Source organism: Crotalus tigris, unplaced genomic scaffold, assembly GCF_016545835.1.
Source record: "Crotalus tigris isolate CLP2741 ecotype Arizona unplaced genomic scaffold, ASM1654583v1 scf7180000024422.1470167, whole genome shotgun sequence".
Lineage (NCBI taxonomy): Eukaryota > Metazoa > Chordata > Lepidosauria > Squamata > Viperidae > Crotalus > Crotalus tigris.
In genome coordinates this window covers 830,477-974,655 of record NW_024100588.1, presented here as the reverse complement: position 1 = coordinate 974,655, position 144,179 = coordinate 830,477, and the positions used below count along the sequence as shown (strand labels likewise).

The following is a 144,179-nucleotide window of genomic DNA, read 5'->3' as shown; positions in this document are numbered from 1 at the left end:
GCAGGGGCCATTCCCTCATTGTTTCCAGGATGGGTTTGCGGGCTACATGAAACCATGTTGCGGGCCGCATCCAGCCCTCAGGCCTTGGGCTTGACATGTTGATTTTAAATGATGCATTTTCTCAATGGCTTAATGACACTGGAACTGGTGGCCAGGAATGGTTTGGACTTTGGTGGTTCGAGTCTGGCTCTGTGAGATGGGATGAGCTTCTGCCCACCCAGCAGTTCAAAAGCATGCAATATTGCAAGTAGATAAACAGGTACCATTACACTGAGAAAAACATAGCTACATTTATGTTTGCAAAGTGTGGAAGCCGGCACTGGATGTGGCCAGATGTAAGGCAACACAACACGAAGTGAGGTGAAGTAGACCAGCAGAGGAACCTGAAAGAGCCAACAATCCAAGCATCAGCTGGGGTTAGCTAGTTTGCCCCCTGTAGTGCACCTGGGATAACCATGCAAAGCCGAACAGAATGAACTAGCAATTTAGACTATCAGGACTGCATTGTGTCTAGTAATTCTAGATTTCCCTGATGATGATGATGATGATGATGATAATAATAATAATAGTAATAATTAATTACTACAAATACTTGGGTATCCTTCAAGCTCTACAACATCAAGCACACTGAAGTCAAGAAAAAGATTAGAGGTGAATACCTCAAGAGAGTGAAGAAGATCTTAAAGTCCAAACTCAATGGAGGAAATACCATAAAGGCAATCAACACCTGGGCAATTCCAGTCATTAGGTAGACAGCTGGAATAGTGGACTGGACTCAAGCAGAACTAAAAGCAATGGATAGAAAGACTAGAAAAATAATGACAATGAATCATGCCCTTCATCCACGCAGTGACATTGACAGACTTTATCTACCAAGGCAAATAGGTGGATGTGGAATGCTACAAGTACATCAGATGGTTGAAGAAGAAAAAATGGCTTTGGAAGAATATCTGAAGAACAATGATGAAGATGCACTGAAATTAGTATATCAGGAAGGCTTACTGACTACTGGAGAGACCAAACTGGCCTACAAGAAAGACCAAATGAAGAACAGAATAGAGGCATGGGAAGACAAAGCGCTACATGGCCAATACATTAAAAAAATAGCTGGAAAAGCAGATAATAACCTGGCAATGGCTAAGAGCAGGAAAATTGAAGAAAGAGACCGAGGGACTAATTCTGGCTGCACAAGACCAAGCCTTAAGGACAAATGCATATAAAGTCAAAATTGAGAAAACAGCAACAGACAGTAAGTGCTGCCTATGCAAAGAAGTGGCTGTGAAAGTTGGACCATAAGAAAGGCTGAGCGCCAAAGAATTGAGGCCTTTGAACTGTGGTGCTGGAGAAGACTCCTGCGAGTCCCTTGAACTGCAAGGCGTTCAAACTGGTCAGTCCTAGAAGAGATCAACCCCGACTGCCCTTTAGAAGGCCAGATCCTGAAGTTGAAACTCAAATACTTTGGCTACCTAATGAGAAGGAAGGACTCACTGGAGAAGGGCCTAATGGTGGGAAAGATTGAGGGCAAGAGAAAAAGGGGATGACAGAGAATGAGATGGCTGGATGGAGTCACTGAAGCAGTAGGTGTGAACTTAAATGGACTCCAGAAGATGGTAGAGGACAGGAAGACCTGGAGGAACGTTGTCCATGGGGTCGTGATGGGTCGGACACGACTTCGCAATTAACAACAACAACATGCAAAGAAGCTGAAGAAACAGTGGACTAAGCTGTTGCAAGAAGATTGCACAGACTGACTACAAGTAGTGGCATGACAAAGTAGCAACAATGGTGCATTGGAAGATCTGCAAAAAAATATCATTTGCCTGTAAGCAAAAACTGGTGGGATCATAAAATAGAGAAAGTTATAGAAAATGATAAAATTAAACTGCTCTGGGATGTCAGAATTCAAACAGACAAGCACCTGCAACATAACACCCCAGACTTAACAATTGTCGATAAGAAAGACAAAAAAGTCTGGATAGTGGACGTGGCAGTGCCTAGAGACAGCAGAATAGAAGAGAAAGAACTGGAGAAGATAACAAAATACAAAGACCTACAAATAGAAATAGAAAGACTGTGGCAAAAGCAAGCAAGGGTAGTACCAATAGTAATAGGCTCCTTGGGTGCAATCCCACAACAACTGGAGCACCACTTAAACAACATTGGCATTGACAAATTTGCTATTAGTCAATTGCAAAAGGTGGCCTTACTAGGAACTGCTTTCATCCTGCGATGATATGTGTAATACCATCGAACATCCACATCTGCCTATCCCAGGTCCTGGGTAAGGTGGATAGGTGGACAAAATGCCAAATCCAGTCTGAACATGTGGCTGACTCTGCGATGATCCATAATAATAATAATAATGATAAAGTTGGAAGGGATCTTGGAGGTCATCTAGTCCAACCCCCTGCTCAGGCAAGAAACCCTATACCATTTTGGACAAATGGCTGTCTAGTATCTGCTTAAAAACTTCCAGTGTTGGAGCATTCACCACTTCTGGAGGCAGGTTGTTCCACTGGTTAATTGTTCTAACTGTCAGGAAGTTTCTCCTTAGTTCTAGGTTGCTTCTCTCTTGGGTTAGTTTCCACCCGTTTTGTATGCCAGATGCTAAATAAATAAATAAATGCATGGAAAGATCCTCTTCTGGAAATCCTAAAAATGTGAGTACGATTATACTTTCAACCATCAGAGAACTGGTTCTAGCTAAATGCTAATTTCATAATGATAGTGAGACTGTCACATATGTGAACATCGTCAGAACATTTGAAGGTCTCCTGAGGCAGGAAGACGTGAGCCACAAGAGAAAAATAAGAGCATTAAGTCCATAAATGAAAAAACAAACAAACGAATAATATAGGCATTGATGTATACATTCTATTCTATTCTATTCTATTCTATTCTGTTCTGTTCTGTTCTGTTCTGTTCTGTTCTGTTCTATTCTATTCTATTCTATTCCATTCCATTCCATTCTATTCTCAACCCATTTGACCTGTCATAAAGTATACAGTATATATGTAGAAAGAAATAGTTAACAGGTTAAACAATTGCAAAGTTAAAGTTCAATGCCCTCCATTAAGAATCTGTTATTAAAATTTACTCATAGAAAGTCTTCAAATGTAAAAAAGGGACCTTTTTTCATTTATGGTGGACATGTGATAAAGGAAAGAAATATTGGAGTAGGATTTACATGTTAATACAGAAGATTCTCAAAGTGAATATAATTATAAAACCAGACACTTTTTATTTGGGTTTAATGGAAAAAGACTTGGAAGAAAATGGAACTTTGATGTTATATATGTAGACAGCAGCAAGAATACTTCATGCACAAAAATGGAAGGACACTTTGATAATAATTGATGAATGTCTGTAAAGTTGATGGAGTTAACAAAGATGGCTATATTAACTACTTTGATTAAAGAAAAAAACACAATTATTTTTGTTTTTACTTGGAAACCGCTTCTGGACTTTGTGCTTGAGGTGGGAAAAAATGAAACTTTCATTTTGGGTTTTACCAATTTGTTGTTATAGAAATGGCAAGTTTATACTATTATGTAAAAGTAAAAAGTTGAGGTTTGATGCTATTATCTTATTTTACCACACCAAAGGGAGTTGGAAATCAGTGGTCATGGTTCCGATAAATGAGACCAATAGAAATAAGAATTCTGAGGCAATTGCTTTCCTCAAGGAACACTTTTAATGGCTACATAATATCAGCATGAACATAGGTGAAACCAAAACTGAAAGTTACCCCCTCCAAAAGTTACAAAGTAAAAGTTGAACTCCCCACCTCTTAGTGTGTCTTAAATCACAATTCCTAATTAATAGCTTCCTAACGGTAGCTCCAGCCTGCCAAACATTAAGGCTGCTTGAGCTTGGTTCCCACAAGAAAGTTATTGTTTTCACTAAACTATAAGAATGCATTTCCCTCCTCCCATTGCTATGGCAACTGCAAAGCGAAGAAATATGGCTGAATTCAGAGCATTTGAAGGTTTGACAGTCAGATCCTCTAAATAAGAGAGAAATCCTGTGAATGGAAAAGAATTTAGAGTCACAAATCAACCCCTAGCGTTATTCAGATGTTTATCATAAAATTTACATATCAATCTATCAGCTTTTACATCAGCATTTTCACCCAGGCGGCCTCTGATAGTGGGTAACCTTTCCATTGCACTAGATCAGGGGTCGGCAAGCTGAAACATTGAAAAAGCCACTTGGACCCATTTTCCTCACAAAAGAAAAAACTGGGAGCTGCATAATGCGTGCACATGCGCACGCATGCACATGCGCATGCAACAGGGGGCTTGATTAAACAGTAGAGCCTAAGGCGAGACATGCACCGGCTCTTCCCCCGTCCAGCTCCATCCTTGCTTCTCCTCCCCTCAGAAAAGACTGCTCTCTCGCCTGACATAGGCAGCAGCCCCAACTCTGCTCCGGGGAAAAGAGAGCGGAGCAGGGCAGCACTGCCTATTTCAGTCAAGCAGACGAACAGCCATGTAAACAGCACCAGATGGCGCCGCCGCTGCTGGAGATGAGCAGGCTGGAGATGAGCAGGCTGTTGCTCCTGTGGTCACTGTCCCATCACTATGGAAGATAGCCTGGTCCGCGCCTTTGGGGGCCTCAGCTTCCAGTAGCCCCTCTGTGCCTGAGGTAGGCCCCCTACTTGCTGCTTCAGCAAAAGCCTCTATTTGCTCCGTGGCCTGCCCGGGTCGGGCAAAAGTACTCTGGCCAGGTAAGTGTGTCCTGGCTGCAGCCATTCCCACTTCCTTTGATAGGTCATGCTGGAGGGGAGATCAGCAGGAGGAAGCCAGCGCAGTTAAAGGGTTTCCAGGAGCACGCCACATTAGTTGGCACCACAGGAGGTGGTCCCACAGCAACACCAACAGTCTGGACCGTGCACCATCAGTGTCTTCGGTCCCGAGCCATGGGAAATATCTGGGCCTGAGTTGTCCGCTGCAAAGATGCCCCGCCCACGGCAATGCCGCCAAACCGCCTTCTATGCTGCTGGCATCCCCAGGCTGGAGCACTGAAAGCTGCTCCAGCTGGTCGTTGGGGTACGGAACCGGGCCGACTGGTAGGTCTTCCGTGCCGCTATGCTCGGATTGCCAGCTTTTGGCTGCAGGGCTGTCTCCCTCCAGACCTGTCTTTCCCCCCTCCCGTCTATGTCGAGCCCATGGGGCTTGACAGGTGGACGGCATCCCTTGAACCAATCAATTCAAACTTCGTGAGTTTTTTTTCAGGAGAAGTTTGAATTGATTGGTTCAATTTTTTTAGTCCCACTTTTTTGGCATTGCACATGACTGGGAGCCACAGGAGACAGCTTAAAGAGCTGCAGATTCCTTTTTTTAATAAATATTTTATTGAGTTTTATAAGGGTAGTAAAGGAATAGGGTCAAAAAGAGTAAGACAAAGGGAAACATATGAAAAGGTTAGACCGGGGAAAAGGGGTAACAGAAAAGTGGGATTAATCCCACAAAATAACATTGCTTCAGCAAGTCTACCAGTCCAGGTATACATATTAAATCTTAATATTTACTCTATTATTAAACAACTTTCAATATAATCATGTGAATAACAAATTAATCAATATATCTCATTCATTTCATGTTAGAGAATTTTAATTTCTCTATTGGTGAAAAAATAAATCAGAAGCTCTCACAGTTGACTGCATTTAGCTGATTCAAAATAACTTCTTTATATTCATATAAAAATATTTACAATACCATACATTCTTCTTTACAGCAACATAGCTCAATTGAAGGCTTCTTACAGAGAGATACAGAAACCTGAGACTGAAAATCCAGCTCCTAACTCAATACCCTTTTTTCACAGACACAGTAGCACTTTCTTCACATTGGCTGATTGAGTTACCACATAACTCTTCCTGCTCATGAATATTCCAACATTTCACTAATTAACAATGCTTAATACTAATTAATTATAATAACTTTAAAATAATAATATATTACATATTAATTATAGTTTACCCTATTGTTTAAAATCACAAATATGCAAAGAGGAAGAAGAAGAAGAAGAAGAAGAAGAAGAAGAAGAAGAAGAAGAAGAAGAAGAAGAAGAAGAAGGAGAAGGAGAAGGAGAAGGAGAAGGAGAAGGAGAAGGAGAAGGAGAAGGAGAAGGAGAAGGAGAAGGAGAAGGAGAAGGAGAAGGAGAAGGAGAAGAAGAAGTTCATAAAATAATCATGGAATATAAATACAAATTATCAATTACCTCTTTAAATTTCATAACCTTTTCTCATTCTATTGTGTTTTTAACCAATAATAAAATTTTCTCCATGTTTTAAAGTAAATTATGTCTTTTTTCTCTTTCATTTCTAAAGTTAATCTATTCATTTCTGCAGATTCGAGTATTTTTGTTATTATAGTCTGATCAGATGGTAAGTTTTCATTTTTCCAATATTGGGCAAATATTATTCTTGCGGCTGTCAACACATGCAATATTAAATACTCATTCTCTTTTCCATAATTCCAACCTAATATTCCTAACAAACAGAGTTCTGGTTTAAATTCGGTCTGTATTTTAATCATCTTTTCTAGCCACATGTGAATCTTAAACCAAAACTTCTTAGCATTAGGACATATCCACCAGAGATGGTAATAAGTTCCTGGTTATTGTTTACATTTCCAACACATATTTGATACATTTTTAAACATTTTCTCTAATCTAACTGGTATCATGTGCCATCTATAAAACATTTTATATAAATTTTCCTTATATGCAGCTGCTTTAGTAAGTTTAATATTTCGGTCCCATAGTTTTTGCCAATCTTCTAAATCTATAGAATAACCAAAATTCTTTGCCCACACTATCATTGTTTCTTTCACTTGCTCTTCTTCCATTTCCAATTTAGCAAGAATTTATAAAGTTTTTTAATCAGATTTTCATCTGTTTTTAAAAGTATTTTATCTAGTGGAGTCTGTTCTTTGTAAAATCCCATTATGTTTACATCTTCTTCATATCTTGTTTGAATTTGCAAGTATGACCACCATGTTAGATCAATGCCATTTTGTTGAAGTTCTTGCCTATCTTTAAGTTTTCCTTCTTTATCTAAAATGTCTTTATAGACTTGATTTCCGGTTGCCGCTGGGTGAAGAACTTTGGGAGGGATTATCCGCTCCCCGGGTCTGGAATTCCTTTGCTGGCAAGCCCATTTGGGCTAAAAGTCACCCTAGGGGGGCATGGCTACTGAAGGGAGAATATTTGGGGAACAGGAGCCGGCAGTAACCGGCTCTCTGAACCAAAAGCAGCCCCTGGAACCAGCAGAAGAAAGGCGGATCGCACTTACACGAGTTGCCATTAACGGCCGATCGTCGGGAACAGAAAACCACTGATTTTGACAGCAAGCAGCCGGTCCAGTGAGACTATTCTCTGTTCTTTGTAGAAACGGGACTTTTGGGTGGAAATACCTATCTTTAATTAAAAGCTGGAAGCTTGAGGGGGAAAGGAGGAGGATTTTTTTTCCCCCACCCCCCTCCCGCACAGGGGGCATTTAAAGGGACTCCATTGCTAAGGAAGAAACTTAATTGGGGCTATTCTAAACTTGGCCTCTGGCTGGAGAAATCTAAAAAATTAAAGAGGATTTATCTGGAAAGCTAACCTAATTATTCTTTCTTTTCTATAACGTTAAAACTCCATTTTTATTCTGAACTTTTTTTTTCAAAAAAACCAAAAACCCCTGGGAAAGAAGAATCAATGCTCCCCTGGTGATTACAAGGTAACATTTTTTTCTCTTCCCTTTGTTTTTTGTGTATTCAGTAGAAGTTTGGCTCAATGCCCAGACAGTTAGCTTAATGCCCAGACATTCTTATCTCTGTTTAGAAGTGACTGTGAGAGACTGTTCAGCTCTTTATTTGATGCCTGGCTAGCTGTATATTTCCCATAACAAAGGAAAATACAAGGGAAGAAGGAAAATCTTGTCTTTGCTTTTTCTGAAATTAAAGTTTGATTAGATTATAATTTGGATTTTATTCATCTCTTCCTGACAACTTTTAGCTTTATTTTTTATTTTTATTTTTTGGCTGTTTATTTGAAGTCTCCTACCCTTTCTTCTGAGAGCTGGTTTTTTTGTTTTGTTTCTTTTTTTTCCTTGTCTCAAAAAAATCTTTTTTTACTACTCTATTTTTTTGCCTATTTTTGTTCCCTTTGTGGATGGTTTTTGAGAATTTTTCTTTTTTTATTATTCCTATTCCTCCAAAGGATTTGGCTTTTTTTCTTTTTTCTTTCTTCCTTTTTTTTGTCTTTAAATTACGCTTGGCCTTGTCTCCTGGTAATAGGAGGGCTCTGGATTATAAGTGGCCATTGGGCTATCTGGTGGATTATAATTAGCCATCCGGCTTTTTGGTGGATTACAAATAAATACAATAATTAGAAGATGAGTGCCTCAAATTTAGCCAAAGGGGTGAGGAAGGGTTCCTCAGCCCCTGCTTCTACTTCGGTGAGTCCAGCTATTCAGAAATCAGTTACCACTTTTCTACAATTGACAGACACCCAAGCAATCCTTCAAGTAATTTCTGCTCAATCTAAAAATATTGATGATTTAAAAAAAATGGAAAAAACTCATGAAGACTTGAAAATTAATCTTCTTAAAATGGATCAAAAATGGAAAATTTTCAACAGGTGATGCTAGATACTCAACATAGAGTGCAAAAAATAGAAGATAAGGCAGTGGTGGTTGATCAGAAAATTGAAGCGTTACAAGAGGAAAATCAGAGATTGGCGCAAGCAAATGAGGAATTGGAGGACAGCATGGCCGTGATGGAGATGGATAATGCTTCACATTTTCTAAGATTTCAAAATATTGTAGAAGAGAAAGATGAGAACTTGTTGGAGTTGGTGAGCGAATTATTAGCGGAATTGCTTGGAATGGAAAAGGATTTAATGAAAAGAGAAATAGATCAGTTTTTTAGAATGAATTTGAGCTATGCTTGAAAAAATAGAGTTCCCAGGGAGGTTCATGTAAGATTTCTTAAAAGATTTATATGGGATGAGATCTTGAGAGGAATAAGAGATCAACCACTGAAATATAAAGATAAAGAACTTGTAGTTCTTAAACAGATTCCAAGAAGGATAAGAGAAGCCCGAAGAGAATATCAATTTTTAACGAGGAAACTTTTTAATAGGGGAGTGAATTTTAGATGGCTGGTCCCAGAAGGATTATTAATCTTCTGGGACTTGAAAAGATATAGAATAGATATTCCATTTCAAGCTGAGGAATTTTTTAACAATCACAGAGCCTTTTTAGAAAAAGGCGATGCTGAATTCAAGAAAACAGAAGAGACGATGGGTGCAGGAGCACCGAAACAATCGGAGGAGGGAGAATAAAAAAAAGATGCAAACAGAGGAAGATGTAAGACCGAAAGATCAGAGACAGATCACCTCTCCTAGAAGATTGAGATCTAGATATAATTGAAACTATGGAAGAGATTGGAATTTTTTCAATAAACATAAATGGTCTTAACTCTCCATCAAAAAGGAGTAAAATATTTAATAGACTACAACAATTGAAAATGGACATAATTTGTCTTCAGGAGACACATATTAAAAGACAGCATTCAAAAATTTTAGAATAATCAAAGATAGGTAAACTTTATTTTTCTTTAGCACAGCAAAAGAAAAGAGGAATAGCATTTTATATAAAAGAAAAGATGAATTGAAAACAAATTTATCTTGACGAAGAAGGGAGAATACTAATGGTGGAAATTACATGGGATCAAAAACAAATTTTGATGGTTGCAATATATGCTCCCAATGAGAAATAAGATCAGTTCTTTCAGCAATTACATGATAAATTAGTGGAGTTAAATTATCAAAATCTTTGCATACTTGGTGACTTTAATGTAATAGTTGATGCAATACGGGATTATAAAAGCTACAAACAAGGGAAAAAAGGGGAAAATACCCTACCTAAGTCTTTTTTAAAGATGAAAGATAAATTGTGTATACAAGACATGGAGAGAAATGAATCCAGAGAAAGGACAATATACATTTTATTCAAATAGGCATAAATCCTGGTCAAGAATTGATATGATATGGACTTCATATGATTTAAAGACTATGATACGAGAGGTGGAAATTGAACCCAATATTTGGGCTGATCATAATCCAATTAAAATGACTTTGAAAGGAACTAGAAAAAAATTAAGATGGTCATTGAATAAATCAATATTGAAAGAAAAAGAATTTTTACAATTTGCAATGAAAGAAATGGAAATCTTTTTAAAAATAAATAAGAAAGAAGAAACTTCAATTCAAAATCTTTGGGACACTGCGAAAGTGTATTTTAGAGGCTTAGTTATAACTTACCTTGCTAAAAAGAATAAAGAAAAGAGACAGACACAATTTAACTTGGAAGGACAATTTAGGAATTTAAAACTTGAGTTACAAAATGATCCACAAAAGAAGAAGCTGAAGACACAAATGGAATTAATAAAACACAAATTAAATTTATTGGGGATGGAGACAAGGGCACAACAGATAAAATATTCAAAACAGAATTTCTTTGAAAATGCCAACAAACCAGGAAGATGGCTTGCATATAGACTGAAAAAAGAAAGAGAAAAAAAATTGATAAGTAATCTGTATTGAAAAAAAATGCTGAAACTTACTATGAGACACTTTACAAGGCGGAGGTGGTTTCTAAGGAGGCAATACAGGAATATCTAAGAAAAGCAAACCTTCCAAAGGTACCAGAGAACATGCAACATATGTTGAACGAGAAAATATCAATGATGGAAATTACTGAGGCTATAAAAAGACAAAAAAAGATAAAACTCCGGGACCTGATGGTTTACCAGCGAAATTTTATGTAGCTTTACAAGACATAATAAGTCCTATATTGAAAAATCTTTGTAACAAAACCTTTTTGGGGATGAAAATATCAAAATCCTGGACAGAAGCCAATATTTCTCTGATTCCCAAAGATGATACTGATCTCACACAAATTAAAAACTATAGGCCAATATCATTATTAAATGTGGACTACAAAATATTTACAGCAATAATAGCAGAAAGAATGAAGAAATTTTTGAATGAATTTATCCATTCAGATCAAAATGGGTTTCTGCCTAAAACACAGATAAAGAATAACTTAAGAATTATTTTAAATGTGTTAGAACACTATGAAAAACATCTGGGGAAACAAATGGCATTGATATTTTTGGATGCACAAAAAGCCTTTGATAATCTTAACTGACTATTTATATTTCATCAATTGCGAGTGATGGATTTTAGTGAAAATTTTATAAATGCAATTCAAGCAATCTACAATAAACAATCAGCAAAGATACTTATATAGAGACTATACAGATAATTTTGAGATTAGGAAAGGTACAAGACAGGGATGTCCACTGTCTCCCGTGTTATTTATTCTTACACTGGAAGTGTTGGCCAGGAATATTAGACAAGATGGGGAGATCAAAGGACTGGAGATAAACAATCAGAAATATAAATTACAAGCTTTTGCAGATGACTTGGCTTTTATCTTGGAGAAGCCTTTGGAAACAGCCACTAAATTATTGCAGAAAATAGAGGAATTTGGAGAAGTGGCTGGGTTGAAAATAAATAGGGAAAAGACTAAAGTACTTACAAGAAACTTAACAAAAAAACAGAAAGTTCAATTTGTGGAAAAAACAAATCTCCAGATAGTTAAAAAAGTTAAATACTTAGGTATTTATTTAACATCAAAATGTATAACAATAAAAGAAGATAACTATGGAAGATTATTGAATCAAATAAAAATGGATTTGGAGAAGTAGAAAAACTTTCAATTATCACTACTAGGAAGGATAGCGACTATTAAGATGAATATTCTACCTAAATTGTTGTTTTTATTCCATATGGTTCCTGTTAAACTGAGCCAGAAATTTTTTGATGACTTAAATGCAACAATAATGAGATTTATATGGCAAGGGAAAAAAGCAAGAATCAAAATTAAACTGCTACAAGAATCAAAAGACAGAGGGGGCTTTGGGCTCCCAGACTGGAGACTTTATTACCAAGCCACTATTTTGTTGTGGCTTAAAGAATGCATCACACTGAGAAATAAACAATTTCTTTATTTAGAGGGACGTGATTTGCAACTGAGTTGGCATGCTTTCCTTGGTACGAGAAAAATAAAGTACATAAATACTTCCAAACCCATGCTATAAAGAATGTACTACGCTAAGAGTAGGAGATAATTAAAAAGAAAATCTATATGGAAATACCTGAGTGGCTTTGCACAATGGAAGCATTTGCGTATCCGAATTTAATTAACTATGATAAACTTGTGGCCTATAAAGAGCCACGGATTCCTGACCCGTGATATAGGTCCTACCTTGCTGCGGAAGGGGTGAGCATTGGAAATTCTCACAGCCACCAGCATGTGGTCTGGCCATGAGAGGGGATAATGACAGATTCCTCCAGCAGATGACATTACTATTGTTCTAAAAAGAAAATCTTACCTGGAATATGACCATTATCAGAGTTGGGTCTCAGATGTTCTGGGATAGGTCCATGGCCATCCCATTGAGGTGAGACGGTTTATCAGATTTATTTATTTATTTATGAGACTTATATACCGCTTTAAGTGCAAGCACTCTCTAAGCGGTGTACACCAGTAAGCAATGTATATATTTATTAACATTGCCCCCAACAATCTGGGTCCTCATTTTGCCTACCCCGGAAGGATGGAAGGCTGAGTCAACCTTGAGCCGGTGAGATTTGAACCACTGACCTGCTGAACACAGTCAGCTAAAGTGGCCTGCAGTACTGCACTCTAACTGCTGCGCCACCTCGGCTCAGATCACCTGGTTGTAAAGGCTCTGCAAATTCCAGCCAGGGTTCACCAAGAGAAATCAGAATGATCTCATCAGCTGGCATTTAGAATCAATGTGTGCCTCTCATTGAAGTACCAGGTACTCTGTTTGACTTATGAACATGGAACGTGCTGTTCTACACAGTCATCATACTTCATTGAATTTCCTAGAAATTATTTAAATTGGATACTAGCATGTATTGGACTTTTTAAAAATTATTTGTATTATTTTTGTGCCAGAGATTTCATTGGCTTTTGCTACTGAGGAGAAGGCATATATATCCACCTGGAAGATCTTTTGAATTTAGTCCATTTTCTTCGGTAACCATCTACACATGACGTGATCTAGAAAACTGACAGTGTTTGCTTGCTTCAGAAACAATTCACAGGCCCTAACCTTTTAAATGGAAAGGTCATTTGTATTTAAGTCCACTTCCTTTTCACATTGTAATGTGCATATGAATTAAAATGACCACTCAAGACAAATTGACAATTCATATTTAATCTATATATTTAGTCAGAGCTGTCTATCACAAAATGAAATGTGTACATTATATTTTTTGTTTATCTGTCTATGGAGATTCTCAGTCATCCAGGTCATACGGTAGTTACTCCAAAGGCGTTTTTTCATAAGACAACTGGACTTTCTTGTTTTTCTTGGAGACATTTTGCTTCTCATGCAAGAAGCTTCTTCAGCTCTGACTGGGTAGTAGGGAATGGAAGGATTTATACTTCTTAAAGGCCGGTGGTCATTTGCATTCTTTTAGAGAGTTATTGAGGCCACCTGAGGGTTTATCTGTGTCATCAGGGGCACCTGAATAGTGCATATGGGTATGGAAAGTTCAGTTCTCTCATGAAAAATCACCTTTGGAATATTTGTCTATCTGTATGCTTTTATAGTCCCCATTTCCAGAAGGAAAAAATGTTCTGAGCTATATAAATTTCAGTGGACATGACAATATAGAAGGCCAATCTACATATAAAGAATATCAGGAAAATGGAAAGATTTGTTAAAACTGTCTTTTCATGAGTTGATGCTTATCATTCAGTTCGGGTCTCATCACAATGATAAAACACTTGGGAAGGAAAATGCACACCAATAAGCCAGCACTGGAGGAGATCATGGAGAAGATCTCCACAGCCAAGGTATATTTGCCCCTTGTGCTTAGATAGGTTGGAATAAAGCACAGCCAAACACTGCAGAAGACCAACATGCTGAAGGTGATGAATTTGGCTTCATTGAAACTAACAGGTAATTTCCTAGCTAGAAAAGCAGCAGAGAAGCTAACAAGAGCAAGAAAACCCATAAAACCCAAAACACAGTAGAACATAACTGAGTCTTCATTGCACTCCATGATGAGTTCTTCAGACACTGAATGGGCATCAAAATCCGGGTATGGTGGGGATGTTATCAGCCACACAGCACAAACACACATTTGAACAAGGGAACAGGACAGAAGAATAAAACTGACCATTCTTCCCCCCACCCATTTCCTTAATCTGGAACCAGGTTTGGTGGCCATGAATGCTAGAACCACAACAAAGGTTTTGGCAAAGACACAAGAAACTGCCACAGAAAAGATGAGGCCAAAAGCTGGTTGTCGAAGGAGACACACAATTGTGTTGGGTCTCCCAATGAAAAGAAAGATACAAAGGAAAGAGAGGAGGAGGGAAACTAGGAGGATGTAGGTGAGATTCTGGTTGTTGGCTTTGACAATAGGAGTGTCTTTGTGTTTCATGAAAATTGTGATTACCAAAGTTGTCTTTAAAGAAAAGCAAAGTGAAAGAATGGTCAGACTGATCCCCAAGGGTTCTTCATAGGACAAAAAGGTGATCCGTTTTGGAATGCACACATTTTTGTGAGCATTTGGATATTGATCTTCTGGACATGGAGAACAGTCATCTACATCTGAAAGAGAACATAGTAGAATTGATGCAGTGGATTACAGGCAGTGCTGTACCCTCATGGCTTAGTCCCGTTTTATCTGGAAATTTCCTACCCTTTGTTTTTGCTATTTTCCCCTCAGGGCACTGGCGGCAAGCATAGCAGCAAAAAGACTCCCCTTCTATCTTTTCCTTGCTGTATCCTGTCTCACAAGGATCATTACACTGAGATAAAGGTAATGCCTATCAATGAACAAAAACGAATATTTTAAGTTACAGAAGAAAAAGAAGAGACATTCTTACTATGGAATCAACCACATAAAATGGATTGATAAGCAGAAGTAATGTGTTTGCATCATTTTGAGATGTAACTGGTTTGAAATAATAAGTATTAAATATCTACAATTATTGATATCAATGTCTTTCGATATCAATCAACACCAGTCTCCAAAGACAATTTTTGTGCTGGTTAAAGAGGGTTTGCTCAAATACTTAATTTTGAAGTCACCAGACTGATGAAAGCCAGTAAACTGGATTGTAGCTTTTATTCAAAACAATGTATTGTCTATAATTAACAGAGGCCCAAAATAATGAGTTCGATGTCTTATACCAACTATTAGAAAAGTAAACATTTTAGATTTCTTTCTCCCATATTTGGGCCGACAGGGTGCAAAAAAACACTCAAGGTAAATCTCCTTGCCTTGTCTCTTTCCTCCCTGATACAGCTGACAAAATGAGAAAGAGCCTGTGACCTAGAGGTTAATACAGCTGCCTAACATGCACACAACCCAGGTTCTAATCTCAGAAGGGTATGTCTGGCTGAAGAGAGTTAAGAAGCTCGAAATAGCTATTTCAGTTCTCCCTTTATTCTTTGTTAGCAATCTAAATATATCTATCTATCTATCTATCCATACTTACATACATACATACATACATAAATACATACATACATACATTTTTCCTTCCCTAGAATGTTGATACTTAGGCTATTTCAGAGATGAGGCTCTGAGACTTTCATCAAATTTTTACACTATATAAATGAAGGCAGACCAAGCTAGATTTAGACACCTAACCTGATTAAAGCCTCCTGGCCAGGTGATGGAATCTATAGAAATATTGAAGAATTTGTCTGCTGGAACCGTGGGATCTACCATTCCAACTTGGACCCTAGAAAAGGATTGATTTGGGAATGTGACCCAGTTGATAATATCATATCCACCAATGAATTCTCCATTTTCATCAAAGGAGATCTTCTCACCAACACTGTTGTTGAATCTGACACTTCTCTACAATTATTTGTATCAATGTCTTTCTATATCCATCAACCTCAGTCTCCAAACACAATTTTTGTGCTGGTTAAAGAGGGTTTTTTCAAATTCTTAATTTTGAAGTCACCTGACTAATGAAAGCCAGTACACTGGATTGTAGCTTTTACTTCAAAACCATGCATTGCTCATAATTAACAGAGGGCCAAAGTAATGAGTACAATGTCCTATTCCAACTATTAGAAAAGTAAACATTCATATAGATATTTTCCCTTCCTTAGAACATTGATATTTAGGCTAATTTAGAGATGAATCTCTAAGACTTTCATCCATAAAGAAATTTTTACACTATATAAATGAAGGCAGACTAAGCTAGATTCTAACTGCTCACCTGATTAAAGCATCCTGGCCAGGTGATGGAATCTATAGAAATATTGAAGAATTTGTCTGCTGGAACCGTGGGATCTACCATTCCAACTTGGACCCTAGCAAAGGATTGGTTTGGGAATGTGACCCAGTTGATAATATCATATCCACCAATGAATTCTCCATTTTCATCAAAGGAGATCTTCTCACCAACACTGTTGTTGAATCTGACACTTCTCAGAAAAGAATGAACCTGAAATACAGAGACAGACAGAGAGGGACAAAGAGAGATAAGGAGAGAGGGAAGGAGAAATAATTTATATATTCAGAACATAGGTATTGTTGTTTAAATAAAGAAAATATAAAAACTTTCATTTTAGCTGTAGGTCAGAATCAAACAAATAATGTAACAATCATTCCAACATAGAGGTAGAGGTAAAATATCAGATTACTGAAATAAAATTCACATGGAATTGCAAAACAAAACAAAACAAAAAAAACCACCACCAGCAGAATGTTAACATTAAACTCCGTAGTTTAATTGCTAAAGCCTCTTAAGACAGATGACCTCTTAATAAATATATGAGAAATAATAAGATGTATGTAACGCTATAAAAGTTTAATACTATTCTTACTTAGAAAGGGACGTATACTTGCTGTAGCCATGCTAATTTTTTTAATTATTGCAAGTGCAATCCAACAATCTAGAAGCAACATACTAACAAGAAACAACAAAACATAACAGAGAGAGAGAGTGAGAGAGAGTGAGAGAGAGAGAGAGAGAGAGAGAGAGAGAGAGAGAGAGAGAGAGAGAGAGAAAGAGAGAGAGAGAGAGAGCTTTCTGGTTACATTATGTTTTAACTTGTTATTGTCTTATATATTTGAATATACTATCTTATATTCAAAAGAGAGAGAAAAATGTTCATAAGGCATATCAAGTTTCCATAAGCCAGACAGAGTTCAGGATCACTTTGTTTGGAGATGTTATTTACCTTCAATCATGGTTTGCATACAGAAGCGGACTATAATACGTGCTATGCCCATTCCTGGCCAGCTAGCAAGAGACAAACTTCCCCAGCTAACGTGTTGTGAATGGGGAAATCTCTGAGTTTCTACAGATCGTAGGAATGGTCTTGAGGGGCAGGAGTGGGAACCAGTCAAATAAGAGGACCTTGAGGCTGGATCACGGTGAATAACTTGAGAAAATATTTCAAACAAGCCCAGTTCTCCCTCTTCTTTGTGGCAACCCCTGAGATATTGGAATACTGATATCTGATTTCCCCTAGTCCTTATTTTCATTAAACTAGACATAATCAATTCCAGCAATTGTTCTTTATATGTTTCTTTATAAGTTCCAGTTCCTTGATCATTTTAGATGCTCTTCTCTGCACTCTTTCTAGAGTCTAAACATCTTTATTAACAGTGTGGTGACCAAAACTGGATGCAGTGTTTCAAGTGTGGCATTAACAAGGAATTATAAAGTGATATTAACACTTCATATAATCTTGATTCTATCCCTCTGTTAATGCAGCCTAGAACTGTGTTGGCTTTTTTGGTAGCTGCTGCACACTGGTGGCTCATATTCAAGTGATTGTCCACTAGGTCTCCAAGATCCCTCTTATAGTTACTACTATTGAGTGAGGTACCACTGTACCTGTGAATTTGGTTTTTTTCTTGCCTAGATGTAGAACCTTAGTTTTTCCATCATTGAATTTTATTTTGTTAGATAGCACCCAATGTTCAAGTCCTTCTGTATCTTAAGCCTATCTTCTGGATTATTGGCTATTCCTGCCAGCTTGCTGTCATCTGCAAATTTGATGAGTTCCCCATCTATCCACTCATCCAAATCATTGATGATGATGTTGAAGAATATTGTTCCTGAAAGAGAGCCTTGGGGTATGCCACTAAACACTTCCCTCCATGTAGACACAGTTCCATTGAGGACTATATGTTGAGTGTGGTTGGTCAGAAAGTTTCAAATCCATCTGGTGGAGATGCTGTCTAACCCACATTTTTCTATCTTATCAAGTACCATGTTTCCCTGAAAATAAGACTGGGTCTTATTATTATTATTTGTCTCCAAAAGAGCCATCAGGTCTTATTTTCAGGGTAGGCCTTACCTCATCTCCAGCACTGACAACCCCACCCAGCCGGTCCACTTCTTCTTGGGCCAAAGTTCTGCAGCTGCATTTGGGCCTGCATTTTTCAGTCAGGCCTTTCCTGAAGGCCTAAACAACTGAGTACCAAGCTATGGATTCAATATATAGCTTGGTGGTTGGCTGCTGAGGTCTTGCAAAACCGAGATATGGTTATTGGCTGCATGGGGCTTCCATAAAGCCCTGTGACTGACAAATGCAGGACTGGCTGCAGAAGAGCCCTCAGAAGAAGAAATGGGCCGGTGAGGAGAGGCTTGGCTGCAAGGTAAGTGGGTGCAGGGCAGGTGGGGCAGCTCCACACCTCCACCGCTGCCCTAGCTTGATTTTTAGGTATGTGCCTCACCCCAAAGTAGGGCTTATTTTGGGGGTATGGCTTATGTCAGGTCTACCCCAAAAAATCAAGGTAACGCTTATTTTTGGTGTAGGCCTTACTTTCGGGAAAACACGGTAGTAGGTTGTGGTCTACTTTACTAAATGCTTTACTAAAGTCCAGGTAAATTATATCCACAGCATTTCTCTGGTCCACTAATTTTGTCACCTGGTCAAACAATACAATAAGATTTGTCTGGCATGATCTGTTTTTGACAAACCCATGTTGGCTTTTGGTTATGGCTTTATTTGCCTCTAGATGTTCACTGATTCCTTGCTTGATTATCTTTTCCAGAAACTTCCCAGATATTGAGATCAGGCTGATAGGACTATAGTTTTCTGGATCTATTTTTTTCCCTCACATTCATCTAAAGCAGACATGTCAAACTCGCGACGTCACGTGACGTTGCAAGATGTATCGGGACAATTTTGCCATTGATGGCAGTGGGGTGGGCAGTAACATGCAGGAGTCTGTTACTGTAGTCCTGGTAATAAAGTTAGTCCTGACCTACATGGTCTTGGTTTCTCAGTCAGGTCTACCCCTTGCAGCTGATGATATCTTGGAGGTCTCTGTGAATGAGGTAGCACAGCAACACCTAAGTACAGGTGGTTCTCCTTTAATGGCTGCTTGTTGAGCAACCATTTGCATTTGCAGTGGTGCAGAATGTGTGATACTTATGATTTCCTTGAAATTCAGGCTGCTGCAGGACTCCTGTGGTCACATGATCACAATTCTCCCATCTGTCTGTCTGTCAGTCTGCCTGCCTGCCTGCCTATCTACCTGCCTACCTACCTACCCATTATATAAAATACAAAGAAAAATAGAAACAAGAAATTAGGGGAAGGAAAAAGAGAGGAGAAAAAGAAAATGTGAGGTAAAAGGAAAAGAAAGAAAGAAAAGGCCTTGACATTTGACTCTTTTTAGCACTATAGAAGATAAAAACACTCCAGCCTCAATGATGACAATTCCTGAACTTGGCAACTGGTCTGAACTTCTGATTATGATGGTATCCCATAGTTATATGATTGTGAGTTGCAAACTTCCTTGCTGGCTTTTCAAAATCAGTTAATGGGGAAGCCAGAAGGAAGTTGGAAGTTGTGATCATATGGGGTCCTTGCTTAAAAACATGTGCAGTCCTCAATTAACAACAGTAACTGGGATCATCTGGAACTGCTATTGGTAAGCCCAATGATCAAGTAACATCACATGTTATAACAGATCACTTAGCAATGGAAACCTAGGCCCCAATTATCATTGTTAAGTAAGGACAACTTGTGAAAGGTGCACTATAATGGAAGACAGACTCACTTACTTTTAGGTAAAGGTAAAGATAAAGATTTCCCTGTCCAGTTGTGTCTGAATCTTGTGTGTAGTGCTTATCTCCATTTCTTGGCTAAGAGAGCCAGCATTATCCAAAGACATTTTCTGTGGTCATGTGGCCAGCATGGGTATATGCCAAAGGAGTATGGAATGCTGTTACTTTCCCACCGAAGTGGTACCTTTTAATATACCCGCAATTGCATGCTTTCTGCTGAAGTGGTACATATTAATCCATTCACATGCTCTTGACCTGCTAGATGGACAGGAGCTGGAGCAAGTAATGGGAACTCACACTGTTCAGTGGCACTTGAGTCTCAAACCTGGCTTTCAGATTTCCAGCTGACAGGTTCAGTGTCTTTAATCATTGAGCCATTACAACCCCACATTTGGATACTAAAATCTAAACTTAATGTAGAAAATAATTTTAGGAAACTATATTCTTCCTAAGAAATCATATCTAAGTAGAAGATGTTAGGCAGTGGGAATAGATGACCAAAGGGTTATGCAAAGGCAGAATCAACATCTGCAGGAGCTGCTGGAATTTGAAATCCTACATTAAGTAGGTGCTGGATTTGGTGGCTTAAATGTCCATTTTGAAATCTATGATTCTTTCATCAAATAGGAGTACATATCTCTCACAAAAAGTAGGCTCAAAATAATACCTTGCCTTTGTACTTTTTTATTAAGGCCCTGAGATATTAAAGCAGCCTTGATTCCCTTCCCTGTTTCTCCTAGAACTGTGTTCCTGGAAGCATATAAGGCTGTTCTCATCTCCATTTATTTGCTTTAAAATTATGCATGTGTTGCCCTGAATATGTGGGTGGTGAAATGGAAGTGACTCCCAATTGGTCTATGAAGAGGTGGGAACCCTATGCCTGATGGAAAGGGAACATCTCAGCATGCTGAATCTTTTTTTTTTCAGAAAGGATGTCACAATATAATGCTCAATCCTTCTTCTACCACATATAGATTACACAAGGACACAATTTCAAGGGATGCTTTTTCGCAGTGGCTTAATGACACTGGAACTGCTGGCGAAAAATGGCTTGGACTTTGGTGGTTGGAGCCGGCTTTGTGAGATGGGGTGAGCTCTTGCCGCTCGGTCCCCAGCTCCTGACCACCCAGCAGTTTGAAAGCATGTAATATTGCAAGTAGATAAACAGGTACCACTACAGTGGGAAAAACGTAGCTGCGTTCATGTTTGCAAAGTGTGGAAGCCAGCTCTGGATGTGGCCAGATGTGAGGCAACGCAACATGAGGTGAGGTGTAGTAGACTAGCAGAGGAGCCCGAAAGAGTTGGCAACCCAAGCATCATCTGTCAGCTGGTGTAAGCTAGTTTGCCCCCTGTAGTGCACCAAGGATAAGCATACAAAGCTGAACAGAATGAACTAACAATTTAGAATTCCAGAATTGAATTGTATCTAGCAATTCTAGATTTCCCTCACTTTGTATGCCAGATATTAAATAAATAAATAAATGGATGGAAAGATCCTCTTCTGGAAATGCCTAAAAACGTGAGTACAATTATACTTTCAGCCATCAAAAACTGGTTCTGGACAGTCACTTGTCTGAAATGGTATAGGAACTTCTGCTTGAGCAGGGGGCTGAACTGGAAGACCTACAAGGTTCCTTCCAGCTCTATTCTGATTCTGATTCTAATTTCATTGACAGAAACATATTCTAAGTATTTCAAATGGTTAATTCAATACTACATCTCAATTTTAGATCTCAAGTCAATCGCCCTAAAGTATATTGTTTGTTAAAGTTTATGGATAGATCTTGAAACTACAGATATGGTGATTTATTACCTGCCACCACATTTGATTGTGAAACTGTTTCCTTCCTTTTTTCATTATTGATGTTTCTCTGGCTTTGGATAAATACAGAGATTGCAAAGCATGTGCCACAGCATAGACTGCATTGTAAATATTGTAACTCTGGCCACTGATGCGTGTTTCAAACACAGATGTAGGAAGGGTCTCAATTCTCTCCTGTCCAGTACAAGTTTTCTCAGTCGTCTCTGTTCTTGAGTTTGAGAAGAAACAATCAAACGCCTGTTCCCAAAAATCTTTTCGAAAATGATCATGGTGGTCATTGTTTGGACTTAGATTGCGAAGAAATTCCTGGAAGTGTGGAACATCTTTCGTGTGAACTGCAAAGGATAAAGCACCATGTAGGAAATGGATATCCCAAGTTTTATGAAAGGAAAGTGAGGTGAAGTCTGTCTGAGCATTTATAAGCCAGATCTTTTGCTTCTTTGGTATATTTTCCACTTCTGAAAACCGGAGGAAACTTCTCAGAACTGATATGGTCTGAATTTTACCATATACAATTATCACATTGGCTGTGCTGTTCATGAGAACATGGTATATCTTTAGTCCTTCATCCATGGCATCAGTAAAATCACTGTAAAAATCTATGTTTGGTAACTCTTCTATGAACTCAGTGCAGATGCCGTACTCAGAAAAGATAGGGACTACTTCCTGGACAAATTTCTCTGCTTTCTCATCCTTTACTACAAGAATTCCAACCCAGATCCATCTTAAGTACTTCAATAGCTCCATGAGACCATTATGTTCATGGGATTCATCTGGAAACATTTGCTGGAAGAAAACTGCTTGAGTCTCTTTATCCATGGCTGGAACAGAGCCATAGGTCAACTGCAGGAAGACAAACATATGTGAATGCGAAGGTCTAAGTGAACCTCTGAAAATGTGTACATTCATTTGAGTCTCTGGGTGTCTTTGAGCTTATATACTGAAACATTATGCAATTAGTTGTCTTTATTTAGGAATATTAACCAATATATTACTTTTCTGGAAATAATCTCATTGTGAATATTTCAAATTTGTACCTTAATTTGCTGTCTGGGACTGGGGAATAAGAACATGGAAGTCTTCCAAACAAACTCCCTGCTTAAGCAAGAAACCGTATAAAATTTTACATAAATGGTTGTTCAATCTCTTAAAAACCACCAACACTGGAGCACCTACGACTTCTGCAGGCAAATTGTTCCGCTGGTTAATTGTTCTAATTGTCAGGAAATTTCTCCTCAGTTTTAGCTTGCTTCTCTCCTTGATTAGTTTCCATCAATTCCTTCTTTGTCTGCCTTAAGGTGCTTTGAAGAATAGGTTGAGCCTCTCTTCTTTGTGGCAGCCCCTTAGATACTGGAATAGTTATCATATCACCCCTAATTGTTCTTTTCATTAAACTAGATGTATTCAATTGCTCTTCATATGTTTTAGTCTCCAGTCCCCTAATCATCTTTGTTATTCTTCTCTGCTCTCTAGAGTTTCAACATCTTTTTTAAAATTGTGGTAACCAATGTTTAGCTATGTCAAATATCTCCATCGTCTGTTTAGAGTTATGATTAGTTATGCTGCTACGGTAATCCTATGAAGCAAAAAATAATAATTAGGAATCTTAAAAGTTGCTACCTTTTTTTAGAGAAAGAAGCATACAGATCTCTGGGAGGTATGGCAAAATAATAATATATATTTCAGCACAGCTTACCTGAGGAACTTTGTAGATGGACAATACAGCTACCATGTGAAAAGAGATATCCGGTCCCCCAATGACTGCAGCCAAAGGTTTTGGGACCCCACACTTGTAGTTAGGGATGAATTTGCTGTGAGTGAAAGGCAGAACCATTGAGGTAAAGTAGGTCCAGCTTGGACTAAAATGGCTGTTAAAAATATGGAAGCCCAATGTGACATTGGGTAGGATCTGTGGGTTTTTGTTGATCTCTTTTAAAGAAAACGCTAAGGCCAGGACATGCTGGTAATTCTGAAAAAATACTCTGTAAAGAAACACATGAAGAAAGGTCTGCTTCATATCATGGCACCTGCAATCCTTAAATATAAAACATTTAATGGAAAGTGTTTTAGTTCCATATTTTGATTATTCAGCTAAGATCCTGGAAAGTGCAAAACGTAACACTACTTCATATATACCCCTAAAGGAACTGGAGTTATTTTTAAGATAAAAATTGGCTTGAAATTGGAAGTATTATTTCTGAAAACATGAGAAAGATCCAGTATCAAACCTCAGCTTTTCATAATGGCTTATATCAGAAAGAAATTGCTGAATTTTGGTACCAGAAATATCAAATAAAAAAAGAAATATATCCCACTCCCCAGATCTTAGCAGTAGTTACATCTTCATAAATCAAGCCATTCTCTCCTCTACAGTTATAGTTAGATGTTATTTATTATAAACATTTTTCAACTTAATGGGGAAACTGAAGCTATATATAACTTCACATTGAATAAACAGCAATGTCCAATATCTAAGGGGCTGGCAGAAAGAAGAGGGGGTCAAGCTATTCTCCAAAGCACGTGAAGGCAGAAAAAGAAGCAATGGATGGAAACTAATCAAGGAAAGAAGCAAGCTAGAACCAAGTCAGAATAAGTAATCATTGGAATGACTTGCCTCCAGAAGCTCTGGGTTCTTTAAAGAAGAGATTGGACATTTGTCTGAAATGGTATAAAGTCTACAGCTTGAGCAGTGTGTTGGACTAGAAAACCTCCAATAATTTTGTTATCCTACCCTACCCTATCCTATCCTACCGAATATGTTTTTTTTGGAGCTTTTGTCACTACAGGAAAACATTTCAAACATCATGTGATTTAACAGCAAGGTCTAGAACTTGACAATGAATTGATGATGTACTTACATAAGTCCATCCTGAAGTGCCTCAGAAGGATGTTGACTGAAATCAATGGGAGTGGAAAATGTAAACAATGCAGAAATAATGCCAGCAATGTTGATGTCTCCAATCTGATGATATGTGTGACGAATAGGAAGAGGCTCCTCAAGATCACACTGAAGGCTAGGATCCTTGCACACCATTTGAGGCAATACTATTAACAGCAGCTCCATGAATACTAACATCTTCCAAGAGTGTCTTCTATTTGTGTACAAATGCCTCTATCTGCCACAGGATATTTGAAGTGGATCAGACTGAACTGTCTTCTTGAGATGTTTTTGAAACACAAATAGCGAAAGCAACATACTATCAAATCAATTCACGGAGCTCTGGGGCTCCCAACCTTGGGATGGAATATCATGGGGATAATAAATATCATCCTTCAGAATCAGTTCCTCCTTTTTCTATGGGATCTCATAGGTGCTGGAGGACAGAAACTGGCTAATTTCATAATGATAGTGAGACTGTCACATATGTGAACATTGTCAGAACACTTGAAGGCTTCCTGAGGCAGGAAGACATGAGCCACAAGAGAAAAATAAAAGCATTAAGTCCATAAATGAAAAAACAAATAATATAGACATATATATATATTCTATTCTATTCTATTCTATTCTATTCTATTCTATTCTATTCTGTTCTGTTCTGTTCTGTTCTGTTCTGTTCTGTTCAGTTCAGTTCTGTTCTGTTCTGTTCTGTTCTGTTCTATTCTATTCTCAACCCATTTGGCCTGTCATACATTATATATATTTAGAAAAAAACAGTTAACAGGTTAAACAATTGCAAAGTTAAAGTTCAAGGCCCTCTGTTAACAATCTGCGATTATAATTTACTCATAGAAAGTCTGCAAATGTAAAAAAGGAACTTTTTTTTTATTGAAAATTTTTAGATATTTTTACAAAGAGCAAAAAACAACAAAAAAAACAACAACCCTAACCTACCCACCCCAACCCTCCCTCTCCATCCCCCCCCAACCTTCCCAGAGCTGAATATAGGCTTAATTAAAATTTTTAAAAATCTTAAAAAAATTGAAAAAGTATAAATCATAAATATATCTAAATACCTTACATAAACAATTTATAAAATAATTAACAATAAAATATATGTAAAAAAGGCATACGTATTAAAAAGAAAAAGTACTTGAAAGAAAAAGAGATAATAAAAAAAGAAAAGAGAAAGAAGAAAAGAGATATAAAAAAGTACAATCTATAAAATATTAAAGTTTATACACAAGTTATTAGAAAGCTAAATGATATTTTTTATATCCAGTTTATATTGTATAAAATTTATCCATTTTTCCCATACCGCAAAAAATTTCTCTTGCGATTGCTCCTTTAATAAAGCCGAAATCTTTGCCATTTCCGCCAAATAAGAAACTTTAAAAAACCACTCTTGCAAGGTAGGCAAAGATTCCTTCTTTCAATATTGCCCTACTAACAGCCTAGCGGCCGTAATCAAATTTAACATCAATATAACTTCCTTAGCATCACAATCAGTAACAATACCTAACAAAAACAATTGTGGGGTAAATTTTACCCTCTTTCTAAAAATTCTTTGAATATTCCACCATATCTTAATCCAAAAAACTTTTATATTTTTACACGACCACCAAATATGATAATAAGTAGCATCCAAACACCCACATCTCCAACATTTAGGCTGTAAGTCAGGATACATACGGGACATTTTTTGTGGATCAAGGTGCCATCTGTAAAACATTTTGTAAAAATTCTCCCTTAAGTTCTGGGCTTGTGTAAATTTAACATTCCTCACCCAGATGGTTTCCCAGGTATCTAGTAGAACTGGTTCACCAAAATTTTGTGCCCATTTAATCATACATTCTTTAATTAGTTCTGGTTCTGAGTCCAGTTCTACTAGCACCCCATAAATTCTCTTAATGTGAGTTCGCCTTTGATCTTTTACTTGTTTAAAGAGATTTTCATCTTCTCTGAGCAGACCCACATTACGATCTATCTTCCATCTATCAGCTATTTGTCTATACTGAAACCATGAATATATAATATTTTCATGTGCTAAATCTTCCAAAGATTTTAACTGCCAATTTTTACCATCCCACCTGAGTAATTGCGCATAAGAAACACTATCCATCTTAACTCCTCTTCTTATCCCCTCTATCGCATGCCAAGGTATAGCCCATAATGGTATTTTAAACTCACTTTTATAATATTTCCTCCAAATCCGAAGTAAAGAGATCCTTATAATATGAGATTTAAAAACCCGATCCACTTTTTTATTAAAAATTAGATAGGCATACCATCCAACCCTCCAAATGGAGTATTTCTACATTTGTTAAATTAACCCAATCACTAATTAGTGTTAAAGCCACAGCATCATAATATAATTTCAGATTCGGTACCTTGAGTCCACCTCTCTCACGGAAGTCTTGCATAATTTTAAGCTTTACCCTTGGTTTTTTTCCTGCCCAAATAAATTTGTTAATACCTTTCTGCCATTCATTTAAATTAACCTCATTCTTTAAAATAGGTAACATTTGAAATAAAAAGAGAAATTTTGGCAGGACATTCATTTTAATCACTGCAATTCTTCCCATAAGAGATAACTGTAACTTCTCCCAATTTTTCAAATCTTTTTGTACCCTGACCCACAGCCTTTCATAATTGTTTTTATACAATTTTACATTAGAAACAGATAGGGTAACCCCCAGATATTTTATCTTATCAACAATTTCTGTTCTGTTCTGTTCTATTCTCAACCCATTTGACTTGTCATACATTATATATATTTAGAAAAAAACAGTTAACAGGTTAAACAATTGCAAAGTTAAAGTTCAAGGCCCTCTGTTAACAATCTGCGATTATAATTTACTCATAGAAAGTCTGCAAATGTAAAAAAGGAACCTTTTATTATTTATGGTGGACATGTGATAAAGAAAAGAAATATTGGAGTAGGATTTACATCTTACTACGGAAGATTCTCGAAGTGAATATAATTATAAAGGCAGAAACTTTTCATTTGGGTTTAATGGGTTTAACTGATGCTAGGCTACAGTGCTAGGCTGCATTAACAGAGGGATAGAATCAAGATCACGTGAAGTATTAATACCACTCTTCAATGCCTTCGTAAGGCCACACTTGGAATACTGCATCCAGTTTTGGTCACCACGATGTAAAAAAGATGTTGAGACTCTAGAAAGAGTACAGAGAAGAGCAACAAAGATGATTAGGGGACTGGAGGCTAAAACATATAAGGAACGGTTGCTAGACTTTCGTCTAGTTTAACGAAGAGAAGGACAAGGGGGGACATGATAGCAGTATTCCAATATCTCAGGGGCTGCCATAAAGAAGAGGGAATTAAGCTATTTTCCAAAGCACCTGAAGGCAGGACAAGAAGCAACTGGTGGAAACTAATCAAGGAGAGAAGCAACCTAGAACTAAGGAGAAACTTTCTTACAGTGAGAACAATTAATCAGTGGAACAGTCTGCCTCCAGAAGCAGTAAATGCTCCAACACTGGAAGTTTTTAAGAAGAGACTGGACAGCCATTTGTCCGAAATGGTGTACGGTTTCCTGTCTGAGCAGGGGGTTGGACTAGATGACCTCCAAGGTCCCTTCCAACTTTACTACTATTACTATTACTATTATCTTATTTTACCACACCAAAGGGAGTTGGAAATCAGTTGTCATGGTTCTGATAAATGAGACCAGTAGAAATAAGAACTGTGAGGCAATTGCTTTCCTCAAAGAACACTTTTAATGGCTACACAATATCAGCACAAACAAAGGTGAAACCAAAAATGAAAGTTACCCCCCAAAAGGTTACAAAGTAAAAGTTGAAATGCCCACCTCTTCGTATGTCATAAATCAAAATCCCGAATTAATAGCTTCCTAATGGTAGCTCCAGCCTGCCAAACTTTAAGGCTGCTTGAACTTGGTTCCCATAAGAAAGGTATTGTTTTGACTAAACTATATGAATGCATCTGCTCCTTCCCATTGCTGAGGCAACTGAAATGTGAGGAAACACAGCTGAATTCAGAGCATTTGAAGGTTTGACATCAGTGCTTTTTCTTTCTTTTTCCCCTTTCCCCTACACCAGACATGTCAAACAGAAGGCCCGCGAAGTGGTTTCATGTGGCCCGCAAAGCCATCCTGGAAACAGTGAGGGAACGGCCCCCGTTGCCTTGGCCCTGGCCCAGGCCACCCGGGAGCCAATGTACAATTTTGTGGTGGCCATCTTGGCACTTGCCCCGGTGGACCATGCCTTGGCACTTGCCCTGGTCCCACCCTCTTCTGCCAGAGACCCTCAGATCTGTCTCACTCCTACCCAGGCCCCCAGAGGCATCCTTGATGCGAATGATGTAGAACTGGCCATGCCCATCCAGTAGGCCACACCCACTCCATCCACGCCCACCCAGTAGGCTGCACCCTCTCTGGCCACACCCACCCAGCCCCAAGGGCAATCGCAATGCTGATGCAGCCCTCAGTGAAATTGAGTTTGATACCCCTGCCCTACACTTTTCCTTTCCCTTCTCCCTCCCCTATTTTCCTACTATTTTGTCTTGTCTTTTTTTCTTTTATATTATAAATCAATAAAGAAAGTTTCTTATCTACCACAAATCATTATCTCTGATCTGGCCGGGATCAAATTCTCTCTTTTGGTTCTTCCTAGTAAAATCTTTCCTTAGGTTTTTAATTGGGAATTATCCCAAAAATTGCATCTCATTTCCAGAGTTCATAAGTCTCTGTTGTAAATATCTCTACAATATCCATCGTTGAAAAATTCAACAATCATCATACTTGATTGAATTTCCTAGAAATTATTTAAATTGGATACTAGCAGGTATTGGACTTTTGATGGAATATATTTGGATTATATTTGTGCCAGAAATTTCATTGGCCTTTACTACTGAGAAGCCATATATATCCAGCTGAAAGATCTTTTGAATTTAGCCCATTATGTGATCTAGAAAACTGACAATGTTTGCTTGTTTAAGAAACAATTCACGCCCTAACTTTTCTTTTTCACATTCTAGTCTGCATATGGATTAAGATGACCACTCAAGACAAATTGACAATCCATATTTAATCTATATATTTAATCAGAGCTGTCTATCACACAACGAAATGTGTACATACATACATCAATTTGTGGTATTTTTTATCTATCTATGTAGATTCTCAGTCATCCAGGTCATATGGTAGTTACTCCAAAGGTGCTTTTTCATGTGGCAACTGGATTTCTTGTTTTTCTTGGAAGACATTTTGCTTCTCATGCAAGAAGCTTCTTCAGCTCTGACTGGGCATTGGGGAATGGAAGGATTTATACTCCTTAAAGGCTGGTGGTCATTTGCATTCTTTTAGAGAGTTGTTGAGGCCACCTGAGGGTTTATCTGTGTCATCAGGGGCACTTGAATAGTGCAAATGGGTATGGAAAGTCCAATTGTCTTGTGAAAAAGCACCTTTGGAATATTTGTTTATCTGTATGCTTTTATAGTCCCCATTTCCAGAAGGGAAAAAAGTTCTGAGCTATATAAATTTTAAGGGACACGGCAATATAGAAGGCCAATCTTACTGCAATTGCTGGCTTAAATGTGCCAGTGTGGAAGATCTCCAACATCTACATATAAAGGATATCAGGAAAATGGAAAGATTTGTTAAAACTGTCTTTTCATGAGTTGATGCTTATCATTCAGTTCGGGTCTCATCACAATGATAAAACACTTGGGAAGGAAGATGCACACCAATAAGCCAGCACTGGAGGAGATCATGGAGAAGATCTCCACAGCCAAGGTATATTTGCCCCTTGTGCTTAGATAGGTTGGAATAAAGCACAGCCAAACACTGCAGAAGACTAACATGCTGAAGGTGATGAATTTGGCTTCATTGAAACTATCAGGTAACTTCCTAGCTAGAAAAGCAGCAGAAAAGCTAACAAGAGCAAGAAAACCCATAAAACCCAAAACACAGTAGAACATGACTGAGTCTTCATTGCATTCCACGATGAGTTCTTCAGACACTGAGTGTGCATCAAAATCTGGGTATGGTGGGGATGTTATCAGCCACACAGCACAAACACACATTTGAACAAGGGAACAAGACAGAAGAATAAAACTGACCATTCTTCCCCCCACCCATTTCCTTAATCTGGAACCAGGTTTGGTGGCCATGAATGCTAGAACCACAACAAAGGTTTTGGCCAAGACACAAGAAACTGCCACAGAAAAAATGAGGCCAAAAGCTGGTTGTCGAAGGAGACACACAATTGTGTTAGGTCTCCCAATGAAAAGAAAAATGGAAAGGAAAGAAAGGAGGAGGGAAACTAGGAGGATGTAGGTGAGATTCCGGTTGTTGGCTTTGACAATGGGAGTGTCTTTGTGTTTCATGAAGATTGTGATTACCAAAGTTGTCATTAAAGAAAAGCAAAGCGAAAGAACAGTCAGACTGATCCCCAAGGGTTCTTCATAGGTCAAAAAGGTGATCCGCTTTGGAATGCACATATTTTTGTGAGCATTTGGATATTGATCTTCTGGACATGGAGAACAGTCATCTACATCTGAAAAAGAACACAGTGGAATTGATGCAGTGGATTACAGACAGTGTTGTACCCTCATGGCTTAGTCCTGTTTTATCTGGAAATTTCCTACCCTTCATTTTTGATATTTTCCCCTCTGGACAACGACGGCAAGCATAGCAGCAAAACGACCCCCCTTCTATCTTTTCCTTGCTGTATCCTGTCTCACAAGGGTCATTACACTGAGATAAAGGTAATGCCTATCAATGAAGAAAAACAAATATTTTAAGATATGGAAGAAAAAGAAGAGATATTCTTACTATGGAATCAACCACATAAAAATGGATTAATAAGCAGAAGTAATGTGATTGCATCATTTTGAGATCTAATTGGTTTGAAATAATAATTCATTAAACATCTACAATTATTGCTATCAATGTCTTTCTATATCCATTAACCCCAGTCTCCAGAGACAATTTTTGTGTTGGTTTAAAGATGGTTTTCTCAAATTCTTAATTTTGAAGTCACGATACTCATGAAAGGCAGTACACTATATTGTAGCTTTTACTTCAAAACCATGTATTGTCCATAATTAACAGGGCCAAAATAATGAATATAGGGTTCTATATGAACTATTAGAAAAGTAAAGATTTGTACAGATTTTTTCCCTTCCTTAGAACATTGATATTTAGGCTAATTTAGAGATGAGGCTCTAAGACTTTCATCCATAAAGAAATTTTTACACTATATAAATGAAGGCAGACCAAGCTAGATTCAGACAGCTAACCTGATTAAAACCTCCTGGCCAGGTGATGGAATCTATAGAAATATTGAAGAATTTGTCTGCTGGAACTGTGGGATCTACCATTCCAACTTGGACCCTAGCAAAGGATTGGTTTGAGAATGTGACCCAGTTGATAACATCATATCCGCCAATGAATTCTCCATTTTCATCAAAGGAGATCTTCTCACCAACACTGTTGTTGAATCTGACATGTCTCAGAAAAGAATGAACCTGAAATACAGGGACAGCCAGAGATAGACAACGAGAGAAAAGGACAGAGGGAAGGAGAAATTATTTATATGTTCAAAACATAGATATGGATGTTTAAATAAAGAAAATATAAAAACTTTCATTTAAACTGTAGGTCAGAATCAAACAAGTAACATAACAATCATTCCAACATAGAGGTAGAGGGAAAATATCAAATTATTGAAATAAAATTCACATAGAATTGCAAAATAAAAAAACCAGCACAAAAATTTTAAAATTAATCTCAACAACAACAAGAACAAAACAACAACAACAATAATAAAAATAACAACAACAATAATAATGTTGGAATGGACTTTGGAGGTCATCTTCTTGTCCAATCTCCTGCTCAGGCAGGAAACCGTATACCATTTCAGACAAATGGCTTTATAATCTCTTCTTAAAAACTTCCAGTATTGGAGCATTCACAGCCTCTGGAGGCAGGTTGTTCCACTGATTAATTTTTCTAACTGCCAGGAAGTTTCTCCTTAGATCTAGGTTGCTTCCTTCCTTGAATATTTTCCATCTATTGCTTCTTGTCCTGCCTTCAGGTGCTTTGGAGAATAGCCTGACTCCCTCTTTTTTGTGGCATATTAGATGTGATATTAGAAGACTGCTATCATGTCCCTCCTCATCTTTCTCTTCATTAAACTAGACACACCTAATTCCAACAACTGTTCCTTATGTGTTTTAGCCTTCAGTCCCCTTGCTAAAGCTTCTTAAGACAGATAACCTCTTAATAAATATATGAGAAATAATAAAATGTATATAAGGCTATAAAATAGTTATACTATTCTTACTTAGAAAGAGATTTATACTTGCTGTAGGCATGCTAAAGTTAGATTTTAATTATTGCAGCTGCAATCCAGGAACCTAGAAGCAACATATTAACACGGTAAAACAAAATTTAACTGAAAAAATCTATATCTACACATATACGTATATATGTATATGTCTGTGAAGATGATGAGTGGGACCTCGTCGAAACGTCGCCAAGATACTCTCAATCTTGCACAGGAAAAGACCCAAATATGCCAAGACCTGCATACCTGTACCAGTGAAAATCTACGAAAACAAATATATATGACGCGGGAGAAAACCCGTATAACCAAAGACCTACATACAAACACCCGTGAAAACCTCAGAAAACAAATATTGTACCTCTACGGGGAGGATATCCACCATCTGACCAGGACCTATGAAAAACTCGAAGTCCAAAGAGCTTCCATTTTATGTGACCTCGCATTGCTACGCAACTGCCGAGATCAAAATTTAATCCCCACAGGTTTCCAATTGAAATTCCACTCCAACTCTGCAGCCACCAAACACATCCTGAAAAGAACAGAATTGGCCCTAATCAGAAATGAACTTCACACAAAAAGATTCCTCCTAGACCGAATCAACAAAGTTCTCCTCACACTTCATCTCAAACTCAGCAACAAGATCCACCCCGCACTTTGGGACAAATCCAAACAACTTGCCGTCTGGAGAGCCGAAACACAGACCACCCTCAAGACAGACACACACACCAACAAACTCCGAAGACTACAAGAATGCCAGAAACAAACCCCTTCTCCCTCACAGCCACACATGAAACAAACAGTGCATAACATCTCAGATAGGATCCTCACCAAAGCCAAAACCAATGTCCTTTTCAAAGGATTCAACTTTGCAGTCGCTCCCAAACACATCCCCACTGAAACCATTATATGCGGAGTTGAAACCAGCCTGAAAAACTCATTCCATTTCTTAGAGATCATAAAGAAACAAAACTTACAGCCCAGCGACCTACTTGTGAGCTTCAATGTCATATCCCGCTTCATCCAAGTGCCAATCAAAGAAGCCTTGACAGCTATCCAAAACAAATACAACCCCCCCAAACACATCCTAGATCTGACCAACCACTGCCTATCCAACACATACTTCATCTATAACAGACAAAAATACACACAAATAAAAGGAGCACCCATGGGATCACCCCTCTCACCTGTCATTGCAAACCTCTACATGGAACACTTTGAAACCCAAGCTCTAGAAAAATCTGAATACAAACCCAAACTCTGGCTCAGATACGTAGACGACACCTTCGTAATCTGGCCACATGGGAAAGAAAAACTGGACAACTTCCTCATACACCTCAACAGCCTATACCCCAAAATACAGTTCGCCATGGAAACAGAAGCTAATAACCAACTTCCCTTCCTGGATGTCTTAGTCTACAAGAAATCCAATGGCTCCCTAGGACACATCATCTACCAGAAGAAAACACACACAAACCGCTATCTGCATGCCCTCTCACACCACCACCCAGCACAGATCAACTCCGTAGCCAAGACACTCATCTCTAGAACAAAATGCTTAGCTGATGAACAACATCTAAAAACCGAACTACACATTCTCACTAATGTACTTACATCCAATGGATTCCAAAGAAATAAGATTACCAAACTAATCCAAAAAGAAACCCCCACTAAAACCCAAGACAGAGAACAAGAAAACGGCAAAGCCCTCTTCCCTTACATAAAAGGCACCACAGACAGAATCAGTAAGATCCTCCACAAACACAACATTAATACTGCACAAACAGAAAAATATCCACCATCCTAAGAAACCCCAAAGATAAAATTGAATTAGAAAATCAAGGAGTATACGAAATCCCATGCACCACTTGTCCCACCACATACATCAGACAAACCAACAGAATAATAAGTGCACGCATTGAAGAACATAAGAACTCAGTCAAAAAAGAGGAACCAACTTCTTCCCTGGTCCAACACCTTAAAATCGCAGGACATGAAATTGACTTTAATAACAGAATAATCAGAGAAGCCATCAAGATAGAAAAACGCCCACACAGCATGAACAAACGAGATAATACCTCCCACCTACCAGCCATTTGGAAACCCGCCCTTATTGACAAATGAATCCCTAACACAAAGAATGACACCAGACCCACACTCACAAAGGCCACACAGGATGTCACCACCACACGTCCACGCAAGGAGCAAACCCAGTCCCCCACCGATGATGGGGCACGACCATGGACCAGAAGCCAGACCACAGCTGCATCATTGGCCACTTTAAATCCCTTCAATCCATACATGAAGCAAACTGACACCCACCATGAAGATGAGGCACAACCACGAATGCGAAGCCAAACAATAGCAATTCAGCTCACCATCTCACATCCCCATGCAACTCAGACTAACCTGAGCACAACAAAGCCCCCACCCAAAGAGAACACTCCCCCATCCAATCAGAGCACAGCCAGCCCCCCATCCAATCAGAGCACAGCCAATCCCCCATCCAATCAGAGCAAGCCAAGCTCTCAACCAATCAGTTCATACCCCCACTGGCAGTTAAAAGGAAGAAACAGCTACGATCATACATTGCTCCTAAAAGCACAAAGCCGAAAACACCAGCCTGAAGATGACGAATGAGATTTCGTCGAAACGTCGGCAAGACACTTCCAATTTGATGTGGGGTTTAACGTCGGCAAGACACTTCCAATTTGATGTGGGAGAAAACCCGAATACCAAAGACCTACATATACGGGTGTTTGTATGTAGGTCTTTGGTTATTCGGGTTTTCTCTCGCATCAAATTGGAAATGTCTTGGTGAAGTTCAGGCCGGTGTTTTCAGCTTCTTGCTTCTAGGAGCAATGTGTGATCATAGCTGTTTCTTCCTTTTAACTGCTAGTGGGGGTATGAACTGATTGGATGGGAGCTTGGCTGTGTTCTGATTGGCTGGAGGTGGTTAGGGGCTTGGCTGTGCTCTGATTGAATGGGGAGGTTGGCTGTGCTCTGATTGAATGGGGGAGTGTTCTGTTTGGGTGGGAGCTTTGTTGTGCTTGGGTTAGTCTGAGTTGCAGGGGGATTTGAGATGGTGAGCTGCATTGTTCTTGTTTGGCTTCGTGTTTGTGGTCGTGCCTCATCTTCATGGTGGGTGTCAGTTTGTTTCATGTATGGATTGGAGGGGTTTAAAGTGGCTAATGATGCAGCTGTGGTCTGGCTTCTGGTTTGTGGTTGTGCCTCATCATCAGTGTGGGTTTGGGTTTGCTTTTTGCGTGGAAGTGTGGTGGTGACATCCTGTCTGATTTTCGTGAGTGTGGGTCTGGTGTCATTCTTTGTGTTAGGGAGTTGTTTGTCAATAAGTGTGGGTTTCCAAACGGCTGGTAGATGGGAGGTATCATCTAGTTTATTCATGCTGTGTGGGCGTTTTGTGTGGGGTGAGTTGAATAATGTATGCCTGGGGCATTCTAAGGGTACACCCTTCATCCCCCTTTCTCTATTACCCTCTCAGTGAGCCCTGTCGGTCTATTATTGTTTTGTCCGGCTGTTCTCTCTGTTGTCATATTCCCCTGGTCTTTTGGTAGGCAAATAGATTGCTTTCATTGGGATTCGTGATGTCATTTATCCCATGTACTCAATGTCTGGTGTGCTGGGCAGAGTTCTACGTGGTGATTTATAGAGTTCTCATCAGAGAGCCAAGCCTCTTTGAGTAGGCGGCCTCCTTTGGTATTATCTCTGGATAAGGTTTGTACATTAGTGAGGTCAAACTTGTGCCCAAAGTTGGTCATATGGGTCCATACTTGCGAGTGTTGTTCATATCTTTTGACAGCCAGCTTGTGTTCATGCACCCTGGTTTTTAACCTTTTGGAGGTCTCCCCAACATAATTGCAGGGACAATCCTTGCATTTAATCTTGTATATTACTGCTGATTTTTCTTCATTGGGGAGCGGGTCTTTGGGATGCATGATTCTGGCACGCAACATCTGGTCTGGTTTGTGGGCCACTTTTATATTGTGGGGAGCATCGCACTATGTGTGCTCTAATCAATGATCAACACAGACAGATGGATACCCTGGAGACATGGGTCCAGGATTACCGAGAGCACTGTAACGTGACACTAACGTGCTAGCATTTCTGGGCATTGGACTACCACATCCATCATACACATTTAGGGTGTACCCTAAAAATGCCTCAGGCATACATTATTCAACTCACCCCATGGAGTTAGGAGAGGATGGGGTGAAAATAACACCACAACCCATTGACAACCAGACAGTGAGTACCTGTGAATGACTGGCAGGAGACCTTTCCCTGGGAGTTTGCACATGAGCAAAAAAAGCACGAGAGTTGCTAAATGGGGGAGTGGAACCCAATGGACAATTTGTAGACTTTTTGGTGGTGAGAAGGTAAGGACTATGGACAATGGATAAGAGGCAGGGGGATCAGAGTGAACAGTGAGAAGGAGGTCCCCCGGATGCTGTGGAGCAGCCCTGGAGTGGAGCAGCACCACCCAGTAGAGGAGCGGATGCAAGAACACATTGGACAGAAGCCCCCATACAAGATAGCCAAATACACTTGGGAGACCGCTTTAGAGGTGCCTGCACACATGCAGAAACAGCAGGGAGAAAGAGCAAGAAGACAGAGTTAAACACACAGCACATTGACAGCCCCATAGAGAAAAAACGGACGCGATCCGGAATGAGGAGAGGGAATGAACTGGGACGTTTGACACAATGGGATGGTTGGAGGGATATGAACAAAGCAAGTACCAAAAAGGGGGGGGGAGGAGCGAACAGTGACTCCAGAAACCAATGGGGATGCGGCGGATGACTACAGAAGCACAAGAAGGACGATCAAAAAAGAAAGGGGGAAGGAAAGAGCAGTAAGCCCGAAACTCAATAAGGTGGAAGCAAACAACTGGACACATACGAGGGAAGCGAGTGGCCCAAAAAGGGGGGGAAGGAGAATGGCAACATTGGGAACCAATGGTGGAATAATAGACAACGGTGTTCATACAAAGGGGGGGATTGGAGAAAGAGAAGTGAATAACGGAATTGCAACCTTGAAAAACATTAAGAGAACAGCCACTGTGCGCCCCTAGGAATGAAACAATTAGTACTATTGGATGGACTGATGACCAGGTCCAGGAGCTGTGTGCAAAACTGGCCAGTATTATAAAAAGGGCCTCCTATTGACTCATTTTTATACTCTGATGATGTCAGTAGTGCTGACCGACGAAAGCTCAGCGTGTTATTAAACGATTTTTTGTTTAATTTTATCCTGGTGTTCGTATTTGTTGTTGTTGTTGTTGTTGTGTGTGTGTGTGTGTGTGTGTGCGCGCGCATGCCCGCTATAATACGTGATATGCCCACTCCTGGCCAGCTAGCAACAGAGAAAAGCAGTCAGGCTCCTTCTCCCCCAGCTAATGTTTGTGAATGGGGAAATCTGTGTATCTCTACAGAGCTTAGGAATAATCTTGAAGGACAGGAGGGGGAGTCAAATAAGAGGACCATAAGGCTGGACCACGATAAATAATTTGAGAAAATATTTCAAACAAGCCCAGTTCTCCCTTTTCTTTGTGGCAACCCCTGAGATATTGGAACACTGATATCTGGTCACTCCTAATCCTTCTTTTCATTAAACTGGACATAACCAATTCTAGCACCTGTTCTTTATATGTCTTAAGCTCCAGTCCTCTAATCACCTGTCTTGCTCTTCTCTGCACTCCTTCTAGAGTCTCAACATCTTTTTTTAACATTGTGGTGACCAGAACTGGATGCAGGATTCCAAGTGTGGCCTTATCAAGACATTAGAATGTGGTATTAACACTTCATGTGATCTTGATTCTATCCCTCTATTAATGCAGCCTAGAACTGTATTGATCTTTTTGGTAGCTGCTGGCTCATATTTAAGTGATTGCCTACTAGGTCTCCAAGATCCCTTTTACAATTACTACTGTTGAGTGATGTACCACCTGTACTGTACCTGTGAATTTGGTTTTTTTCTTGCCGAAATGTGGAACCTTACTTTTTCCATTGTTGAATTACATTTTGTTAGATAACACCCAGTGTTTAAGTCTGTCAAGTGCTGGAGTGTTGGCTATCCACTCATCAAAATCATTGATGAAGATGTTGAAGAGTACTGGGCCTAAAACAGAGCCTTGGGGTACACTTCTACACACTTCCCTCCATGTAAATGCAGTTCCATTGAGGACTATATGTGGTGGTGATGCTGTTTAACCCAGAGGTCCCCAATCTTTTGAGCACCAGGGACCAGTTGCGTGGAGAGAGGTTTTTCCATGGACTGGAGGGGGCGTGGTTTTGTGTTCTGCCTGCATCCCACGGATGGGAATTTGCTTGTTTGTATACCCGGTTGGGGACCCCTGATCTAACCAACTTTTTTATCTTATCAAGTAGTAACTTGTGGTCTACTTTAGTAATTGCTTCACTAAAGTCCAAGTAAATTGTATCCACAGCATTCGTCTAGTCCATTAATTTTGTTACCCGGTCAAATAAAATTTGCCTGGCATGATCTGTTTTTGACAAACCCATGTTGGCTTTTGGTTATGACTCTGTTTGCCCCTAGGTATTCGCTATTCATTGTTTGATTATCTTTTCCAGAAACTTCCCAAGTATTGAGATCACGCTGATACATCTGTAGGTTCCTGGATCTAGCAATTTAGACTGCCAGGACTGCATTGTATCCAGCAATTCTAGATTTCCCTGACTTTGTATGCCAGATGTTAAATAAATAAATAAATAAATGCATGGATGTAAAGATCCACTTCTGGAAATGCCTAAAAACGTGAGTACAATTATACTTTCAGCCATCAAAAACTGGTTCTGGCTAAATTCAAACCTTCCAAACAAAGCATCTACAACAGAATAAAAAGCAACTACAGCATATCATATAGCGAGTGTAGAATACTTCTTCCATTAACTTACAGATTGAACTTATGGCAGAGTGATGGAACGTAGTAAAGAAGATGGATTCCCAGGATGGAGGAGATGCTTTTTTACTTCAGAGAAGTAAAAGGCAATCCACATGTGTGGGAGAAAGAAGATGAAGGTAACCCTCTCTTATACTTCACCGGATAGACTGTAGATACATAGAGTAGAGTGCTGAGTCCTGCAAGGTTTTTTCTATAGGTTTGAAACAATAAAGAAACCAGCTTGGAAGAATCATCATGTATTACCAAGAGGGCTTGACATGTATTTAATACAAAGAAGAGCAAATAATATGATTAAAAGCCTGGAAAATAAAACATACGAAGAACGGTTGCAGGATTTGGATTTGGCTAGTCTAGAGAAAAGAAGGACATGATAGCAGTCTTCCAGTATTTAAGAGGCTGCCACAAACAGGAGGAGATCCTCTTATTTTCCAAAGCACCAGAGTACAGGATAAGAAACCAGGGATGGAAACTAATGAAGGAGAGAAGCTAATTGGAATTAAGGAGAAACTTCCTAAAAGCGAGGACAATTAACCAGTGGTTAATTGTCTTGAGAAGTTGTAGGTGCTTCATCACTGGAGGTTTCTAAGAAGAGTCTGGACAGTCACTTGTCTGAAATGGTATAGGAACTTCTGCTTGAGCAGGGGGCTGGACTAGAAGACCTCCAAGGTTCCTTCCAGCTCTATTCCGATTCTGATTCCAATTTCATTGACAGAAACATATTCTAAATATTTCAAATGGTTAATGAAATACTACATCTCAATTTTAGATCTAAAGTCAATCGCCCTAAAGTATATTGTTTGTTAAAGTTTATGGACAGATCTTGAAACTACAGATATGGTGATTTATTACCTGCCACCACATTTGATTGTGAAACTGTTTCCTTCCTTTTTTCATTATTGATGTTTCCCTGGCTTTGGATAAATACAGAGATTGCAAAGCATGTGCCACAGCATAGACTGCATTGTAAATATTGTAACTCTGGCCACTGATGCGTGTTTCAAACACAGATGTAGGAAGGGTCTCAATTCTCTCCTGTCCAGTACAAGTTTTCTCAGTCGTCTCCGTTCTTGAGTTTGAGAAGAAACAGCCAAATGCCTGTTCCCAGAAATCTTTTCGAAAATGATCATGGTGGTCATTGTTTGGACTTAGATTGCGAAGAAATTCCTGGAAGTGTGGAACATCTTTCGTGTGAACTGCAAAGGATAAAGCACCATGTAGGAAATGGATATCCCAAGTTTTATGAAGGGACATTGAAGTATAATCTGTCTGAGCATTTATAAGCCAGATCTTTGGCTTCTTTGGTATATCCTCCACTTCTGTAAACTGGAGGAAAGTTCTCAGAACTGATATGGTCTGAATTTTACCATATACAATTATCACATTTGCTGTGCTGTTCATGAGAATATGGTATATTTTTAGTCCTTCATCCATGGCATCAGTAAAATCACTGTAAAAATCTATGTTTGGTAACTCTCCTATGAACTCAGTGCAGATGCCATACTCAGAAAAGATAGGGACTACTTCCTGGACAAATTTCTCTGCTTTTTCATCCTTTACTACAAGAATTCCAACCCAGATCCATCTTAAGTACTTCAATAGCTCCATGAGACCGCTATGTTCGTGGGATTCATCTGGAAACATTTGCTGGAAGAAAACTGCTTGAGTCTCTTTATCCATGGCTGGAGCAGAGCCATAGGTCAATTGCAGGAAGACAAACATAAGTAACTGTGAAGGTCTAAGTGAACCTCTGAAAATGTGTACATTCATTTGAATCTCTGGGTGCCCTTGAAACATTATGCAATTAGTTGTCTTTATTTAGGATTATTAACCAATATATCACTTTTCTGGAAATAGTCGCATTGTTTATATTTCAAATTTGTACCTTAATTTGCTGTCTCAGATTGGAGAACAAGAACTTGGAAGTCTTCCAAACAAACTCCCTGCTCAAGCAGGAAACCCTATAAAATTTTAGATAAATGGTTGTTCAATCTCTTCTTAAAAACCATGAACACTGGAGCACCTACGACTTCTGCAGGCAAATTGTTCCACTGGTTAATTATTCTAATTGTCAGGAAATTTCTCCTCAGTTTTAGCTTGCTTCTCTCCTTGATTAGTTTCCATCAATTCCTTCTTTGTCTGCCTTAAGGTGCTTTGAAGAATAGGTTGAGCCTCTCTTCTTTGTGGCAGCTCCTTAGATATTGGAAGAGTTATCATATCACCCCTAATTGTTCTTTTCATTAAATTTGTTGTTGTTGTTAATTATGAAGTCGTGTCCGACCCATCGTGACCCCATGGACAACATTCCTCCAGGTCTTCCTGTCCTCTACCATCTTCTGGAGTCCATTTAAGTTCACACCTACTGCTTCAGTGACTCCATCCAGCCATCTCATTCTCTGTCGTCCCCTTCTTCTATTGCCCTCAATCTTTCCCAGCATTAGGCCCTTCTCCAGTGAGTCCTTCCTTCTCATTAGGTGGCCAAAGTATTTGAGTTTCAACTTCAGGATCTGGCCTTCTAAAGAGCAGTCGGGGTTGATCTCTTCTAGGACTGACCGGTTTGAACGCCTTGCAGTCCAAGGGACTCGCAGGAGTCTTCTCCAGCACCATAGTTCAAAGGCCTCAATTCTTTTGCGCTCAGCCTTTCTTATGGTCCAACTTTCACAGCCATACATTGCAACTGGGAAAACCATGGCCTGGACTATACGCACTTTTGTTGGCAGGGTGATGTCTCTGCTTTTTAGTATGCTGTCTAGATTTGCCATAGCTTTCCTCCCCAGGAGCAAGCGTCTTTTAATTTCTTGGCTGCAGTCCCCATCTGAGGTGATCTTGGAGCCCAGAAAAATAAAATCTGTCACTACCTCCATTTCTTCCCCATCTATTTGCCAGGAATTGAGAGGGCCGGATGCCATGATTTTGGTTTTCTTAATGTTGAGTTTCAAGCCAACTTTTGCACTCTCCTTCTTCACCCGCATCAAGAGGCTCTTTAGTTCCTCTTCACTTTCTGCCATTAGAGTGGTATCATCTGCATATCTTAGGTTGTTGATATTTCTCCCGGCAATCTTAATTCCAACTTTTGTTTCATCTAGCCCTGCCTTTCTCATGATGTGCTCTGCATATAAGTTAAATAGGCAGGGTGACAGTATACAGCCTTGCCAGACTCCTTTTCCAATTTTGAACCAATCAGTGGTTCCGTATCCAGTTCTCACTGTTGCTTCTTGACCCGCATATAGGTTTCTCAAGAGACAAATAAGATGGTCTGGTATTCCCATCTCTTTTAGAACTTGCCACAATTTGTTGTGATCCACACAATCAAAGGCTTTAGCATAGTCATGAAGCAGAAGTAGATGTTTTTCTGGAACTCCCTAGCTTTCTCCATGATCCAGTGTATGTTGGCAATTTGATCTCTAGTTCCTCTGCCTCTTCGAAATCCTGCCTGTACTTCATTAAACTAGATGTATTCAATTGCTCTTCATATGTTTTAGTCTCCAGTCCCCTAATCATCTTTGTTACTCTTCTCTGCTCTCTAGAGTTACAACACCTTTTTAAAATTGTGGTAATCAATGTTTAGCTATGTCAAATATCTCCACCATCTGTTCAGAGTTATGTTTAATCATGCTGCTATGGTAATCCTATGAAGCAAAAAATAATAACTAGGAATCTTAAAAGTTGCTATCTTTTTTAGAGAAAGAAGCATATAGATCTCTGGGAGGTATGGCAAAATAATAATATATATTTCAGCACAGCATACCTGAGGAACTTTGTAGATGGACAATACAGCTGCCATGTGAAAAGAGATATCTGGTCCCCCAATGACTGCAGCCAAAGGTTTTGGGACCCCACACTTGTAGTTAGGGATGAATTTGCCGTGAGTGAAAGGCAGAACCATTGAGGCGAAATAGGTCCAGCTTGGACTAAAATGGCTGTTAAAAATATGGAAGCCCAGTGTGACATTGGGTAGGATCTGTGGGTTTTCATTGATCTCTTTTAGAGAAAACACTAAGGCCAGGACATGCTGGTAATTCTGAAAAAATACTCTGTAAAGAAACACATGAAGAAAGGTCTGCTTCATATCACAGCACCTGAAATCCTTAAATATAAAACATTTAATAGAAAGTGTTTTAGTTCCGTATTTTGATTATTCAGCTAAGATCCTGGAAAATGCAAAACGTAACACTACTTCGTATATACCCCTAAAGGAACCGGAGTTATTTTTAAGATAAAAATTGGCTTGAAATTGGAAGTATTATTTCTGAAAACATGAGAAAGATCCAGTATCAAACCTCAGCTTTTCATAATGGCTTATATCAGAAAGAAATTGCTGAATTTTGGTACCAGAAATATCAAATAAAAAAAGAAATATATTCCACTCCCCAGATCTTAGCAGTAGTTACATCTTCATAAATTAAGCCATTCCTTCCTCTATAGTTATAGTTAGATGTTATTTATTATAAACATTTTTCAACTTAATGGGGAAACTGAAGCTATATACAGTATAACTTCACATGGAATAAACAGCAATGTCCAATATCTAAGGGGCTGGCAGAAAGAAGAGGGGGTCAAGCTATTCTCCAAAGCACCTGAAGGCAGAAAAAGAAGCAATGGATGGAAACTAATCAAGGAAAGAAGCAAGCTAGAACCAAGTCAGAATAAGTAATCATTGGAATGACTTGCCTCCAGAAGCTCTGGGTTCTTTAAAGAAGAGATTGGACATTTGTCTGAAATAGTATAAAGTCTACAGCTTGAGCAGGGTGTTGGACTAGAAAACCTCCAATAATTTTGTTATCCTACCCTACCCTATCCTATCCTACCGAATATGTTTTTTTTGGAGCTTTTGTCACTACAGGAAAACATTTCAAACATCATGTGATTTAACAGCAAGGTCTAGAACTTGACAATGAATTGATGATGTACTTACATAAGTCCATCCTGAAGTGCCTCAGAAGGATGTTGACTGAAATCAATGGGAGTAGAAAATCTAAACATTGCAGAAATAATGCCAGCAATGCTGATGTCTCCAATCTGATGATATGTGTGACGAATAGGAATAGGCTCCTCAAGGTCACACTGAAGGCTAGGATCCTTGCACACCATTTGAGGCAATACTATTAACAGCAGCTCCATGAATACTAACATTTTCCATGAGTGTCTTCTATTTGTGTACAAATGCCTCTGTCTGCCACAGGATATTTGAAATGGATCAGACTGAACTGTCTTCTTGAGATGTTTTTGAAACACAAATAGCGAAAGCAACATACTATCAAATCAATTCACGGAGCTCTGGGGCTCCCAACCTTGGGATGGAATATCATGGGGACAATAAATATCATCCTTCAGAATCAGTTCCTCCTTTTTCCATGGGATCCCATAGGATCTAGAAGAGAGAAACTGGCTAATTTCATCATGCTAGTGAGATAGTCACATATGTAAACATCTTCAAAACATTTGAAAGCCCCCTGAGATAGGAAGGCATGAGCCATAAGGGAAAAATCATTATATCCATTAATGAAAATACAGTACAAATGTAAATATAGGCATTGATATATAGATCTATTCTATTCTATTCTATTCTATTCTATTCTGTTCTGTTCTGTTCTGTTCTGTTCTGTTCCATTCCATTCCATTCTATTCTATTCTATTCCATTCCATTCCATTCCATTATATCCATAAATGAAAATTCAAATGTAAATATAGGCATTAATATATACATAATTCTATTCTATTCTATTCTATTCTATTCTATTCTATTCTATTCTATTCTATTCTATTCTATTCTATTCATAAACTAAAATACAAATGTAAATATAGGCATTAATATACACATAAATTCTATTCTATTCTATTCTATTCTATTCTATTCTATTCTATTCTATTCTATTCTATTCTATTCTATTCTATCCTATCCTATCCTATCCTATCCTATCCTATCCTATCCTATCTATTCTATTCTATTCTATTCTATTCTATTCTATTCTATTCTATTCTATTCTTTTTCTTCCATTCCATTCATTCGATCCCGTCCCAGTCTTAATTCTACTTTCTTTTCTTGTCTAGTCTACTCTTGTCTTCCACTATACTACTTTACATTCCATTCCATTCTATTCCCATACCCTACTCTACCCTACCCTATCCTATCCTATCTTATCCTATCCTATCCTATCCTATCCTATCCTATCCTATCCTATCCTATCCTATCCTATCCTATCCTATCACCATGGCCAGCATGTTGTTCTAAAGAAAAGGCTCCTTTCCTGAATCCTTCTAGCCTGAAACTTTGACTAATGAGATCCACAGCAGGCCTCTTTTCCTGGTGCAAGTGGGACCGAATAATCCCAATGGGCTGTCAAAAAATAGTAAAAAAAATCTTGCAGGTCTTAGTGTGCTCCCCCCCAAACAATCACAATGATTAGATATTTGTTCAGGAAGGAAGAAAAAAGTCAAGATGGCAATCATCATCATGTGACCAATGCCCCACCCTTTTAAATCTGGATTGCAGAAAAGGGGCATGGTTTAAATCGATGGTTGTGGCCATTATCTTGATTTTTTTTAATCTTCTGCCTTAAGACAGTCATGAATAGAACTAATGATGTTACCTAGTTTGATAATGAAATGTCTGCAAGCAAAGCACCAAGTTAGGAGAGCACTACGGAACCCACAATTCTGTCATGGTCCCATTGGAACTGGTTTGGAGGAGGAGGAGATGGAACTAGGACTGTATGATAACACATCTCCCCTGAAATGTTTGGAAAGGCCAGGAGCTGAGGACAATGCTGTCCCAGGCCCCTCAGTCATTGGGGGAGATGGGCAACAAAACAGAAAGCTGCCTACCTTCATAGGCACAGGGGAGGATCAACTACTGACAGACAGTAGTGCTGATAGGCAGCAGATCCCCTCTGATGAGGAACAGCTGCCTTGATCTAAGGGCATGGAGAGTGGAGCTTAGACAAGCACAGAGAAGGTCTGCAAGGTTACTTGGGAAAAGGTCACTATGAACGCTGTAACATTGGATGTTCCTGTTCTGACAACTGATGGAAATTGCAGCCATTTTTACTTTGCTTTTAACACGCTTTTTCTTCTGTTTCGAAATCAGATGTTGATGGGGGATGGGGTGAATGCTTGAGCTCAGCTAGCCATAGTAACAATGCAGCTCCGTAAAAAACTAAGGACACAAACTGATAACATTTTGGCAGGCTGAGGAGCTGGGAAGAGAGCCCGCGCTCCTGGCTAATTGGAGAATGTGATTTATGATTGCTTTGTGGGGGTGGGACTTGCATTCTATTACATTGTATCTGGGGAAAGGGAATCTAATTTTGGGTTCAACTATGTAGTGCTGATAGTTTGTTTCCTGAATAAAATGTTCTTTGAGAAAGAATTCTTGCCTTGAAGTTCTTTTGATGGGTTTCATCTATTGGAACCATGACAGTCACCCCACTCCTCCTCACAAGGAACACCTGGAGTAGAGTGTCTTAAGAAGAAGCAGTGGGGAGTCTTTGCCAGTAACAATTGTTTGTTTTTGCTTACACTCCCCTGGCTTTGACTCATGCCTTTTGCTGTTTTCCTTCCCTTTCTTTGAAGACTGCTTTTCTCCTTTTGTCTTAGACCTTGCCCTTGTCTTGTAGATTGCTTTTGGCCCCTTTCTTCACTTTGCCTTTAAAACTGCCTCTTGCCTTGTACCTTGTCTTTGGCCTGAGGGCTACTATTTGTCTTGGGCCTGGGCTCTGCCTTGTGGACTAGCTTAGCTGGGTGGATTGGACTGGGAACCCTGGACCATGCCTTGTGAGCATGCTCCTATTCTGTGGACTTTATTGGTACTATAGGAGCTGTTGTGTCATGCAGGTGTGGCTCAGTAGAAATGAAAACAGAATCCAGCCTTGACAAGCTTTATGCGTTTATTCAGCTGAACAAAGACGGGTCCTTTCAAGAGGAAGGGAACCCTGAGCACACTTTAACATTTGTATTTATATGTTTGTTAACTTGTTTATTTAATCACCTGGAAGAGGCAGCATGTTCCACCCAGAAAAGCTGGCACACTGTAGATAAGATAAAGAAGTTCAGAAATAGCAAACCACCTCCATTGGCAACCTCCCAAGTACACTGGCTAGCATCTTAGGGACATTGGGTGTTTCCCGGGGAACTTTGCATGAGCCTGAAGGCCTGCTGAGGTAATGGTGCCAAATGCACATAGGTTCCAAAGGTGTTTTTTCAGAAGGCATCTGGACTTTCTTATTTTTCTTTAAAGACATTTCATTTCTCATCCAAGAAGCTTCTTCAGTTCTGACTGGATGGTGGTGAATGGAAGGATTTGATGTCAGTGCTGTGACAATTAAGAAATTGCAGCCATTTTACCTTTTCCTTTCCTTGTGCTTTTTCTATTGTGTAGGATTCTCAAATGTGGAAGGGGGGAATGCTTGAGCATTTTCAGTCAGCCTAAATAATTGCAGCTGGGTGAACTTCAAGGTCAATTTTAGATAAAGTTTTGGCAGGCTGAGAAGTTGGGAGGAGAGCCTGCGTTTTAGATTAATTGGTGATTGTGATTTCTGACAGCCTTTCTGGGGTGGGAATTGCAACTTGTTATATTGTATCAGGGGGGAGGGAACTTTAGTCTTGGGTTCAACTACATAAGTGCCGATACTTTGTTTCCTGAATAAAATGTTCTTTAAGGAAGAAATCTTTGTCTTGAAGTTCTTTAAATTGGTTTCATCTATCGGAACCATGACATTAACTCAAGACTCACTCTCACTTTAATTTTATGGGGTCCTGAGCTCCAGTCACCCACCTAAAGCAAAAGGGAGGCTGACAAAGACTCAGGGAAGATCCCAAGATGGAGAAGAAGGAGGAACCTGTCACTAGCACCATAACCACAGCTCCTACTGGATGGAGCGCAGGCCATTACACCAATAGAGATTGTGGTTTTTGATGCTCCAGCAACAGGGGTGAAAGCAAAGGCATGGGAGACATCTGGTGATCAGAATGGATCCTGCTTGGTGGAGACTCATGGTGTTTAGAGGCAGCCCAGCCAAAGAAGAGTTCTTCAAAGGCTGCTGAAGCTGAATTTCCACTAATTGCCTCCCAAGAATTATGCTCCTGGATTGTAAAGCAGCTAAGGGAATGGCACCATCAGATGAGTTGGGTGAGTGGAAGTACCTGACAGCAATCCGAAGCCAGCCAGTTGAGCCTCTAAGGGAGATATGCAAAGGGCTGGACGTGGGATGCAAGCCACTGTCTGTTACTGACCAGCAAGCAGGATGACAAATGCTCCCAAGACTATTCCCAATCCAACAGAGGTCCCAGTCCCATAACGGGGGCCTGGGCTGCTTCCCCACGCCTGAGGCCACCAGCTTTAGCCTTGAGCCTAAATGCAGAGGAGAAGCCATGATCGTCAGCACTGGTGTACTAGCCTCGACCGTCATTGGCAGCCACTCAGTCCTGACCACCATCAATGGCGTGACAGCCCAGGATGTCAAGAACGGTATGTTAGCCCTGAACAGCACCACCCCTATGTGAGCTCTGACTGACACCTATGCCACCGTAGCCTGGATTATCAGACACAGGGAGAGCCCTGATCATTACCGATACAGCCCAGACTTCACTATCACCGACGGAGCCCTGATCTGTACCATCGGTGACACAGTCCTGAATACCATCTCCAATGCTACACCAGCCTAGGGGCCATGCCAAGGCTTGGTCAGGCAGGGGGAATCCAATGTGGCCTGATGCAACAGTATGGGTGGCTCCATGCTCTATTAAATAGGCAGCAACCTGTGGCTGCTCCTCCTTTCAAGCCCACGTTTGATGGAGACCCTGAGAAGTTAATTTTCTTTCTGACCAAGTGTGTTCTCACATGAACTGAAATGCCAATGCCTATCCAGACCCGGCTGCGATGGTTGATGTCATTGCAGCTAACCTAGAGGGAGAGGCCTTGCAGTGGATAAATAGCTACAACAAACAAGCACCTGAATTACGGGACTTCAATCTATTCATCCAGGAGTTCAGGACTCGATTTGAGGATGACTCCATAGCCCTACAGGCAGAGAAGGACATTCACAAAGTGAAACAGGCAGGCAAACTATATGTGTGAATTCTGAAGAGTTGCAGGTCTTATTGAGCGGTGGCCAGAATGATCCCTAGTGCACCATTTCATGAATGGCCTGGACCACTTAGAGACATTTGGTGAGAATGGAATATGGAGGATAGAGATTTCACTTTTTATTCGTTCTCCAGAATTGATTTTTTTTAATTACTACTGATCTTTTTTCAAAGGTTAAGAATGTCAAGATCTTTCCTAGAACATTGTCGGATCATAGTCCTGTATGGTTGGAGTTATTTGCTGAAGATGGGAATAGAAGATCTTGGAGATTGAATGAAAATTTATTTAGACATGAGGGGCTTTCGCAGAAATGCAGAGAATATTTGAAGGAATTTTTTGTTTTGAATATGTATAAGGGTACTTCGATGGCAATGGTCTGGGATGCTAGTAAAGTTTACATGAGGGGTTTTTTGATTCATATGAATAATGCACATAGGCGTAAACAGACGCAAAAATGTAAAGATTTAGAAGAAGAGATTAAATTGAAAGAGAAGGCTTTTATTTTGAATCCATTGGACAATAAGTTAAAGGCTTCTATAAATATGCTTAAAGCACAATTTAATATGTTAATGAGTGATCAGATTGCAATTAACTTGTGTTATATGAAACATAACATGTTTTGTAATGCAAATAAGCCTGGTAGGTGGTTGGCTTATCAATTACGGAAGAAACAGAAGGCAAGGATTATAGAGAAAATTGATTATAAAGGTAAAGAGATATATCAACAAAATTTGATTAAGAAGAGTTTTTTAAATTTTTATACAAAGTTATATGCTAGTGAAAATATATAAGCTTTAGATATAGATAACTATTTACAGGCAGCACATTTTCCCAGACTTTCAAATGAACAACAGAATGAGATGAATTGTTTAATTACTTTTGAGGAAATCATTTTAGCAATTAAACAGTTAAAGGTGGGTCAGGCACCAGGTACAGATGGATTAACAGCAATTTACCATAAAATATTATTTGAAGAAATGGTAGAGCCATTAAAGGAACTTTTTAATAGTATTTTGTTGGGAGCAGAGGTACCTCCATCTTGGAGAAGGGCTTTCATATCTTTGATTCCAAAAGAAGATCAAGACCTTACCCAGCCTAAGAATTATAGACCTATATCTCTTTTGAACACAGATTATAAGATGTTTTTGAAAATATTGGCAAATAGTTTAATGCAAGTTATGAAGCAATTGATTTATAGTGATCAATCTAGATTTATAACTGGAAGATATATGAAATATAATGTAAGGACGGCCGTACAGTCTTTCCTGCCTGGGAGTGTATGGGCGGGAGGGCTGAGTGGCTGTTGTACCTGTTGCCTGTCGAAAGGACTGTCTACGAAAGTAGGGCGTGGGACACTTGTCGGACTTCTTGTTCAAGTGAGCCATGACTTTGCATTTGTCCTTGTTCTCCACAAGGTACGGAGCCAGGGCCTCCCCAAACAAGTTGTTGCCCAGTTAAGGAGCAGTCGCTAGATGCCATTTGAGTTTGGCATCAGCCTGCCAATGTTTAAGCCACAGCATCCGCCTGGCAGTGATATTGGATGCTATAGACCTGGAGGCAAAAATGACAGACTGAAGCGTTGCATCCGCAGCATATTCAGTGGCTGCTACCATCTTGCTTATGTCCTGGTGGGTCCACAGGTCCTCAGCAGGTACCCTAGCCTGAAGCTGGCATAACCATAAAAGAGTAGTCCTGACAAAAAAGGATGCACAGCTAGCCATTTTAATTGCCCAAGCCGCTGATTAATGGGTCTTCTGGAAAGTATGTTCCCATTTCTTGTTGTCTGCTTTAAGCGCCTCTGACAAGTCCCCTGCAATCGCTGTCTGGGATACCAGAGGGTCCATGCTTCATCTACCTTGGGGACCTCCAGTGCATCGGTAAGATCTGTGGAGGTGTTAAAGATCTTTTTGTCAATCCTGCTAACGGAAGGGAATGAAGAAGGGGAAGCCCATGGCTTCTTGTTCCCTTTCAGGAAAATAGAGGGACATGGGATGTGATGTTCGGTTGCCACCATTTCAAAAAATATCGGATTGGGGCTGATATCCAATGGAGCCTGTGGTTGAGGGAATTGATCTGAGCCTACATTTGCCGTTGCCATGGCCTTACGCAGGATTGAGAGGAAAACGGCTGAATTGAAAAGGCCTCCCAAAGGGGAAGGCTCAGGGGGAAGTTCCTCCTCCTCTGACAGAATAAGGTCCGGTTGCTCCTCACCTTGGGGGGAAGAGTAACGGCTCATGGAAGAGTGCGCAGGAGAGATAGGCTCCTGGAGTATGGGGAGCTCCATAGGGGGCCCATATGGTGGGATGCCTGATGTGGAAGCCCCTTGATTGGATATCTGAAAGGAATGCTGTGCCAGAGCTCTATTCACTACCTTTGATAGTAAGGCCTCAAGTCGTCCTTCAGAATAAATATCTCCAAGGTCTGGTCCCCTGAGCCCAGCCGCCGTGGGAGTAAAGGTGGCCTCTGGAACTGTGCCTGGGAATATTGTTGTGTGCTGTGTCACTGTGGGTGGTAATCTAGAGTGACCGGCATCCCTGGGATGGACCACACACCTTGAGTTGAAGTTGAGGGACCTAATGCGAGATCAGCTTCGGGGGCCGCCAATTGTATCGCATCTAGTCCGGCCTGCCTCTGTGCTCTGGAGAACTCCTTCTCCAGAGCCTGGTGCCTATGGCTGGCTTGCTTCTCCGCCAGCTTGGAAGACTTCTTGAGTGTGTGCTTGGTCTTGGACTTGGACTTGCCTGCCGCCTCCTGTTCGGAGGATTTATGGCAGCCATAATTGGAGGATGGAGAGGCAACGAGGAGCAGTGGAGCAGTCTCAGATGATGCTGAAGTGATGCTCTGGCAGGCAAGTAGCTGGTGGGAGTGAGATTGGAACAAGTAACAAGACTGTTCTCCTGACCACCCGACCAGAAAAAATTTTTTCTCTGGGCTATGGTCACGGCACTTGAGTTAGATACCGAAGGCACGTTTGGAACCACTCTCTGGGCTCCGCCCGGAGGCCTTAGGTGGCCAGTCAGTGTGCACCAGTAAGGAAGCAAAAAGGCAAAAAGATCCCTCAAACGGGTGCAGAGGAATGTCCTGAACAAGGAAAGATGCGATCTCAATTGGTGGCTACTGCTCGTATTAGGAGGCCTGTCTGTGTGATTACTCTAGTTAGGTCTCTTTGGGCTTTGGAGGGCAACACATGGCATTCAAGATGGCTGCTCCTACTATGAGTAGGCCTGTTGGGCCTAGAGGAGCCCTCGTTAGATTAGCGATCTTCGGGTTGAACCTCCAAATTACCCCCATGAAAATGCTTTTTTTGAAATTGGTTCGCTGAAATGAGCTATAATTTGGTCACCGATGGGGCTGAGTTGCTGCAATGAAATAAAAGAGGCCGTTCCCGGCTCCCTGTATTTTCCGGGCTTCAAGATGGCAGCCGTGACTCATTCTCAGCCGAGAACAGTCTCCGCAGCCCTAACAGCCCTTTCCTTGAGCATGGTCAATTGCGGAGGTAGTGCAAATCGCTGCCCGTAAATCTCTCTGTGGGCTGCCTCACAGACGGCAGGCAAAAACACAGTGCTTAATTTTGCTCCATTTGCCTGAATGGCAAACAAAATGGCAGCTGCAACTGCCTCTGGCTGGCCGGGAAGCCTCTGAGGGTCTGAATTCAATTATTTGAATCTGGACCTGCAGCCTGCAACTAACCCCAACAAATGAGGGACAAGAAATGGGTGGAATGGGGAGAAATGCATTCCTAGCAGCCCCTGCTAAAGTTTTCCACAGGGCTATGGGGAAGGGAAATGGAAGGCTGCAGAGAAACTTCCCCCCTCACCCCACACACCTTAAAGCAAAGTTTGAAATTAGTACTGAGCCCAGTACTTGTGGGGAAATTGGTTAAAAGGGTTGTAATTTAATGTTTTGCAATTAAATAGGGAGAATTCACCAATGGATTTTTTTCTCTGACCTGCTGTCTGCTGAGAGCCAAACCTGATACATCTTCAAAAGCTGAGACCAAGTTAAGACTGGATCTCCTAGCAAGAGGGTGTGTGTCAAGTTTGGCTTCTTGGTCTCAAGAGCAGGCAGACAGTGAAAACTCATTGGTGGATTCTCCATCTCCTGTACTGGAGAATAGCTTGACTCCCTCTTCTTTATGGCAGCCCCTGAGATATTGGAACACTACTATCATGTCCCCCCTCATCCTTCTCTTTGTTAAACTAGACATACCCAAAGGAAAGCCTTTGGGCTTGGCTGCCCACAGGATTACTGGGAAATATCCTGCGTTATTCAGTCATTACCTGTGCTATTTTGATTGGTGGATGCTGTTTTGTTCAGCGTATCCCTTCCTTTTGCAATATATGTATCAGAGCTTTTTGCCCCAAATCCTCTCCCATATTGCCTCAGGGTCAAGTTTATACCATGTATAAACAACTGCAAGGATGTTCCTCTTCTGATCATGATCCTTTTACTAACCTCTCTTACGACGATGTTTTGTCTAACAAAACAAAAAAGAGTGAGATGTAGAGATAGGGGTCAGGTAGAGATTGTGAGCAGCAAACTGCCCCTCCAAAACCTCCATGTCTCTTCTCTCTACATGATCTCATCCATTCACATTGCCATGGTGATGTGGAAAACTACCCCCGGTTGGTACAAAACTGCCCTTTGAGCCAATAATGACTGTTCCATTATGGAATCTATCTCTTAAGGTTGCGTTCTTAATAGCTATCACGTCAGCCAGGCATATTTCTGAGCTAGCCGCTTTATCGGTCAGGGATGACCTTTGTATGTTTCACAGCAACCGGGAGCTCCTTTGCCTGGACCCCACATTTGTGCCCAAAGTAAATTTGCTCTTCCACAGAGCACAGGAAGTCATCTTACCAAATTTTTGCCCCGATCCTTCCCATGACTTGGAGCAGCAGTGGCACACACTGGACGTCTGCAGGGTGCTGCGGCATTATATGAAGCGTACAGAGCCTTTTCATAGGTCTGAGGCCCTGTTTGTCTCTTTCCGTCCGGCTTCTCTGGGACAGAAAGCTTCCGCTGGCACCATTGGCAGGTGGATCAGGGCCTGTATCGCGGAGGCGTACCAGTCCTCTTCACTACTGACTCCAAGTCATATTACTGCCCATTCCACTCACAGTGCTGCAACATCTGCGGCATGGGCTACTCAGGCATCCATCGAGGAGATTTGCAGGGCTGCGACATGGTTCTCGCCCTCCCTGTTTGTACGCCATTACAGGATCGACCATTTTGCTTCGATGGATGCCTCCTTTGGTAGGAGGGTCCTCCAGCAAGTGGTCTCCGGGGACTCTATTCCAGCCTTATCTGTTTCCCACCCATCGGGACAGTGAGACTTTGATATGTCCCATTGATGGATTCTCCATCTCCTGTACTGGAGAAGGGGCGTTGTCTTACCTGAATGCCTTTTCTCAGTACGGAGATGGAGAATCCACACCCACCCTTTAGGTCAGTTAGGCCTTATCCAAGGGTTTGAGAGCCAACACCTTGTCCACCTTCAGCCACTTCGCCCTTGTTAAGACTGGATCTCCTAGCAAGAGGGGGCGTGTCAAGTTTGGCTACTTGGTCTCAAGAGCAGGCAGACAGTGAAAACCCATTGGTGGATTCTCCATCTCCGTACTGAGAAAAAGCGTTAAGGTAAGACAACGCCCCTTCTCCAAGGTGCCTGAAGGCAGGACGAGAAGCAACGGATGGAAACTGATCAAGGAGAGAAGCAACTTAGAACTAAGGAGAAACTTCCTAACAGTTAGAACAATTAATCAATGGAACAACCTGCCTCCAGAAGCAGTGAATGCTCCAACACTGGAAGTTTTTAGAAGAGACTGGACAGCCATTTGTCTGAAATGGTGTAGGGTTCCTGCCTGAGCAGGGGGTTGGACTTGATGACCTCCAAGGTCCCTTCCAACTTTATTATTATTATTATTATTATTATTACTATTATTATCCTAAAGTATCAATTTTCAAATCAGAGGCCAAATTGTGTAAAATATTGATCTGGTGCTGGATGGTTCATGACTCATCTGAAATGTTGAAACAACACATTCCTTCAAAACTTTCACAGCCCAAATGTTGGTGCAGAAGCAAATAATCGATAGCAGAGTGATTTTGCAAGATAGCCTTTCTCAAATCTTGCTGCTCATGGTTGATTGCTGAGATAGCTGAAGAAGTAGGATTAATTGTTTTTGTTAAATTACACGCAATAACGTTGATGTTGAGGTGAGCACGAACAGCAAGTCCTGGCACACCCACTAGAGATACAGCCAGTGCTACATATTCTGCTTTATTAAGTAAGGCTGTCTCAGAGTCACAAGTGCTATCTAGTGTGACCCCATGTTGAGAATGGTTCAAGTGAACTTGTTTGGAAAGCAAAACAGGAATCAGCCGGCTGAGGCAACACTGCGCTTCACTAATATTAGCAGGAATATAATTAAAAGTTTCTTGACCACATGTAAAAAACTATCCTTGCGGTAGCCAAATGTGTCCAAAATGAAAGGAAGTCTCTTCAAAAGCTATGCAATTTAAAACAGATGAGCTAATGCAAAGACAGTGAGGTTTTTTACTTGAAGAAGTACAATTAACTATTTTTACACATGTTATATTTGCAGGGATTGCTACCACCGGGGTGTGCAAAGCAATAGCATCAGGGGGTAGATAATAGGCAGTGACCCCCCATCTAGATATAGCCTTATAGTTAAAGTTCCCATTTAATAAAATTCTGCTCAAGCCAGTGAAGTTTTGAATTACTGCAGGAGGGGTGCAAACAGGGACTAAACATGTAGAAAGCAAATTTTCCATGTCATACGCTTCAGATAAGCAAAAGACATCATTTTGTGTGATGTTAGCCAGCTGCACCCATAGATTTTGCTTCATTCGTTGCTTAAACGATTGTTTGGGTGGGATGACAGCTGCTGTTGCCAAAGGGCAGATGTTAACAATCAGACACAAACAAATGATGGCTAAGGAATTTGCAGTTAAAACCACAAAAATGGCAGTGTGCAGGTTCTCAGGGGTTTGCTCTACTTGCTGCTGCTGCAGCACTGCCTGTGCTTTGGTGGTCAAATTCTTCACATCTCCCCACGTCACTGGCCGACTGGCATGCCGGGATCGGATTAGTCGCTGTGCTGTCTGTAGAGTCACCCTTGCCATTTCTGGGACTGGGTCCAGGAACTGGTGCCACGACATCCCTGGATGGGCAAACGTAACACGCTGGAATCCACAAAGGTTCTGTAGGAGCAAGCACAGTAGCATAGCCTCACCCCCAAGTGATCAGAGGGACCAGTCTCAGCCATGCTTTGTCTGGTAAAGCCCGATAATATACCAGAGGGGGAGGCAAGCTTGTTTTCTGTTGAAAGTGTCTCTGATAAGCGGTGGAATTTTGAATGGAAACATTCAATTGGTTTAATGTAAATAATACTTTTTTACCTGTTGTGTTACCCATGACAAATTGGTACTCTAGATCCATCCTTTTTTATTTGTTTGTGAAGGCAGTCCTTAAAGGACTGATTAGCACGTTCCATGATGGCATGATCCATGGAATTATAGGGAAGGCCATGAGTAAGAACAATATTCCAGGTTGTACAAAATTGCAAAAAGGCCACTGAAGAATAGGCTGGCCCATTATCAGTTTTTAAGGAAGAGGGCTTACCCAAGGCTGTAATGGCTGAAAAAAGATGAGAGATAACGTGTGAAGCTGTTTCCCCTTGTTGAGGCATGGCCCAAATTGCTCCTGAATAGGTATCAATAGATAAATGAATATATTTCCAGGGAGCCAGAGAGGGAACATGGGTAACATCCATTTGCCATAGTTGAGTAGAGGCAAAATCATGGGGATTAACTCCCATGTCCCCTGAAGGAGATGTCCCAGAACATTGGGGACAGGATGAAATAATCTGCTTGGCTTGGTCAAGTGGAATATGACAAGTTTGTGCCAGCCCCCTAGCATTTTGATGAAAGAAAGAATAACTGAAAAAATGATCTGAAAATAAAGTGGGGAAAATGTGAACTGCGGTGTCAGCATGACTGTTGCCTTCAGAAAGAGGCCCAGGAAGGGAAGAGTGACTGCGTATATGAGAAATAAAATATAAATGCTTCCGGTCTTGTAGCAGCTGCTGTAAAGTTAAAAACAAAGCCATAAGATTGGGGTCGATCCTGGGCGTGATATAAGCACCTGGAAGATTAAAAATAAGTTGGCACACGTAATGAGAGTCAGAGATTAAATTAAAAGGCTGTTGAGAAAAACTGTGGAAAGCTAAAATAGCAGCAGATAATTCTGAGCGTTGTGGTGAGGATTGCACTGCAGTGTAGGACACTTTCCAGGTATCATTATGAGGATCCTTGTAAGCAATTGCTCCTCTCGTTCACCCTCCATCAGAAAAAACAGTAGGAGCTTGTGGCAAGGGAGAAGGAAAAAGCAGTGGGCAGACAGGAAAGGAAGAAGTCATTAAACAAGCAAGTCGAGGATCTTTAGGCAGATGATATGAAATACAGTCTATATAGTCAGTTAAAGCACACTGAAGAGATAAATTATTCTGAAAATAAAATTGAAAATCAAATTTTGGGATAGGAAGAACAATATTAATTAAATCAGTCCCATTTCGACGGCAAGCTCGTGTGCGTCCTAAGGTTATTATTTCAGCAACCGCCTGGATAAAAGATAAAACATTTTGGGATGGGGTTGGGGTAAGTAAAGCCATTCAATACAATATACTTTTTGTGCTTCTAACACAGCTAATACTCATGTAGGTAGCTTACTAGTAGGAAATATCAAAAGTGTTAACTGACAATTTTTATGTGGAATTCTGTCCACAAATTGAGTACTCAAGATGTCATTAATTTGCTCAACCATGGCAAGTGCTGCAGGTGGAACTACAATGAGATCTCCAGGTTGTTTTCTTTTGGTCAATAAGTCAAATTCCAATTTAATCAAATTCCATTCAGATGGAAACAATTTTCCATTAAATAGGTTAAACATTTATAAATCTAAGCAAAACAATTCAGAGTCATTTCTTTTGGTTGATGGATATATAGGTCTAACTAAACAATTTATGGATCACTGCCTTGTCGTGACGAAGGGGCTTGCATAACTCAATGAAGCTATAAGCTATGCCGTGCAGGGCCACCCAAGACGGACAGGTTATAGCAGAGAGTTCTGACAAAATGTGATCCACTGGAGAAGGAAATGGCAAACCACTCCAGTATCTTTGCCATGAAAACCCCATGGACAGTACTAAAAGGCAAAAAGATATGACGCTGGAAGATGAGCCCCTCAGGTCGGAAGGTGTCCAATATGCTACTGGGGAAGAGCAGAGGGCTAGTACTAGTAGCGCCAGAAAGAATGAAGCGACTGGGCCAAAGCCGAAAGGACGCTCAGCTGTGGATATATCTGGTGGTGAAAGGAAAGTCCGATGCTGTAAAGATTTTTTCTCCATAGGAACCTGGAATGTAAGATCCATGAATCAAGGCAAGCTAGACGTAGTCAAAAAAGAGATGACAAGACGGAACATCGACATCTTAGGAATCAGCGAACTAAAATGGACAGGAATGGGTGAATTTAACTCAGATGACCATCAGGTATACTACTGTGGGCAAGAATCCCTCAGAAGAAATGGAGTAGCCTTCATAGTCAATAAAAGAATAGGAAAAGCAATACTGGGATACAATCCCCAAAATGACAGAATGATCTCAATTCGAATCCAAGGCAAACCATTCAATATCACAGTAGTCCAAATCTATGCCCCAACCACTGGTGCTGAAGAGGATGAAATTGACCGGTTCTATGAAGCCCTACAGCACCTTATAGAATTAACACCAAAAAATGATGTCCTTATCATCATGGGGGACTGGAATGCTAAGGTAGGAAGCCAAAAGATAACCGGAATAACAGGCAAGTTTGGCCTTGGAGAACAAAATGAAGCAGGGCACAGGCTAATAGAATTTTGTCAAGAGAATACGATGGTCATAACAAACACTCTTTTCCAACAAACCAAGAGACGGCTCTACACATGGACATCACCAGACGGTCAACATAGAAATCAGATTGACTATGTACTCTGCAGCCAAAGATGGAGAAGCTCTATACAGTCAGTAAAAACAAGACCAGAAGCTGACTGTGGCTCAGATCATGAGCTTCTCGTTGCAAAATTTAGGCTTAAATTGAAAAAAGTAGGGAAAAGCACTAGGCCACTCAGGTATGAACTAAATCATATTCCTGATGAATATACAGTAGAGGTGACAAATAGCTTTAAGGAACTGGATCTGATAGACAGAGTGCCTGAAGAACTATGGATGGAAGTTCACAACATTGTACAAGAGGTAGCAACTAAAACCATCCCAAAGAAAAAGAAATGCAAGAAAGCAAAATGGCTGTCTGAGGAAGCTTTGCAAATAGCTGAGGAAAGAAGGGAAGTGAAAAGCAAAGGAGAAAGAGAAAGATACACCCAATTGAATGCAGAATTCCAGAGAGTAGCTAGAAGAGATAAGAATGCCTTCTTAAATGAACAGTGCAAAGAAATAGAAGAAAACAACAGACTAGGGAGGACCAGAGATCTCTTCAAGAAAATGGGAGATATGAAGGGAACGTTTCATGCAAAGATGGGCATGATAAAGGACCAAAATGGCAGGGACCTAACAGAGGCAGAAGAGATTAAGAAGAAATGGCAAAACTACACAGAAGAACTATACAAGAATGAGCTTAACATCCCAGATAACCACAATGAGATGGTCACTGACCTCGAACCAGACATCCTAGAATGTGAAGTGAAATGGGCCTGAGAAAATCTGAGCAACAACAAAGCTAGTGGAGGTGACAGTATTCCAGCTGAGCTATTCAAAATCTTAAAAGACGATGCAGTAAAAGTGCTACACTCAATTTGACAGCAAATTTGGAAAACTCAATAGTGGCCACAGGATTGGAAAAGGTCAGTTTACATTCCAATTCCAAAGAAAGGCAATGCCAAAGAATGTTCAAACTATCGCACCATTGCACTCATTTCACACGCTAATAAAGTTATGCTTAAAATCCTACAAGCTAGACTCCAGCAGTATGTGGATCGAGAACTACCAGACGTACAGGCAGGATTTCGAAGAGGCAGAGGAACTAGAGATCAAATTGCCAACATACGCTGGATCATGGAGAAAGCTAGGGAGTTCCAGAAAAACATCTACTTCTGCTTCATTGACTATGCAAAAGCCTTTGATTGTGTGGATCACAACAAATTGTGGCAAGTTCTTAAAGAGATGGGAGTACCAGACCATCTCATTTGTCTCTTGAGAAACCTATATGCGGGTCAAGAAGCAACAGTGAGAATGGACACGGAACCACTGATTGGTTCAAAATTGGAAAAGGAGTCCGGCAAGGCTGTATACTGTCGCCCTGCCTATTTAACTTATATGCAGAGCACATCATGAGAAAGGCAGGGCTAGATGAATCAAAAGTTGGAATTAAGATTGCCGGGAGAAATATCAACAACCTAAGATATGCAGATGATACCACCTAATGGCAGAAAGTGAAGAGGAACTAAAGAGCCTCTTGATGCGGGTGAAGAAGGAGAGTGCAAAAGTTGGCTTGAAACTCAACATTAAGAAAACCAAAATCATGGCATCCGGCCCTCTCAATTCCTGGCAAATAGATGGTGAAGAAATGGAGGTAGTGACAGATTTTATTTTTCTGGGCTCCAAGATCACCTCAGATGGGGACTGCAGCCAAGAAATTAAAAGACGCTTGCTCCTGGGGAGGAAAGCTATGGCAAATCTAGACAGCATTCTAAAAAGCAGAGACATCACCCTGCCAACAAAAGTGCGTATAGTCCAGGCCATGGTTTTCCCAGTTGCAATGTATGGCTGTGAAAGTTGGACCATAAGAAAGGCTGAGCGCCAAAGAATTGAGGCCTTTGAACTATGGTGCTGGAGAAGACTCCTGCGAGTCCCTTGGACTGCAAGGCGTTCAAACCGGTCAGTCCTAGAAGAGATCAACCCGACTGCTCTTTAGAAGGCCAGATCCTGAAGATGAAACTCAAGTACTTTGGCCACCTAATGAGAAGGAAGGATTCACTGGAGAAGAGCCTAATGCTGGGAAAGATTGAGGGCAATAGAAGAAGGGGACGACAGAGAATGAGATGGCTGGATGGAGTCACTGAAGCAGTAGGTGTGAATTTAAATGGACTCCAGAAGATGGTAGAGGACAGGAAGACCTGGAGGAACGTTGTCCATGGGGTCGCGATGGGTCGGACACGACTTCGCAATTAACAACAACAACAAACAATTTAAACTCAACAATTCCCTTCCCCCCAAAAATGTCCAACAATTATTGTCTCCTTTTTTGAGTAAAAACTTGCAAGCTGAAACTGCAAGAGTGGACATTAAATTTCACATCCACCCTGCCATTCTCAAACCAGAATTCTAAGCAGAGAAAAAAAAGTTAAAACGAGCAGCCCCGTGTCTTCTTTCTGTCTCTCTCGCTCTTAAAGTAACACAGTCAGTGGAAAAATGAAAGAGACAGGAAAAAAAAGAAAAAGAATTTTTACAAAAATTTCACCATAAAAATAGTTTTCTCTCCTTCACGTGCATTTTCCATAAATTTTCTCACACATCCTCCATGGGACTCTTCTCATGCAAACACTTACTATTGCTTTTTAATTTACTTTTAGAACAATAAAATCTGCAGTTTACTATTTCTTTCACAGCCTGGGAGGGAGTGGGTGGAGGGTGGGGTTTGAGGGCTAACACACACACTTAGGTATCAGCAAATTAACTCATTCACTTCCATTCTAACTGCTTGCATAAACAATTCCACATACAAATATTTCATTTCATACTTTCTCCAAGCAAACCATTTATTTTTAAATAAGGCCTTTTTGTGTGTTGTTATCAGAGAGGGTTTTGACCCTCTTCCAAGTCTTGGAAACAACACAGAACAACACAGACAAACATATATACACAAATACTATTAAAACAACATTTATTTAGACATATGGCTTGTCCTGCAAGAAGCGAGAAAAATCATGAGGTGATTCCAAGCAAACATGTTTTTTATAGGGCCCTTTAACCATCTCCTATTTTTCTCACCATTCAAAGTCCAAGCGTAATGTTCTGGGTGGCTACACATGCACACACACACACACACACACACACACACCATATTTTCTGGCATATAAGATGACTTTCTAAACCATGAAAATCTTCTCAAAAGTTGGGGGTCGTCTTATATGCCAGGTGTCATCTTATAGGGCGGGTGCTGAAACTTACCGAGCCAAACTGGAGAATCTGCAGCGCGTTAGTGCTGCAAGGGCGGGCCAGACGGGTGAAAGAGGTGTGTTTTTCTGGGCACAGCGCCGCTCTTGCTGCACTAACGCTGTCCCTGGGCACTTGCCAGACCTCATCATGAGTCTTTTTTGGAAGATCTCGGCGAGGGACAGCACTAATAAAAGTACGGTACTTTTGGAATGTGGCCAAAGCAGTTTATAACCTGATCTGAGTGGTCTAAAATGCTCAGATCAGGTGACAGACTCCCTTGAAGCAGCCCCCTCTCCCTGCTCTCTATCATATTGCGCGACCGCTCAGATCGTGTTGGAGACAGGGAGGGCTGGGCAGGCAGGGAGCAGGCTTTGTATACAACAACCAGCCAATCGTCGGTAAAGTACATCACTTGCTGTGATTGGCTGGTTGTTGTATACTTGGTAATTTTTATTTGGTGTGTGTTGGAAGAGGGGTAGTCTTATACGGCGAGTATAGCCCAAACTCTATATTTTAACTGGAAAAGTTGGGGGTTGTCTTATATGCCCAGTCGTCTTATACGCCAGAAAATACGGTACATATATACATAAACAAAACACACTACATATCAACACAAAGCACCACCAGACATTGTCTGACAGAGTTAAACTTAACAGCCACTTGAAGTTTCAAAACATCCTAATTGTTCAAAACACATTGCAGAGGAGTACATTTTGATTTAATTTGTTTCTTTAAATTACTCTGATGATTCCCCATATTTTTTTTCTACTTCAAGATTGTTCCTCTAATATTTTCCTTATGGGGGTGTATGATGGCCGTAAGGAGGCAAAAGAATTAGCCTCTTCAGAAAGAGCTGAAGATCCAATTAAAGATGCTTTAGGAGGGATAAGTTTTACTTGGTCATAATCAGGAGGGGGGCTGTTAGTTAATTGCTACCCTTCTGAAGCATTGGAGCCAAATTTTTTCACTGCTTGACGGCACTGATACCATCAATGTAATATCTGTACTGGAGCCCAAGGTTCAAGATGTAAAGTATGCCCTATCTTTTCCCAATCTCGTAACCTAAGCATCCCGCGCTCAGGATACCAGGGACAATGTTTCCCTACCTCCTCCACCAGCTTCCTTATGTCTGCCTCAGGTGCTGTCACACCTGATTTATGTAACAGGAATCTGAGTTCCTGTACATGTTTCTGCTGGTGCTGAGATAGATTCCACCCCATACTTACCACTGAGGGTCCCAGAGGACAAAAGTGCACTTAGGGGTCTGTTCCAGATGATGGTAAGTATGTTGGCTGTTGCTACCCATGGGGGTATCCCATCTGTTCCATCTGGGGGGGCCAGATGATGGAATCAGTGACCAGTCATTGCAGGGTGCAAAGAGGAACTCCTTCCTCTCAGTTGTTATTGCTTTTTATACAGTTGTCTGAGTAGCATAAGGTAACATGGCAACAGCATAGCAACAGCATTTTTATTGGTGAAATTCCTTGCCAATCCTTAAGAATATACCAGCCAGGGGGCACCAGACAGGGAGCAGTTTTCTGCAAGATCGTGTTGGTGTAAGCTAGCTGATATCATGTGAACCAGGTGAGGTCATTGTACCAGCCGGGGGTAGTTTCCCACATCACCATGGTAATGTGAATGGATGAGATCATGTAGAGAGAAGAGGCATGCAGGCTTTGGAGGGGCAGTTTGCTGCTCACAACCTCTACCTGACCCCTATCTCTACAACCATTTTCCCTCACTGCCAAGCTTATAGTTCCTAAGACAGGAGCTCAAATGGACTTAAAGATGCTAGTTGACTCAGGGTGCTCCCGATCCATTATCAGCTTGCTAATTGCTCTTAAACTGGGCATATGGGCGAGGTTACTCTCCAGCCCCATGAAATTTAAACAGGCAGATGGATCTTTAATGGGAGGAACCTTAATCACCCACTTAACGGAATTGGTGTGGCTGGAAATAGTTGAACGTTGGGATCTTATCCAATTTGTGGTGACCCCAAAAATGACTGATTTTAGGTCTAGCTTGGTTAGACAAGTGGAAATCCTTTATCTGATGGGAAAAGGGGATGAGGACCCTGAGATTACCCATAGGGCCAACTCCCCCCAGTGGCTTTTTTGACACCAGTGGAGAGGCAGAGGAGCCAACCTGCCAAAGCCGAAAATGTATGCCATGACCCCTCTCGAGGTAGAGGAATTATGGCAATACATTGACAAGAATTTTGCCAATCCCAAGTAGCAGCCCCAGTGGCTGTTTTGGCATACTGCTCCTACAGCCACACTTTGACAGTTTGGCATAAAGCTCTTTTAATTGGTTTCATTTATCAGAACCATGACATTTATATTCCTTGCAGACAGCTGGTCATTTGCATTCTTTTAGAGAGTCATTGGGGCCATTTGGAGGTTTACCTGTGTCCTTGGGGTCACCTGAGTAGTGCAAATGTGTGTGGAGCCTTCTTGGCTGCAAGATGTTTTCTGCCCTGTGTCCCTTCCCTGTTAAAGACAGGCACAGGCTGTTGGGAATGAGTCTGTGTTGTCTGCATCTCAAACTGAAGCTCAAATGGTTCCTGTAGTCTGCAATGTTTTCTGGAAATCCATTCATACTCCCACACCATTCAAAGGGTGTGCATCCCAAAGTGCATAGCTTAATGTCTATGGAGATTCTCAGTCATCCAGGTCATGGTTGTCCCAAAGCACCTCAGTCAGAGCTGAAGAAATTCTTGGATGAGAAGTGAAACGTCTTCAAAGAAAAACAAGGAAGTCCAGTTGCTTCCTGAAAAAGCACCTTTGGGACAACCATGACTGGAATGACTGAGAATTGCCATAGATATGCACATAAATTCCCTCAAGGCTATCATTAGAATGATCAGATTTCTGATCAATAATTGTTTGGCGGAGCGAAGGTGGCTTCCTTCAGGATAGTATGGGCGCAGAATCTTACCCGTCATTGCTGGAACATTTATTGAGAGCAATAAAGGGCTCTCTAGAAGCATGCCTTGCCTTGATCACCTTGGGTCATAACAAATTCAACCCTCGGCTACAAATATTCTCTTTTATTGATATACCCCTGTATAGCTTTCTTGAAATGCAGAACTTATACCAGGAAAAGGTGTGATAAAAAGGATGTGGAGGAAATAAAAAAATAATGACAAAAACATAAGCCTAAAGATTCCATCACATTGAGTTTGTCTTCTGATCAGTACATTGAGGTATCATATCATACAGAGGTTCCCTAAGCTTGACTTTCAATCAGGATTTCTTGAAGGTCTCCCATCCAAGTTTGAACCAGGTTCAACCCCATTCTTTATAAAATTTCAATCTATATACAAAACTTCTATTTCTTAAGCCAAAGTGGAAAAGGCAAATGGAGATAATTTTTCTTTTTCTTTTCTATTCCTCTGAGATTCCCAGCTTTATGCTGCGAGTGCAGGAATGTCATCCAAGCAAAGAAAGGGTGCTCCCCTTGAGATCTGATCCTCCCCCCCATGTTGTTGTTGTTAATTGTGAAGTCATGTCCAACCCATCGGGACCTCATGGACAACGTTCCTCCAGGTCTTCCTGTCCTCTACCATCTTTTGGAGTCCATTTAAGTTCACACCTACTGCTTCAGTGACTCCATCCAGCCACCTCATTCTCTGTCGTCCCATTTTTCTATTGCCCTCAATCTTTCCCAGCATTAGGCTCTTCTCCAGGGAGTCCTTCCTTCTCATTAGGTGGCCAAAGTATTTGAGTTTCAATTTCAGGATCTGGCCTTCTAAAGACCAGTCAGGGTTGATCTCCTCTAGGACTGACCGGTTTGAATGCCTTGTAGTCCAAGGGACTCGCAGGAGTCTTCTCTAGCACCATAGTTCAAAGGCGTCAATTCTTTGGCGCTCAGCCTTTCTTATGGTCCAACTTTCATAGCCATACATTGCAACTGGGAAAACTATGGCCTTGACTATATGCATTTTTGTTGGCAGGGTGATGTCTCTATTTTTTAGTATGCTGTCTAGATTTGCCATTTGCCCCATAGCAACAAGCATTTTTCAGATGAGCCTGAATTCCCAATGGAGCTATAAAAGGTTTGCCCAATGTGCATTGTTACCAATAAAATATGGTGTACAATTATCTGCTTTTTAAAAAAGAGAGGTAGAGATGGCTTCAGCATAGAATTTCTCTGAGAAAGGAGAAGGTTATTCATCAGAACATTATTGAATAAGTATTCCATCTCAGTAATGGCTTGATTGGTCTTCATGTCCATGATAGCAGCTAGCTACCTCTATATGTGAAACCATGGAAAGGATAGATCTTGCCAATAGGCAGGTGACCCACGAAAATGAGAGAAACTGGAATGAATAATTTAGCATGCAAACTCTTCCATATATGTCAAATATGCTCCTGGAAGAAGAGGTGGTAGCTAAAGTATAACACTAATGATTGAAGAATTCTCTTTTTACATGACTTCCCTGATATCCAGATCAAGTTCTGGAACAAAACCAGAACTTTTATATCAAACGAGCCTTAAGACAAAGTGGACCTGTTCAGACCTGCTAATGAGAAACCAAGATTAAAAAACCTTTCAGAAATCATGGCATTTCCCCATTTTACACCAACTCCATCAATCACAGAAAGACTAAAAGGTTGGTGCCCTTCAAAGGATCCTCCTGTGATTGCTAATGCTGCCTGAATTGTGTTCATTGCAGCGATAAAGATTGCCTACATGCCTGAAACGATGTGTGAAAATCAAACAATCCTGATGCATTTTGTCCTCTTGGGTTTCTCATACCCACCCATTGTTATTTTTTTTTGTGGGCATCTACTTGTTGACTATCCTTAGTAACCTCCTGGTCTTCTTGGCCATGATCCATGAGCCTCAGCTACACAAGCCGATGTACTGGCTCCTTTGCCACTTAGCCATTGTGGATATTGCCACCTCCACCATTGTGGTGCCCAAGATGATAGTTTCCTTTCTGGATGGTAACAAAGTCATCTCCTTTGCAGGCTGTATAACTCAGCTCTTTTTCTATCATTTTGTGGGCTGTACAGAACGCTTCTTTACACCGTGATGGCCTATGACCACTTCTTGGCTATCTGCTGGCCACTTCACTATAGTATCCTCATGAACTGCAAAATCTGCCTCTGGCTTTTTTATGGGCACCTGGTTTGGTGGGTGTTTGCATTCAATCATAGAGACAACCCTGACTTTTCAGTTGCCCTATGGACCACAGAACGAGATAAGCTATATCTTTTGTGACATCCCAGCCATGCTGAAGTTGGTATGTGTAGACACCTACTTCAATGAGATGTTCACCTTGATTGATCTTGGTCTCATCTCCACGAGCTGTGTTCTACTTATTCTGGTGTCATATGTCTACATTGTCTTTGCTATCCTGAGGTTTGCAACGTTGATGGACAATGGCAGGCCTTCTCCACCTGCACTGCCCATATCATCTTGGTGATAACCTTTTATACTCCTCTCAGTTTCACATACCTGAGGCCATGAGCAGGTGGTTGCTATATTCTACACCACAGTAACTCCTTTCCTGAATCTGGTCATATATATATATATGCCCTGAAACAAGGAGATGAAAAATGCCATTCTGAAATTAAAAGGCAGGAAATCTTTGATAACTTGAATGACTAGCTTTCTGAGTCTGCTTTTGCTTATATCAGAAGGAGAAATGCTATCTCATAGTCTTGTTTCTGCACCTCATCTTGAATGTGACTTTTTTTTTTACTCTTTTCTTCCCAGAACTGGATCATTCTGGACAAATCAAATAGCCTAGAATGGTACTAAAGTGTTTGTGTATCCTTTTGAATTTTCAATATTTCCGCATACATATGACATCTGTTTTCCGCACAAGTCCTAAATCTAGAGTTAAACAACAATAAAAAACATTGTTGTTTATTTTTATTTCATGATGAAAATTGGTCCAAGACTCAACCTTTGTTAGAAATTTGAATTCAGCAGCAGCCCTCGTTAGAGGGTGTGCTTCTGAGCATATGCAGAGTGCTCAAACAATTGGCCAGGTTTTTTTTAGCAGCAGAAGGTCCCACTGAAGAGAAGAAAGGGTTTTAATGACAGTTCTCTTGAATGTAAATGTAGAGTTAGGCCAGCTGCTGATAGACCTCCATTATACTTGATCTAGAAATATTTAAGCCAGATGTATTCAGAAAAAACATAGAATTGAAAAGCCTCACCTCTCTGTACCTGTGCTACAGAGAAAAAGAGATGGGCAGTTTCCTCCCCTTTTGAAACATAGAGCATCATTTAACTAACAGCCTAAATACACAGACACTTCCCTTATATTACTCTTGCCATTTAACTGAGTGGTCAAAAGGCTGTTCAGGGTAAAGAAATGAGGCAGCCTCCAATGTTTGTGGTGGACACAAGATTTGCTAATTGGTGACAAACTTAGTGTAATGGACCGTGTGAATGACCTTGGGGGTTGAAGGAAAGAGATGATGGTTAAGAAATGGTCAGACAAGAGAGGGAGGAGCCCATAGTCACTTAAAAGTCAGGGAAAGAAACTAAGGGAAGGCCCTTCTTAATGGATCAAAGTGGTGGTGGAAAGTTTGTACTTTCAGATCTACAGGATTTCGCTAATGTAGCCTTACAATAAAGCAGAATTAGTTATTCTAGTCCTATTTCCTGACTGGTTTACTTGACACTTATAGAATATCTTCTTAGAGAACATCTTCTCCTATTGGTGTCTTATGATTTATCATTTGTTATTTGTATTCCAAAGGTGCTTTTTCATGAGGCAACTGGACTTTTTTGTTTTTTTCTTTGAAGATGTTTCGCTTCTCATCCAAGAAGCTTCTTCAGCTCTGACTAGATGGTGGAGAATGGAAGGATTTATACTCATTGCAGACAGCTGGTCATTTGCATTCCTTTAGAGAGTCCTTGAGGCCACCTGGAGGTTTATCTGTATCCTCGAGGTCACCTGAGTGGTGCAAATAGGTGAGGAGCCTTCTTGATATTGTTGAAAGGACTGGGTTGTAGGCTGGAGATAGAGGATGTTGTATCCCTCCCCTCTGTTGAGAGAGGGCTGTTCAGTTTTGACATAGATGGTCTCGATGTCAACAGTCAGAGCTGAAGAAGCTTCTTGGATGAGAAGCTAAATGATTTCAAAGAAAAAAAATCAAGAAAGTCCAGTTGCCTCATGAAAAAGCACCTTCAGGATAACTATGACCTGGTGACTGAGAATCTCCATAGACATTTGTTATTTGTATCTTATGATTAATGATTGCAAGTATGATTTATGATCTGTAACCTGTCACTTTGTTGTTTTATGTGTGTACACTGAGACTTTATTCACCAGAGGCAATCACACCTGGCCAATAAAGAATTCTATTCTACATTTTGTTGTGATAATGATGCCAACTCTGTGCAAAGTGTCAAGGAAATTCAGCAATGTCTTTTGCTGGTGATATATCAAAGTCAGATGAGTTAGGCAACCTAGGAAGTTTTTGGAAGGTGTGCATGATGGGTTTCTGCTGTGTGGAGGGACTGGATGTGCTTTGTGAATCCAGATAGAGAAGGAAGTGTGGATGGAAGGTGACATCTACAAGTGGGATCAGAAAGAGACAATGGTTGGTGCAAAGACTGTGGCATTTGGAAAAGACAGAGCTGGAATCCGCAAAGGTAGTTAGATCAAGATGGAGGTAATGCCAGAAACACAAAAAACGGCTGTTTTGCCCATTGTTTTTGTTTGCAGAATTAATCAATCAACATTGTATGGCAATAAATGTAACAATAAACACTCTTTGATTAACTGGATTGTCAATAATCATGCTCTGGCAGCATCTAGATCTCTTTTTATTTATTTGAATTTGAATGTATACCCTCCATAGCTAAACAATCTCAAGATGGTTTACACAGTGCCTGTGGCTATAAGTTAATTACTATAAAGGCTTCATTGTATGGAATCAAAGTCCTTTGATCAACATTGTATGGCAACAACCAGCAGGAGATTCATTCTACCAGATTACAGGAGTATTCATGGAACCAGTTTAGGATGATCTCCTAGACAAGTTGACAAGGGCACATTTTATGTCCTGGTTCCTCAATGTATAGATAATGGGATTCAAAAGTGGAGTCAGTGAAGTGTAGAAGACAGCCATCACTCCATCTAGTGGATCCTGAGATCCTGGTCTCAGGTAGATGAAGACAAGAGGCACATAGTAGGTCACCACTATGGTTATGTGAGCAGTACAGGTAGAGAAAGCCCGTTTACGACCTTGGACACTGCGGATCTTCAGAATTGTGGAGACAATGTACATGTAGGAAGTCAAAATCAGAAGGAAGCATGTGGTGGCCACCAGCCCAACATCCACCATGGTTACAATCTCATTAAGTGTTGTGTCAGCAGAGACCAGCTTCAACACAGCGGGGATATCACAGAAGATATAGTTGACCTTGTTTTCCTGACCAAATGGCAAGCGAAAAACAAGGGCTGTCTCCATCACGGAGTGAAGGCATCCTCCAATCCAGGTGCCCATGGCCAGGAAAAGACATGTCCTATGGTTCATGAGGTTGCCATAGTGGAGTGGTTTGCAAATAGCCAGAAATCGATCATAAGCCATCAGTGTATAAAGGAAGCATTCTGTACAACCCAAAAAATGGAAGAAGAAGAGTTGACATATACAACCTCCAAAGGATATGATCCTCCCACCTTCTAAAAATCCAACAATGACCTTTGGAACAATCACAGTGGAAACTGTCATGTCCAGAAAGGACAAATGGCAGAGGAACCAGTACATGGGCTTGTGGAGTTGGGGATTAGATAGCACAACCAACAGGATCAGAAGATTGCCAAAGAGTGTCATTAAATAGATGAGTAGGAAGAAGATAAATAAAGGTTCCTTCAGACTATTGGGGTATGGAAAGCCAACAAGGACAAACTCATTCAATGTTGTTTGATTCTTACCCTCCATCTGTGCAACAAAAACATATCCTGGGTATAAGCAAACATGGAAAGAGGGCAGACAATAAGCAAAACAATAATGAAATCTTTAAGCAGATGATCCTATCACGGGTAGTGTGACTGAATAATTGGAGAGCAATCTTCCCTGTTGGGAGGAGGGCCCAAGTGCAAAAGTAGCCTACATATGCTGTATAAACATAAGACAGCTAGCTTTGACCTTTCTGGAATGCCTTAGAGTTGTATCTAGTAGTTCCCTTTCCAAAGCTATCAGTCCTGTAGATATCTGTGTAATAGGGAGAGAACAATAAAATAGTCAGCTTGAACCTTACACATGTAAGTCTGATTGTTCGTGTCTGACATAAACATTTGTTTAATGTATTTTGTTAGTTTATTTTATGTTGCTATGTCCTGCAAGCATCAACTTGCATGTAGTTTAGTAGTAAAAGATACACAGATTGTCCCTGATACCTCCAGATAATATCTATTTAGTTCAAAAAATATTATTATATCTATCCACGGTTTGAGATTAAAAAGGCCCAGAACAGCATAAGTTCTGAGAATCTTCCTTCAGCCAATGAAATATGAAATAAAAGGGCCATGCATCCCTGAACTGATATTAACCAAAAGAAGATAATTGTTTTAAAAAATGGAATTAACAAGAATGTTGCATGTTATATGCATTTGTTCTTTCTTCTGCTTCATGGTGGGTGCATTCAAATAGAAGGTAACTTTATGACATCAACCAGAGATGTTTTAATATGGGTTCCTGCACTGAACAAGAAGTTGATCTTAGTAGCCTCAATGGCCTTTTGCACTTCTGTAATTCTACAATAAGGAGAGTTCTTTGAAGGGGACAATCAGAACAGACCATCAAGCCCTATCTTCCAAGTCTCTAAATCATTCCCTTTGTTCCTTGCTGATCAGATCAGCTTTGGACATTCCCCAGAATGGCTGCTCAGATATTTTGTGGTTATGATAGGAAAGCTTCCATATCCAAATTCTTTTATAAATGCATATATAGATGATATTATTTTATCTCAAGCTTGCTAAGCACTTTGGTTATCCAAATTAAAAAGGTATATTATGCAATGTTGGAGGAATAACTTTAAATTAGTCCCATCTAAATGGTTCCACATTAGTTACAACCTCAACTCATTTTCAAATGTCTTCTATCACATGTTGAGATGTTTGTTGACACCTTCTAAACCTCTTCCTTCTATCCCACTCAGATGGAGATTTCAATCTAATGCAATAGTAGTCAGAACCGAACTGGAGATGAAGAGATGATTATTCTAGGCTGCTTGATAAAGTCTTGCAGTGTGTCACCTCTCCACGAGTCTGAGAGACATTCCTTATGGTAGTTGTAGAAGAAGGATGAAATCCATCTATTGTCTCAACGAGGTGGAAGCTGGGCTCTCTGGTTAAATTCCAATCTTATTCTCTTTTCTACTGCCTTTAAAACAGTGTTATTGTCTATACTCCCAAGTTGTTCCTGTCTCCAAATCCCACTAGCATTTCCATCACTAAGGACCTATTGTCTTAATTCAGTGTCTTTGGATGTATCATTAAACACCTCTAATGAATCACTTGGAGACTGATTTAAAATGTGGGGTGAGAACATTCCAGAAAAAAACCCAGACATTGTAGTAGAATCAGCTCTGGGATTATTAATAAATAGAACTCAAAACAACTAGAAGTAGTTTGCTTCCAGGTGTTATTCAAGGTGCTGATTTTGACATTAAAAGCTCTACGTGGCATGGGGCCAGATTACTTGAGAGACTGCCTCTCCCCAGTTACATCTAATCTCCCTTCAGATCCTGCAGGAGCAGCATGTTGTGGGGTCTTGTCTGTTAAGGAGTTCCATCTGATGGGACACAGGAGGAGAGCCTTTTCTGCCCTGGCACCCATCCTTTGGAACAGCAAACCCCCTGAGATGTAGGAGAAGGACAAGCAAAGTCTGAGGGTGGAGTCAAGAAGGAATCAGCCTAGTTTCATTACGTTCCCAGCCTAGTCTCATTAAGGTCCCTTTTGGATTCCAGTAACTCTTATCTAATTCCAATGGCTCAGTAGTGAGCTTGTCAACTGGAAAACTGTCAGCCTGTGTTTGAGACATGAGCGTTGCGAGACAGGGGTGAGCTCCTGTCCTTGCCTCAGCTCCTGCCCACCTAGCAGTTCAAAAGCATGCACAGGTGAGTAGATAAATAGATACCACTTCAGTGGGAAAGTAATTGTAATCTGTGTACCTCAGTGTATAAAGATGCTGGCCACATGACCATGGAAGTGTTTTCAAACAACGCTGGCTCTCTTGGCTAAGAAATGGAGATGAGCACCACCCCCTAGAGTCACACATGACCTTTTACCTTTATACATAATATCATTCAACATTATTAGTTGGACATCATTGTAAATAACTCAGCTCAGCCAGATTGTTGATTTCTAATAATAGTAACATGCATTCATTGTCTTCATAGTTTGCAATACGTTTCCCTCTTCTCAATTTGAAATTCTCCTTATGGATGAAAATATAATGGGTTTTGTGCTGATCATCAGCTAGCCATGCCTGAAGTCAACATTCCTTTCTAGCCAACATTTGCTGGTCTTTAGTGAAACAGAGGAACTGGGAGTATGAATATTCTTCATTAAAAGCACTACAAAGACCTTAGGAAAGGAATAATCCCTCATTCAGGGGGACTGAAATTCTAAAGAGATTTAAGCAATCTTTCTACGTGTGGGATTTTAAACCTCAGGATATCTATTATCTTCTACACAGGGTTTTCCTTGAGTCTTGCCTTGAAGTAGCTGATAATTCTCATGGAGAATCATGTCTCCTAAAAATTCCAGTTTTTTTAAAAAAATAATTAATTTGTTTGCCATCCATCTTGCTTTGACATGACTCTGGGAGGCTTACAACATTAAAGCAATAAACCAAAAAGATAAATGTTTTTAAATATTACTAAAATGAATAAAATAATAATATTAAAAAATTGTGATAGAGAGGTTTCTCTGCCACAGTTTCTCTATTGTCCATATTTGGAGAACAGTTTAGTTTCTTATACATTTGTTCCATTATATCTTAAATATCTCCTGTCAAGTCACATTTATATAGCTTTGGTCGAACCATATCCCTGTATGGTTTGGCAAACAACCTCCCTACAATTTTGTTGTTTAGGAAGATAAAATCAAAAGAACAAGTAAGATTGCTGATCACCAAGTTCTACTTTTATCCCATTTGTATTGGAGGATTCTTTAAGGTGCTTCAGGGTTGAAAGGATTAACCAGTGACATCATCATTGCCTGAGGGACACCTGTGAGGGTTCCTTTCATGTCCTGGTCAAGGAGTTGGAGCTAATGACAGGAACTCACCCTGTGATGCAGCACTTGGGTCTTGAACATGGACTTGCTAACCGCCAGCCCAGCATCCTAACCACATAAGCCACCGCATTCCAGCCAAGTTCTACTAGGAGAGGGTGCTAAAAAACCAAAGCAATTATTTATATTACTTAAATATTACTTGGTTACCAATATGCCTCACAGAATATTTATTGGAGCAAATAAATAGAAGTGTTATTAATATAACTTTGAGCATCTGGAGAATGTGAATGAACTTCAACTGAATCAATTGAATTTAAAAAAAATACTAGGCATATGCATGGAGTGGCCAATCCCACCTATAGGAGATGACCAAGCTGAGCCTTTGCATGGGGTCAAACACATCATCATTATGGAGTCCCAACACCCCCAAAAGAGACCTAAGTCTAGACCCCCGCTTGAAGTCCATTGACTCTTATCTGACGCCATTTTGCATTGACTGTTTGTAGATCAGATTTTTGTGTATAGGTAGCATGGAATAAACTCACAGTGCTTTTGAACTCTATCCTTGCTCCTGGTTTCTTGGGCCTGAACCAGCATGGCTGGTTCAGGAATTCTGGGTATTGAAGTCCACAAGTCATAAAAGAGCCAAGATTGCCTACTCCTGGTCTAGATGAACCAAATTGGGAAGATATATCTTTGTATTGTGTTTTCAGACTGCTTTGAAAAACCAGAACCCTCAAGCAAGATATTTTTGTACCCACATCCATCAAAAGGTTTTAGATAATCATGGAAGGCAAACAATGGCTTTTAACATGTTATGTTGGTTAATTGATAAAGGGCTTCTAATCTGTCTCCCATGTAATCCATAGCTGCATAACCAATCTGTCTTTCCCTCCTTCTCCTCCCCTTCTCCTCCCTATCTCCACCCATTTTACATCCTACATCAGTTTAGTCCAGTGCTTCTTAATCTCAGCAACTTTAAGATGTGTGGACTTTAACTCCCAGAATTCCCCAGCCCAGCATGTTGGCTGGGTAAATCTGGTAGTTGAGGTCCACATATCTTGGTTACTGAGGTTGAGAAAAATTGGTCTAGCCACTCTACAAATCTGATGAAGTGCATGTCTTTGAATAAAACTGTTATTTTAATCCATAATTTTGTTATTGACTTAATCCATTGTCCATGTTCATAAAACATATTGCAACATTTTAGGACAGTACAGTAGGTTGCAACGTGCTATATCATATACATACATAAATGTACCCCTACCAACCTCTCAAGGTGTACATAATCAGGCTATCAGCCCACTTAGAAGATATGTGTTTTGTAAAGCCAACTGCTAAGTCTTTCCTGGCTTTCTGTGTTGAGTGAACACAATTGAAAGAAACTATGTGGAATGATCAATGTACAAATGAATAACATGCATTTTACAACTTGATCCGTATTCATCTTCTCTGTAATTTAATAATAGTTTTAGAAAAGGAAACCCTTCCAGGGAACCTCTCCTGAATCTTCGGAGGTCTAATCTAGCTTAGTTTGCATGCTGTTAGAATTTCCTAATCCTATATCTTAGGCTCAGCATGGACTCTTTCGTCTCCTTGTTCCTTAATGTATAAATGAGTGGATTAAGGAATGGTGTCCAGGTGGTATAAAAAAGAGCCATAACCCCACTTAGAAGATCCTGAGTCCCTGTTCTCAAATTTATTTATTTATTTGACTTACATACCGCTTTAAGTGCAAGGATAATTAAAAGCTGGAGGCACATAGCAGATTATCACCACAATGAGGTGGGAGGAAGAAGTAGAGAATGCCCGTTGTCGTCCTTCAGCTGAGAGGATTCTGAGAATGGCAGTGACAATATATACGTATGATATCGCAATGAGGAAGACACAGATAATCGCTACTAAGCCAATATCAACCAAGGTAAATATCTCCTGGAACCACGTGTCTGAACATGCCAATTTCAACAGGGAAAGAATTTCACAAACAATGAAGTTTATTTCATTCTTGAGTCCATAAGGCAAGCTGTAGGACAATGAAGTAACCATGATGGAATGCACACATCCACCAAACCACGTGCCCAAGGAAAGACAAAGGCACATTCTGTGATTCATCAGGATGTTGTAATGAAGAGGCTTGCAGATGGCCAGGAAACGGTCATAGGCCATGACAGTATAGAGAAAGAATTCTGAACAGCTCACAAAGTGGTAGAAGAAGAGCTGAATCAGACAGCCTCCAAAAGAAATAACTTGTCCTCCTTCCACAAACCCGCCCATCACCTTTGGGACCACTATGGTGGATACTGAAATATCCACGACAGCTAAGTTGCAGAGAAACCAGTACATTGGTTTCTGTAAGTTATATTTAGATGCTACAGTCAATAGGATCAGAATGTTCCCAATGATTGAGAGTAAATAGACAAGGAGAAATAAGAGGAATAAGGGAATATAGAGCTGTACCAGAGTACCAGAGTACCAGACCATCTCATTTGTCTCTTGAGAAACCTATATGCGGGTCAAGAAGCAACAGTGAGAACCGGACACGGAACCACTGATTGGTTCAAAATTGGAAAAGGAGTCTGGCAAGGCTGTACACTGTCGCCCTGCCTATTTAACTTATATGCAGAGCACATCATGAGAAAGGCAGGGCTAGATGAATCAAAAGTTGGAATTAAGATTGCCGGGAGAAATATCAACAACCTAAGATATGCAGATGATACAACTCTAATGGCAGAAAGTGAAGAGGAACTAAAGAGCCTCTTGATGCGGGTGAAGAAGGAGAATGCAAAAGTTGGCTTGAAACTCAACATTAAGAAAACCAAAATCATGGCATCCGGCCCTCTCAATTCCTGGCAAATAGATGGGGAAGAAATGGAGGTAGTGACAGGTTTTATTTTTCTGGGCTCCAAGATCACCTCAGATGGGGACGGCAGCCAAGAAATTAAAAGACGCTTGCTCCTGGGGAGGAAAGCTATGGCAAATCTAGACAGCATACTAAAAAGTAGAGACATCACCCTGCCAACAAAAGTACATATAGTCCAGGCCATGGTTTTCCCAGTTGCAATGTATGGCTGGGAAAGTTGGACCATAAGAAAGGCTGAGCGCAAAAGAATTGAGGCCTTTGAACTATGGTGCTGGAGAAGACTCCTGTGAGTCCCTTGGACTGCAAGGCGTTCAAACCGGTCAGTCCTAGAAGAGATCAACCCCGACTGCTCTTTAGAAAGCCAGATCCTGAAGTTGAAACTCAAGTACTTTGGCCACCTAATGAGAAGGAAGGATTCACTGGAGAAGAGCCTAATGCTGGGAAAGATTGAGGGCAATAGAAGAAGGGGACGACAGAGAATGAGATGGCTGGATGGAGTCACTGAAGCAGTAGGTGTGAACTTAAATGGACTCCAGAAGATGGTAGAGGACAGGAAGACCTGGAGGAACATTGTCCATGGGGTCGCGATGGGTCCGACACGACTTAAACAACAACAACAAAGAGCTGTTGAGGAAATGGAACGCCCAAGAGGACAAATTCAGTCCAGTCTGTTTGATTTTCACACCCCATTCATACAATCGTCCTCTCTGAAAAATCAGATTTCTGTGGGAGAGGATTAGCAAAAACTAAAAAATTCTGAGATTTTCTTTCTGGAAATATTTCAGGGTTCAGAAAGTGCTCTTGGTGAGCTGTGATGGTAAACAAGATTCTTAAATTCTTCCAAGCTAGAGAATCATATTCTTTTCACTCACAGTCCAAGAGATTTTGGTTTTTTGAATTGTTCTTTTTTGTTGTTGAAAATAGAAGCTTGGAGATGTGAATTTTAAATTTCAGTGAATCTGTCCAAGATGCAAAAAGATCAATGGAGAAACTCAGGAGAAAAATCTTTATGTTGAAATGTGGTATTTCTGCATTCTGCAGCGAAGACATTTTTTTTCAGTTTTTCACCAAGGATATGAACCTCCATTCAACATATTCTTGAAGTTTTAAATTATTTTTCTCAAAAAATATAGTGTATTATGTTTCCAAACCATTTACATAAATTCTTCAGATTTCCCATTTAGAAAGGAGAAGATTTGCCTCAGAAAGAATGACACAACCTGGAGAAAATTCTTTGAAACAGATGATAGAAACAATTGTGAACATGACAAAACACATAATATATAACTTCAAATGCATTCTAGTCTCTTCATTGGAGGCTTAGAATCTACCCATTTTTTCTTCTATCATTCTATACCATACCTTCCTATGGTTTTCCTTTCCCAAGTTTTTCAGAACATTTTAAGGGCAGATATTTTTTGGGGAAAAATAAACTACTGTAGCCTTTTAGGTAGTTATATCCTTGATTGTAGAATTTCCATTAGAAGGAAACTGGGGAGCAGATTTTAGCTGCAAAACATTTTATCAGGATTTTCTCCTCATCAGTGCTATTTATTTCCTTAATTAACTATCCGTGTCTGTATAATATAAGCAAGGAAAAGAGCTAAGCTTTAAATAAATTTTTCCTCAAGAGAAGATACCATTTCCTGCAGGTTCTAATTCTCCGAAGGTCTTCCTTTTATCAATTTAGAATATGATACCTTTTAATGATCACTTTTTTATTTAACTCTTTTCCCTTTGGGTATTTTTGCTTTTACCATTCCATACATTTGCACATTAGGGATTTCAGAAGTTCTTTTCTTTAACAGTTAAATGGATTAAAATGGTCATTTAAAATGGGTTAGAATCCAGAGGCAAAAACGGGGTACATGGAGGGGAATGGGTGTATGAAATGAAGCTTTGTGTGACCTGTCCTTGATCCAGACTGCAATTTTAAAATTAATTTATTAACTTGATGTATACACTGCCTTTCCAGGTAAAATGAATCCTTAAAGTAGCTTCTAGTCCAATGCAAGCAGGATGAATAAAACACCTTTTGAGATGTGAGGCCTGCCCTATGGTACAATCTCTCCCCCTTAAATTTGATTAGCCCCAATCCTGTGAACCTTTAGGAAGGTTGTGTAGCCCTCACCAATGTTCTGACATTGGGACAAGGGTGTTAGATGAGCTCATTGTGGGAGGTATAAGAAATGTCAATGTGTATTTTTATTGTGGTCATTGATCTTTAACAATTTTTGTCATTAACACCATTATAATTGTGTTTTTAATCATTGTATAACTCTTGGATTTGCATTTATGAAGAGTTGGACAGCCCCATCAATCCATCAACAGACAGATCTTTAGTAACCTGGTGAAAGAGATGCAGTCTTTCAGATTTTCAGTTTGTTCTTTGAATTAGGGCCAAACCCAAGCCCAGAACTCACCTTTTTGCACAGGGTATCAGTTCCACTGGGTTGACCATGCAGGAACCAACTCCACAGTAAGGCTAAAATTCATTTTACTAGGCTCCAATAACTGCATCCACATGGAGGGAAGTATGCAGTAGGATACCCCAAGACTCTGTTTTAGGCCCAGTACTCCTCAATATCTTCAATAGATGGGGAACTTATCAAATTTGCAGATGACACCAAGCTGGCAGGAGTAGCCAACACTTCAGAAGACAGGCTTAAGATACAGGAGGACTTGGACAGCTTGAACACTGGGCGCTATCTAACAAAATGAAATTCATGGTGAAAAAAGTAAGGTTCTACATTTAGGCAAGAAAAACCAAATGAATAGGTACAGTATAGGAGGTACTGGCTCAGTAATAGTAACTGTGAGAAGGGTCTTGGAGTCCTAGTAGACAATTACTTAAATATGAGCCAGCAGTGTGCTGCAGCTGCCAAAAAAGCCAGTCCTAGGCTACATTAAAAGAGGTATAACTCTGTTATTTTGTAAACTGAATATCACTGGTCTCATTGTGTTGAAGCTCCTCATCCTCCTTCTCATACTCAAGTGAATCAGCCTGAGCCACATTTGAATGCTATCTGGTTATTCTGGACTTAAAAGATGCTCAGTCCGTTTTGCCTAGATGGTGGTTCCTAGGTGTCTCTATCAAGGCCATCTTCCTTACTGTCTATCCTATCTTCAATAAAAGAGTAAAGCTGCTTTCATAATCCAGAAAAAGGAATTTTTAATTGTAGGGACTTTTCAGTAATATGGTGTAACTTGCAGATTTTAACAACAGAGATGCCTTATAGCAATAGCACGTAGACTTATATGCTGCTTAACAGTGCTTTACAGCCCTCTCTAAGTAGTTTATAGAGTCAGTGTATTGCCCCTAGCAGTCTGGGTCCACAATTTACTGACCTCAGAAAGATGGAAAGCTGAGTCAACCTTGAACCTGTGATATTTGAACTGCCAAACTGCTGGCAGCCAGCAGTCATCAGAAATAGCCTGCAGTACCATATTCTAACCCAGTGGTTCTCAACCTGTGGGTCGGGACCCCATTTGGGGTCGAATGACCATTTCACGGGGGTCACTAAACAACGCAGTCCGCCATTTTTTTCCCTTTTCCTTAGCTATGCTACTCCCTTATTCTATTGGCTTTTGAAAGCCAATAGAATAGACTCTCTTGAATAGAGTCTAATTCTATTGGCTTTCAAAAGCCAATAGGAATTGTCAAGGCTGTCTCTGCCCTGCTGAGCCCGCCAAAAGTCCCATTCTGCAAACGGTGCTGCACCAGTTGAGTAGTCCTCGACTTACGACCGGTTGAGTAGTCCTCGACTTACGACAAGTTGGGGGTCGCAGCATTAAAAAGGTTGAGAACCACTGTTCTAACCACTGCACCACCACAGTTTTTTTTAAAGTCAAAAATTGGATTTATTGTAAATGCCACATCCACAGAGCACAAATTTCTTAGTAACAAAGAAACATACAGATTAATGCAACTGAGTAAAGAAATGTTTCTTGCACAACTTCAGATTAGATGTGCCTATGCTAATCTAAATAAACAAAAAGCAGAAACAAAAGAGGAAAAATTAAACTGCTTAACTGTATTTTAATGTATATAATACTTCAATATTATACACATTAATAGTTTCATCCATATCTAAATGTAAAAATCAGGTATCTGCAGTATATTGCAAATACCCCAATCATTCATCAGGGTCAAAACTGATAAAAGAGTTTTTCTATAAGAAATCAATTACACATAGAAAACTGTATCACTACAAATTTTTATTCAGAAGCCCATCTTTTAAAAAAAGTTTTATTATGAACTTGTTTGGTCAATCAACTACAACACTTTCTAACAGAGATGATAGAAATGACATGGCTCAGAATCGTCCGGATCTTTCACGATCTCTTGACCACCTTCTATCATGTTCTCGGCCCCCTCCACCTCCTACTGCACCACCACCTCCTCCTCCATGACCACGATCTCTGGATCTAGAGCAACGTTCACGAGACCTTGATCTTGATCTATGCTTCTTGCAGCGGCGGCAGTATAGCTCACGTTGCAATTCTCGAGAAATTGGCTTCAAATGCATAAAGTTACAGAAACCTCCTCTTGTACACTCTCTCATTTATACTGACGACAACAAGCTTCTCTGAAATCTGTCATGGGGAAAAGTTCAGCATGAATTGGTTGTCCATTAAACCACCGATTATTCAGATCAATCACAGCCTTTTCTGCATCTTCTTCACGTCGAAACTTTACATATACGTTTCCAACCAAATGATCTCCAAGGTTATCACAGACATTCATCTCTTCTACTACACCGCCATCTCTCCCAACCTGCCCGGCCCGGCCGACCGCCGGATCCCTCGGCACCCACCTCATATGTCATAAGTCTGCGACCTCACCACCACAGTTAATAGGAAGAGAGTTCCTTAGACCAGAGGTCCCCAACCTTTTGGGCACCAGGGACCGGTTCCGTGGAGAGAGGTTTTTCCATGGACTGGAGAATGCATGCTTTTGTGTGCTGCCTGCATCCCACGAATGGGGCTTTGCTTGTTTGTGCAGACTGATTGCTGGCATGCTGCAGCCTGGTACTGATCCATGGACCAGGGGTTGGGGACCCCTGCCTTAGCCCACCAGGCTTCAAGGCATTTAGAAATTTCAAGATGAATATCAATACTTTAAATCTGGTCTTTGAAACTTATCTCTTGTGGACCATATGGAGAGGGTATGCATCAGAAACCTAATCCTGATACAGTCAGAGCATGGGCTCCCTGTTAGCAATGGATTTGGGGCCCTGTTGAAAAAAAACACCACATTCTGAGGCATTTTCAGAAAGTCCATAGGATTGGGACAACCTCACCTCAGGGGGGATGCTGTCCTATGGTAGGACGCATGGTAGAAAAGACTCTCCTTCCTGCATCCCATCAAACAGAACTCTTTAACAGATAGGAGCCCTAACATGCCTCTCCTGCTGAATCTGATGGGATGGGTAGATGTAAATGGGAGGAAGCATTCATTCAGATAACATGACCCTATGCCATGTAGGGCTTTATAGATCAAAATCAGCACCTTCAGTTAGGTCCAGAAGCAAACTGGAAACCAGTGCAACTCACATAGTTGAGGGTGATGTGTCCTTCCATGTAACTGCTCAGACCACCTCATTTTGCACTAGCTGAAGCTTCTGGATTCTTTTCAAGGGGAACCTCAAGTAGAGCATGTTATAGTAGTTCATTTTGGAAGTAACCAGGGTGTGAGTAACTGTGAAAAGGGCCTTGTATTTCAAGAATACAGGCTTCCTACATCCCGATAGGTGACTGTGTGGAAGGGAAGACACCAATTTCCTTCTGAGTAAATCACAGCTCCACACTGCAAATGCCTGAAGTCTTAATGTATACTAAGCATCAAGGCTGCTCTGAAACAAGGGCAGGTGTGAGGGCTGGAGAAGAAGAAGAATGGAGTGGGAGATGCCAGAAATGGAGAAGAACCTGTGGAGGAACTGTTGGCTGGAATTGCCTTTAACAGGGCAAAACTCACCTTCTCCAGGACTCACCTTTTCACCTAGGTAAAGAAGCTAGATAGCTCCTCATTGGAAAACCTTACTAAGAGGTCCAGAGACTTTGCAAATAAGGAATTGTCTATGTCAATGTTTCTCAACTTGACAACTTTAAGATATGTGGACTTCAACTCTCAGAATTCCCCAGCCAATTCTGCTGGTTGCAGAATTCTGGGAGTTGAATTCCACATATCTTAAAGGTTGAGAAACGCTAACCTATATGTTCACAGCCAAAGCTAGAAGGCACATTAAGACCATTGCTGGGGACAAACAAGCCTCCATCTGTTGCTACCAGACTCATTTACTTCCTTGGTTTGATTATTTTCTTTACACTGAGTTGTTGGTTTGGATGGTTGACACTCCACAATTTTTCATGACTGAAAGCTGAAGGATCTCAGAAGAATAACTTATGAGCTGTGGTGATGCAGTGATTAGAATGCAGTACAGCAGACTACTTCTGCTGACTGCCGGCTGCTAGCAGTACAAGTCTCACCGACTCAAGGTTGACTCATCTTTCCATCCTTCCAAGGTCGGTAAAATGAGGACCTTGATTGTTGGGGGCAATAATCTGACTCTATTTCTGTAAACTACTTAGAGAGGGCTGTATACAAGCACTTAGACTTGTATACTGTGAAGCGGTATACAAGTCTAAGTGCTATTGCTATAAACTGCAATAGATTTTCTACATCTTTGGAGAGTCCAGTGTTTGCTTTATATTACTCACTGGTCAATTCTCCATCTCTCTCTTTCTACAAGGGTCACTGCCAACATGACATTGTTGAATTAAAGGGATTTGGAGCACATATGCTTTGGCCAATTATACTGGGTGGACAAAAGTTATTAGAGATAGGTGGTCCCAATATTTAGTGTCAACAACATTGGTGATCTGTAGCAAGTCCTGGGAAGTAGGAAAAGAGAGACATTGCGAAGTCATTCATATTAAACATGGTGAGGTTTATGACTTTAAATTTGGGTTTTTAATTCAAGTGTCCAATAGCAATTTATAACACATAAACTCCAAACATCCAACAAAAGTATTTTAATTTGAGAATGAGAGTTTGTGAAGAATTCAGCTTCAATGGGGAAATGGTAATTTACACAATGTACACAAAAAACCCTCCCACTGGAAATGGAATTCTTTAGTGTCTTTAATATCAGATGAGCAAACTTTCTCTGGAGCACAGTATAAACCCAAAATCTGGGATTGACACAATCTGTGAGGAGGACACGCCAAAGGCATTGAGTACAATCACAGTTCTAGGTGGTTGTGCTCACTTTTCATTCAGGTGACATCTGATAATAGAAGAATAAAGGAAAAATGAGTTTGTTTACTTGCTGCTGGCTACTCTGCATTTCCTCTCCACAATTTCACCAGTGCAGTCTTCATCTCCTTGTTCCTAAGTGTGTATATCAATGGATTCAACAAAGGGGTTACTGTGGTGTAAAACACGCTCACTGCACCATCCATGGAGCCCTGAGAAGCTGGTCTCAGATAATGATATATCACAGGCAGGTAATAGATGCCCACCACAATAAGATGGGCAGTACAAGTTGAGAAAGCTTTGTTCCGTCCTTCACTACTACTTATCTTCAAAATAGCCAGGATGATGTAGACGTAGGATGCTAAGATAAGCAGAAAACAGGTCATTGCGACAAGGCCAATGTCAATGAAGCTCATCAATTCATTGAGTTTTGTATCAACGCAAGCCAGTTTCAGCATGGCAGGAATGTCACAGAAGACATAGTCAATATAGTGTCTCTGTCCATAAGGCAAGTGGAAGGTAAGGAAAGTCTGAAATGTGGAATTAAGGCTGCCTCCAATTACAGTACCCAAGCAGAGAAAGAGACACACTTTCCAGTTCATGATATTGCCATAGTGGAGTGGTTTGCAAATGGCCAAGAAGCGGTCATAAGCCATCAAGGTGTAGAGAAGACTTTCTGCACATCCCAGGAAATGAAAAAAGTACAGTTGAGTCACACACCCTAGGAAAGAAATGACTTTGCCTCCAGGAATGAATCCTGCAATGACTTTGGGGACCACCACAGAGGCGAACGCCATGTCTAAGATGGAGAGATGACAAAGGAACCAATACATGGGCTTATGCAACTGAAGGTTAGAGATCACCACTCCAATGATGAGGGAATTTCCAGAAAGAGTCAGGATAAACATGACTAAGAAGAAGAGAAGTAAGGGCAGCTTGAACCCTTGTGGATATGGAAACCCAGAAAGGATAAACTCATTTGGAGCTGTTTGATTTGGGCACTCCATGTAGTATCTTTTCTTTGAATCACCCAAGCTGTGGAGCAGGTGAGATATTTTATGATATAATGAGAGATTTGAAGTCTGAGACACTTATTCAGAGTTAATGATGTTCCTGAAAGAAATAGTATCTGGCTAAGAAAAAAGGACTCTTTTTTAATATCTACATTCCACATATGGAGTATGAATCCATCCCAACACAATAAGGATACATATTTTCCCTGGGCTGAGTTGTTTTTGGAAAGAAATCACTTTTGAAACTCTATTTATCATTGTATTGTTTTAATACTATGAGCCATGCAAATTGATTTCTCAATGTCTATCTTTCGTCTAAGACCTGTAAGTACTTATAAATCTGAACCTGAATTTATTACATTCATTCGTGTTTCATTCAAACAGCAATTTCTATCTTACATTATTGATTCGTGACACCATGAGATGTGACATCACATGTTTTTCATCGCCATGAAGGAGTAATGTTATTCAGTAAAGTAAGTTTTCTCATTTACAATTGTATTTTGGAGCTCATAAAATCCATTTAGCAAACATGCAGCATAAATTGGCATGCTTTCCTTCTATTAATCTCTTTTATTGGAAGTGTATTTTACAAGATTTCAATTTGGCCCTGCAAAAACTGTAAACAATACATTGAAGAAGAAGCTACGCAATCCAATTTCCTCTCTCTCTAGACAATGCACACTGATAACATTTTTCTGCAGGAGAAATGGCAGCTGACTTTAATGATATTCCCTGGAAAAATTGTAAAGCACAGGTCAAAGGATTTTGGAAATATTTAAATGCTTTGTAGCAGATAAAGGAGCCGAGGTGGTGCAGCAGTTAGAGTGCAGTACTGCAGGCCACTTTAGCTGACTGTGTTCAGCAGGTCAGTGGTTCAAATCTAACCGGCTCAAGGTTGACTCAGCCTTCCATCCTTCCGGGGTAGGTAAAATGAGGACCCAGATTGTTGGGGGCAATGTAAATATATATATATTATATATATATATATATATATATATATATATATATATATATATATATATACATACATACATACATTGCTTACTGGTGTACACCGCTTAGAGAGTGCTTGCACTTAAAGCGGTATATAAGTCTCATAAATAAATAAATAAATAAATATGTCAAACTCGCGACATCACGTGACATCACGCAACGTATCGGGACTGTTTTGCCACTGCGGGCAATGGGGTGGGCACGGCTTCCGCATGATGCATCCAGCCTGTGGGCTGGCAGTTTGACACCCCTGATTATAGGACAATATTAGCCAAACCATACTCACTAACTCTCTGTTGCTTTAGTTTCAGAAGTAGATTCATGACAGCAAAGTAATTTAAGTTGTCCCAAATTTATTTCACCCAGATCGAGTATGCAGAGAAGATCCCAGGCTTTAGATTTCCTCCTAGAGAGAAAGCTGGGTTGATCTACCGAAGAAAGTTCAATTAAGAACGTGTTCTATCAAAAATCCTATAAGCTTGTTATACAACTTCTCATTCTGTTGCTTGGAAGAACATTGGAACATATCGATGGGATCACCTAAGCAAGAAGTTACTAGCAGAAACTTGCTTAAGTTTTTTCCTTAAGTGTGTAGAAGGTTCTTAGAAGATTTCTCTGATAGTAGATCTATCACTGATTTCTCTGGTGGCAATGAAGACTAAATTGCTTTTACTCAGACTTGAATTGCAGATGAGAGCTCAATCCCAAGGTTTCTTTTCAGAATGAGACTAATTTTAATTTGTTATGGAAGAAGGTACCTTAGTGTGAAAAAAAGAGAGATTATTTGCTCTTGTGAAGTATAAACTGGCTGAGACCAGAACTACACCAAGAACCTCCCAAACATCTTAGGTTTTCCTCACTTGCATTATCATATTGCTTTTTTCCCAGCTTCTCATGTTTAGATGCTTCCTTAGAAGACAGTATTATCATTATCATGGTATCATCTTTATAGAATAAAGAATGAAAGAAGGTTGCTATACCTTGAGAACTTGAGACTGAAAAATGGAGGTCCACCAAGGATGACTTTTTCAGTTCTGCAGTTTGTGACCCTCATCTCTTTATGCTTATGAAGCTTCTGCAACTCCCACATCTTCTCAGTCTTCTTTTCCTGAAAGTGCACCATTGTTGCTTCCATCAAATTCCTCTGGGTGTTATCTTAAATGTTTATTTAGAGGAAAGGCAATTAACATTATCAGAAAACCACTGAGGAATAGTTAGAAAACTGTTGATTGCACCCAAAATTTGGTCTCAGAAAAATCAGTGTGATGGATTAGACAAGAAACAAGAATCAAAGATACTTTGAGGTTATTGATTTATTAAATTTATAGCTGTCCATCTCATAATCCAAAGTGACTCTGGATGGCTTACAAAGTCATGATAGCATAAATATAAAAACATTAAAATTAGCAACAATTAAATAAAGGCTAAAGGATGATTGATGCTTATTTTCTTTCATTTGATCAACCACCTCCAGCATAATGTATCCCCATCAAGGCTCTGAGCCAAATGTTAAGTTCCTTCTGGAAGGCCAGAAGAGTGAAGGCATATCTCACATCTGGGACCAAGATGTTCTAGAGGGTGGAGGCCATGGTAGAGAAGACTCTACCCAAAATTCCTCAGCTGATGGGATCCACGGTAGGTCTCTTCTGCTTGAGCAAGTGGGGAGGGCCAATCCCATCGGGTGAGGTGGTTCCTCAGGTAACTTGGTCCAATGCCATGAAGGGCTTTAAAGGTAATAACGAACCCCTTGAGTTGGACCCAGAAGCAAACTGGCAGCTAATGCAGCTCATACAACAGTGGCATTGCATGCACCACCCTAGGGGTCTCTAGAACTATTTCTTCTGTTGCATTCTGTACCAATTGTAGTTTCCAAATACTCTTCAAGGGTAGCTCAATGTGGAGCACATTGCAGTAATCCAACTGTAAGATTACTAGGGCATGAGTGACTGAGAGCATGGCTTAATGATCCAGGAAAGGGTGCAACTGGTGCATAATACAAAGATTTTTATTATGTGACCATTATCCTGTTTGCAGCTCTTTCTTCTGTTCCTCACGGTTATTCTTTCTTCCCATTACATTATTCAGCAGCCCATTGATTTCAATGGGAACACAGCAAATCTATCCAGCACTTAGCTGCAAAAGCCACCTATCTAGTACCTTAGCAAAAGTATCATGTTTATTTATTTAACACATTTATTTAACACATTTTTACAGCTATCCATTTTAGCTGTAAAATGCTCATATGCTTACAATGCATATGAGAAAAACTTCATATAAAAGCTAGAAGTCAACATTAAATAAAAATAATCAAAGCTCGACTTCCTGTGACTGCGCCGTGCTTATGGCTGCTGTTTAACAGCTGCCCATCCCGGGAAATCGTAAAAGCCGGCAAATACAGCGACGATCAGCTGTTTTGCGGCTTGAAACTTTCCTCCTGGGCAAAGGGAGGGAGGTGAGCTTCTGCCTGGATAGAGGTAGAGCCTCACAACTTTCCCAGTTTTTTTTTCTGGGAGCTGAAGTGAGAGCTCCCTCAGAGTCTGGATGTTGCTCCGTTTCCTTGGATGCCTTTGTTCTCCGAAGGGAACAAAGCTAGATGCTGCCTCCACTGCTGCTATCTGATGGGAACAGTAAGTTAACTCAAAAGCAGACAGAGCGGTCAGGAAGAGAAGAATTGATGATTTTACTTTAAACCTAACTCAGTTTGAATTAACATCTACTCCTGTTACTATTCTAATTGGAGTGAAGAAATATGGCAGAGGAATCCTCCTTCTTTGTCACTTTCTTTGTTTGAGAACTTTCACTTTCTATTTTTTACTTACTATCTTTAAACTGGCAACAAAGTTTTAACAATGTAATAGATTTGGTTCATTTTAAAGGGGAAAAATTCTTATTCCCTTTTTTTAAAGGAGGAATTGCTTTTTCTTCTCCTTTGTTCTTATATTACTATTTTTTGAAAAAGAGAAGGGGGGGAAAACCCTCCCTTTTTTAAAAAAATGGCTTCAAAAAGTCCTGGACTTTCTTCTCTTTCTAAAACTTCAACTGCCTCTCCAGTAACTCAGACTGTACAACAATCCAAACCTAAACCTTCTCCACCTTCGCCCCCACCTCAGGCACTTACACTTCAGGATTTACAAGATGCTTTAGATAAGACTTTGGAAAAATCACTAGAAAAAACAGCAGAGCTTCTGGCTCAAGAAAGTAATGAGCTCAGGAAAGATATTGTTTTGGCACTCCAAGGGCTTGCTGGCCTTGTGGAAAAGATTGACAACAGGGTGGATGAAGTGGTCGGTAATGTTGAAATATTACAAGATAGAGTTGAAAAAATAGAAGAAAATGTGGATGTTACATAGAATGAAATTATAATGTCACAATACAGAGAAATGGAGTATGCTTTGAGAATAAGGGGTCTGAAGGAAAATATTAAGGAGAATTTGAGAGAAGAAATTGCAGCAGAACTGGCCTCTATTTTGGAAATTGATCCTGAAGAAATGTTGAAAGATATAGAAAAGATTTTTAGAGTTAATTCGTGGGTTACAAAACAGAGGAAATTACCAAGAGATGTGGTGGTCTATTTTGCGAGAAAATCACTTTGTAATGAAATTATACAGGCCTTCTATAAATAAAGATTTCAGATTGCAGCTCAGGATGTGATAGTTTTAAAGGAAATACCTTCTAAAATTCTTAGAAAAAGAAAAGACTTTGCTTTTTTGGCTGAAGAACTTAAGAAGTGACAAATTCAATTTAGATGGGACATACCTGTGGGGATAGTGGTGACTTACGCTGGTACACAATACCGTCTTAATACAGTTTCAAAAGCAAGAGATTTTTATGTTACTATTTTAAAAGCAAGTCCACCACCATCTCCAAGATCAAAGAAAGATGAGAGCAAGGCAGAAGCACAGTTGTCTGTAGGTTCAATGCCATCTTTGGGAGAAGAATTGTTGGTTGAAGTTATGCAACAGAATTTGCAAATAACAGAAGACCCAAGGGAACAGAGAATTACACGCGCTACTTATAAATGTAGAGAAAGACAACAACAATAACAACAACAGCAACAACAACAAAAGGCAGATGATGGAAGTTTACCACAGTCTATTTCGGAGCCGGTGGGAGGAGCAAGGCCAAAGAGATCATTGACTGTAAATCTAGAGGCTTTGTTCCAAAGGCTTCATCCTGCCAAGGATGGCAAAGCTTCCAACCTGGAATGTTAATGGGCTTAACTCACCAGAGAAGAGAAAGAAAATCTTTTATTATTTGAAACAATAAAGAAATTATATTATTTGTTTACAAGGGGCTCATATTATTTCTAAAGATCAGAAATATTTGTTTAATCCCCGGCTGGGGATACATTTTATAGCTCCTGCTTTGCAGAAAAAAGGAGGAGGAGTTATCTATGTGAGAAAGGAGCTTTCACCAAAGTTAATTGATTTTGACTTACAAGGAAGATATGTTATTATTGATTTACTAATAAATGATAAGAGAACTCTTCTTGTTGGTTTATATGCTCCCAATCAACAACAAAAACATTTTTATAAGTTGATTCATCAGAAATTAACTTCTTTGGATTATAAGTCAATTATTATTATGGGAGATTGGAATGGTGTTTTAGACTCAAGTAAAGATAAGAAGGCTCCTTTTAAAACTTCCTAAAGTTTTTTTGACTTAAAGGATGATTTGGAACTTAGAGATATTTGGAGAGAACAGAATACTGAGGAAAAAGACTTTATTTTTTTTCGGATAGACATCAATCTTATTCTAGAATTGATTTTTTCTTGGTTACTAGTGATTTCTTTTCTAGGATGAAGAATATCAAGATATTTCCTAGAATAATTTCAGACCACAGTCCGGTATGGTTGGAATTTCATCGGAAGAAAGAACTAGAAGGTCTTGGAGGTTGAATGAGAATTTATTTAGATATGAAGAGAATATACAGTGATGTAAAGGTTATTTAAAGGAATTTTTTGCTTGGAATATGAATAAGGGTACTTCGATGCCAATGGTATGGGATTCTTGTAAAACATATATGAGAGGGGTTTTGATTTCTATGAACAATGCTCACAGATGTAAACAGACCCAGAAACGTAAAGATCTTGAAGATGAGATTAAATGTAAGGAAAAGATTTTAATATCAAATCCAATGGACAATAAGTTAAAAGTTTCTATTACTTTGCTGAAGGAGCAATTTAATATGTTATTAACAGATCAAATGGCAACTAATTTGAGGTATGTGAGATATAATACATTTTGTAATACAAATAAACCTGGTAGATGGTTGGCTTATCAATTACATAAGAAACAGAAATTGAGGATTATAGATAAAATAATTTATAAAGGTAAAGAAGTCTACCAACAAAATTTGATTAAAAAGTCTTTTTTAGATTTTTATTCTAAATTATATGCTAGTGAAAGTATACAAACTTCAGATATAGAAAAATATTTACAGGGAGCACATTTTCCTAGACTTACGAGTGATCAATGTGATGGGATTAATGGTTTAATTACTTCTGAAGAGATTATTTTTGCAATTAAACAATTGAAGGTTGGTAAGACTCCAGGTACTAATGGGTTAACAGCGATTTATTACAAGATGTTATCTGAAGAAATGATAGAACCATTAAAGGTACTTTTTAATGATATTTTATCTGGAGCAAAATTACCTCCATCTTGGAGAACGGCCTTCATATCATTAATTCCAAAGGATGACCAGGATCTGTCCCAACCTAGAAATTATAGGCCTATATCTCTTTTAAATACAGATTATAAGATTTTTGCAAAGATACTGGCAAATAGATTAATGCAGGTTTTGAAACAATTGATTCATACTGACCAATCTGGATTTATAATGGGGAGATATATGAAAAACAATGTAAGATAAATTGTTAATTTAATAGAGTATTTGGATAAGGACAATCAAATCCCTGCTGCTTTAATATTTATAGACGCTGAGAAAGCTTTTGATCAATTAGATTGGAATTTTCTATTGAAAGTTGTAGAGGAAATGAATTTTGGAGATAAATTCTTGTCTGCTCTCAAGGCCATTTATCAACAACAATCGGCACAAATTATAGTTAATGGGGGATTAACAGACGTATTTAAAATAGGAAAAGGTACAAGACAGGGTTGTCCTTTATCCCCCTTGCTATTTGTATTAACAATGGAGATTTTACTTATTAAAATTCGAGACTCATTTAGATTAAAAGGAATAAAAATAAGTAAGATTAATTATAGGCTGAGAGCTTTTGCTGATGATTTGGTTGTGACATTATCCCATCCAACAGATTCGGTCAAAGATTTGGTTGAAATTTTAGCACAGTATGGACAGGTCTCTGGTTTAAAGGTAAATAAGAATAAAACTAAAATATCATTGAAAAATATGTCTAGGAAGGGAAAAAAATTTATAGCTGAAACAACCGGTTATGAAATAGTTAATAAGTTAAGTATTTAGGAGTTTATATTACAACATCTAATGGAAAATTGTATAAGAATAATTATGAACGCTTATGGGTTAAAGTTCAAAAAGATTTAAATGATTGGCAAAAGCTACAACTATCGTTATTGGGGAGAATTTCAGTAGTGAAGATGAATGTTCTACCAAAGTTTCTTTTTTTGTTTCAGATGATACCCATTTTAAAGAAGGATGCTAATTTGGATGAGTGGCAGAAGGGTATTAATAAATTTATTTGGGGCAGGAAGAAATCAAGGGTAAAGTTTAAGATTTTACAAGATGCTCGAGAAAGAGGTGGACTTAAAGCACCAAATTTGAAATTATATTATGATGCGGCCACTTTAACTTTAGTAAGTGACTGGCTTAATTTAACAAATAGAGATATTCTTGTTCTTGAAGGGTGGGATTTATTATATGGTTGGCATGCATATTTAATTTTTGATAAGAAAGTAGATTCGGTCTTTAAGTCACATATTTTAAGATATGCTTTACTTCGAGTTTGGAAAAAATATTATTATAAGTTAAATTATAAAATACCTATTTGGGGGATCCCTGGACAAGCAATCCAGGGGGTTTCTAAGGGGGTGAATTTTGACAACATTTCGTATAAAGAGTTACTTATTTGGTCGGGCACTGATTGGCAATTAGAGTCTTCTCATGTGTTAAAGCAAGAAAACATTTTACAATCGTGGTTTCAATATTTGCAAATCGTGCAGAGATGGACTTTGGATAAGAAAGTGGGAATTACTTTAGTAGATGAAAATTTGGTAATTCAGATCAAGGATCAGAAATGTGCCCATATTAAAAGAATTTATAATGAGTTAATAAAATTGGATTCAGAAACAGAGTTAGTTAAAGATTGTATGATTAAATGGGCCCAGAATATTCAAGAACCGATCTCGTTGGACTTATGGGAGGTAATTTGGACTAGAAATGTTAAATTTACGCAGGCCCAGAATTTGAGGGAAAATTTTTATAAAATGTTTTATAGATGGCATCTGGATCCTAAAAAGTTGTCCTGTATGTACCCGAACCTGCAACCTAAATGTTGGAGATGTGGTTGCTTGGATGCAACCTATTTTCATGTTTGGTGGACTTGTAAAGATATTAAAGCCTTCTGGATTATGATTTGGTGGGACATTCAAAAGGTTTTTAAAAGGAAGATTAAGTTTACTCCCCAACTGTTTCTTTTGGGAATTTTTGTGGATTTTAATGTTAAAGAAACTATTTTAATGTTGAATTTAATAACAGCAGCAAGATTACTGATGGGTCAATATTGGAAGAAGGATACTCTGCCTTCTTTAGAAGAATGGGTATTTAAGGTTTCTAATTTAGCAGAAATGGCTAAAATTTCTGCTTATTTAAAGGACCATTCACAAGAGAGATATTTTAACGTATGGAGAAGATGGATTGAATATGTTCAGAAGAAATATGGAACTACAAAGTTTCACTTATTCTATGAGTAATGATTTTGTTTATAGACTTATGATGTTAAAGTTTGAAGAGAGTTAAGGGTTTTTATGATTTTGTTCATTGTATAATTAGTAAACTTAAATAGATTATGTTTAATATGTTTGCATAATCCTGTATTTTGCTCTGGGAAGTCCGGGGAGGGGGAGGGGGGGAGGGGAGGGGGGAGGGGGGTGGATGGGTTGAAGATTAAGTAGTTCAGATAAAGTAGAAATAGTCTTATTGTATATAATATTAATGTTTTAATTTTGAGAGAGGAACTGTTCGGGCATTTCCCCTGGACCGCATCAAGAGGGAAAAGAAGAAGGTGAGAAGTAAGTAGGAAGGTTGAGGTGAAGGAGGAGAGGGGGTGAGTGAAGAAAAAAGAAGGGAAAGAACTAAGTTGGTTTGATGTGGGATGTGGTTTGGGGGGAAATGGGCGGGCAAGACCAAATGTGGTGTGTATCAATTTGTTTTATTTTTTATCTGAAGTATTTGTAAGATTGTTATGTATTGTAAAATCGAAAATAAATTTTTTTACAAAAAAATAATCAAAGCTCCTAGCATAACAGCAGCATAAAAACAAAACTGAAAGAGTCAGCTGTGCTGCTTTATGCAATTTTTCTTTTAAATAACTGCTTCTTTTGGGTTTCTTTTTTGTAAAAGGCTTCAAATACTTTTTCTGTTTGTTCTTATTTTTTTTCACCTTCTTCTGACAGATTTTGTTTCATTTTTGTATTTGCATACAAAAGATGTTTAAGGGGCTGGAGAGTAAAACTTATGAAGAATGGTTGCAGGAATTGGGTATGTCCAGTCTAGTGAAAAAAGGTCTAGGGTGACATGATAACAATCTTCCAATATCTAAGGGGTTGCCACAAAGAAGAGGGGGTCAATTTATTTTCCAAAGCACCTGAAGGCAGAACAAGAAACAATGGATGAAAAGTAATCAAGGGGAGAAGCAACCTGAAATTAAGGAGAAACTTGCTAACAGTGAGAATAATTAACCAGTGGAACAACTTCCCTCCAGAAGTTGTGGATGCTCCAACATTAGAAGTTTTAAAGAAGAGACTGGACAGCCATTCTTCAGAAAGGGTATAGGGTTTCCTGCCTGAGCAAGGGGTTGGTCTAGATGACCTCCAAGGTCCCTCCCATCTCTCTTATTCTATTATTCAGTCAAGAGCTTCCTGATTCTTTCAAAAGTTCTGATTGCTTTTATTTCTTTGATCTTTCCAGGATTCTGGAAATCCCCTCCAGAATATGTACACAATGCTTCCATTCTCTTTTCTTCAAATATACTACACCTCATTAATGTTCTACCTATTTTTCCCCCAATGCTGAATTATATATATAAAAACATTATCTCATCCCAAGTGAAATACAGAACAAGAAACCAAAATAAAGTTTTGGAATTTTTAATGTTAGAGCTTGTATTTTATTTACTTTATTACAAACAAATGCTTCTACGTTAAACCTGATGGCAATAATGAGACTCTGATTTTCATTTTCTTAATAAAAAGAATGTTTATCTTCTCAGACATTACAAATTACGATATCTACAGCAGAGATGAAGTCAATTCTTTTGAAACCACAAAGAGGGTGAATATACTGTTGCAAAAATATACAATTTCATTAAGGGAAACCCCCCCCCCCCAATATTATATAAGAATTATGTATCTATTCCTCCATCTAAACTATCATAGATCAGAGAGTGTAATTTAAACACCACTGTTCTATGAGGTATAATATACAGAAAAGATCCATATTAATAGTAATAGCACTTAGATTTATATGCAGCTTCACAGTGCTTTACAAAGCTCTCTAAGCCTGTTGCCCCCAGCAATCTGGGTTCTCATTTTACCAACCTCGGAAGGATGGAAGGCTGAGTTCAACCTTCAGCCCATCAGGATTGAACTCCAGGCTGTGGGCAGAATTAGCTTACAATACCACATTCTAACTACTGTGCTACCATTAAGATACAACTTAGAAATCAGGACCAAGTAAGATTGATGGTGAATCCATGCAGTATGGCTGAGTCAGAAGCCAGAATCAACAAATCAATAAAGGTGTAGGCCATCTCATTGGTTCAGAAAGACTCTGATCCTTAAGCAAAGATCATCAGGAAGTCAGTACATTTTCTCTCCATGAGATAATCAGAACATAATGCAAGTGGGCAGTGTTTGAACACATTTTGGAATCTCAGGAAAATATTGGCATAATCTACAAAACTATCAAATACAGTGAATGCTGTTTCAGTATGAATATTTCTGCAGTATGAATATTTTTACTGAAAAGGAATTAACTATAATATTTCCAAAATTAACAATATACTCTGTTACAGTTTCCTTTTAAACAATAAAAGAATAATAGAAGAACTAATTTTATTCTGAAATTAACATTTTTTAGTATACATCTGACTGAGAAAAACATACCAAAAAAGTAGAAACGCACACAAGATATGCAAGAGAAAAACTAAACAGATGTTTAAAATTATATTCACATGTATCTATGGAGATTCTCAGCCATCCAGGTCACAGTTGTCCCAAATATGCTTTTTCATGAGGCAACCGGACTTTCTTTGTTTTTCTTTGAAAATGTTTCACTTTTCATCCAAGAAGCTTCTTCTGCAAGGAATATAAATCATTCCATTCCCCACCATCCAGTCAGAGCTGAAGAAGCTTCTTGGATGAGAAGCAAAACGTCTTCAAAGAAAAACAAGAAAGTTCAGTTGCCTCATGAAAAAGCATCTTTAGGACATTCACATATATCCTCTCCAACAATCCTGGATGAGCTACAAAAGAAGTAGTTCTGATCTCTCTTCTCATTTTCATTTGCACCTCCTTACAGGAAAGTAAATTAGAGGTCACAATTGCTTATCTAGTTTTGAGGAAAAATACATGGTGCATCTGTTGCTGCCTACCTACTCAGGATTCCCACCCCAGAGTTTGACTAGAGCAGTTTTCATCTCTTTGTTCCTAAGTGTGTATATTATTGGGTTCAACAAAGGGGTGATGGTGGTGTAGAACACACATACCACACTCTCCATGACGTCCTGAGAGGCTGGTCTCAAATAACGAGAAAATAAGGGCAAGTAGTATATGACCACCACAGTAAGATGGGCAGAGCAAGTGGAGAAGGCTCTCTGTCGCCCTTCACTGCTACTAATCTTCAAAATGGTTGTGATGATATAAGTATAAGATGCTATGATGAGGAGAAAGCAGGTGATTGTCACAAAGCCCATTTCAACGATGATAACTGTCTCTTGAAAGTGTATGTCAACACAAGCCATCTTCAGGATGGATGGAACATCGCAGAAGATGTAATCAAGATAGTTGTTGTCTCCGTAAGGCAAATGAAAGGTAAGAGATGTCACCAAGATAGAGTGAAGGGTCCCTCCAATTATAGTACCCAAGGAGAGAATGAGACAGGCTTTTGAGCTCATGAGGTTGCCATAGTGAAGTGGTTTACAAATGGCCAAGAAGCGGTCGTAAGCCATCACGGTGTAAAGGAAACATTCTGTACACCCAACCGAGTTCAGAAAGAATACCTGTGAGATGCACCCTGAGAAGGAAATCATCTTTTCCTGCTGGTTGAATCCTGCAGTAACTTTGGGAACCACCACAGCTGAGAAGGCCATATCCAGGACGGAGAGATGACAGAGGAACCAGTACATGGGCTTGTACAATTGAAGGTTGGTGATCACCGCCAAGATGACCAGAGAATTTCCACAAAGAGTGAGTGCAAACATGATAGAGAAGAAGAGCATCAAGGGGGCCTTTAAGTCTTCTGTACAAGGAAACCCAGAGAGGATAAATTCATTTGGGGCTGTTTGATTTGGACACTCCATATAGTAGAAGTCTCTTCTTCAAACACCTAATGTCTAGCCTACAAATGCATGGACCAGTAGATCCCTATGGACCAGCCCAGGACCTGTGAAGAAGAAATACTCCTTATATCCCAAAATTCTATGTGATTTAGGCGAAAAAAAGAAGCAAAAAGTAGAACCTATTATAATGTTAAAAGCATTATTTACTCAGCATTTAACCAGTATTTATTTTATCAGATTTAAATAAAGTTGGGGAAATTAGATTGTAATTCTTTCAAGAATGTTCTCTTGAATGATCCTGCAGGAATTTCTTCTCTTTGACAGAACTGTTGATCAGCTACCTCTCATCCTGTCCGAGCTGCAAATGGGATACACCTAATTGTTTTTGTCTTGTTTACATTTGCTCACATAAAACTACCGATCCTGTTCAACTCTGGATAATGAACAATGGGACTTTCCCATTGTTGTCCCACTAGCAAACTTTGACCAACAGATTGGGCTGTTGAAAGAGGCAGTATCAACAGCAGGTTAAGAAAAAGTGCCAGAGAGAGACCAGTTTCAAAATGTTTGCAAGATATTCCCCTTGAGAAGAAGCAAAGGCACGAAGCAAAGTTAATAGGAATGTTCTCCTTGACTCATTAACCTGACAGAAAACAAAAGTATTTATTTGGGGCTGATGGAAGTTCTTTTACATGGGTAGGAGAAATCAGATTGTGCCTATTTGTTAGTTAGGAATTGCTTGATAGAAAAAAGATAGGAGTGAAAGTTCCATCAACCTGAGGGAAAACAGAAGCATAGAGTTAAAAACAAATAATCTTTTACCCTGGCGATGGAATTCACACAGTTCTTCCTATATATTAGTTGGAAAATATTGATATGAAAATATGAAGGATCAGGACCCAACCCATGTTTTCATCTCGTATGCACATATATAGTCCATATCCAAGTTGAAAAATGTCTGCCCTCAAATGACCACATATAAAATAACTTGCATTAGCCTAATATACCTTTTGCTAACTATGTTGGCATTCCAAGACTCATAGATCATTACACAACTTGGAAAATAGCTTTGCACATAGATTTTGTTTGGCATCGTTTGCCACTTCATAGACCTATTCCAACATTGTATTTTGTACAAAGTATGTGTCAGAACCCATATTTTACAGAACCAGGATCCCTCAGTGGTTTAAAAATGTGATAAGCAAGCAAATAAATAAAATCTTGGGGAAAGAGTGATTCAGTTCATTTCTCTTTTCCAAAAGGCTAAGTTTGCTAGTGTGCAATTGACTGGAAGGGTAGAAATGACCATATTTCCATTGCTGTTCCTGGAAGATTAGGTGGAAAATCCTGATGGAGTTTTGAATTATTTGCTCGTTAACTTGTAGCTGTGTAACTTTTAATTCTCTTTCTGTTCAGAAGATTCAATGAGCCCCTCATGGAAAAAAGATGAACTTTTTCTTGATGGACAGCAATTATTTTTTAGTTGCTCCAAGATGGACTCCTAAACTAAGCATGGAAAGGAAGATGTTTTCTTTCTAAGCTTTATCTGGCATAGTTAACTGCAAACCCCAACAAATGTAATTGTAGTTTGTTTGTTTTTTTAAAAAAACCCACAATTACCCAATCCATCATTATTGTTACATACAAGTCGGTGGTATGCCAGGTCTCCAAAAAGCCATGATAGTTCTTCTCAGTTTCATTTCACATCTAGAGATAGTTGGATGTTGGTTTTGAAGATCTTATGAATTCCTGCTTGATATGAATTCTGAACATAAAGTGAAGAAATAGACAGAGTCATACATCTTGATGTCTCCAGGTAGGAGCAGTTAGATTCTTATGTGTCCACATATTTTTATAACATTCCATCTTTGGTGAATGTTTTGCCTTTATTCCCTAGAGTTAGTAAACATTATATTAAAATATTGTTGATTTAGGAGAAAGGCAATTAAAATTGCCAGAAACTGCCCTGGGAAACAATTATTTTCAAACAAGTTTGAAAGATTGCACACATAATAATAAAAAGATCAATTAGCTATGAGTTAAGATCCCATTGTTTGCAATGGGAATTAATTCAGAACATTTTATTTTAATCCAGAACTGACTGCTCAAGTTATTTCTTTTTCTTATTATTTGGATTACCTTTTTCCTTCTGTAAAATGTATAGATTGAATTTCTGTTTTTCCTTTAATTAATTATAATCTTGTCCTCAATTTAAAATTCATGATCCATCTTGTCTCTTTCCTGAGTTATTCTTACATCTCTGTTATGCTACTCTACACCTACTACTTTAGTCATGGATCATCACTAGCTATATGGATAAAATATGAAATGCAGATCTGTTCTCATCACTAGCTATATGGATAAAATATGAAATGCAGATCCATAGTTAATTTATGGATATGCAATGCTAAAAATGCACCTCTAGAATATATGATCTAGTCTTGTAAAATAATACTTCCTTTTGGACTACGTATTATTTTTCATTTGCTTCTTCTATTTTGTTTTGGAAGATATCCTTTGTTTTTTTGTAATTATGATTCCAATGGCTGCAAACCACATGACACAAGGCCAAGGAAGCCACCACCTTGACTTTTCTTGTGGACTCTTTTGTCTACTGCCACATGATAATGCTAAATATGTGCCATCAAGTCAAGGTAGGGCATTAGTGAGCATACATATATATTTTCTCCAGAAGAATTGGTCCTTAACCTGATTCTTCAGGTCTTCCAAAGATGCACCCATTGTCAATTTTTGACCCATTGTCAAAAAGTCCAGTTGCCTTTTGAAAAGTACCTTTGGGACAACCATGACCTGGATAATTGAGAATCTCCATAAACAACGTGCAAGCTATCATACAATAGCCTTAATTTCACAGAAAAGCAAAATGAAACCGAGGAACGTCTGACACAGATTGGAGCCCTAAATATTGTTTCATGTTCTTTCACCTTTTCTAAAGAGCTGGCCTCTTTAGAAAAAGTAGAAGAACATGAAACATTATTGCTGATGCACGCTGGATATTTGACAAAACCAAAGAATACCAAAAGGAAGCCAGTATGTGCTTCACTGATTATAGAAAGGCATCTGATTGTGTCAATTATGTCAAATTATGAAAAGTGTTTAGAAAAATAGGAATTCTCATGCAAAACCTAAAACCAGGACAGGAAGTCACAGTACAGACAGAATGTGGCAAAATAGATTGGCTCCAGGCTGGCAAAAGAATGAGACAAAACTGTATACTCTCCTATTATTTATAAAAACAACCTGCCTCCAGAAGTTGTGAATGCTCCAACACTGGAACACTCCTATTCTATTCTATTCTATTCTATTCTATTCTATTCTATTCTATTCTATTCTATTCTATTCTATTCTATTCTACTCCACTCCACTCCACTCCACTCCACTCCACTCCACTCTACTCTACTAGCCTTCAGAAGCTGTGAATGCTCCAACACTGGACATTTTTAAGAAGAGATTGGACAAACATTTGTCTGAAATGGTATAGGGTTTTCTGCCTGAGCAGGGGGTTGGAATAGAAGACCTTCAAGGTCCCTTCCAACTCTATTATGATTATGATTGTGATCCACTCCACTCCTCTCTACTCTACTCTACTCTACTCTACTCTACTCTACTCTACTCTACTCTACTCTACTCTACTCTACTAGCCTTCAGAAGCTGTGAATGCTCCAACACTGGACATTTTTAAGAAGAGATTGGACAAACATTTGTCTGAAATGGTATAGGGTTTTCTGCCTGAGCAGGAGGTTGGACTAGAAGACCTTCAAGGTCCCTTCCAATTCTATTATGATTATGATTGTGATCCACTCCACTCCTCTCTACTCTACTCTACTCTACTCTACTCTACTCTACTCTACTCTACTCTACTCTACTCTACTCTACTCTATTAGCCTTCAGAAGCTGTGAATGCTCCAACACAAGACATTTTTAAGAAGAGATTGGACAAACATTTGTCTGAAATGGTATAGGGTTTTCTGCCTGAGCAGGGGGTTGGACTAGAAGACCTTCAAGGTCCCTTCCAACTCTATTATGATTATGATTGTGATCCACTCCACTCCACTCCTCTCTACTCTACTCTACTCTACTCTACTCTACTTTACTCTACTCTACTCTACTAGCCTTCAGAAGCTGTGAATGCTCCAACACAAGACATTTTTAAGAAGAGATTGGACAACCACTTGTCTGAAATGGTATAGGGTTTTCTGCCTGAGCAGGGGGTTGGACTAGAAGACCTCCAAGGTCCCTTCCAACTCTATTATGATTGTGATTAATATTATGATTATTTAATCATCTTATTTATGTTTTTAATATCAGAAATTGACATGGGACAACAGTTCCAATGAATAAAAAATAAAAAAAATAAAGGTGAATATTTGTAGCTCAGAGTTGATATGAGGGTTACTTGTTGCTCTCTGAGTTTGATTGTTTTCTCACAGACTAGCATTGATGATGTTAACTAGTTTAGGTAATAAAATGTCTACAAGAAAAAAAAAAACTCAAGCTCAGAGTGTACCCAGGACCTTAAAAAATTACTTTCTATTTTTCATCATTTTTTCTCCATTAGAAAAAATAACATTGTTGAATCCTGTACTGTTGATTTAGTTTAGCCTTGAGATATCTGGAAAAGGAGTGGGCTACAAACTCAATAAAGAAGTAATAAAAGTTAAAAGAATTCTTTCTCAAATTATTCTAATTGCAAAAGAGTAAATTAGGTTTTAAACCAAAAATGGAATCACATGCAATGATTTGAAATGATTTGAACTTTATGCTATTTCACAATACGAACATACTATTTGTAATCTGCTGAGCTATGTGCAATATGAAATTGCAAAGCAGATAGTTCTATGTATATTTGGAATATGAATATTGTAACCGTGGGAGAAATAGGGAACTGAAAAGTAGCTGATGGATGTGGGTTCCAATGTACACGGATATATGTGGAAAGTAGGTCGGAAGGAAGTAAGTAAAAAGTCAGCAAAGGTCAGCAGAAATCAGCAAAAGTCAGCGGACCATCTGACTACAGTCTTAGAATGAGAAAGGGTATAAAAGGTTGGGACTGGACCTGATTGATTTGCCATTGGCCTATAGCTGTCCTATTGGATTCTGCTATGTCATATGGTCCTCATTGCAATGGGTTATTAATGTAAGGGATGTTGTGTTATTATGCTTGCTATGTTCCAAATTATTAGCAAAATAAACCTCTGAATCCTAAAGTAAGAATGTTTGTTGTTGTATTGCTGTATCTTGTCTTTTCCATTGGGCTTTTCCATGACAGTGTGCAATTGTATCCTACAACAGAGCTGGTACCTTGGCAAATCAAATGACTACTCTGCAATACCATTGTGGTCTCCTGGCTACTGTAACAATGCCATACACTAATAAAAATAAACTATAGAATGTCTGTTTCTCAGGTTTAGTGAATAAAGTCTGGAAACAACAATGTTTATTTAAATTATGACATCAGGGAGTTTCATGCAGCACAGGAAAAGCACATACAATACATTCAGAAAAGATATTAAATGCACTTCTAAAACATACAGTCATGTATAAACTCTCCATTAATAATTCTAAATAATAATGCTAAATAATTCTCTTTTTCCTCTCTTATTTTTTGCTATATGCCTCTGTTGAGATCTCTTCACAAACTGGTCTTGTTGGAGGCAATGGACATCAACCAGCAAATGTGACATCTTCTAAAGCAGTGGTTCTCAACCTGTGGGTCGGGACCCCATTTGGGGTTGAACGATCATTTCACGGGGGTCACCAAACAAGACTGTCCGCCATTTTTTACCCTTTTCTTTGGCCACGCCCCTGGCACCTGGTGATATATAAGTGGTTGGGGGTCACCACAACATGGGGAACTGTATTATGGGGTCGCGACATTAGAAAGGTTGAGAACCACTGTTCTAAAGAGACATCGTGGAGAGTATGATTATCATTCATCCAACTAGCAGACCCAACGAAAGGAATCCTGAAGGCAGTTAAATCCCAGCAGGTTTATTGGGCTTCTTCAGAACTGAAGAAGCAAAACCAGCTCTGTGTTTTCCCGTGCGAAAGCTTGCTTAGTAAAAAGATAGATTCCCATGCCCCCACCCACCGGGTGTTCCCATTGTCCAATAGTACTCTTCCATTTTATTATGGGAACAGTTCACATCGCCATCGAGCACTTGTGGCAATGATCTTGACATGGGGCAGGCTTTCATAGTCCATGAACGGCTTCTTGGAATTCCATTTCCTCCCTTCCTTTTCTAACCCTTTCCACTTTTCTATGGCAAGATGAGGAAGCTAGCAGGCATCAAATTTTGACAATGATTTGCTTGAATTCCTAGTTTTCTTTGTCCAAAAGAGCAGTGCTACTTGAGGCTAGCTGAACAAGGAGATCATTAACTTCTGTAATCAAGTTCTAGTTGGATAAAGGCTTCTCTAGGAGAAGAGCTAGACGACATCTGATAGGAATGGATGGTCTTCAAACCTTATGTTTCCTTCAGCATTGCTCACATCTCAGATACGTTCCTGAGCATATATTCAAGCTTTCTATTCAAACCAACATGCAGCTAGGAGGATCTTTGTTGCAACTAGTGATTCCATTTCTTTATACCTCTAAGCAAGTCATTCCACCTCCCCATCAAATTAAAAAAAAAGAAGTGATTACACAGAACAGACTGCATGATTTGAAACAACTAGCTGATGTGCATATTTCTAATCAGCTGCTTTGGCTTTCTATGCAATTTGGCCAGCTATATTCATTATTTAAGAGCAGTCAATAGAAAAGTAGAATTAAATACCTCTGAATTCCATCTGGAAATGATGACCTCAGTTTGACTATTCACCATATTTCTTTTTTAAAAATGTTAAAAAATGTCTTGGGTATACTTCCTGCTGTCTACTCTGGATTCCCACTCCAGAGTTTCAGCAGAGCAGCTTTCATCTCCTTGTTCCTAAGTGTATATATTAGTGGGTTTAACAAAGGGGTGATGGTGGTGTAGAACACACATACCACACTCTCCATGACGTCCTGAGAGGCTGGTCTCAAATAATGAGAAAATAAGGGCAGGTAGTATATGACCACCACAGTAAGATGGGCAGAGCAAGTGGAGAAGGCTCTCTGTCGCCCTTCACTGCTACTAATCTTCAAAATGGTTGTGATGATATAAGTATATGATGCTAGGATGAGGAGAAAGCAGGTGATTGCCCATGTCAACGATGATAACTGTCTCTTGAAAGTGTACGTCAACACAAGCCAGCTTCAGGATGGATGGAACATCGCAGAAGATGTAATCAATATAGTTGTTCTCTCCATAAGGCAAATGAAAGGTAAGAGATGTCAGCAAGGTAGAGTGAAGGGTCCCTCCAATTATAGTACCCAAGGAGAGAAGGAGACAGGCTTTCGAGCTCATGAGGTTGCCATAGTGAAGTGGTTTACAAATGGCCAAGAAGCGGTCATAAGCCATCACGGTGTAAAGGAAACATTCTGTACACCCAACCGAGTTCAGAAAGAATACCTGTGAGATGCACCCTGAGAAGGAAATCACCTTTTCCTGCTGGTTGAATCCTGCAGTAACTTTGGGAACCACCACAGCTGAGAAGGCCATATCCAGGACGGAGAGATGACAGAGGAACCAGTACATGGGCTTGTGCAATTGAAGGTTGGTGATCACCGCCAAGATGACCAGAGAATTTCCACAAAGAGTGAGTGCAAACATGATAGAGAAGAAGAGAATCAAGGGGACCTTTAAGTCTTCTGTACGAGGAAACCCAGAGAGTATAAATTCATTTGGGGCTGTTTGATTTGGACACTCCATATAGTAGAAGTCTCTTCTTCAAACACCTAATGTCTAGCCTACAAATGCATGGACCAGTAGATCCCTATTGACCAACCCAGGACCCGTGAAGAAGAAATGCTCCTTATATCCCAAAATTCTATGTGATTTAGGGGAAAAAAAGAACCAAAAAGTAGAACCTATTGTAATGTTAAAAGCATTATTTACTCAGCATTTAACCAGTATTTATTTTGTCAGATTTATATAAAGTTGGGGAAATTAGATTGTAATTCTTTCAAGAATGTTCTCTTGAATGATCCTGCAGGAATTTCTTCTCTTTGACAGATCTGTTGATCAGCTACCTCTCATCCTGTCCGAGCTGCAAATGAGATACACCCAATTGTTTTTGTCTTGTTTACATCTTATAAAACTACTGATCCTGTTCGACTCTGGATAATGAACAATGGGAGTTTCCCATTGTTGTCCCACTAGCAAACATTGACCAACAGATTGGGCTGTTGAAAGAGGCAGTATCAACAGCAGGTTAAGAAAAAGTGCCAGAGAGAGACCAGTTTCAAAATGTTTGCAAGATATTCCCCTTGAGAAGAAGCAAAGGCACCAAGCAAAGTTAACAGGAATGTTCTCCTTGACTCATTAACCTAACAGAAAACAAGTATTTATTTGGGGTTGATGGAAGTTCTTTTACATGGACAGGAGAAATCAGATTGTGCCTATATGTTAGTTGGGAATTGCTTGATAGAAAAAAGATTGGAGTTAAAGTTCCATCAACCTGAGGGAAAACAGAAGCATGGAGTTAAAAACAAATAATCTTTTACCCTGGCGATGGAATTCACACAGTTCTTCCTATACTGTATATTAGTTGGAAAAATGTTGAAAATATGAAGGATCAACCCATGTTTTCATCTCGTATGCACATATATACTCCATATCCAAGTTGAAAAAGTCTGCCCTCAAATGACCACATATAAAATAACTTGTATTAGCCTAATATACCTTTTGCTAATTATGTTGAAATTACAGAAGACTCATAGATCATTACACAAGTTGGAAAATAGCATTGCATATAGATTTTGTTCGGCATCGTTTGCCACTTCACAGACCTATTCCAACACTGTATTTTGTACAATGTATTTGTGAGAACCCATATTTTACAGGACCAGGATCCCTCTGTGGTTTAAAAATGTGATAAGTAAGTAAATAAATAAAATCTTGGGGAAGGAGTGATTCAATTCATTTCTCTTTTCCAAAAGGCTACGTTTGCTAGCATGCAATTGACTGAAAGGGTAGAAATGACCATATTTCCATTGCTGTTCCTGGAAGATTAGGTGGAAAATCCTGATGGAGTTTTGAATTATTTGCTCGTTAACTTGTAGCTGTATAACTTTCAATTCTCTTTCTGTTCAGAAGATTCAATGAGCCCCTCATGGAAAACAGATGAACTTTTTCTTGATGGACAGCAATTACTTTTTAGTTGCTCCAAGATGGACTCCTAAAGGAAAGGAAGCATGGAAAGGAAGATGTTATCTGGCATAGTTAATTGCAAACCCCAACACATGTAATTGTAATTTGTTTTTTTTTAAAAAACCCAACAATTACCCAATCCATCATTATTGTTACATACAAGTTGGTGGTATGCCAGGTTTCCACAAAGCCCTGATAGTTCTTCTCAGTTTCATTGAGATATTTTCCCCTTTCACATCTAGAGATAGTTGGATGTTGGTTCTGAGAATCTTATGAATTCCTGCTTGATATGAACTCTGGACATAAAGTGAAGAAATAGACAGAGTCATACATCTTGATGTCTCCAGGTAGAAGCAGTTAGATTCTTCTGTGTCCACATATTTTTATAACATTCCATCTTCGGTGAATGTTTTGCGTTTGTTCCCTAGAGTTAGTAAACATTGTATTAAAATATTGTTGATTTAGGAGAAAGACAATTAAAATTGCCCAGAAACTGCCCTGGGAAACAATTATTTTCAAACAATAGGTGAGTTTGAAAGATTTGCACACATAATAATAAAAAGATCAATTAGCCATGTGTTAAGATCCTATTGTTTGCAATGGGAATTAATTATTAATTATTTTCTCTTTCTTATTATTTGGATTACCCTTTTCCTTCTCTAAAGTGCATAGATTGAATTTCTGTTTTTCCTTTAATTAATTATAATGTTGTCCTCACCTTAAAATTCATGATCCATCTTCTCTTTCCTGAGTTATTCTTACATCTCTGTTACGCTATTCTAGACTTACTACTCTAGTCATGGATCATCACTAGCAATATGGATAAAATATGAAATGCGGATCTGTTCTGGACATGTTGCATGTTTTTGGCAAGAAATGGATTTAGTTAATTTAATGGGTGAAAAGGTTGAAAAGCCCTGCTCTAGAATATATGATCTGGTCTTGTAAAATAATACTTCCCTTTGGACTACATATTATTTTTCATTTGCTTCTATGAGTCTATGTTAATTTTGTTTTGGAAGAAACCCTATTCTTTTTGTAACTATGATTCCAATGGCTGCAACGACATGACATAAGGCTAAGGAAGCCACCACTTAGACTTTTCTTGTGGATTCTTTTGTCCATTGCCACATGATAATGCTGAATATATGCCATCAAGTCAATGTAGGGCATTAGTGAGTATACATATATATTTTCTCCAGAAGAATTGGTCCTTAACCTTGTCAAAAAGTCCAGTTGCCTTTTGAAAAGTACCTTTGGGACAACCATGACCTGGATAATTGAGAATCTCCATAAACAACTTTCATATAATATCCTTAATTTCACAGAAAAGCAAAATAAAACCGAGGAATGTCTGGCACAGATTGGAGCCCTAAATAATGTTTCATGTTCTTTCACCTTTTCTAAAGAGCTGGCCTCTTTAGAAAAAGTAGAAGAACATGAAACATTATTGCTGATGCATGCTGGATAATTGACAAAACCAAAGAATACCAAAAGGAAGCCAGTATGTGCTTCATTGATTACAGAAAGGCATCTGATTATGTCAATTATGTCAAATTATGAAAAGTGTTTAGAAAAATAGGAATTCTCATGCAAAACCTATAACCAGGACAGGAAGTCACAGTACAGACAAATGTGGCAAAATACATTGGCTCCAGGCTGGCAAAAGAATGAGACAAAACTGTATACTCTCCTATTATTTATAAAAACAACCTGCCTCCAGAAGTTGTGAATGCTCCAACACTGGAACACTCTTCTATTCTATTCTATTCTATTCTATTCTATTCTATTCTATTCTATTCTATTCTATTCTATTCTATTCTATTCTATTCTATTCTACTCTACTCTACTCTACTCTACTCTACTCTACTCTACTCTACTCTACTCTACTCTACTCTACTAGCCTTCAGAGGCTGTGAATGCTCCAACACTGGACATTTTTAAGAAGAGATTGGACAACCATTTGTCTGAAATGGTATAGGGTTTTCTACATTAGCAGGGGGTTGGACTAGAAGACCTCCAAAGTCCCTTCCAACTCTATTATGATTATGATTGTGATTAAGATTATGATTATTTAATCATCTTATTTATGTTTTTAATATCAGAAATTGACATGGGACAACAGTTCCAATGAATAAAAAATAAATAAAATAAATGTGAATATTTGTAGCTCAGGGTTGAAATGAGGGTTCCTTGCTGCTCTCTGAGCTTGATTGTTTTCTTGCAGACTAGCATTGATGATGTTAATTAGTTTAGGTAATAAAATGTCTACAAGAAAAAAAAAAACCAAGCTCAGAGAGCACCAAGGATCCTAAAAAATTATTTTTTATTTTCCATCATTTTTTTCTCCATTAGAAAAAATAACATTGTTGAATCCTGTACTGTTGATTTAGTTTAGCCTTGAGATATCTGGAAAAGGAGTGGGCTACAAACTCAATAAAGAAATATTAAAAGTTAAAAGAAATGATTCTTTTCCAAATGATTCTAATTGCAAAAGAGTAAATTAGGTTTTAAACCAAGAATGGAATCACATGCAAGTTTGTCTGCAAAAATAGTTGATGTTTTTATTAGGGAACATGAATTTGGGCAAACTCTGAGAGACAGTGGAGGATAGGGGGCCTTGGCATGCTGTGGTCTATGGTTCAGACATGACTTAGTGACTGGACAACAAAAACATGGTCAGGAACAACAGATTAAAAGGATCTCATCATTGGAGTACAAGACATATGTGATAAAGTTGAGAATTTAGGATTAAATTAGACAGAAGCAGCTAAGTGAAGATAACTAAGAGGCCATCAGAACAGAGAAGATATGATAAACTTGGGCAGATATTGCCCCAAAGATGCTTTTTCATGAGGCAACTGAACTTTCTTGTTTTTCTTTGAAGACATTTTGCTTCTCATCCAAGAAGCTTCTTCAGCTTCTTCAGAGCTGAAAATGCTTCCTAGATGAGAAGCGAAACATCTTCAAAGGAAAAACAAGAAAGTCCACTTGCTTCATGAAAAAGCATCTTTGGAACAACTATGATCCGGATGACTGCAAATCTCCATAGATATTTGGGAAGATCTTGTTTCTCAAGTCAAGATCATCTGGAAAAAGGATTCTCATATTTCTTGCTGCTAAGGGCAAATGTCCTCCTGAAATTCAGTAACTCACTATAGGAGACGTTGCAAACAGATCTCCATAGATCTTGGCAAGATCACCAGAGAAAGCATCAGTATTTTACCATGTCTTTGCTTTTCTGGAAAGTGTGAGCTTCATTACAAGAATATTCTTGTAAGTGGAAAAAGGTTTCATGATTAATGGCTCTGCTGTATTTACAGAAAGAAATTATCCATATTATCTGCAAGTCTAACTTTAGAATGGGTGGGGTGGCTCAGTGGCTTAATGAGGCTGGATATGGTTTCTGCTCCAGTGGTTCGTGTCAAAGCCTAACAGTTCAAAAGCATGTTCGATGCAAGTAGATAGATAGGTACCACTTTGGTGGGGAGACGAGTTGGTGCTCTGTGCAGGCAGTCAGATTCCTGAGCACTGTGAACCATCCTGGTTCCGCTGCCCATTTGTGAGGAGGCTCTGGGAAGAGAGGGGGCTTGGGGTGACATTGCAGGAAGAATTGCTCATCTTTCTCTCTAGTGTGAAGCCAGCTCATCCTTCTCTAACATACCTTGGAAAGCGTTGTGGGAGATGAAAATATAGCCCCCTCCTCATATAACAAGGTGAGGCTAGAACAAACCTGAAATAGGCCCTCACAGAAATGATTTGAACTTTATGCTGCTTCACAATACGAACATACTATTTGTAATCTGCTGAGCTATGTGCAATATGAAATTGCAAAGTAGATAGTTCTATGTATATTTGGAACATGAATATTGTAACCGTGGGAGAAACAGGGAACTGAAAAGTCGCTGATGGATGTGGGTTCCAGTGTACACGGATATATGTGGAAAGTAGGTCGGAAGGAAGTCAGTAAAAAGTCAGCAAAGGTCAGCGGACCATCTGACTATAGTCTTAGAATGAGAAAGGGTATAAAAGGTTGGGACTGGACCTGATTGATTTGCTGTTGGCCTATAGCTGTCCTATTGGATTCTGCTATGTCATATGATCCTCATTGCAATGGGTTATTAACGTAAGGGATGTTGTGTTATTATGCTTGCTATGTTCCAAATTATTAGCAAAATAAACCTCTGAATCCTAAAGTAAGAATGATTGTTGTTGTGTTGCTGTCTCTTGTCTTTTGCATTGGGTTTTTCCACGACAGTGTGCAATTGTATCCTACAACAGAGCTGGTACCTTGGCAAATCAAATGACTACTCTGCAATACCATTGTGGTCTCCTGGCTACTGTAACAATGCCATACATTAATAAAAATAAACTATAGAATGTTCTGTTTCTCAGGTTTAGTGAATAAAGTCTGGAAACAACAATGTTTATTTCATGCAGCACGGGAAAAGCACATGACAATCCATTCAGAAAAGATATTAAATGCACTTCTAAAACAAACACTCATGTATAAACTCTCCATTAAAATAGCTGCTAAATAATTCTCTTTTTCCTCTCTTATTTTTTGCTATATGCCTCTGCTGAGATCTCTTCACAAACTGGTCTTGTTGGAGGCAATGGAAATCAGCCAGCAAATGTGACATCTTCTAAAGAGACATCATGGAGACTTTGATTATTATTCATCCAACTAGCAGACCCAACGAAAGGAATCCTCAAGGCAGTTAAATCCAAGCAGGTAAACCTTATTGGGCTTCTTCAGAACTGAAGAAGCAAAACCAGCTCTGAGTTTTCCCGTGCGAAAGCTTGCTTAGTAAAAAGATAGATTCCCATGCCCCCACCCACCGGGTGTTCCCATTGTCCAATAGTACTCTTCCATTTTATTATGGGAACAGTTCACATCGCCATCGAGCACTTGTGGCAATGACCTTGACCTGGGGCAGGCTTTCATAGTCTGTGAACAGCTTCTTGGAATTCCATTTCCTCCCTTCATTTTCTAACCCTTTCCACTTTTCTATGGCAAGATGAGGAAGCTAGCAGGCATCAAATTTTGACAATGATTTGCTGGAATTCCTAGTCTTCTTTGTCCAAAAGAGCAGTGCTACTTGAGGCTAGCTGAACAAGGAGATCATTAACTTCTGTAATCAAGTTCTAGTTGGGTAAGGGCTTCTCTAGGAGAAGAGCTAGACGACACCTGATAGGAATGGATGCTCTTCAAACCTTATGTTTCCTTCAGCATTGCTCACATCTCAGATACATTCCTGAGCATATATTCAAGCTTTCTATTTAAACCAATAGGCAGCTAGGAGGATCATTCTTGCAACTAGTGATTCCATTTCTTTATACCTCTAAGCAAGTCATTCCACCTCCCCATCAAATTAAAAAAAAGGAAGTGATTACACAGAACAGACTGCATGATTTAAAACAACTAGCTGATGTGCATATTTCTAATCAGCTGCTTTAGCTTTCTATGCAATTTGGCCAGCTATATTCATTATTTAAGAGCAGCCAATAGAAAAGTAGAATTAAATAGCTCTGAATTCCATCTGGAAATGATGACATCAATTTGACTATTCACCATTTTTTTTTTTAAAATGTTAAAAAATGTCTTGGGTATACTTTCTGCTGTCTACTGTGGATTCCCACTCCAGAGTTTCAACAGAGCAGTTTTCATTTCCTTGTTCCTAAGTGTATATATTAGTGGGTTTAACAAAGGGGTGATGGTGGTGTAGAACACACATACCACACTCTCCATGATGTCCTGAGAGGCTGGTCTCAAATAATGAGAAAATAAGGGCAGGTAGTATATGACCACCACAGTAAGATGGGCAGAGCAAGTGGAGAAGGCTCTCTGTCGCCCTTCACTGAACCTTAAGCAAAGATCATCAGGAAGTCAGTACATTTTCTCTCCATGAGATAATCAGAAGATAATGCAAGTGGGCAGAGATGGACTTTGGATAAGAAAGTGGGAATTACTTTAGTAGATGAAAATTTGGTAATCCAGATCAAGGATCAGAAATATGCCTATATTAAAAGAATTTACAATGAGTTAATAAAATTGGATTCAGAAACAGAGTTAGTAAAAGATTGTATGATTAAATGGGCCCAGAATATTCAGGAACCGATTTCATTGGATTTATGGGAGGTAATTTGGACCAGAAATGTTAAATTTACGCAGGCCCAAAATTTGAGGGAAAATTTTTATGAAATGTTTTATAGATGGCATCTGGATCCTAAAAAGTTGTCCTGTATGTACCCGAACCTGCAACCTAAATGTTGGAAATGTGGTTGCTTCGATGCAACCTATTTTCATGTTTGGTGGACTTGTAAAGATATTAAAGCCTTCTGGATTATGATTTGGTGGAACATTCAACAGGTTTTTAAAAGGAAGATTAAGTTTACTCCCCAACTGTTTCTTTTGGGCATTTTTGTGGATTTTAATGTTAAAGAAAATATTTTATTGTTGAATTTAATAACAGCAGCAAGATTATTGGGTCAATATTGGAAGAAGGATACTCTGCGTTCTTTAGAAGAATGGGTATTTAAGGTTTCTAATTTAGCAGAAATGGCTGAAATTTCTGCTTATTTAAAGGACCATTCACAAGAGAGATATTTTAATGTATGGAGAAGATGGATAGAATATGTTCAGAAGAAGTATGGAACTACAAAGTTTCATTTATTTTATGAGTAATGAACTTGTTTATAAATTTATGATGTTAAAGTTTGAAGAGAGTTAAGGGTTAATATGATTTTGTTCATTGTATAATTAGTAAAATTAAATAGATTATGTTTAATATGTTTGTATAATCCTGTACTTTGCTCTGGGAAGTCGGGGGTGGGGGGGTGGGGTTGGGGGGAGGGGGGTGGGGGGTGGATGGGTCGAAGTTTAAATAGTTCAGATAAAGTAGAAACAGTTTTACTATATATAATATTAATGTTTCAATTTGGAGAGAGGAATTTCTTGGGCATTTCCCCTGGACCGTATCCGGAGTGAGAAGGTAGAAAAAACAAACAAAACAACAACAACAACAAAGGGGTGATGGTGGTGTAGAACACACATACCACACTCTCCATGACGTCCTGAGAGGCTGGTCTCAAATAATGAGAAAATAAGGGCAGGTAGTATATGACTACCACAGTAAGATGGGCAGAGCAAGTGGAGAAGGCTCTCTGTCGCCCTTCACTGAACCTTAAGCAAAGATCATCAGGAAGTCAGTACATTTTTTCTCCATGAGATAATCAGAACATAATGCAAGTGGGCAGTGTTTGAACACATTTTGGAATCTCAGGAAAATATTGGCATAATCTACAAAACTATCAAATACAGAGAATGCTGTTTCAGTATGAATATTTCTGCAGTATGAATATTTTTACTGAAAAGGAATGAACTATAATATTTCCAAAATTAACAATATACTCTGTTACAGTTTTCTTTTAAACAATAAAAGAATAATAGAAGAACTAATTTTATTCTGAAATTAACATTTTTTAGTATACATCTGACTGAGAAAAACATACCAAAAAGTAGAAACGCACAAGATATGCAAGAGAAAAACTAAACAGATGTTTAAAATTATATTCACATGTATCTATGGAGATTCTCAGCCATCCAGGTCACAGTTGTCCCAAATATGCTTTTTCATGAGGCAACCGGACTTTCTTTGTTTTTCTTTGAAAATGTTTCACTTTTCATCCAAGAAGCTTCTTCTGCAAGGAATATAAATCATTCCATTCCCCACCATCCAGTCAGAGCTGAAGAAGCTTCTTGGATGAGAAGCAAAATGTCTTCAAAGAAAAACAAGAAAGTTCAGTTGCCTCCTGAAAAAGCATCTTTAGGACATTCACATGTATCCTCTCCAACAATCCTGGATGAGCTACAAAAAAAGTAGTTCTGATCTCTCTTCTCATTTTCATTTGCACCTCCATACAGTAAAGTAAATTAGAGGTCACAACTGCTTATCTAGTTTTGAGGAAAAATACATGGTGCACATCTGTTGCTGCCTACCTACTCAGGATTCCCACCCCAGAGTTTGACTAGAGCAGTTTTCATCTCTTTGTTCCTAAGTGTGTATATTATTGGGTTCAACAAAGGGGTGATGGTGGTGTAGAACACACATACCACACTCTCCATGACGTCCTGAGAGGCTGGTCTCAAATAATGATAGAACACAGGGAGGAAGTATAAGCACACCACAGTAAGATGGGCAGAGCAAGTGGAGAAAGTTTTGTGCCATCCTTCACGGCTACTAATCTTCAAAATGGCCATGAAGATGTAAACATACGATGTTAGGATGAAGAGAAAGGAGGTGATTGTCACAAAGCCCATGGCAACGATGATAACTGTCTCTTGAAAGTGTATGTCAACACAAGCCATCTTCAGGATGGATGGTACATCACAGAAGATGTAATCAATATAGTTGTTCTCTCCATAAGGCAAATGAAAGGTAAGAGATGTCAGAAAGGTAGAGTGAATGGTCCCTCCCATTATGGTACCCAAGGAGAGAATGAGACAGGCTTTTGAGCTCATGAGGTTGCCATAGTGAAGTGGTTTACAAATGGCCAAGAAGCGGTCATAAGCCATCACAGTGTAAAGAAAACATTCTGTACACCCAAACAAGTTCAGAAAGAATACCTGTGAGATGCACCCTGAGAAGGAAATCATCTTTTCCTGCTGGTTGAATCCTGCAGTAACTTTGGGAACCACCACAGCTGAGAAGGCCATATCCAGGATGGAGAGATGACAGAGGAACCAGTACATGGGCTTGTGCAATTGAAAGTTGGTGATCACCACCAAGATGATCATAGAATTTCCACAAAGTGTCAGTGCAAACATGATAGAGAAGAAGAGAATCAAGGGGACCTTTAAGTCTTCTATACAAGGAAACCCAGAGAGGATAAATTCATTTGGGGCTGTTTGATTTGGACACTCCATATAGTAGAAGCCTCTTCTTCAAACACCTAAACTAGCCTACAAATGCATGGACCAGTAAATCCCTATGGACCAGCCCAGGACCTGTGAAGAAGAAATACTCCTTATATCCCAATATGTGATTTAGGGGAAAAAAAGAACCCAAAAGTAGAAGCTATTGCAATGTTAAAAGCATTATTTACTCAGCATTTAACCAGTATTTATTTTGTCAGATTTCAATAAAGTTGGGGAAATTAGATTGTAATTCTTTCAAGAATGTTCTCTTGAATGATCCTGCAGGAATTTCTTCTCTTTGACAGATCTGTTGATCAGCTACATCTCATCCTGTCCGAGCTGCAAATGGGATACACCCAATTGTTATTGTCTCATTTACATTTGCTCACATAAAACAACTGATCCTGTTCAACTCTGGATAATGAACAATGGGAGTTTCCCATTGTTGTCCCACTAGCAAACATTGACCAACAGATTGGGCTGTTGAAAGAGGCAGTATCAACAGCAGGTTAAGAAAAAGTGCCAGAGAGAGACCAGTTTCAAAATGTTTGCAAGATATTCCCCTTGAGAAGAAGCAAAGGCACCAAGCAAAGTTAACAGGAATGTTCTCCTTGACTCATTAATCTGACAGAGAACAAAAGTATTTATTTGGCGTTGATGGAAGTTCTTTTACATGGGTAGGAGAAATCAGATTGTGCCTATTTGTTATTTAGGAATTGCTTGATAAAAAAAAGATAGGAGTTAAAGTTCCATCAACCTGAGGGAAAACAGAAGCATGGAGTTAAAAATAAATAATCTTTTATCCTGGCGATGGAATTCACACAGTTCTTCTTATATATTAGTTGGAAAAATGTTGATATGAAAGTATGAAGGATCAGGACCCAACCCATGTTTTCATCTCGTATGTACATATATACTCCATATCCAAGTTGAAAAATGTCTGCCCTCAAATGACCACATATAAAATAACTTGCATTAGCCTAATATACCTTTTGCTGACTATGCTGAAATTCCAGAAGACTCATAGATCATTACACAAGTTGGAAAATAGCATTGCACGTAGATTTTGTTCGGCATCGTTTGCCACTTCACAGACCTATTCCAACATTGTATTTTGTACAATGTATGTGTCAGAACCCATATTTTACAGGACCAGGATCCCTCTGTGGTTTAAAAATGTGATAAGTAAGTAAATAAATAAAATCTTGGGGAAGGAGTGATTCAATTCATTTCTCTTTTCCAAAAGGCTACGTTTGCTAGTATGAAATTGACTGGAAGGGTAGAAATACTTCCAGACCATACTTCCATTGCTGTTCCTGGAAGATTAGGTGGAAAATCCTGATGGAGTTTTGAATTATTTGCTCGTTAACTTGTAGCTGTATAACTTTTAATTGTCTTTCTGTTCAGAAGATTCAATGAGCCCCTCATGGAAAACAGATGAACTTTTTCTTGATGGACAGCAATTACTTTTTAGTTGCTCCAAGATGGACTCCTAAACTAAGCATGGAAAGGAAGATGTTTTCTTTCTAAGCTTTATCTGGCATAGTTAATTGCAAACCCCAACAAATATAATTGTAGTTTGTTTGTTTTTTTAAAAAAACCCAACAATTCCCCAATCCATCATTATTGTTACATACAAGTTGGTGGTATGCCAGGTCTCCACAAAGCCATGATAGTTCTTCTCAGTTTCATTGAGATATTTTCCCCCTTTCACATCTAGAGATACTTGGATTTTGGTTCTGAGGATCTTATGAATTTTTGCTTGATATGAACTCTGAACATAAAGTGAAGAAATAAACAGAGTCATACATCTTGATGTCTCCAGGTAGGAGCAGTTAAATTCTTCTGTGTCCACATATTTTTATAACATTCCATCTTTGGTGAATGTTTTGCCTTTGTTCCCTAGAGTTAGTAAACATTATATTAAAATATTGTTGATTTAGGAGAAAAGCAATTAAAATTGCCCAGAAACTGCCCTGGGAAACAATTATTTTCAAACAATAGGTGAGTTTGAAAGATTGCACACATAATAATAAAAAGATCAATTAGCCATGAGTTAAGATCCTATTGTTTGCAATGGGAATTAATTATTAATTATTTTCTCTTTCTTATTATTTGGATTACCCTTTTCCTTCTCTAAAGTGCATAGATTGAATTTCTGTTTTTCCTTTAATTAATTATAATGTTGTCCTCACCTTAAAATTCATGATCCATCTTCTCTTTCCTGAGTTATTCTTACATCTCTATTATGCTACTCTAGACTTACTACTCTAGTCATGGATCATCAGTAGCTATATGGATAAAATATGAAATGCAGATCTGTTCTGGATATGCTATGTGTTTTTAGCAAGAAATGGAGGGATTTAGTTAATTTATGGATATGCAATGCTAAAAATGCAGCTTTAGAACAGGTCTTTTCAACCAGTGGTATGGGTACCACCTGTGGTACATTGGCACCTGACACGTGGTACGCGACCATCCTAGAAAAGTGGTAGCAGGAGAGGGGAATGAGCTGAACCGGTGGCAGCACTGCACAAGCCTGAGTGAGAGATGGCTGGAGCTGCAGGGCTGTCAGGGCTCAGTGGAAGCGCCAGGATCAGCGCCAGACTCCAGCTGGAGCTCGGCGCTGATCATGGTGCTTCTGCTGAGCCCTGAAGAAGCACCAACAAGCTGGAAAGCAGCACGGATCCTGGTGCTTCTACTGAGCCCAGAAGAAGTGCTAATCAGCTGGAATGTTGCAGCATCTCCAGGGTCTTCTGATTTGCATTCAGATGCTTGGCAACTGATTCATTTTTATGACTGTCACAGTGTCCCAGGGTCATATGAAATGATCAAAACCTGCTGCAACCACCCAGCAGGTGGTTATATGTGGAAAGTAGGTCAGAAGGAAGTCAGTAAAAAGTCAGCAAAGGTCAGCAGAAATCAGCAAAAGTCAGCGGACCATCTGACTACAGTCTTAGAATGAGAAAGGATAAAAGGTTGGGACTGGACCTGATTGATTTGCCATTGGCCTATAGCTGTCCTATTGGATTATGCTATGACATATGGTCCTCATTGCAATGGGTTATTAATGTAAGGGATGTTGTGTTATTATGCTTGCTATGTTCCAAATTATTAGCAAAATAAACCTCTGAATCCTAAAGTAAGAATGATTGTTGTTGTATTGCTGTCTCTTGTCTTTTCCATTGGGTTTTTCCACGACAGTGTGCAATTGTATCCTACAACAGAGCTGGTACCTTAGCAAATCAAATGACTACTCTGCAATATCTTTGTGGTCTCCTGGCTACTGTAACAATGCCATACACTAATAAAAATAAACTATAGAATCTTCTGTTTCTCAGGTTTAGTGAATAAAGTCTGGAAACAACAATGTTTATTTAAATTGCGACATCAGGGAGTTTCATGCAGCACGGGAAAAGCACATGACAATACATTCAGAAAAGATATTAAATGCACTTCTAAAACATACAGTCATGTATAAACTCTCATTAAAATAGCTGCTAAATAATTCTCTTTTTCCTCTCTTATTTTTTGCTATATGCCTCTGTTGAGATCTCTTCACAAACTTCCCTGGTCTTGTTGGAGGCAATGGAAATCAGCCAGCAAATGTGACATCTTCTAAAGAGACATCGTGGAGAGTATGATTATCATTCATCCAACTAGCAGACCCAATGAAAGGAATCCTGAAGGCAGTTAAATCCCAGCAGGTTAAACTTTATTGGGCTTCTTCAGAACTGAAGAAGCAAAACCAGCTCTGAGTTTTCTCGTGCGAAAGCTTGCTTAGTAAAAAGATAGATTCCCATGCCCCCACCCACCAGGTGTTCCCATTGTCCAATAGTACTCTTCCATTTTATTATGGGAACAGTTCACATCGCCATCAAGCACTTGTGGCAATGATCTTGACATGGGGCAGGCTTTCATAGTCTGTGAACGGCTTCTTAGAGTTCCATTTCCTCCCTTCATTTTCTACCCCTCCCCACTTTTCTATGGCAAGATGAGAAAGCTAGCAGCCATCATAGTGATTCAATCTTGACAATGATTTACTGGAATTCCTAGTCTTCTTTGTCCAAAAGAGCAGTGCTACTTGAGGCTAGCTGAACAAGGAGATCATTAACTTCGGTAATCAAGTTCTAGTTGGATAAGGGCTTCTCTAGGAGAAGAGCTAGACAACACCTGATAGGAATGGATACTCTTCAAACCTTATGTTTCCTTCAGCATTGCTCAAATCTCAGATACATTCCTGAGCATATATTCAAACTTTCTATTCAAACCAATAGGCAGCTAGGAGGATCATTCCTGCAACTAGTGATTCCATTTCTTTATACCTCTAAGCATGTCATTCCACCTCCCCATCAAATTAAAAAAAAAGAAGTGATTACACAGAACAGACTGCATGATTTGAAACAACTAGCTGATGTGCATATTTCTAATCAGCTGCTTTGGCTTTCTATGCAATTTGGCCAACTATATTCATTATTTAAGAGCAGTCAATAGAAAAGTAGAATTAAATAGCTCTGAATTCCATCTGGAAATGATGACCTCAATTTGACTATTCACCATATTTGTTTTTTTAAAATGTTAAAAAATGTCTTGAGTATACTTCCTGCTGTCTACTGTGGATTCCCACTCCAGAGTTTCAACAGAGCAGTTTTCATCTCCTTGTTCCTAAGTGTATATATTAGTGGGTTTAACAAAGGGGTGATGGTGGTATAGAACACACTTACCACACTATCCATGGAGTCCTGAGAAGATGGCCTCATATAACGATAAAACACAGGAAGAAAATAAATGCAGACTACAGTAAGATGAGCAGTGCAAGTGGAGAAGGCTCTCTTCTGTCCTACACTGCTACTGATCTTCAAAATGGCTGTGATGATATAAGCATAAGAGGTTAGAATGAGGAGAAAGCAGGTCATAGTTATAAAATTTATGTCAATAATGAACATCAGTTCATTGAATGTTATGTCTACACACACCAGCCTAAGGATGGATGGAATGTCACAGAAGACATAGTCAATATAATTGTCCTCTCCATAAGGTGCATGAAAGGTGATAGTTGTCTGAAATGCAGAATTGAGGCTGCCTCCAATTATGGTACCCAAGGAGAGGGTGAAACAGGTTTTCCAGCTCATGATATTGCTATAGTGGAGTGGTTTACAAATGGCCAAAAAGCGATCATAACCCATCAAGGTGTAGAGAAAACATTCTGCACACCCAACAGAGTTAAACAAGAACACCTGTGTTATGCATCCTGGAAAAGAAATGATATTTCCTCTAGAATTGAAGCCTGCAATAACTTTGGGAACCACCACAGCTGAAAAGGCCATGTCCAGGATAGAAAGATGACAGAGGAACCAGTACATGGGCTTGTGCAGTTGAAGGTCCGAGATCACCACCAAGATGATCAGAGAATTTCCAGAAAGGGTGAGTGCAAACATGGTTGAGAAGAAGAGAATCAAGGGCATCTTTAATTCTTCTGTACAAGGAAACCTAGAGAAGATAAATTCATTTGGTGCTGTTTGATTTGGGCACTCCATATATACTTTTGCTTTAATCACCCAACCTGTGGAGTAGGTGGGATTTTATGATAAAAGGTATTATATTAAGTCTCAATGTGGGAGATGCCCTTTCAGACTTAATCATTTTCCTGAAAGATCTTGTATCTTGCCCAGAAAAACAAGAATTTAATATCTAAAATCTTGCCTACATTTGCATGGATCCAGAGAGTGCATTCCTATGGACCAACCATGAACGTGTGGAAGAGAAATACTCCTTATGTCTCAACATTCTATGTTATTTGGAAAGAAATAAGAGCTGGAAAGAAGAATGTATTATGATGTCGGAAGCATATTTTTTCAATTATCTTGTGTTTATCTTGTTCATATTTAACCACTGACTAACAGATTGGGCTTCAAGAGAGCCAATGTCCCCAACTCAGCTGGTGAGGTCAGAAGTGCCAGAGAAAGATCATTTTCAAATTGCTTGCCAGATAACCTCTTGAAAAGAAATGAAGGCCACCAAGCAAAATCATTGCAATGTTTTCCTTCACACATCAAACTGATAGGAAAATGAAATATGGTTCTGGAGTTGATGTAAGTCCTTTTACATGGGTGGAAGAAATCTGATTCTGCATATAAGCTTCATAGAAAAAAGATGGGAATTAAGCTTCCATCAATCTAACAGAAGATTGTGTGGAGCTGGGGAATAAACAGCTTTTACACTTGGGAGGAAACCATGCAAATCTTCCTTATATCCATCAGAAAGTATCTCATGTGAAAATAGGAAGGACAAGATCCAACTCAAATTTCCATCTTATATGCACATACACATTCCATATACAAGTTGAAAAATGTCCATCTTCAAACGATCATGTGGCCCAGAGTCACCTTATAAGGTAGACATAGGTGACATAAAGTAAATGTGAAATGTAAAAAATAATTTACGTTAGCCTAATATACCTTTTAACAACTATGTTGAAATTCCAGAAGATTCACGGATCATCGCACAGCATTCAAACCAGCATTGTACTGTACATAGATTTTTGGGACATCATTTGCCTCTTCACAGACCTATTCCAACATTGTAATTCATATGGTGTACAATGCTCAGTGTCTCTCTATGGTTTAAAAATTGATAAATAAATAAAATTTTTGAGGAAGGAGTGACTCAATTCATTTCTCTTCTTTTCCAATGTGAAATTGAAAGGACAGCAGTTCCAATGCTGCTCCCAGAAGAGCTGTGAAATATTTTGATGAACAAATTTGTAGGTTTGTAACTTTTAATTTTCTTTCTTAGATTCCCTGGACTCCTTATAGAAAACAAACAAGCTTTGTCTTGATGATAGCAATGTACTTTTAGTTGCTCCAAGATGGAGTCCTAAGCCGAGCATAGAGTTGAAGATATCATGTTTTCTTTCCAAACTTTAGCTGGCATAATTAATTGCAAAAAACAAAAACAAACAAAAAACCCCCCCAAAAACAAAACAAAAAACAAAAAACAAAAACAAATGTAGCCTCAGGTTTTTTTTAAAAAAAATCAGTTATTGTGAGATACAGATCCATCAAGCCATGATAGTTCTTTTCAGTTACACTGAGATATTTTTCCCCCTTTCAAATCTAGAGGTACTTGGAATTTTGTTCTGAGGATATTACGAACTCCTGCTTAATAAGACTTCTCAATGTGAAGAATTAGGCAGCATCATAAATCTTCATGACTCCAGACAGGAGCATTTTGAGTCTCCTGTTTACATGTGTTTTTATAACATTGCATCTTTGGTGAATCTTCTGCTCTTATTCCCCAGAGTTAGTGAATGTTATTTTAAAATATTGCTGATTTAAGAGAAACGCAATTATGATTGCCAGAAAGTCGACTAGGGAACAATTTCTTTCAAACAATAAATAAATTTAAAAGTTTGCACACACAATCAAAAATGATCAATTAGTCATGAGTTAAGATCCCCTGGTTTCCAGTGTAAATTAATTCAGAACAATGATTTTATCTCAGAGCTGACCGCCCAAGTCATTTTTTTGCCTTACTATTTGTGTTACTTTTTTCCTCCTCCAAACGTCTAGAGAGAATTTCTGATTTACACTTGATCAGTCATAATGTTGTCCTCACCTCAAAATCCATGATCTTACTTGCCTCTTTCCTGATTTATTTTTACACATCTTTGAAAAGTATAAAGGTCATATGGATAAGGCAAAGCTTACTATCTCATGTAATCTGAATGTATTCTGGATACGATGTATGTTTTTAGGAATCCCAAAGGTGCTTTTTCAAGACTTGTTTTTAAAAAGAAAAGGAGGGATTTGGTTAATTCATGGGTATGCAGTATTAAACGTGGATCTTTAACGTACATGATCTGGCCTTGTTCAAGAATACTTCCCTTTTGACTACATATTATTTTTCACTTGATTTTGTGATTCTACATTAATTTGGTTTGGAAAATTCTCTGTTGGTTTTGGTACTTATGATTCCAATGAAAACAAAAGGACTAGGGAAATGGATATTGTATCCATTTGTAGTTGGGTATGTTAAAAAGATAACAAAAATGGTAGGGACCCCTAACTTTATGATTTATGCAAGTCTATATGTCTCTTTACATGTGAGCACGTGCTACCTTATTAGAAATCTGAACTAAAGAAATATTTATGATTTGTGTTTATACCACCGGGCATGTATTGTTTCTCATTTCCCCCCTAATTTTATGATTTTCTATATGAGGCTCCATCATATATATTGATTGCCAGGGCATTCAAAAATTGGCCAAAAAATCAAGATGGTGGCTGCCACCATGTGGCATAAAACCAAGAAATCCATCATTTTTATTTTTCTTGGGGACATTCTTTTTTTTTAATTGAAAAGTTTTATCCAAGTTTTTAACAATATCCCCCCCTAAAATAACCCCCCCCTCTCCCTCCCCCCTCACTTCCCAGAGCTAGTTACAGGGTTACAAATAAACAAGCAAATTCTAAATAAACTTATCCAACTATACAAATAACAAAATCAATAATGTGCTTTAATTCAAATACAAAACAAATTTAAGCAAATTAAAAACAAAAAAACAAAACAAAAATAACAATATAAGCAATTCCAAATTAAAAACTAAAAATTATTCATAATCTAAATAATACTTTTTAATCCCATATCAACTCTAATCATAATTTATCCATTAAATCCCATATTTACTCTGCATGTAATTTATCCATCTTCTCTACACTGAGGTGTATATTTCTTTTAAACAACCATTCATCCATAATAAACACAAAATTTTCCCTCCAATATAACCCAACCAACAAACTTACATTCGATAAACTTGACTCTTTGCTTTTTTCCCACTCCTAGATAAATTTATTAATACCCTCCTACTTAAGAAGTTTTAGCAAACCATTCATCTTAATCACTAAAATTCTCACCAACAGAGATCATTAGAATTTAAATTCTTTTACACCTTTACCCATAATATCTCATAATTATTTTTATACACTTTAAATTAAAAATTTATAATATATACTCCCAAATATTTAAACTTTTCTACTAAATCAACACCTTCTATTATTCTTTTCCTTTACATCTACATACTACACAAATCATTCACTATTCCTTTAAAACATACTAAATCAAACTACCAGTTAAACTAACATTTATTGTTCTTTTTCTTTACATCTACACATTACACGAATCATTCACTATTCCTTTAAAACATCTTCTATCTCAAAAAACTACTACAAAAGTTCATCATTTCCTTTTCTTTATTCCAACATCCGCCTTCTGCTGTTCTTTTTCTTTACGTCGATAGGCTGCACGAGTCATTCTCGGTTTCTTTAAAAAAATCTTCTATCACAAGAGACAGCTGCAGAGGTTCAGCCTGTATATCTCCTACATCCAATAACATAGCACCTTCAACCGGCTGTTCTTCCAACTTTTCTTCTATTATCTCAGATCGTGAAGATGATGGAGAGCCCACCTTCAAAATAGAAGTGTAAAAATTTTTCGCCTTTGAAATTGTATTAAGTCTATAATATATCCTCACATAATTCACCACTATTCCAGCAGGTATCTCCCATCTGAACCGGACCTGTTGTTTTTTGAGCTCGTCAGCCAAAAAAGCAAAATCCTTTCTTTTTCTAAGGATTTTTGAAGGTATTTCTTTTAAAATTATAACATCTTGAGCTGCAATTTGAAATCTCTGCTTATAAAAAGCCTGTAGAATTTCATTACGAAGTGATCTCCTAGAAAAATAAATAACCACGTCTCATGGCAAATTCCTCTGCCTCGCAACCCTTGAATTAACCCTAAAAACTTTTTCCGTCTCTCTCAGTATTTCTTCTATCACCACTTGTCTTTTACCACCACTTGTCTCAAATCCTCTTGCGTATTTTCCTTCATTCCCCTTATTCTTAAAGCAAATTCCATGTCTCTATATTGTAACAGTAATTTCATCCTGTATTATTTCCACCTTATTTTCTACTTTGTCAATTCGATCTTCCAGTTTTTCAAAATTTTCCACAGCATCATCAATACGATCATCCAGATGATCTATATGACCAACAAACTTTTGAAACACAAACACTGTGTCCTCTCTCAATTCCCTGATTTTATTTTCAAAAAATTCCTCCATCTCTTCTTTAATCTGTTGTGCCATATTTCCCAAGGCATCCTGTAGATCTTTAAGTGTACATGCTGATGATGATGGAGAAGGTGGTGGTAACTTAAACTTAGCTTGCTGAGCTGTCTGCATTACCGGGAAGATCGAGGCTTTAGAAACAACAGAAGCTCCGAGATGCTTTGAAGCCATTTTATTTTTAAAACCACTCGTTAAAAAGTCTGCTAAACTCTTATAAAATCAACAAATAACAAAAGAAAAAAGAAAAAAAAGAGGGGAGGAAAAAAAAGACAAAAGCCCCCTTAAAAAAAAGATTCTTGCATTTTATATAAATACAAAATCTGTTATATTGTTCCAAATAAAAGTTCCGGTCCTTTCACTCAAAGAATCAACATCTCAGTGCCATTTTTCACCACTCTTAATTGAAAAAAGGAGAAGATAAATTCTTTTCCAGAGTTAAAGTCTCAAAGTAATCACCATTTTAATCTCTCCGGGTCAGCTCTGTCTGCTTTAAATTTTACTCACAAATTCATTTTAAGCGCAGATGTGGAAGCAGCGTCTAGCTTTGCCCTGGAGAAAAATCAGGGCAAAGGCATCCTGGAATGTGGAGAACACCTTAGACTCCGTGGGAGCTCTCACCCTCCGACCACCAAAAAAGAAAGCTTTGGGGTCTCGGGGAGCTCTATCACTATCCGAGGAAAGCTCACCTCCTCCCCTTTTCCTGGGGAAAGAGGTTCCGAGACGTGAGACAGCTGTTGCTCACTGTCTCAGCAGGCTTTGACACATCCCAGGGTGGACGGCTAAAAAAAGCCACCATCGGCGCAGCCGTCACCACCGGAAGTCCCCTTTCTTGGGGACATTCTTGTCCACTGCCACATGATAATGCTGAACATGTTCCATCAATGATGGGCCTTGATGAGCAGATAGACTGATTTTCTACAGGAGAACCAGCCTGGTTCTTCAGGTCTTTGTTTCACTTACTGTCACTGTAACTGAATCACTTTATTTCTGTTTTTGATGTAACAAACTGACACTGAACAACACTGAAAAAGCTCAGAGAAGAACAGCTAAGATGATCAAAGGCCTGGAGATTAAAAAATGAAGAACTGGGTAGACATCTCTGAGAGTTTCTGTGTAATTTGTTAGACTTGAGTTTACTTAGCGTATGTGCACTTTTGTTCCAGATGTAGAAAACAATATCACATCATCCTTATTCTGTCGTATGTCAAGGCGCCGCTGTATAAAAACATTTAACAACTATTAAATTAATAAATATTCAATGTGATGGAGAAAAAAACTGTTCTTTTTCCTTTTATTTCATATGTATTTATCCTCTATCAAATTGGGAACAATCCACTTCGCTAATAAAAGGAAGCTCCTTGAAAAGTATTTCGAGGTTGAATTGTTATTTAGTGAGTTGTCTCTAGCAAACTTGAATATATATAAGTTTGAAAAGTCTCCCCCTCCAGATCTTGTGGCTTATTATAACATTGCTTTTTCAACTTGATACAGTCTGCTGGTGATACAAAGAAACAATATTCAGTCATAACAATCATACATCCTAACAATAAATTAGCAATCAGCAATCATACAGTGACACAGCACTAAAGAGACCTTTGAGCTCACTCAGTTGATGATTCCTTTGAGGGGCATAACTTTCATTTCAGTGACCATTTCCAACACCCTGAATATGTTGGGGAAGAAGCTACTGAATTTTCTCTGCTCTGTGGTTGCTCATGTAAAATGGATTGCAATTGGCAAAATTATATCTTTGTCAGGACTGCCACAAATTGCTAATGCAGTTGCAGAATAGCAGATGGAAGCTATTGATGTGCATTTAAACAATTTGCTTTCTGATTTTTAGCTTTATAGCTAAAAATGCCATTGAGTTTCCATTGGGCAATTTATGTACAGCAGATGATCTTTCTTTTCAGAGACTGCAATTTTATTTGAGGAGAAGGAGCTCTTCAACCAGACTGGGAATGCAGGAAACCATCTTAAGAACTTCTTTACAAAATGGGAGACTGAATTGCAAGGTGTTGAAGTTCCAAAAAAAGCAACCAGCTATTTTGAAAAATTAGCTTGGTTTAAGCTTATATGTTGTGAGCTATTTAAGCTTATATGTTATTCCAAGTCTTTAGATGCCTTCTCAATTAGGAGTAGATGTTTTCATTCTTTTCCATCCAGAGAGCTTGGTCTGTTGTGATATTGTGATGAACCCCTGCCTGATATGACCTTTCAGTGTGAAGTGAAGAATTAGGCAGACTCATGTATCTTTATTTCTCCAGGTGGGAGCATTTAGATACTTCTGTTTCCATATCTTTTAAAAATATTGCCTCTTCAGCAAACACTCTGCCTTTATTCCCTGGAGGTAGTGCATGTTATTTTAAATATTGCTGATTTAAGAGAGAGGCAATTACGATTGCCAGAAAGTCCACCGGGGAACAATTACTTTCAAACAATTAGTACGTCTGAAAGTTTGCATACATAATAATCAAAGAGATGATTAGCCATGAGTTATGATCCTATTGTTTCCAATAGGAATTAATTCAGAACAATTCTTTTTACTCCAGAATTGATTGTCAATCCTTTTTCTGCCTTACCATTTGGGTTAACTTTTTCCTCCTCCAAATGCATAGTTAGAATTTCAGCTTTCTCCTTGATCAATCATAAGCTTGACTTCGTCTTGAAATCCACGATCCATCTTGTCTCTTTCCTGATTTATTTTTACTCATCTTGGGCAGTGAGATTTGCTGCCCTAGTCAGGAAACATCGCAAGTCATAATGATATAGTAGATCTTACTGTCTCGTGTATTCTGGATACATATATGTGTTTTTAGGAAGAAACACCAGGATTCAGTTAATTCTTGGGTATGCTTTATTAAAATTGTACCTCTAATGGATCTGATCTGGCCTTGTACCAGAGTACTCCCTTTTGGGCTAAACCTTATTTCTTGTTTTAGTCTATGATTGTATGTTAATTTTGATTTGGAAAAGGACCTGTTCATTTTGGTAATTATGTTTGCAGTGGAAACAAAAGGTCCAAGGAAATGGATGTTGCATTAATTTATAGTTGCAAAAAAGGATAACAAAAGTTATCTCTAAGGAGTCATCATGTTCATTCCTCTGATGTAGGAGATGACCAGGTTGAGCCCGAAAGCAGGGTCAAACGTGTCATCAGTTTGGAGGTGGTACGCTCCCACAAGAGACCTTAGTCCAACCCTGTGTGAATTCCACTGTTTCTTATCTAGTGGCAATTTGTCTTGACCATTAGTAGACCAGATTCATGTGTATAGGTAAGACGTAATAAATTTCAAATGAATAGAACTCAGCTCCTCTTCCTGTTCACTTGTGCTGGACAAAGGGTTTTCAAAGATTTGATCTTAAATGTCACCATAGTGACTGCAACCACATGACATAACACCAAGAGAGTCATTATCTTGACTTCTCTTGTGGGTGCTGCTGTCCACTGCCACACAATAATCTTGAACATATGCCATCAAGTCAATATTGAAACTTAGTAAGCACAGAGACAAATTTCTCCAGGAAGGTCTGGTTCTTCAGTTCTGCCAAGGAGGCACCCATTGTCACTGTAATTGAATCATCTTATTTTTCTTTTTAAATATAGAAATTGGACATAATTTTTCATGAATGACAATAATAACATTTTGCTGTTCATTTTCTAAAAATTTATCCTATATAAAAGATAATATTGTTGAATCATATATAATTGTTTCATTTAGCCTTGAGATGACTGGAACGGAGGCAGACTAAAAACTTATTTATCAAGTATCAGAAGATACCAAGAATGCTTCTTTCCCAAATATTCCAACTGCAGTAGAGAAAATTCAGATTTAAACAAAGAATGGAATCATATAAAAGTTTGCCTGTCAAAATATTTGACATTTTTATTAGGGAACACATAGCTACACTGAATATCAAGTTTTCTTAATCCTGTGCTATATTTCAAGTTTAATGAATAAAGTCACATAAATACAATTTTAATGTCAACCATGCAATTAATTGAACTGAAGCCATTTTCATTTTGTTTTCGGTTGCCACATATTTATAATAGAAGAAGAGGGGAAGTGTAGTCTTAAGCTAGCCATAACAATTCTCAAGTATGGGAACCAAGGTCATTAATGATAAAATTTTAGTGGGCTGGAGATCTGGGAGGACTGCCTGCGTTTAGTAACAATTGGTGAATGTGTTTTATGACTTCTAAGTGGGGTGGGAATTGCAACTTGCAACTTTGTAACCAAGGGGAGGGGAATTTAGTCTTGGGTTCACCTTTGTATGTGCCGCTATTTTGTAGCGAAATAAAAATGTTCTTTGAGGAAGAATTCCTTGCCTTGAAGTTCTTTTAATTGGTATCATCTATCAGAACCATGACAGTTTATTGAAATAGAAATATGAAAGAGATTCCTAAAGAATGGGAGACGCATGTAAAGAGATATTCAGAAGAAACAGTCCCTTGCTAAGAATCTTGAATTAATTTTTTTTTAATTTATAACACCAGACATGTATTCTTTTCCATATTTTCCCTCTGATTTCATTGTCAAGTTACATTGAATAATGGCAGAATTTAAGTGTATAATTAATGGAAGACGTTATGAGTGATGACAATCTATGCAAATCCTCCTCCTCCCTCTCCATCTCCCTCTCTCTCTCTCTCCCCTCCCTTTCTTCTTTTTAAATAACCAATAAGGTTCTTCCATCATTGGTACCATCTTTCTCCCAATCCAAATAAAGAGAATTTATTAAATTCTATATTAAATATAAGTATAATAGGGTAATAGATTTATGTAAGGGAAGAAAGGTACCTCTGGGCCCCCATTTACAAAACCTGTCATAAGGTCAGGATCCCTAGACTAAGGAAGGATGCATCAAACAGGACTTGTGATAAGCCTTTTCCATTGCAACAACACCTGCAACCAAAATAAAGTAAAATAAATAAAATGGTGTAGGGTTTCCTGCCTGAGCAGGGGGTTGGACTCAATGGCCTCCAAGGTCCCTTCCAACTTTATTATTCTATTCTATTCTATTCTATTCTATTATATTATATTAACTCTTTCAATTCCCCAATACGCTTACTTCATCTTATGGTTTTAGGTCCTACATATACATTGCCAGGGCATTCAAAGAATTGGTCCAAAAAGTCAACATGGTGATTTCAGCCCCATGTAGAACCCCAACGAAGCTACAATCTTGAGTTTTCTTGTGTGCAGTTCTATGCAGTGTCCACCTGAAATTCAGTAACTCACTACAGAGACAGCTGCACTGTATGATTATTGACAGGGAACAGAAGAGAAAGCATTAGTATTTCCACATTATTTTTGCTCCCCAGAAAAATGTCAGTATTATTACAAGTCAGGGTAAAAGATTGCATAATTATCTTCTTACTATCTCTGCTGTGTTTAGAGAGAAAGAGCTATGCGTGGTATCTGCAAATTGAATGTACAATGTGCTCTATTGCTCAAGTTCCCTGCATAACAAAGCAAACTAACAATGTTTATTCAGATTATAATATCGGAGAGACTCTTACAGCATGGAAGAAGATGATTAGACAACAAAGATGATTAGGGGACTGGAGGCTAAAATATATAAGGAACGGTTGCTAGAATTGGTTATGTCTAGTTTAACGAAGAGAAGGACAAGGGGGGACATGATAGCAGTATTCCAATATCTCAGGGGCTGCCATAAAGAAGAGAGAATCAAGCTATTTTCCAAAGCACCTGAAGGCAGGACAAGAAGCAACGGGTGGAAACTAATCAAGGAGAGAAGCAACCTAGAACTACGGAGAAACTTCCTGACAGTGAGAACAATTAATCAGTGGAACAACCTGCCTCCAGAAGCAATAAAAGCTCCAACACTGGAAGTTTTTAAGAAGAGACTGGACAGCCATTTGTCCGAAATGGTGTAGGGTTTCCTGCCTGAGCAGGGGGTTGGACTAGATGACCTCAAAGGTCCCTTCCAACTTTACTACTACTACTACTACTACTACTATTATTATTATTATTATTATTATTATTATTATTATTATTATTATTATTATTATTATTATTATTATTATTATTATTATGTACACACAAAGATATTCAGAGGAGTTATTTCAAACAGGTACAGTCATGTATAAACTCGCCCATACAGTATCTTTTGAATAAAAATTAGTTGCCTAATAATTCTTTTACCCTTTGATTTTTTTCCCTATATGTTGAGATCTATTCACACAAGTCTTGTAGGAGGCAGTGGAATTTCAGCCAGAAGTGCAGGAAATGTCTAATGAGACACAGTGGATGATGTGATGGAATTCTTTCTCTCCTGTATTAAAGACAGCAGAGCTAACAGAAGCTGGCTGAAAAAGGACTTTGTGAACAATTGTTTTCAAGGTTTGGCTGGATGAAGACTTCTCTAGGAGAAGAACAAAGCAGCACCTGATGGGCATGGTTGCTTTAGGCTTCCTTCAGCATTGTTTACATCTCAGATCCTTTCCTGAGCATCTGTTCAAGCTTTCTCTTGAAACCTCCTGCAGGTGGAAGGACCATTGGTCCAACTTGAGATGCTGATTGTTTACACCTCTAGGCAGATCATCCTCACTCCAAGATTAAGAAGGACACAGCCCAGACTTATCCCCAATTTTCCAATGAGCTCCTTGTGGCTTTCTATGGAATTTGAGCAGCCATATCCATACTTTAAGAGTGTTTGGTAGAAAATTTCAGTAGATCCATAAAATTCAGATTTCCACCCTGAAAGGATGATGTAAACTTGATTATTCACCATGTTTCTTTTTAAAAACATAAACATGGGTATACTTCCTATTGTCTATTCAGGATTCCCATTCCAGAGTTTCAGCAGAGCAATTTTAATCTCCTTGTTCCTAAGTGTGTATATCACTGGGTTCAACAAAGGGGTGATGGTGGTGTAGCACATGCTTACAACACTATCCATGGAGTCCTGAGATGCTGGCCTCATATAGCGATAAAACACAGGCAGATAGTATAGGAACACCACAGTAAGATGAGCAGAGCAAGTGGAGAATGCTCTGTGTCGACCTTCACTGCTACTAATCTTCAAAATGGCTGTGATGATGTAAGCATAAGAGGCTAGGATGAAGAAAAAGCAGGCCATTGCAATAAAACCCATGTCAATGATGATCATCAATTCATTAAGTTTTGTATCAGCACAAGTCAGCTTCAGGATGGATGGAGCATCACAGAAGATATAGTCAATATAGTTGTCCTCTCCATAAGGCAAATGAAAGGTGAGTGATGTCAGAAATGCAGAGTTGAGGCTGCCTCCAATTATGGTACCCAAGGAGAGGAAGAGGCAGGCTTTCCAGCTCATAATGTTGGTATAATGGAGTGGCTTACAAATGGCCAAGAAGCGGTCGTAAGCCATCAAGGTGTAAAGAAAAGATTCTGCACATCCAACAGAGTTCAAAAACAATACCTGTGTGACACAACCTGCAAAGGAAATGATTTTTCCTCTGGAACTGAAGCCTGCAATAACTTTGGGAACCACCACAGCTGAAAAGGCCATGTCCAGGATAGAGAGATGACAAAGGAACCAGTACATGGGCTTGTGCAATTGAAGGTCAGAGATCACCACCAAGATGATCAGAAAATTTCCAGAAAGGGTGAGGGCAAACATGATTGAAAAGAAGAGCAGCAATGGTAGCTTGAACCCTTGTGGATATGGAAACCCAGAAAGGATAAACTCATGTGGGGCTGATTGATTTGGACATTCCATGTGTCAGTTATTCTTATATATACTTGAAGTCTTTAATGAACTAATCTAAGAGACAAGTTGTCTGGAGATATTTCCTACTGGGTCCCTGACATCCCTAACAGCTTCCGTGCATTTTCTATCACTTGAATTCACTTACTTTTTTCAGGTTTACAAAACAATATAACATCATCCTCTTTCTGTCACATGTTAACCGGCAGCTACATAAAATACATTTAAAAAAAATGTTAAATAAATAAATATTCAATGTGGTGGAGAAAGACCTATTATTTTTATTTCATATCTATCATCTATCTAACAAAATTCTGAGCAGGCCCTTTCACAAAGAAAGGGAAGCTGCTAGGAAAGTATCTTGAAGTGAAACCTATTTAGCAAATTCCCTCTAATACTCCTGAATATGTACAAATTTGAAAAGTATCTCTCCCCCCCCACAAATGACTGGAAAACCACAGATATTTGCCTTACCTTTCAGCTAGATATGATCTGCTGAAGATACGAATAAGCAATATTCCATCACTACAAGCAAAATAAATCATTGGTCATAATAATAATACTAAGTGCACTAACTCGGTGGTTTCTGATTTTTAGCTTTATAACATGTCATTCTGTTTCTCTGAGACAATTTGTAAAAAACAGATGATCTTTCCTTTCAGAAACTGCTTTTTTTCCCAGTTGTACCAGAGAAATCTTCAATCAAATTGAGAAGGTTAAGATCATTTTCCAAAATGACAGCTGAGAGAATGAGTTGCATGAATACCTAAGTAAGATGTTGCAATTCCAAAAAGATGGTCAGCTGTTGTGAATTATTGGCATGTTGTAAGCGTTTATGTTCTAGTTTTGTATAATATTCCAAGTCTTGCTGAATCCTCAATTAGGATGAGGTGTTCTCTTCCTTTCTCATCTACAGATGTGTTATAAAGATATTATGATTCTTTCAATTTATGGACTCTCGGTTTGAAATGAAGAAATAAGGAATTACATATCCTGGTGCATCCTTTTAGCAGCATTTCTATATCTTTTAAATGTTGTGTGTTTATTAATCACAACGTCTTTATTATCAAGAGTTAGGGAAAGGAATGCTGTTGAATGCTGTTCCATCAAATTCCATTGAGAATTATTTTAGAATATTGCTAATTTTGGGGAAAGGCAATTATGATCTCCAGAAATTCAGCTGAGGCACAATTATTTTCAACTATAGATTAGGTTGAAAATTCAGATGAATAATTAACCAACAGAATTATTAGCCATTGAGTAAAGATCCTATTGTTTCCAACGGGAAGTAATTCAGAAGAATTATTTTATCCTGCACATGACTACAAAGTTATTCTTCTCTGTTATCCTCAGCATTATATATCTCTTCTCCTAAAATCCTTATGCTATACAGTATTACTGTTGATAAATTATAATATTCCTCCTACTTAAAATCCTTGAGCTTTTTTGTCTGTTTCTCCTGATCCTTCCCCCCCAATATTTTATTAAGTTTTATCAGGGTAAGGGAAAACAAAGATCATTATAGGTAGTGGGATTCAGGATAGGGTTCAAGGAAGAGATTAGGGTGGGAATGGGTACAGCAATGGGGTTGCCCCCAATAACATTCCACACTTTAGCAAGCAAACTATTGTCCAGATACAAGTATTCAACAGGGTTAATTAATATAATAATAAGTAACTGTAGTAAAAAAAAAATAACAAAAAATTATAAAACCTATCAATTAATCAAAAAAGAAAGTCAATCATCTTAATAGGTTTTACAAGCAGTTTTCATTATCTCATTTTGCTAACCATTGGTAAAAAAATTTCCCATGTTTTAAAATAGACTGAGTCTTCTTTCTCTTTAACCTCTAGTGTTAATCTGTCCATTTCTGCACATTCTAGGATTTTCCTAATTATAATCTCATCAGATGGTAAATCTTCATTTTTCCGCTATTGGGCAAATGCTATTCTCGCAGCTGTCAATATATGTAATATTAAATACTCGTTCTCTTTCCCGTAATTAGATGCTAGTATTCCTAACAAGAACAATTCTGGATTAAATTCTATCTGTGTTTTAGTCATCTTTTCCAGCCATGTATGAATCTTAAACCAAAATTTCTTTGCACTAGGACATACCCACCAAATATAATAATAGGTACCTGGCTTTTGTTTACATTTCCAACAGTTATTTGAAGCATTTTTAAACATTTTTGCTAACCTTACTGGTGTCATGTGCCATCTATAAAACATTTTATACAGGTTTTCTTTATACTCCAGATGTGGTGGAATGTAACCTGGAATTGCAGAAGGGAAGGACTCCTTTCCAGAGATCAAAGAGCAAGTGAAACTTGGAATTTCTGGGAGGCAGAAAGAGAGCAGTATGTCTATAGTTAGAAGTATATCTGTAGTTATACAAATGCTTTAGTGTAGCAAGATTCAGTCCATAGGCAAACAACAATAAATCAACTACTCAGAAATACTGTAACTTTTCATGTCATTCTTGGTTTTTGGGGCCTGACACCAGATGAAGACAATGTTAGAATTAAAGGCAATGGATGATCAGGCAACACAGTTTGCTTTAAGGCACGAGTGTCAAACTCGCCATGTCACATGACATGTCGTGACGTATCATGATTCTTTTTGCATTGCCGGCAATGAGATGGGCGTGACTTCAGTGTGATGAAACTGGCCCGCAGGCCAGCAGTTTGATACCCCTGTTTTAAGGGAAGAGAAGTATCTCTAAGCCATTGCACCTAGATCTAATGAGCTGGTCAGGATCAGAGTCTAGAACAATTTGCTGCAGCCAACTTGCTGTGGCCAACTCACCGTGAGACAATACGCCATGGGACAACTCACCACGGGACAAGAATTATACTAATAATGAAGAAATAGTGGAATGGAAATCATTAAAAAAAGGAGGAACAAAATGAAATATAAATGACAAAAATTAAAATAATTGTAAATTATTTTAAATGATTAAATTGAATATTTGAATTGTCCTGCAGTGAGCTGTCTCATGGCAAGATGGCCATAGTGAGTTGACTGTGGTGAGCTCTCCCATTCCGGGTCAGAATTTGTTGACCCAAGAAAGTCATATGACACAAGGGTGATTGCTACCCCACCTTTGCAATAAGGCCAGCATCCAATCATACCAGAGAACAAATTCTCAAATTCTCTTCCTTCATCTTGTAGTTTATTTATGAAAACCTAATTAAATGAAAAGGTAATCTCACATTGCACTTAAAGGAACCAGTGGAACATCATGATGTGCTTGAAGAAAAATGGTTGGTCAAGCAATGATTGATCATCTCAAGAGCAGAAAAGAACTTGACTATCATTGCATGATGGAAGACTTGAGAAACCCAAAATCTTGATTTTTTTTTACTGTGGATGTTCCTTTCCTTTGCCACAGATATGAAGTAAAAGTCTGCCTTTCGCTACTAAGATCAATGTCACACCCTCCATTCATTTGTTCATTTCGACTTAATTCTTTTTTTACTGCATGCCATTTGGGGTTCTGCTATTCCGTTGGGAGGGGGGAAGTTTAGTACTGGGGAAAGAGGGCTCTAGGATGTATTTCCTTCACTTTGTTTTTTTCCACTTTGATGTATCTTGCTGGGTGTGAAAGGGGAGGGAGGAATGTGCCTAGGGCCATCTGCCTTATCTCCACTTTTCTGGGAGGAAACTGAGGTGTGCAAGAACTGGTTCCCATAACAACTTCAGACCTTTGGATTGGCCAGTCAAACTGGACAGTTGGGCACTGGAGAAGGGTTATACAGGAATGCTTAATGCAATATTTTTGCATGGGAAATATTCATATCTTGCCTTGCTTCTCTGCTGTCACTATCTTCCAATAAAGGTTCCTATTGAAACTATGCCACTTTCAAGAGTTCTGCTTTCTTGGGAGTATTAGATGAGGCGGACCTTACAATCAAGTCATTTCTGTTGCTCTTTCAATTGCTTGAAATGTCATTTGAGAACATAGATGAGGTCCTGTGTCTTCTTTAGCAAATCTATGAATCACTCAAGACCTATTTGTTTCCTCTTTAATTCTCCAATTATAGAAAGGTTGCATTCTGAATACAGGTAATCCTCAATTTATGACTGGCACATCAATGATTGATAGTGACAACATAACTACATGGGGGTCACTTATGATTCAGTTCCAGACTTCTAATGGTCACTCCCTGTAGTCACATAACTCAACTTCAGGCACTTGGCAACACAGCCACAATTATGGCTGTTTACATTGTTTCATAGTTACATGACTGTGTTTTAGACAGTTTTGCTGAAAGTTGGCAGTTATTTCCAATTTTCAGCAAAACTGGCCCCATTGTGAACTATGGGTTCCCTTAATGACTATGGAATTTACTTAACAACCATTGTAAAAAGGTTGTATGAAGGAGTTGATCAGGTGGCCAACAAATTTACAACCATCTCGACATATGACCGTAATGGGCAGGCTCCATTATGGTTGAATGGCAACGACTGCCTATAGCTAGTTGCTGTAAAATCTGATGCTAAACCAACATAAATAAATGATTATGCTATAGAACACATTCCTCTACAAGGAAATCCTTGTTTCTTAAATGTTTACAATATGACGGGGAAAATGAAGTTTAAAAATATCTAGAGGTGCATCTTGTTTATCTGTAAAAATACTGATAGAATTCTCAGGCATAAAAATTTGAGGTTGCCTGACCCTAAAATACACATCACAAATCTACACTTCCATCCAAGCTAACCAAGTAAGGGTGTCTTCAAGGCAATCTGGACTCCTATTGACTGCATGGACAAATCCCTGCAGTTTTATTGAAAAGTTTTTGGAAGTGGTTTCCCATAGCCTATGGGGAGAGAGAGAGAGAGAGAGAGAGAGAGAGAGAGAGAGAGAGAGAGAGAGAGAGAGAGAGAGAGAGAGAGAGAGAGAGAGAGAGAGAGAATGATTGATCCAAAGTCACTGAGACAGTTTTCATGCCTAAGGCAGGACTAGTTCTCAAGTCCTAGTTCTGGCCTGATGCCTTAACCCACTATACCATACTGGTCCTCTCACAGTAAGGGACTATAGTTTAAGTGTCAAAACTTGATCAGGAACATCAGACTGAGACAATCCCACAAATGGGATGCAAGAAAAAGGCAATGTAGATGAGAAATGAGACCGGTCAGAAGAGAAGGTATGGCTGAATGTTGACAATTTAGAAGAAAATCAGAATATAGGATCCAATTACTCCTCAAGGAAAGTTCATGTGGAAAATAAAATCTTGGTGTTTTTTTTTAATAGAACCATGACATTTGATAATTTTCCATAGGAGACTGCTGCACACAGATCTCTACATTCCTGCCAAGAATATACAGAAAGGTAATCTATTTCAACACACTGTGCTCCTCAGAAAAATATTAACATCATTGCAAGAGTATCATTGCTGAGACAATGATTTTATTATGAATGTCACTACATTCCAGAAAACTTCCAAATGTAGAAATCTGCTATTTCTTGTGCTTTAATGAATATAACATCAAAGAACAAAGTATTTTTTTTCACAAGCCACAATATATCTGATTGAAACAATAATTCACCCAAAGCATTCGTTTCTAAACAGTAAATTCATATAAACTGTCTGGTAGCTTTCACTGAGCCTCAATAAAAACAGCAGCTAATTAGTGTTTCTATTTCTCTCTATTTTGTTGTATTTGCATTCGTTGATACCACTTTGGAATTAGGTCTTCTGGAAGATAGTGGAACTCCATCCAACTGTCAGGAAAGGGTTTGAGGGACCATGTTTCCTATATTATTGGAGAAGATGAGTTCTTGGAATCCATCCACCACTGTGCCCAAGAGAGCAGAACATACATAGGTTACTGGACCAAGGACATTATGAGCATCAGAATTTAAAATATGGATGGATCATCATTGTCCAGGAGAGGAACTCATGAAACACTTGTGGCTCCATGATGTAAACTTCAGACTTTCTTCACTTCCTTCAGAGGCACTGCAGAATTCCCTTCTATCTGAGATTACTCCAGGGGGATCTTTGGAATCTTTTTCTTTGGACCAACTTATGTTTCTTCTTCTCTTTCCCCTTCTAAACAAGATATACTTCCTTGAATTATGAAAGAAAGATGACACAAAACCGCATAGGTCATATGAAAGGAGTTATTTGTCTGCACTTTTAAAAAACTTAACCTGGCTCCATCAATTTCTTAACAGCTCCTCAAAGATGAAGAGTCCCTAAAATAGGATAATTTACACATTCAAAACTTGAAACAAACATGACTATTCACCATTTTTATTTTAAAAAAATAAATATAAAATTATTTTACATATTTTCTGCTACTTACTCTGCATTCCCACCCCAGAGTTTCAGCAGAGCAGTTTTTATCTCCTTGTTCCTAAGAGTATATATTAGTGGATTCAACAAAGGGGTTACTGTGGTATAGAACATGCTTATCACACCATCCATGGAGCCCTGAGAAGCTGGTCTCAGATAATGGTACACCACAGGAAGGTAGTATATGACCACCACACTAACATGTGCAGTGCAAGTTGAGAAGGCTCGGCGCCGTCCTTCAATACTACTAAGTCTTAGAATAGCCATGATGATGTAAACATAAGATGCTAGGATAAGAAGAAAGCAAGTCATTGCTACAAGACCAACATCAATGAAGGTCATCAACTCATTAAGTTTTGTATCAGCACAAGCCAACTTCAATATGGCAGGAATATCACAGAAGACATAGTCAATATAATTTATTTGTCCATAAGGCAAGCGAAAAGTGAGCGATGTCTGAAATGTAGAGTTGAGGCAGCCACCAATTATGGTACCCAAGGAGAGGACAAGACAGACTCTCCAGCTCATGATGTTGCCATAGTGGAGTGGTTTACAGATGGCCAAGAAGCGGTCATAAGCCATCAAGGTGAAGAGAAGGCTTTCTGCACATCCCAGGAAGTTGAAAAAAAATATTTGAGTCACACATCCAGAAAAAGAGATAATATTCCCCCCAAGACTGAATCCTGCAATAACTGTAGGGACCACCACAGCTGAGGCAGCCATGTCCAGGATGGAAAGATGACACAGGAACCAGTACATGGGCTTGTGCAGTTGAAGGTCAAAGATCACCACCAAGATGATCAGTGAATTTCCAGCAAGAGTGAGTGCAAACATGACTGAGAAGAAGAGAAACAAGGGGACCTTAAGTTCTCCTGCATATGGGAACCCAGAGAGGACAAAATTGCTTGGGGCTGTTTGATTTGAGCAATCCATGAATCTGCTTTTCTTATGCTTACTTCAGCTCTTTGAGGAATGAGAGATTTTAGGAGGAATGTTTCATTTACAGATAGTTTTAAACGGAAAAAAAGTCATTGGCAACTTATTTGCATTCTGCAAGTTTTGCCTTTATGGCCTAACGAGGTTTAATGGATTCCAATTTAATCTTCTTTCAAACATAGAAACCTGCATCACCTCATCATTAAGGTCAGCACCATCCTTACAGGGTAGAGTTATCTCTCAGTTATTTCCCATTTGAAAAGCATAATAGTTCTAATAAATTAATGTCCATGTCAAAAAGAAGCCACTGGATATATTAGGTGAAACTAGCAGTTCTCAGTCACATCCTCCAACATATTATTAGTTTTTTCTTGTCAAAATTCTAGCCTTACAGATGTATTTATAGTGTATCTTTAATTAGTGTCAACTTCTTTTGCAGCTCCTCATAAAAATAAATGGGAAAAAACACTGCCTCTCAAAATCGGAGACTCGTTTTTAGAGTTAATGAAGTTCTAGAGAAAAAAATGTTTAGGAAAGAGAAAGATATATATTTTTAATAGTTAAAATTTGGCCAAGCAATTAATGGATCGTAACAGTACCAGTAGTCCTTGACTTACAACAATTTGTTTAGGGACCATTTGAAGGTATAATGGCAGTGACTTCTGGCTGTTTTTCACACTTATGACTGTTGTAGCATCCCCATGGTCATATGATCAAAATTCAGATGCAGTGTCATGTGATCATCATTGGTGACCTTCTGACAAGCAAACTCAATGGGGAAGCCAGATTCACTTAACAACTATGTTGCTAACTTAACAATTGCATTGATCCGCTTAACAACTATGGCAAGAAAGGCTATATAATGGGGGCACCACTCATTTAACAACTATATCACTTAGCAGCAGAAATTTTGGACTCAGTTGTAGTCGTAAGTCAAGGACCACTTATATTCCTAGGCACCAACCCTGGAACTATGGAGGTGTAATACTTCTCTGTGGCCTAGAATTTTGTGAAATTTGTGCCAGGGAAATAAACTATCCTAAAATTTAGAAGCATAAATTCCTAATTTGGCCCTCAGTATTTATTTTCTACATTGAAAGAGACGTGAAGAAATTCCATAATTCTCTTGCAGCATGAATGATCTGGCAGCGATTTTATCCCCAAGTTGACATATGTTTGTCTATCCAGTCTTTCCTCTTTGAGTTCCAAATCAGGCACAGTTATATATTTACAACTCATTATTATCCCACTCCAATTCATTTGGACTTTGAGTGATGAACAACAATTAAAAAATGAGAGTTTCCCCAACCCCAGACTGGTAGGGTTGGGTTGTAGCAGAGGAAGTGGGTCCAAGCCAGCAAATAAGGTAAGAAATACCAGAACGACAAATTTTAAAATATTTGC

At 38.9% G+C, this 144,179-nt stretch overlaps 10 protein-coding genes and 3 pseudogenes across 19 annotated transcripts; 1 reads left to right on the top strand and 12 right to left on the bottom strand.

Annotated features, from left to right (window-relative positions):
• Positions 1 to 13,818: 13,818 nt before the first annotated feature.
• Positions 13,819 to 25,050, bottom strand: LOC120301996 (vomeronasal type-2 receptor 26-like). Its single transcript, XM_039329879.1, has 6 exons — positions 24,845 to 25,050; positions 23,683 to 23,968; positions 21,978 to 22,829; positions 16,349 to 16,576; positions 14,809 to 14,935; positions 13,819 to 14,717 (listed from the first exon to the last, which is right to left on the bottom strand). Exons 1-6 carry the CDS (start codon positions 25,048 to 25,050, stop codon positions 13,819 to 13,821), a joined length of 2,598 nt encoding a protein of 865 aa, XP_039185813.1.
• Positions 25,051 to 30,508: 5,458 nt separating this feature from the next.
• On the bottom strand, positions 30,509 to 41,935 carry LOC120301995 (vomeronasal type-2 receptor 116-like). The gene is made up of 4 exons (XM_039329878.1): positions 40,991 to 41,935; positions 32,153 to 32,380; positions 31,499 to 31,625; positions 30,509 to 31,407 (listed from the first exon to the last, which is right to left on the bottom strand). The coding sequence occupies exons 1-4, from the start codon at positions 41,933 to 41,935 to the stop codon at positions 30,509 to 30,511; spliced, it is 2,199 nt and encodes a 732-aa protein (XP_039185812.1).
• A 26,297-nt stretch (positions 41,936 to 68,232) lies between these two features.
• LOC120301994 lies at positions 68,233 to 69,003 on the top strand (annotated as a pseudogene).
• A 2,390-nt stretch (positions 69,004 to 71,393) lies between these two features.
• On the bottom strand, positions 71,394 to 73,685 carry LOC120302031 (olfactory receptor 10G6-like). Its single transcript, XM_039329949.1, has 2 exons — positions 73,504 to 73,685; positions 71,394 to 72,367 (listed from the first exon to the last, which is right to left on the bottom strand). The coding sequence occupies exon 2, from the start codon at positions 72,365 to 72,367 to the stop codon at positions 71,444 to 71,446; it is 924 nt and encodes a 307-aa protein (XP_039185883.1). The 5' UTR covers positions 73,504 to 73,685; the 3' UTR covers positions 71,394 to 71,443.
• A 3,528-nt stretch (positions 73,686 to 77,213) lies between these two features.
• On the bottom strand, positions 77,214 to 78,150 carry LOC120301993 (olfactory receptor 10G6-like). The gene is made up of 2 exons (XM_039329876.1): positions 77,412 to 78,150; positions 77,214 to 77,368 (listed from the first exon to the last, which is right to left on the bottom strand). The coding sequence occupies exons 1-2, from the start codon at positions 78,148 to 78,150 to the stop codon at positions 77,214 to 77,216; spliced, it is 894 nt and encodes a 297-aa protein (XP_039185810.1).
• Positions 78,151 to 82,475: 4,325 nt separating this feature from the next.
• LOC120301992 lies at positions 82,476 to 83,351 on the bottom strand (annotated as a pseudogene).
• A 2,198-nt stretch (positions 83,352 to 85,549) lies between these two features.
• On the bottom strand, positions 85,550 to 88,826 carry LOC120302026 (olfactory receptor 10G6-like). 8 transcript variants are annotated; one of them, XM_039329935.1, is made up of 3 exons: positions 88,777 to 88,826; positions 88,083 to 88,554; positions 85,550 to 86,900 (listed from the first exon to the last, which is right to left on the bottom strand). In XM_039329935.1, exon 3 carries the CDS (start codon positions 86,792 to 86,794, stop codon positions 85,868 to 85,870), a length of 927 nt encoding a protein of 308 aa, XP_039185869.1. In that variant the 5' UTR covers positions 86,795 to 86,900; positions 88,083 to 88,554; positions 88,777 to 88,826; the 3' UTR covers positions 85,550 to 85,867. The 8 variants fall into 8 exon arrangements, with proteins under 8 accessions (XP_039185869.1, XP_039185870.1, XP_039185871.1 ...); XM_039329936.1 differs by having other exon boundaries at positions 85,550 to 86,822; XM_039329937.1 differs by having other exon boundaries at positions 88,083 to 88,224; positions 88,777 to 88,802.
• A 9,517-nt stretch (positions 88,827 to 98,343) lies between these two features.
• On the bottom strand, positions 98,344 to 101,320 carry LOC120302024 (olfactory receptor 10G6-like). Of its 3 annotated transcripts, none has more exons than XM_039329932.1 (2): positions 101,159 to 101,320; positions 98,344 to 100,289 (listed from the first exon to the last, which is right to left on the bottom strand). In XM_039329932.1, the coding sequence occupies exon 2, from the start codon at positions 99,532 to 99,534 to the stop codon at positions 98,608 to 98,610; it is 927 nt and encodes a 308-aa protein (XP_039185866.1). In that variant the 5' UTR covers positions 99,535 to 100,289; positions 101,159 to 101,320; the 3' UTR covers positions 98,344 to 98,607. The 3 variants fall into 3 exon arrangements, with proteins under 3 accessions (XP_039185866.1, XP_039185867.1, XP_039185868.1); XM_039329933.1 differs by having other exon boundaries at positions 98,344 to 99,617; XM_039329934.1 differs by having other exon boundaries at positions 98,344 to 99,473.
• A 4,007-nt stretch (positions 101,321 to 105,327) lies between these two features.
• Positions 105,328 to 109,082, bottom strand: LOC120302032 (annotated as a pseudogene).
• Positions 108,694 to 123,252, bottom strand: LOC120301991 (olfactory receptor 10G6-like). The gene is made up of 3 exons (XM_039329875.1): positions 122,415 to 123,252; positions 109,102 to 109,194; positions 108,694 to 108,798 (listed from the first exon to the last, which is right to left on the bottom strand). Exons 1-3 carry the CDS (start codon positions 123,225 to 123,227, stop codon positions 108,694 to 108,696), a joined length of 1,011 nt encoding a protein of 336 aa, XP_039185809.1. The 5' UTR covers positions 123,228 to 123,252.
• LOC120302029 (olfactory receptor 10G6-like) lies at positions 116,518 to 118,596 on the bottom strand. Its single transcript, XM_039329946.1, has one exon. The coding sequence runs from the start codon at positions 117,697 to 117,699 to the stop codon at positions 116,773 to 116,775; it is 927 nt and encodes a 308-aa protein (XP_039185880.1). The 5' UTR covers positions 117,700 to 118,596; the 3' UTR covers positions 116,518 to 116,772.
• A 10,543-nt stretch (positions 123,253 to 133,795) lies between the features above and the next one.
• LOC120302027 (olfactory receptor 10G6-like) lies at positions 133,796 to 136,759 on the bottom strand. Its single transcript, XM_039329944.1, has one exon. The coding sequence runs from the start codon at positions 135,542 to 135,544 to the stop codon at positions 134,618 to 134,620; it is 927 nt and encodes a 308-aa protein (XP_039185878.1). The 5' UTR covers positions 135,545 to 136,759; the 3' UTR covers positions 133,796 to 134,617.
• A 4,260-nt stretch (positions 136,760 to 141,019) lies between these two features.
• On the bottom strand, positions 141,020 to 143,456 carry LOC120302028 (olfactory receptor 10G6-like). Its single transcript, XM_039329945.1, has one exon. It carries the CDS (start codon positions 142,770 to 142,772, stop codon positions 141,846 to 141,848), a length of 927 nt encoding a protein of 308 aa, XP_039185879.1. The 5' UTR covers positions 142,773 to 143,456; the 3' UTR covers positions 141,020 to 141,845.
• Between the last annotated feature and the right edge of the window lie 723 nt (positions 143,457 to 144,179).

Bases quoted from the DNA above. Each gene is read 5' to 3' on its own strand.
- LOC120301996 (XM_039329879.1), bottom strand. From the start codon at position 25,050: ATGGAGCTGCTGTTAATAGTATTGCCTCAAATGGTGTGCAAGGATCCT. The intron at 14,936-16,348 runs GTGAGCAGTTAG...GTTCATTGATAG, and splicing joins GGCCAGGATGCTTTAATCAG to GCATTACCTTTATCTCAGTG. The intron at 14,718-14,808 runs GTAGGAAATTTC...GTTCTCTTTCAG, and splicing joins GAAAATAGCAAAAACAAAGG to ATGTAGATGACTGTTCTCCA.
- LOC120301995 (XM_039329878.1), bottom strand. From the start codon at position 41,935: ATGTTTCAAGGGCACCCAGAGATTCAAATGAATGTACACATTTTCAGA. The intron at 32,381-40,990 runs GTAATAAATCAC...CCTGTATTTCAG, and splicing joins ACAATCAAATGTGGTGGCAG to GTTCATTCTTTTCTGAGACA. The intron at 31,626-32,152 runs GTTAGCTGTCTG...CTTCATTGATAG, and splicing joins GGCCAGGAGGTTTTAATCAG to GCATTACCTTTATCTCAGTG.
- LOC120302031 (XM_039329949.1), bottom strand. From the start codon at position 72,367: ATGGAGGGTAAGAATCAAACAACATTGAATGAGTTTGTCCTTGTTGGC.
- LOC120301993 (XM_039329876.1), bottom strand. From the start codon at position 78,150: ATGGTCTGGTACTCTGGTACTCTGGTACAGCTCTATATTCCCTTATTC. The intron at 77,369-77,411 runs ATCCTTGCACTT...ATAAATAAATAA, and splicing joins TGTGCCTCCAGCTTTTAATT to ATTTGAGAACAGGGACTCAG.
- LOC120302026 (XM_039329935.1), bottom strand. From the start codon at position 86,794: ATGGAGTGCCCAAATCAAACAGCTCCAAATGAGTTTATCCTTTCTGGG.
- LOC120302024 (XM_039329932.1), bottom strand. From the start codon at position 99,534: ATGGAGTGTCCAAATCAAACAGCCCCAAATGAATTTATCCTCTCTGGG.
- LOC120302029 (XM_039329946.1), bottom strand. From the start codon at position 117,699: ATGGAGTGTCCAAATCAAACAGCCCCAAATGAATTTATCCTCTCTGGG.
- LOC120301991 (XM_039329875.1), bottom strand. From the start codon at position 123,227: ATGGAGTGCCCAAATCAAACAGCACCAAATGAATTTATCTTCTCTAGG. The intron at 109,195-122,414 runs GTAAGTGTGTTC...TACTAACTCTAG, and splicing joins AGGACTCCATGGATAGTGTG to GGAACAAACGCAAAACATTC. The intron at 108,799-109,101 runs GTATGACTCTGT...CCTTTCCTTTAG, and splicing joins CTACCTGGAGACATCAAGAT to GAGTCCATCTTGGAGCAACT.
- LOC120302027 (XM_039329944.1), bottom strand. From the start codon at position 135,544: ATGGAATGTCCAAATCAATCAGCCCCACATGAGTTTATCCTTTCTGGG.
- LOC120302028 (XM_039329945.1), bottom strand. From the start codon at position 142,772: ATGGATTGCTCAAATCAAACAGCCCCAAGCAATTTTGTCCTCTCTGGG.